At 36.8% G+C, this 117,398-nt stretch overlaps 3 protein-coding genes across 3 annotated transcripts; 1 reads left to right on the top strand and 2 right to left on the bottom strand.

Annotated features, from left to right (window-relative positions):
* Nucleotides 1–7,507: 7,507 nt before the first annotated feature.
* Nucleotides 7,508–15,943, bottom strand: LOC140147632 (uncharacterized). Its single transcript, XM_072169407.1, has 3 exons — nt 15,557–15,943; nt 14,637–14,710; nt 7,508–9,136 (listed from the first exon to the last, which is right to left on the bottom strand). The coding sequence occupies exons 1-3, from the start codon at nt 15,897–15,899 to the stop codon at nt 7,556–7,558; spliced, it is 1,998 nt and encodes a 665-aa protein (XP_072025508.1). The 5' UTR covers nt 15,900–15,943; the 3' UTR covers nt 7,508–7,555.
* A 16,483-nt stretch (nt 15,944–32,426) lies between these two features.
* On the bottom strand, nt 32,427–50,320 carry LOC140148080 (uncharacterized). The gene is made up of 8 exons (XM_072169934.1): nt 50,038–50,320; nt 48,469–48,752; nt 46,080–46,150; nt 45,169–45,583; nt 44,310–44,383; nt 39,210–43,343; nt 37,789–37,997; nt 32,427–36,992 (listed from the first exon to the last, which is right to left on the bottom strand). Exons 2-8 carry the CDS (start codon nt 48,659–48,661, stop codon nt 36,893–36,895), a joined length of 5,196 nt encoding a protein of 1,731 aa, XP_072026035.1. The 5' UTR covers nt 48,662–48,752; nt 50,038–50,320; the 3' UTR covers nt 32,427–36,892.
* A 6,090-nt stretch (nt 50,321–56,410) lies between these two features.
* On the top strand, nt 56,411–82,609 carry LOC140147073 (uncharacterized). The gene is made up of 24 exons (XM_072168844.1): nt 56,411–56,500; nt 56,822–57,159; nt 63,276–63,438; nt 64,234–64,485; nt 65,643–65,891; nt 66,522–66,764; nt 67,414–67,647; nt 68,423–68,656; nt 69,200–69,258; nt 69,371–69,467; nt 69,614–69,733; nt 70,178–70,365; nt 70,531–70,604; nt 71,423–71,531; nt 72,217–72,230; nt 73,520–73,631; nt 74,265–74,418; nt 74,616–74,694; nt 76,127–76,193; nt 76,520–76,605; nt 77,415–77,535; nt 78,055–78,096; nt 81,353–81,421; nt 82,514–82,609. The coding sequence occupies exons 1-24, from the start codon at nt 56,425–56,427 to the stop codon at nt 82,577–82,579; spliced, it is 3,246 nt and encodes a 1,081-aa protein (XP_072024945.1). The 5' UTR covers nt 56,411–56,424; the 3' UTR covers nt 82,580–82,609.
* Nucleotides 82,610–117,398: the final 34,789 nt, after the last annotated feature.

Below are 117,398 nucleotides of genomic sequence, written 5' to 3'. Positions count from 1 at the left end.
AAACACACAAAAAATGTAGGTCTTATTGGGAAATAATGTATATCTTCAATATGAATTATGATGATGTGCCCAATTGATGGTCGTCATTTCATCCCAGGTACATGTATACACTCTAAATACATATCATTAGATTTATACATGAAGTTGCGTTCAATCCTATCATTAGTTTTATAAACGTTATAGTACAACTGCTAAGCTCCCAAACAAAGGTCAAATGTTGAATTTAAGACGTGGAGCCATTTTCGATTTTACCACGAAATGTCGTACAGGGGTAAGAAATTGAAAATGCTCCAATCTTGATAGACATATGAAATTATTCGTCTGATTACAAGGATTAAAACAATGTATAGTTTGTGCTATCTACGACTTATCATTATGGAGTTTCATACAAAAACCACATTTGGCCCATTCATGTCAACTCAGGGATGTGCACCGCAGCACCTCTTCAATTTTTTCTTTTCTGTTTTCCATGAGTTGTACATTAAATCATTATACATGCAAAATCAAAATGTGTACAACTCTTGGAGAAGGCAAACCTAACTTATGTGTTGAAGCCATGAGACCCAAAGTTAATATCTCTCAGAAATGTTGTCCAAGAATATATGTCTTCAACATATCTGAAGTTGATGGTGGGGCAAATTGTCTGACATTGGTTTTCAGGGGGAAAAGTGTAAAAAAGTGGTTTTGCATGGGTAATATCTCAGCTAAATGTATTCTAATATGCTCAATATTGTAAGAGTAATGTCCTACCAAAGGGCTCTGACTGGCAAAAAATGGACAATAAAATTATTTTTACTTTTGGAGTTCTGACCCCCAAAGTTGGTCCTGGTTGGACGAAGTTGCATTTTAGGGCCCTATATCTTTAAAGTAAAGGAGTTACAAGTTTTCTGATAGCAGATTTGAATTCTACACCAAAAAATGTACCCCAGGATACATACTTTTCAAAGTTTTAAAGGGTTCCTTTATACATTTATGGACCTCCAAACATCGTCTTTCGTGTTGCGACACATTTTTTACGCTGACCCCCTAAATTTCAAATTGATGCCACGGAAAACGAAATGGAGTATGAAGCTCAAATTTTCAGGATTTTACTTTCATCAATATCTACCACCACACAGAAAAAAAAAAAATTGAAGAGGTGCTGCGGTGCACATCCCTGGAGTTGACATGGAATGGGCCATTTGTTTGTAAAATTCCACTTTTTTGGTTGTACAGTGGTAAAATTTATTTACCGTGGCAAATTATTCGTGTAGCTGACACAAATCAGAAAAAGAATAGTTTTGCCTATGTACTGCGTTCATCTATACTGAGATAGAGGACTAACATGATCAAAGACCATTGGGTTACCATAGGCCACTGTTGATCTTTGGATTCCATTCCACATAACAAGTTAAGTAAATATAGTTTACAAGGCAAGTTCTATATCATTTGTTGATTCTTATTTAAGACGAGCAATTTGACACAGCTTTTTGCTAATCGGAGTAAGTTGAAATTTTTACCGCTGTACCACCAAAAATATGATATTTTAGATTTTTTTAGGTTTTGGTAGGATAACTCTGTAACGATAGGTTATACACAAACTATACATTTTTAATCCTATTTTAGAAATATGCGATTAAAGCAATACATCCAAAGATACAAATATTGCACTCTTGTCTATTAGATTTATATGTGGCGTTGATTTCTTTTTGACATTGGTGGATTGGGTTGGAAAAACTTCTTAAAGTATAGTGAATCCAGCACCTTTTAGTGACATGATATGTTTATGGAACAAATTCGCTCGAAGAGCGCACAGATTGCCATTTTTCAGGCTAAATTGCTAAATATGAGGTTAATTTGGTCAGAAACCCCACATACAGGTGTCAACATGAGGGAGGGGCAGATGATTGTATGGACCATCCCCCTATCAAAATATTGGGGGATTCATTCCGATCCCGCGGATCTTCGCCTATGTAGTTCATTATTAAGGTCAAAATGTGACAGAAGAACTTGACAATAAAGTAGCTGCCGCCCTAAGCTCATAATTATTTTCTTAGCATCAGAATCATCTGATAATCCTAACCTGTTCGTTATCATAAGGTTCTAACTTTAATATTAGATACCTAAAAAGTCTTATTATCAGATAAATGTGTTACATTTTAATAAAAGAGTGCAAAACTTCCTTTAACCTTATCTTTGATGCTGGACTTTGTGACCTGCATGGTGGTGTGACTATAGATGTTGTTGTTCAAATATCATATGATCAAATTATTATGATCAAGAAAATATGCACTGAACAGTTTAAGAATTTGTAATAAACTTAGAATAAGGGACGCTGCTCTATTCTTTACCTAAAATCTATTCGCATTTAAAGGGGAACCTTTATGGTCAAATGCCACTAATTATCTATTATACAGTTTTCAATGGACAATGGCTAATTTCAGGCGGAATTTTCTCATATCCAGAACTCTCAAGTTAAACACCACCAATATCAGCTGAAACTAGATGATGTAGATGAGAAATGATCAACAACTAAACATAGGTTGACAATAATATAACAATAATGTTATATAATGAGCGAAAATATACCATCAAAACCCAAAACGTACTTTTTTGGCTATATAACTTGGTCAATTCCAGTGATTTATAAGCAGTATTTCAGACGCTACACAAACAAATAGTTCCTCGTCGTATTTCCATGCATCGCCCAGGCCTATAAATGGTATATAACCTTATGGTTATAAAGGAATTCGCTAAACCTAGCCATGATCATAAACTCTTATACTGATATTTTGTCACAAAGGTAAGCATTGGACTTTTATTTTGGTGGACCTTTATTTTTTATTTTGGTAAGCCACTTTTATGCTTCTTTTTAAAACAAAACCAATTACAAAACAATATCAGGAACGAGGACGTGATTCAATGTATAAGATTAAGAGAGATTTTCTGAGAAATACCGATGATATGGGAAAAAGGCGGAAGATGGGGGTCAGCAAATTTCAACCATATTTTGGCAATTTAGTAAGTTTGGATAAGTGTTCACAGTAATCAGGTTTTAAAAATCTGGTATGCCCCCTCCTAGGAAATATGGGACCCCCTAAAATATGCCCCTAACACATATTTCCCTGACTTGTAAAATACCGTTTTATACCATTTTTGAGCAATATTTTGGCGCCTAAGACGACCATTAATGAAAATAAATTTTTATACACAAAATCTTTCATCCTTCGTCTTCTTGAAAAAATATAAAACAACAAATATTTATATCGGGATGTTCCATTTATTTACAGGGGAGGGGCCCATATTTCACATTTTACATCTTTTGAAAAAAACTGAAATATCCCTCTACTTGGTGACGTCATTGTAAGAGTTCCCCAATCTTTTTCAAATTGTTCATTACAGGAGAGAAGCTCTGTACATAGGTTATTCATATAATGCAATAAAAATCATGGAGACTTCTTTACTTTTCAGAAAACACAAACATGTATTTCCCCAATATATGGCATTGGTATAATGATGCTGTATATTACACCAACATCAAACGTATGATCTTTTCACTGTATCAGTCCCTTATTGCTTTGAAGAGGTGATCACCACATTTAAGAACACAAACCAAGTATAATGGCTGCTTCTCTTTTACAGCACATAGGTAAAATCGCCAGTAAATAATGCTCCATGAACTCCCAAACGCGTATTTCCCTGACTTGTAAAATGCGGTTTTATACCATTTTTGAACAATATTTTTGCACCTAAGACGAGCATTTATGAAAGTAAATTTTGGTACACAAAATCTTTCATCCTTTGTCTTCTTGAAAAAATATAAAACAACAAATATTTATATCGGGATGTTTCATTTATTTACAGGGGAGGGGCCATATTTCACATTTTACAACTTTTGAAAAAGAAGTGAAATATCCCTCTACTTTGTGACGTCATTGTAAGAGTTACCCATTTTTTTTCATGTTGTTCATTACAGGAGAGAAGCTCTGTACATAGGTTATTTATATCATGCAATGAAAATTATGGAGACTTCTTTACTTTTCAGAAAACACAAACATATATTTTCCCCATAAACCGGTATGGCATTGGTATAATGATGCTGTATATTACACCAACATCGAACGTATGATCTCTTCACTGATTGATCAGTCCCTTATCTCGAGTCAGTTATCTTGAGTCAGTTATTGCTTTGATGAGTTGAGCACCACATTTAAGAATACATACCAAGTAGGCCTACATATGGTTCCAATATCTGTGATGGCTGCTTCTTTTTTACAGCATATTGGTAAAATCACCAGTAAATAATGCTCCATGAACATATAGGCCTATATGTTAGCGTTATCACGATTATTATGATGATCACAAGCTCCTATTCTGACTTTTAATCATTTTACATGTATCAGCACTTTGGGTATAGGAATTCGGCCTACAAAGGGCCCATGCAACAAAAGTTAAGTACAAAATCCTATTAACCTTGGGAGGGGGAAGGGGGTAAATCACAATACTAGTAGTGGGCTTTAATTGATCATGTTTTGTTTTTCTTAGGGCGGGGTGTGGGGGTGTGCGTGTATGTCTTTTATTTGACTTAGGCCTATCCACAAAAAGGGTGGGCCTACCGGGCAAAAATCCATTTTGACCAAATGTACCCTTTTTTTACTCTAGACTTTGAACCATGCCCGTAAACCTCATATAGAAAAAAGCTAGACAAGGTAGTGTAAGGTATTCGGATAATTCAAAGGGAAGGCAGTTTCCATGGCAACAGCCATTTATACTCATTCAGTCATTTTTAAGCGAATTTCCCCGTATCATTTGGTAACTTTTCTTTCCAAAAAATTGCCCTTTGGTATAAATGACTGTTGCCATGGAAACTGGAAACTGCCACAGGCGCAGGCATAATCTACTGTTCGATAGTGACCTGGATATCATGTGGTCATGGTGGTCTCTGCCAAATTTCATCTCCTGTGCCAGCGCGCATCAGGTGATCCACTCGGAAGGTTCCATCCACATTATCATCAAGATAAAACCCACTATGCCATCTTTTGTTGCCTCCCTTATTCCAGATGACAGCAACAATATTTTTCTGTGGCCTATGACCTCTTGATAAATTTGTGACTATTTTTGCATTTTTCTCAAAAACTAATAAAACACTGGTAATAAAAGTTATGTATTTATAGGGGCAAGGAATCCAGTTACTGCACTGGAATTTGATTTATTGATCAAATATTGGTTTTCCCTCATTTTTGACTGTAACTCCACAACTGTTGTCTGTGCTGAAATAAAATTTTCAGTGCAGTTGTACTCCATGCCCGTATAATTATACATATCTTGTCACCAATTTGCACTATAATCTGTGAGAAAAATGCAAAAATAGGCACAAAATTGGCCAGGGGTGTAGTACCACCTTAAAGCCGACGATCAATTGAAAATGTTGACCTTAATCTGATATAGATTTTTTTCCCAAAACACCAAAGCAGGTTAGGTCTTTTGGGGAAAATCCGAGCCCTTAATTGAAAATGTATTCTTTATTTAATACAACTAGAAAGGATGTAAAAATTGAAAAATATTGCCACACATGGTAGAAAATGCCACTTAAAAATGTTGATTTTTACATGCTTTGCAATATGATGGAGCAAGGAGAGAGAGAGGAGGGGAGAGAGAGGAGGAGGTGGAGGAGAGAGAGAGAGAGAGAGAGCACTCATTGGAACCTCAATACAAATCCCAAAATCAATTGAATGCCAGCAGCATGATTGGTATTTCAAAATTAGGAATCATAGACAGATAAGCATTTTTATGTTTATCATAATAACACCCCTACTTGATGAATGTATCATTCCAATATTACTATTGTCTTTGTTGTTCACTACATGTGATAGAAAATAATTGTAGGCTATATCTAAAGAGATAATATTCATTTGAGGATGCATATAAGCATGATGGAATTTTAAAATCAAAACAGAGGGAATTTTCACTGACACGGGGTATTGACACCCAACAAATAATGGAATGGTCCTTTTCTAAGCATTTCTACAGCAAAATTTAGGCCCCAAACTTATTATGCAACAGTATTGTTGATGTTGTTTACTTCTAATATGCTCACTTTTTATCCAATTTCTTTTCAAACATGGAAAATCACCGAACATGAGTTTATAGCTTAGAAATGTCGCGGTTGCATTTTCTGAAAAAGGGTATGAAATAAGATGTGCTCATTTTAAAACAGAAAAAGTCTCCATGATTTTTATTTGCTCAATTGTTTGGCCTATATTTACTTTATCCAACATATCAATAACTTTTACAAAAATATTGGTGAACTCTCACAATCATCTTGTAAACTTGGCCTCAAAATTGGGATATATAACACTTATAAAATTGCTGAAAAGGCCATTACACCCTCTCTGAAAATGGAACAATCCAAACTTTTTCTAAAGAATTTGTAATTGCTCTGTCGAGACAAAATGTGCATAATTACTGTGAAGTATAAATAAATTGTCTGCAAATTGGTGTTATTACGTGGCTCTAGTCGAAAGTTAGCGCATATTTCGAAGTTTTTGTGTCTGAGAAGACAATCATAGGGGTTCATTTTGAGGGGGGTCCAGTATCTCCCAGTGGGGGTCCTCAAAATTTTTAATACCTCCACTGTAAATACTCATGGACACATGTTTGATTGACAAAATATGAACAAAATTTACTGACCCCCATCTTCCACCTACCATCTGAGTCTATCGGATAAACTCTCTTAAAAGAAATTAAAAATTATTTCAAACTGCTTTTTCTTACTTATTAGCATTATATAATTATTGGTTTCATGAGTGCTATAATCTATAATCATGACATTATGAGGACAAAATAAATGAGATAGAATTATGTTTTAAACCGTCGCCTAATAGCTACATGGCAAAGAATATGTTCATTTTACTGACGTCTTCAGAACATATGTTAACCTAGAAGAAGATTGCCTAAAATAAATTTAATTTTCTCCTCCTAAAGATGTTCCTGGGGAAAAACTAGCTATTCAAACAATTAGAATTGGTTTTCATAAATTACATTTTGGCCAATAATTTGTAAAAACCTCTGGCCACTTAACATATAAATATTCATGGTAATGGGTATGATTCAATAAAACCTATTAATGTATTTTTATAATATTACATTTCATCTATACAGCTTAGACTTGACCTCAACCCCCCCACACACACACCCCCCCCACACACACACACACACACACAATTTTCAGAAATAAAAACATGTGTGGTTTTTTTTTATTGTTATTAAAAATACTTTTAATCTTAATATTTTTAATCTTATTTTTTTGTTGTAATTTCTTTCTTATTCAAAACAATTTCAGAGAAAGAAACGAATATTTTCAGCAAAACTTTTGGAGAAATGTAACAAAAAAAAACAATATCAAAATGTCTTAAAGTATATCAGTAATGGAGATTCTAAAAACATATATAATGTGAGATGTTATTCTTCCTTGTGTAAACCGAACCATTACATTGACATGTGCACAACAGAATTAAATTTTGCCATGAGGATCAAATATAGATGAGGGCTAATGAAAGGATTATTAATACCACTGCTAGTGTATGCAGCAATTGAAACTTGTCAAAATAATACTAGTACACAATAATAAGCACTCTCCAACCATAATGTACTTGCCTTTCAAAATATCGTCGCGTTCTCTCTGAAGACCAGTACCTCCTGCTGCCAAAATAGTGTTTGCTACCCCTCCGGTATGCTTCAAACATGCATTGGCAGAATTTACAGCGATATCGACCTTTTTTGTAGTTATATCAGCTTTGGCAGTGACATCCCAAGATGGTGTTACATTTGCTTGAAACCTTGAAGATGGAACGCCTTCAGAACCATCATTTGACATGGCGTAGTTTGTTTGTTGGGAACGCTGTGTAAGTTGTTCTTTACCGTCGGAATCTACTTTCTTCAGTTTCCTCCTGGAGACTAGTCCTGCGAGGCTTCTGAACTCTCGAACAACGTCATCTACAGTTTCCTCCTTGGCACATATGATGATTTCCTTCGTTGAACTTAGCTTCATTATAATCACAGCTGGTAACGTCTGTTTCGTACCTTTTATAGCCCTGTCTAACAATGTTTGTGAGATTCCGTGGCATTTGACTGGGACGCGTTTTAAGCTGAAAAAGGTTTGTTGGTACAAATCTATGAACGCTTCTTTTGCTTCATGCAAATCTTCAAGTTTACACTTTTTCTTCCATGCTCTTTTGATAGGCTTTATATGTGCCATTTTCTGGTTGGTATTTGAAGAGGCTTCATCTTGAAGCTCTATTTCGACATTGTATATCCTCTTTATAGCCTCCAGACGTTCTTTCCTCACTGTAGATAAGTACTCAAACGTCATTTCGTCGACAGCCGTGCTCTCATAGCAGGATACCGTGTCATTTAATTCCTGAGCCGCGGTCTCAACCGTTGCCTTTTTCCCTAGAAGTACACACTCAGTGTCGTTTTTCCATGCCACAACAATTTTAGGGAATTTCTTCTTAAACCTCTCCTTGTCTACACCCTTACAGGAAACAGAAACTGCCATCGTGTCTTTCTGAACTTCGGTCTGGAGAGCCAGCAACTCTTCCTGAGCCCGTGCTATATCTGCTGTTTCTTTCTTCCTTTTCAATTCTACAACTATTTGGTCTTGTTCTTGCAAATGCAACTCGTACGAATCGAACTTGATTTTGACATGGTGGTCTTGCTCAATACCCTCTAACCTTTGTTTTAAGTTCAACTTCATATACTGGTATATCATTTTATCTACTGGTATGAACGAGGACGAAATTCTGGTTTGCTGGTTTCTATTTGTTGCAGATGGGTAAACCGTGGATGTGATGGCGGTGACAGGCACTACTGGACTGCTTGTATGATAATTTGAAGCCCCAAGTGGATGACTGAAATAGTCTTCAACAACATGCGATTGGCGGTCAGACATAGTCCTATTTTCGGGTAGCCAAAAGGCTGAATAGATACGGGGAACAGCTTCTTGAATTTGTTGAACAGTTCCCATCAACTTTTTACCGTCAGAGGTAAAATAAGCTCCAAAATCTGCTTTCATGGAAGACACCAGCATTTTCAGCGTTTGTCTTGGTATACGTTTGAAGTAGCTATTGTCAACCGTCGCGATTCCTGTGTTAAAAACCTGTAATAAAATTAATTTGAAATGGTTTAATAATCCATAATTACAACCAAATACATGTATGTCTATAGTCTAGCAGCAAATGCCTTTTTGCACTCTTTTTGATAGTAATTTACATCAATGTCTAACAATCATCAAAAGGAATCCTATCAAAATTGTTACTAAATCCTAAAGTCCACGTTTAGGACCATCATAAATACTATGATCAATTCTACTAAAAAAATCCACGTTGACATGCTGTATCAAAATGAATAGTATCCACCCGTTTTGAACTACTTCTTCCAACTAAAATACTGGCTCAAGGATAAATAAAAAAAATCAAGGATAACATTAACATATAAAACTTACTATATAAAATTTACTAATCAAAAGAAAATAACGATAACGTTTGCGGTTTCCCACAATCCTAGCCACTTTGTTACGTTTATTGAAGCAACATTAACTCGATCCCAATAAGCTCCAACAGTAAGGTAAAGGTAAAGGAGACGACCCTGTATAAACAGTGATCGGAGTGCCCATCTCTCTTTCATTGGCGATTGGGCCAGACTCCTCCATGTAATGTTGCTATAGGGGATCGCTACACCTCCTCTACAGCGAGTCTGTTACCTTCCCAGCATTTAAGAATGCCGGTACCCATTTAAAAACCTGGGTGGAGAGGAGTAATCGAGATAAAGTGCCTTACTCAAGGGCACAACACGATGGCGTCGCCGGGGCTCGAACCCGCAACCTTCCGATTATGAGTCCGGGCCCGTTCCGCTCGGCCACCGTGCTCTCTCCATGAAGAATTACTACAGTGCTACAAGTTCAGCCTTTGAGCGAAGAAGATATTTGTAGATCTCGTTAAGTGCGAATACCGTTGTTTGCCCACCGGGCAATTGTTTTATCTTCAACGATATGCTGAGATTTATGGCATTTACTTCGGAGCTACCAAAAGTAAGATATGCGTCTACTGCGGATTGATTTGGACCTTATGGAAAATGTTACAATTATTATCATTTGGATACAGATCTGAAAAGCTGCAATAGCCATTATCAGTGAGACAGTTTATAGTATAGATCTGGGCTAGCTAGCTATTACAGTCCAATTCCTTCAATTGCGAACCAGAATTATTTTATGTAGTCAATGTATTACTGCCTTCCAGTGTTATCGGAGAAGATCTAGAATACGTCAAAGAACGTACTTCTTCCAAGAAAGGAATATATATTCTTCTGTCGACTTGCTGTAGTCTGTTTATGAATAGATTATCTAAATATGATGATCTATGGTTTTTTGATAAAACACATCTGTCTTCCAGAAGATATTGTGTGAAAGGTGGAAATAGCACCATTTTTGGAGAAAGCAGCGCAAGGAGTTAAGTTTGGAGAAAGCAGCCCAAGGGGATAAGCGTTTGGAGAAAGCAGAACCATTTTTGTGTGAGGATTTTATACGCAAGGATATGCAAGTGTACAAGGAACTTTGCTGATTTTCGCAGGACAAGTGATTTACATCAGCCGTCCAGAACATTGCAAGAACTCTATGATCACCTACAAGAAGACTGCTGGTTAAGTACTGAGTAGTTAAACTATTATTGTGATTGTGTGATTATTTTTGTATATGCATTTGTTGTCATATATTGTACCAATCATATCTTTACTTTCAATTAAAGACTTAGATTTTGTTAGCTTAATCAAACAGTGTATTTGTTGTGCATTCGTGTGAATTTGGGTAAGAGGTGATTTTGGCCTTGAGTCAGTACGACTCGTAACACTCTTTTTAGTCTGTCCATGGAGGAGATTTGGCTACTTCAAAGATTGAAAAGGTGTACACGTACCATGCATTAATATCAAACGTTCCTCAATTATAAAATAACTTTATTTAGAGAATGGGCTTTACCGGTGGGCTTATGAGCTATGATTTGTTAAGTACCATTAATTTGTGGGTGTGTATTATGACTTTTTTTGACATACTTGCAATTACTTTTTTTCTTGCGTATTTACGCCTGTTTGTTTTATTATGTTTCTTACTTTCTTACTTTGGTATTTTTGCATTCTTTTTATTTATAACATAAGTCATTATTCTTTTGTGGATAAAAGGTAGCCCTGAAAAGGGTTGTTTGGTTTGTATTTGGTTCTTCTGAAGTAAGTTTACTGTGTTGCTCTGCCCTCTACCTGGTTGCCTCCTTGGTGAATACAGGTATCATCCCTGGTCCTCAATTACGTTGCGTACCATTCTTGTGCGCCAGATATTTGCGAATGCAGCAGTAATACGTTTGGATTTTGCCCAAAGGAAGAAATCAAGTGGTGTGTAGTCTGGTGATCTTGCAGGTCACTTCAAAGCATGACCCATCCCAACCACTCTGTTTGCTATCCGTGGACAGAGTTAAAAACGAGTACATTTCTTTAAAAGGGCATATCTGCAAAAGTTGTAAGCCGATTGAAATACTTGTTTCGGTTTATTAAAGCTAACGATTAGAGGTTTCTTGACATACCAAAATATATTCTCAAAAATAGGACAAAAATAAGGCACGATGAGTGTTCTGCTTTTTGGGGAGAACACCCTGTACATTAAAATGTATATTAGAGTTACGCGGTAGCTGTTCCAGCAAGTTTTAAAAATAAACATCTGATTAAGTTTTATTTTAAACATCCATTTTACGTTTTATTCACTTTATGAACTACGTTGTAACCTGAGTACTTTCCAAGCTTGGAGCTGCTTGGCTATATTCATGAAAAGAAAAGACATCTATCTAAAAACGTTGACAACGTTAAGACAGCAGTAATTTTAAAAATCCACCACCTCGGCTCACTTTTTGAACTTAGGTCCCATTTAGAACATCTACAGCAAATAAGTGTTTTATCTTATTTTCAACAAAATATAATGTTTCCATTCCAACAAGATTTAACGTTACAACAATAGCATCACTGCCAATACAGGCTTTCTTGAAATTCGTTTAATTCAATCGTTAATCATGAAATTAATATAAAAGCAAAACATGTATATATGCTTACCATGCAAAAACAAGATAATAACCTTTCTGGTCGTTCCAGAAAGCTTACAAACGACCAGAAAGCTTACAAATTATTCTTAAACACTTGAAAACATTCCTGCAATCTTATTGGTTCTTACCCGTGTGATATGACACGATATCACACGGGTCAGCGCATGTGCATTGACGCGATACGCGTACGCGCTATTTGAACCAATCGAAGGCGCATAGCAACAATTGGACTGATCGATTTTAAGCCCTAGGTATAATTCCTTGCAAAATGTAGGATTTAATTTGATTAAAATTTGTAATACTTATGATGTTTTTTATTTGAATTTAAGTGTTTAAGAATGAGAATAAAGATATTGTTTTTAGCCGCTGTCGTGCATCTATCGGCATCATTATTTTTGGCGTAAAACAACGAGGCGAACGGCTTCGCCTCGTTGTTTTACTTAAAATAATGATGTCTGACAGCCCGTGTTATATGAGACGATAGATACACTCCAGGGGCTAAAAACAATACCTTTATTCTCTAAATATCACACCTGCACATTAAGATACATAATACTTTCTATATATGTTTAAGTTGATAATATGATTAAATAGTTTAAATCCGTATCTTTTACAAATTAATGGGACCATGTTTCAAAAAGACCACAAGTGAGCCGGGTTGGGGGCTTTTTTCACTTGCTGCTTCCTTGCATTTTCAATGTTTTTTGGTGGATATAGAGTACCAGTACATATCCATTCACGATTAATCAAAATGATTCTTACCTATTCGTATCAATATCAGCCGCGTAGCCACGGGTCGGATCAGAGGGATTGATCCGACCAATATTTTGTTTAAAAAAAAAGAAAAAAGACAAAATATCAATATCAAACAAAAACCGAACTAGGTCGGCTCTTAAACAGTTGAAGGTTGTTTTGTGTGTGTGTGTGTGTGGTGGTGGGGGGTTACAAGCATCCATGATCGTTCTGATACGCTAGAGCTTGGAGAAGGTTTGCCTTTGACTGCGCTCCACTGCTCAGTGCCATCTGATACCCTCTGAGATGATGACCAACTGCCTCTGACACGCAGTCCATGCTCTAGTTTGTGAGTACATCCGCGATCCAATTAAAACGTGATCCAGACTTTAATACCATTTGTAACCATTTTCGTCAAATTTGGTTCCCCTTGATATGTTGCCTTGGCACCCTCGCCAGAGAGGGAGAAAAAAATTAAAGAAAAGGAACCACTCCCACTCGGATAGGGCTTTAAAGGAATTAAGAGATCAGACTATTTAGATATCATCGTGGATGGAATGCGGCGAGCAATGGACCCTGCCTTCCATTATATAAGCCTAGTATTTCTGGCCAAATCATATTGCAGTGCGAAACAAATTGGATGAACAACTGTGGATGGCCATATTTGTAACAAATTATTTGGCAAAATTACAAGGCATGTTGTTTAATGAAATTATACATAAACAAAGCTTTGATTAGTATTTAGCTGAAAAATAAAGGTGATGTGTGAGTCTTGTGTGGGCGAGCCACGTTGAATATTTATTGGTACCTTGATAATTATTCAGTCTCTTTCGTTTAACAATAATACAATAGGGCCTATGTATATTACACAAGGTAAATAACCCAGGAAGGGGGGTACTCAAATTATATTTTGACAGGGTGTGCCGCTGTATCTCTGAAACCCTTACCCATATTTAGGGATTTTTTTATCTCAAAACGGCTGATTTGACGGTTTTTGACAATTTTTTCCAAATCGGAACCCATGTTTAGGATTTTTTACCTAAAAACAGCTGATTTTACAATTGTTGACCATACCGTATTGGTTTCAATTGGGCCTTCATTTTAAACTTTCCCCTCAGACACCCTTCCGTGGCAGTTTTCGCTTCGGTTACACCCGCGCACCTTGTTTTAAGTAATCCTAATAATAGGGAATGGTCCATTTTCAAACTTTTTCAAACAAAATTGTGTACACAAATAGTGTAAAAAGATCCACCAAATGGCTTCAAACGGACCTTCATTTTGAAAAAATGTCCAATCCTGAGGGGGGCACATCCCCCCTCAGACACCCCCCCTACGTCGCGCAAGCGCTCCGGGATGCACGCTTCGCGGCCATATTATTCGTTTTTTAGTTCCCTATATTTCATACTTTGGTGATCCCACCAATCCTAAATTTGTGGCTACGCGCCTGATCAATATAAAAGTATATAAAATATGTTCATAAGTCATGTTCATTTCAAAAGGTCCAATGATGCGTTCGGAATTGGCCAGCTTTTTCAAAAACTCTCAAAAGGGATGGGCAACAATCATTTAGATAGAGCTAATGAGGAATGCATGTAAATAAAGAACACAAAATTTACTTAACTCCAGATATGTGTACACCTAAAAGGTAACCTACTTGTGAAAATCTCCATAACAGGTATCAGGTTAACACACCTTGGCTGTTTATATTTTCATTTCATTTCAGTTTTTGTTTTCAGGCATCATGGTTATTTGCATCTTGTTTAAACCGTAAAAATGAGTTTTGTTTCGACTTACCGGTGGTAGTTTCTCCACCTTCAGTGTTTGATTGAAGAACTGTTGGTCTCCATGAAACTGAAAGTTTTCTCGATCTTTAAAAAAGTAACGATATTAATCATATTAGTCCTACTATTACCTTACCAATAGGTAAATGACATACACTAAGCCAAAAAAGAAACTTATAATTTTTCACAAGGTCATATCTTAAAATCCTGTCTATCAAAATTAACCAAAATTACACACAGGATTGCCTCAATACTCTACTCTAAACACATGTCACTAACTATGCAGTTGTCCAACTGACGCAACAGCAAAATGCACTGACATGCAACACCTTCCTGGACCACATTCACAGCGCAACAGATTTCTTTGGCTGGGTTCCAATTATTCGCCTGTGAATGTGATCCCGGAAGCTGTTCCGTGTCAGTGCATTTTACTGTTGTGTCAGTTGGACAACTGCTTGGTTACTGACATGTGTTTAGAGTAGAGTATTGAAGTAATCCTGTGTGTAATGTTTGTTCATGTACAGGCGAATAATTGGAACCCAGCCAAAAAAATCTGTTGCGCTGTGAATGTGGTCCAGGAAGGTGTTGCATGTCAGTGCATTTTGCTGTCGTGTCAATTGGACAACTGTTTGGTTACTGATCAGTGTTTAGAGTAGAGTATTGAAGTAATACTGTGTGCAATTTTTGTTCATTTTTATGGAGAGGATTTGAAGATATGACCTTGTGAAAAATAATAAGTTTCTTTTTTGGCTTAGTGTATATACCAGAAACGACATATACCAAGGTATTTTTGTGACGATAATTCCCCGGATAATTCGTCTTTGAATTAATTGAATAATTGATCATAGTACCGTAAGCCATGATACCCGTTTATATCCTCGTTTATTTCGCATCGTCAAGCCGCCTTGAGTTTTAATCTTGTTAATTACTTACCTTTGACACTCTTGAAAACTGCTATAACTTTGTCCATGCTCCCTTGGACCCGACATATCACTCGTTCTATTCCAGTGCCGGTTTGTGATTCAACATGCTTCTTTATTGCATCTTCAACTTGTTCTTGTTCATCAGTCACATATGGGATATTCTCGATGTACACACATCTTTCTGTGATCTCCGTTTCATTTGATACTGAATTTGCTTCTAAAAGCCCGACACCTTCCAGAACATAATTTCCAATTTCATTCATTTGGTCTGTTGTACAAGAAATCTCTCTGATTTTGTACTTTGAGCCTTGAACGTTCGTATATCCCAAAAGTTTCACTATATGTGCAACCATTTTTGTCGACTTCTCTCTTGTTAATAAACTCCAGTAGAAGCCATCTAAAGTAGCTTTTAAATCTGCTATGACCTGTAGAATTAAATTTTAAATAAACGTAATTACATCAACTTTGATCCAATTAAGTATTACACTTGTTAATTTGTCACTTCGGTTTATGGAATAAATTTAGCTACTCCGTTCATGTGAATTTTGACCCACTGTGAATGTTAATATCAAGAACACAAAATATTTTAATTGAGCTCTAAGAACACTTTGTAAACCGGTATTTTAAATGCATGTTGCCATGAAACTTTTGTTGATATAATGTTTCACAAGGATTATTTGTAAGGTAACAATTAACCAATAATATTACAAACTTACCGGAGGAAGTCTCTCTACTTCAACTTCTTGCTCCTCTATTACATGCTGCTTATAAAGGACTGTTTGCACAACTGAATAAAAGGAAGTGCAATTAATTAAAAAATCATAATTATTGTCATTAGCAGAGTTTAATTGAATACGGCACTTTAAGGGGGTACTACACCCCTGCCCAATTGTGTGCCCATTTTTGCATTTTTCTCAAAAATTATAGAGCATTGGTGACAAGTAAGACAACTGATAAACTGGAAAATTTATTTCAGCACAGATCCAAAAAATAAAATGTTTGAAATTGCCCATACTTTCAACCCTTGCTATTTCAAGGCAGTCAATATGAAGAATATTGCCCAATTTGAGTTCCAACATGAGGCTTTACCACAGGGTTCAATGGGAGATTCAAACTTTAAATGAACAGTTGTGGAGTTACAGTCAAAATTGAGGGAAACCAATATTTGATCAATAAATCAATAACTACTTTCCTTGAGTTGCTGAATTTTCAGTGCAGTAGTTGTAGTCGTTGCCCCTATAATAAACATATCTTACTTCTCACCAATGCGCTATAATTTTTGAGAAAAACGCAAAAATAAGCAAAAAAATGGCTAGGGTGTAGTACCCCCTTAAGGGAAATATTGGGCTATTATTATTGCAGGATTCCGTGTTATGAACATTTTGATACTAAAATCGTTGCCACTCTGCAGTCTTTTCAAAAGTTATGGATTGAAGTCATTCGAGAACTTCACCTATACAAGTTTTAAAATTTAGTGCATTACAATTTAAAAACTCATTGTGACAAATGTGGCTAACGTACAAAATGTAATGTGGGAGATAAATATCTTATTGATTAATTTTCTACAGCATGTGTAATAATATTAAAAACATAGTAACGTAAACGATTATTTTTCTCAGTTTGTCCCCCCGGGGGGGTCACTCCCATTGTGGCCTGTACACCATCCGCGATAATGAAAACGCGTAAAAAGGGTAGTTTTTTGTGGGTAGGCACGATACACGCGTATCGTGTTTAGGGTGTCAAAAACATGAAAAATCGGGGAAAAGGGTAGCAAAATTGCAATGGCAAATACGCGGAAAGGGTATGAAATTTGATGCACGGGAATGCAATCCCAGTTTAGGGCGTGAAAACAGGCGCGTGTTACCTGTTTAGGGTATCGTTTTAGCCAAGGGTTAAATCCTTGTTTAGGGTGCTTTTCAAAAGTTGATTATCGCGGATGGTGTACAGGCCATAATGGGAGTGCCCCCCCCCACCCCGGGGTTTGTCCATAGCAAATTGAGTGAAAATAGGAAAGAAGCAGAATCAGTCCCTCCTCGTCTAGTTACAATTGTAGCGTTGAGGAGTACTTAAGCAGAAGCAGAAGCAGTCATTTCCGCGGGAGATTGCAGAACCGTTATAGCTGATTTTGCGATAGGATTCACCAATTACTTTTAAAATCAAGACCATGCTAAGAATATACTAATTCTAGACATTCTTATTACGACCATAACATTTTATGTTGTGCCAAAGTATGATTGTGCCTCCTTAGGATGTATTGCGGTACCTGTTTACTGACCTTTCACATATTTAAAGCCATAATCATGATAATGTACGATCTTATAATATGAAATTGGTTAAATATTTCAAACCTGATTTTTTTGGCATATTTGTAATGTCCCAACTTGTTTCTAAATGGAATCAGCCAAATTTGTTATGTTTGTAGGTCAACAGAGCAAAGTTCGACATAAAGTCATATTATGACTTTAAACACCACCCCCCCCCTCCTCCAATCGAACTGCATGTTAAACAGCCAAAATAACCAGTGAGGTTTCTTTTTTTTCTATTATTTTAGCATTTTAGGTAAAGAATAACCAAATTTGAATTTGGCGAAAAAAAACACGTATATTATGGCTTTACTGCAAAACCTTACCTTCATCTGACTCGAATACAACTAACGCCTTGCTTAAATCTCCACCAAGTGGGCTAACAACTAACTCTACATCACCGCCACCGTTTTTTCCCTTGCTAAAGTGGATGCTGAGTCTATCTTTTAAGTCATCAGTATCATCTGTAATGAAAGGAATTTCCTTGACGAGTATAGTCCTCTCCAAAATGGCTGCCATACTGCTACAGATTACGCAAGTTATATACAGGTTAAGGTTGTTTCTTTATACAGTTTGTTTCCATCAGATCATCTGAAAAATAACAGTAATATTAATAATAAACTAAATACTAGTACTACTACAGCTATTCAACTATTACTGTTAAAAACAGAGAGATACATTGAGCATGTTGAGAAAAATGCCGACGGAGACATCGAAAGAATTCGATCTTTGAATAACTGCCATTCTCTTGAAAACGTATTTATAGTGGAAGCAGATATGCGGTACTTTGGCGTGTAAATTATGTGCAGACAGAAATTGTCCGCAAACTCCTCACCATGAACACCTGCCGTGTGGGGAAAGTCCCGTATATCAATATCTAAACAAATGGATACTGGCGCATCTGTTTAAAAGGATTTCGATGTAAGATTCATTCCCAATACGGCAGGTGTTTACAGTGAGGAGTTTCCGGACAATTTCTGACCATTTCTGACCGGACAGATTTTATACGCCAATGTACCGTACACTATCAACACGTTTATCGTGCTCATATCTCAGTATATTCATTATAAACACGCTTAATGGTATCTATCTACTTTTCATCCAAATATAAATCATACTCATCAATATACTCGGTTTCTACAGCAGAGTCAAGAATTTGTTTATCAAAAACGAGTATGACTAGTATCCGTTCTAGTCGTTTGAGTGTGTAGAAATGGTAAAGACTAATGAATTTGGAGTTTTCTGTGCGATTTATTTAATTTCACGTGTCATCTTTATGTGGATGTCATTTACGTATACCGCGTTTTTTACAAAAAGGAAATTAGTAAGTGCTTCGAACAAGAAATGTTTGTATTTCTATGGTTTGATAGTCAACTAAATAAAGCAAACAATGTGACTTGTGTCACTTTCAATATTTTATTTAGATACAGAGCCCCTAAACAAACGGTAATTGGGTTTGGGAAAGTATCATATGAATATTCATTATATTGTGTACTACATTTTCTTGCTTCAAACTCCGCACGTAATAAGTTATAAAATATACTCTACGACAAAGTTATATATCGTTTTATGGTTGCTTTTACAAGAATGGACTTATTGTGAACAACTAAGGCATACATTTTCAATTTGTTTAAATAGACTGAACAGAGGAAACATTTATACAAAACACGGTAACGTAAATGAAGGTAACGTAAATGACAGCACCATAACATTAAAATCTGATTGAATAAATGATTATCACCAATAACTCTCTCCTTTTTTTTCTTGCAAATTTATGAAGTACATGAATATGTTCATCACCTCATGGACTCAAATTACAAAATATCTCTACTTATAGAGGCTGTGCATATGACATATCATACCGTAAATATGGCGGACTACTCAAATACATTCAACAAAAGCATGATTGCAATCTATCGCGACAGTTCCTCTCACACATATAACAAATGCACTACGATCAAATAGGTTGATAACAAAATTTGATTGAATGGACTACACTGCGCCATGATTTCGGTGAAGGACACCGGTTCAAATTCTTGGAGCCAATCAATAATTTCATGCACAACCTCTATAAAGTACCAATAAACCATGTTAGTATATCATTGTTGCCTTATATATTTTGTTTTGTTTAAAGTAACTTAGTAACTCAGATGTGTGTCTCATAACAAAAGATATTTTTTTCTATTCAAGTAGAGTACTTGTGAGTTCATAATGAGGCATCAATATTGATATTTGTCTAATTTGTCTTTTACTGGGTACCAGAATCGAAAAAATGAAGCTTATATAAAACTACCTAATCTTAAACATTATACTGTAGTTTGGTTATATATAGAAACGTTTTACATAATATGGCTTAATTTGGTTTCAGTGAAATAATGTTAAATATAGTTTTAAAAATACAAATTACAGCTCAACAATGAAAATTGAAGCATTATAACCAATTCGTTTTTTAATAGGTGTGGAGCACTGAAAATCACCAAGTTCATGAAGTCATCAAAGAAATCAGGAACCACCTATTCCCATTTTACATTTCAACATTATTTCTTAAATGTGTTAGCCACGTCGTGTATCCAAAAATAATATTCGGTAACAACCCTTTTAGAATAAATGCCTATGACACAAAACGTAACTGAGTAGGCCTACAAAAGAAACATTAATTACTCATGCTAATGTCAGTTTTCTACTTACAAAATAGAGGTTCTGTCCAATCATGCCAATATATCAGAATCTCACATGCATAGCCGGGCTGATTCGATGCGTTGCAACACTGGTTCGTCGTCTTCGCTATAATGTCCAAAGTACAATTCATAACAAACAACTCGGAACTGTCTACATAATGAGGTCAATAGTCACGAGATCATATTAACCTGACATATGGCAACGAGACAATACGAGCTAAAAGGGCCGGTACAATAAAGGATATTTCGCAATATTTTTCAGCACGGGGATTTCCCTTTCATGAAATGGCCTTTGGCACGTTCAGCAAGGTCGACGGTGGTTGGTTAGATACGCCGTGATTATTTTTATCAGCGAATTAGAATTACTGTTGCATATTGCAGCTTACATGGCCTGTAGAATTCCAACTGACGATAAAAATAGACATGCACTGTCGACTACATAATACAAACTAGGGCCTACATTTTCGAAAACGTCATTGAACTGATTTGATATTTCTTTAGGATTGGTAACAGAACTGCCATCTTCAGCTTTAGATTTGCACTGTGCAGATTGTTTCTTTCGTCTACCAATAATATTATTGTTTCCCATGTTTGTTTCATATTATTTTTAGCATGCTCGAACTTGGAAAAAAAAGTATTTTCGTTTTGATTTTCGAATAAGCATTTGCAACTTTTGAATATATTTTGAATATTTGAAGTTTTTTTGAATGTATTGCTTATATACAGCGCCAATAAAGTATCCTTACACTTGGAAAAATAATCACAATTTCAAATCTGGACAATATTGGGTTAAATCTAATCCTGCACATTATGACACCACATTGAATCCAATGTGACCTCAGGAAGTAAAGTTACAAGCAATTGAATAGACGAAGGTCCAGTTTTAAAAGTGACAAACTGGTCTATACAAGGCGCAAAAAGATTCCAACATGCAAAACAAAGAGACAACACAGTTTCTTCAAAAGCGTTATTTAAAGCAGTTTTTATTTCAGTTTTTACTTCTCTGTACTTTTCATAACTTTCATGTTATTTTGTCAGTACTTTTGTTTCAGTTTTCTTTTGTTCCTTTTGTTTTAAATTAAAGCCAAACGCATAAATTAGCCAATCACCACTCTCAAACCACATGTCTAGTCTGTGGAGTTTTGAATAGGCCAGATTGTCACTTTCAAAACTGGACCTTCGTCTAATCAAATGCTTGTAACTTTGCTTTTTGAAGTCACATTGGATTCAATGTGGTGTCATAATGTGCATGATTAGCTAGTGCATCTATTAAAAAAACAAATTTACCCCAATATTGTTCAGTTTGGGAATTGTGATTATTTTTCCAACTGTAAGGATACTTTATTGGCGCAGTATATAACATATTCTTTTTACTAATACTTTTTAACAATCCCTTTGTAATCCGTAGCGCTATTGGTTTTCTTCTATTACCAGTACATTTCTTTAACGGAATACATTCATCGTAAAGCGTATAAAGGTGTCAATAAATTTATACCTATAATATTGTTGAACAATGTACCCCATTTAATAACTTATTAATTAATTAATTAATTAATTAATTAAATAAAATGACACATAACTAAAGTGAATCCACTTTCTATCTTTTTTTATTTGATTCATAAAATTACATTCAACAAAATGATTGAAAAGAAAGCACACAATGCAGACTATAGAATGGAGTAGGTAAGATATACCATGTCCATAGCTTCGCAGGAGTTTCGGACTAACCATCAACACATTCAGAAAAAGACAGTTTAAAAGTGAAGATTGTAGTGAGTAATCAGTCCTTTTGATTAAATACATTTATAATGTGCTTACCACTATCTATTATAGTACACTATACATATCCATTATTTTAGCCAATTAACTAAAACAACTGCAGTGTATTTCTTAGTATTAATAATAAGCAAGGGCAGAAAAGGGTAAAGGGCAGAAAAGAAAAAAGAGTTAATGTTTTTTGCTGTGTCAGTGTGCATGTTCTTATCATTAATGGTTTGATAAACTGTCATGAAACATGATAGATGTAAGCGTGGTCCTAATAGAGTAGATCATTCTTTCATGGGTGGCGCGGTTCAGGGATTCATGAAGATTCATAGCTGTTGGATTATAACAGAATATGTGGCGTTTCCATGGTCAGAGGGATTAGAGGGATGATACATCAAAATAGTCTACTAAAGTAGACTATTTGCACCTGACACCATTATTTTTTTTTCTATTATTTGCCCTGATATTTTACTTGTAAACGTGACGAAAATGCAGAATATCACAGGCCGGAACAGATGTTGCGAAGTTTTCAACTGGCCTTAATTGAAGACGATTTTAACCAGATTAAAACCCGGGGCCACTCAAAGAAAGTTGTAAGCATCCGCGTGAAAGAAAACAGAGATTTATGGTGATTTTGAAAAGCAAAACTAGGATCCGCACGGATCCGTGATTAGGGTCTCAAAACACTTATTTTACTAAAAGAAGGGGGTGTTTTTTTAAAATGAGGATCCCCGCTTAGGGTAGTTTTTTAAATTACCCAATTCACGGACATTAGTGGTGACATGTTAATCAAGTTATTCGGTACAAAAGAGTGGTTTCTGAGCAATTTTACTAACCAGATTTAAAAAAAAATCGGAGCCGACTTCAACAGCGCCGATTTTAAGTTTAGGGTTCTGCCGATATCATCACTGTCTCTGAATGAAACTCATACCGACACACGCAATGCCTATTCTTGTTTACGGGCAAATTTCAAACCAATTCCTCACTTAGAGTGTTTTTATTTGAGTAAAATCCTTGTTTAGGGTTAGTTTGACAAATTTTCGACATCCTAGCTTAGGGTCATTTTTGTTAGTCAATTCACGCGGCGGATGCTTACAACTTTTATACATGAGTGCCTCCTTCAGTTTCCGTAACTCTATTGTTCAGATACGAAAACGCAAGGGATTCAGTAAGTTTACTGTAATCTGATTTCATTGTTACCTCTGAAGTACCAATCAGCTTATTTCAATAGAAGTGATTACCTGTGTCAATATTAAAAGGCTGGAAATAAGAGTGTCTGACCGGTGTTTTTATGGTCTAGCGCCCTCTCGTGTTTGACACTGTTAAATTGATTCATATTATTATCATGATAACAAAATGCCAATCCGAATGAAAAGGTCCACTTTTTTCTGTAAAAACGTTGAAAATCACAAAAGGCCCGTGAGCATGTCGCACCCCAATGCACCCGTGCAGGGCCGCAGTGTCGCCCTTCCCTCGTATCAATGCCTATCTCCCTATTTTGCTTCATCCTCTCCCCCCCCCTCCGAATGCATGATCAGTCTCTCCACTCTCTCCCCGGTCCCTTCTCTCTCCTCTCGAGTTCTTCTCTTTCTAGTCTTTTCGTCTCTCCCTCTCATCTCTTTCTTCCTCACCCCTCCCACTCTCACTTGTTCAGTCTCAAGTATTTCCCTCCCTCCCCCCCTCCCTCCCCCCCTGCCTTGCGAAATTTATCAATATGATCCATGACTGAAAATAAGCTCTGCAAAAATGAACATTTAAAATAAACCCGAGTCCTGCATATAGGCGCAACCAATTATCAGATTAGCTTGCCATTGGTACGAATGAATAGAATACATTATCTTTGCTCCACTGCAATTCTTTTGTATTGCATTTCAATATAAAACATGATTACCAAAACACCACTTCACTTGTATGCGCCTCATTGGGAGATATTTGACTATTTTAGACGCTCGTTTCATCGCCAATATGAAAGACTTTTGCTTATAACTTGGCAACATGGTTAGTATATATTTCAATGCAAGAAAATTTTTACGAGCCACTTACGTCTAGGCGTAAGTGCATATACACCAAACACAAGTCAATTGAAGCCGTACAATGTACCGCGAATTTTGGACCTTTAAATTTAGACTCTTCTTTTGTCTAGATTAGCACCCAACCGCACCTCTCAAGGTTTTATGTAAAAAATCAATACCGTAAACGTTCGCCTAATGGCGCTATAGAGTTCATAGAAATGAGAGAGCGCCATCCCTGTAAAAGCCGACTATTATCACTGATCATTAAGGGTACGTGTAGTTAAAGGGTGAAACCTATCGACACATACAATTATGAACAAGATCGAACAAACTTGTTCATGATAATGCGGTAATCATTCACCTGATACGTTGTGGCCCAGTGAGCAGAGCATTAGACTATAGTGCGAGGATAAAGAGAACTTGTGGAGAAGATTGATGGTTCGAATCTCATGCAGTAATTTCTGACAGATTATGATGTCTGTCAATGTTTTTTTCTTCTGATTTGAGGAAATTTTGTTCTCTATTTTCTTGATTTTATCTTTAACATTGTTTATATAATTTTATTATTTTATCTTGTATGTGTCTTTTTTCATGATTCTTTGTTTTTATCGTTTCATTTTAGAGTAACTCAATCCATTCAATCAAATGTTGTAATGAACCTATTTGATTGTATAGGCATTTGTTATGTGTGTGAGACGAACTGTCGCGTGCGACAAGTCTTTCAATTCGCGCGAATGTCCTTGCCTATGCATCAGTGGTCATAAGAGGTATATCATTTTATTCGAAAGGGGGGGTCCCAAATATACGGGGGTCATAAAGTCTTGGAAAGAATAATAGGAGGGGGTCATGAAATGTTTTATGACCAAAATGTAGGGAGTCACACGATGACCACAGAAAGTGTGTTATTTTATTCAAAAGACTGATTTGGGGTTTGGGATCATTAAATAAATTGTTGCCGAAATAGGGGGTGCGCAATTTTATTGACGCAAACTTTTTGTAAATTTGGACCAACCTTCCGAAAAAAATGATAGCCCTCTAAGAGGATTCAAAAGATAACCTCTGTCCCAATAATCCCTAGCTATATTTGTTTGAAACTGTTCCACGGAGGATGTATCATAATAGGCTCAGTCTTCAAATGATGTAAATAAAATTTGAATGAGTGAACGAACAAAATCATACAACGACCAACTGAATAGAGGCTGTGCATATGACGTATCATCCCGTAAATATGGCGGACTACTCAAATGCATTCAACAAAAGCATGATTGCATCTACCGCGACAGTTCGCCTCACACACATAACAAAATGCACTACGATCAAATAGGTTGATGACAACATTTGATTGAATGGACTGCACTGCGCCATGATTACCGGGAAGAAACCGGTTCAAATCCTTTGTTTGGAGCCAATCGATAAACGCAAGGCCTCTATAGCTATCATTGAATACTGGCTAGGATTCCACAACACAATGAGAACATGTTATAAGGCGCTTTGGAAGGCACACAATACCCCAATGGCTTTCCATATTATGAGCACTCAACAACTATTCAGTATCGAAGCCCGGTATCGAAGTTACGATAAGGATAATGAACTGAGTGCAATGCATTCGTCAAGATAATCGCACGCGCCGTGGAGTTATTGCATTTAGCTTGAGAGCCGATAGGCTCGAAAGCTAAATGCAATAACTCCATGGCAAGTGCAATTATCTTGACGAATGCATTTGCACGAGTACATTATCCGTCATACACTGAGTGTAGGCCTATTAAAACAATAGGCAATATTAATTGCTTCATTCATTATATTAGTTTTAATATTAGGAAAATATCTTACATTTTAAAAACACCGTCAGGACATTGACCAGCTACGTAGCATTTAACTGGTAAAGAAAATCAATCCCTGTAATCAATGGTATCGATTGCGCCATACGTCATACTTAGGTAACTTATTCACGCATGGTTTAATTGACTTGACTTTATGTTGTGATCATTTAATATCGTGGTTTCGAACACAGAGAGCACTGAACCAGTTGGAAACGATCGATTTAGATGTCAGACTAGTACTACGGTGAATATCAACTGAACTTTATAGCTCTATAATTTGAACTACTTAAATATTAAAACACACGACATTGGGATTTAACAATTTGTTCAGTATTATCATAGGCCTTCAAACACGTGTGTTTAAAGGCCGATGGTATTATAAAGCTTGAGCCTGATATTATGCGCTAGTGTGTGTTTCCCGGGCCCGGCTATGTTATTTTAGATATAGGCCTACATGTATTTCATTTGTAAAATGCTGAATATTTTGCAATGGTGTCATCTTGTATAATTATGATCCACCTGTTTTTGGCCCTTTTAATTAATAGAAGCTCGATTATTCTCATTTGATGTTTGATTTATTTGAGGTCATTAATCATAATTTATGACAATGATATTTGCAAGGGTGCAACTCTACTAGTCTTATTACAAGACTGCCCTATCCCAACCCTAAACCCTAATCGTAAACTCCGTAAACGAGGACTGGACTCAAGTCTAGCGAGTTTCACCTTATTCGGTAATTGTACACTATTATAGAACACCGTTTGTAACTATACCATTTTAACACCACAGAATGTATATTCGTACTTTTTTGTTGGTATATATATCGAACAGACAATTATATAGTTATGTGATCTCTGTGTCTAAAGCGCCACCTAACTCTACTTTATGGTTATGTGAAAGTAGTATTTCTAGTATTTGAGCGTGCACGTATTATCTAGAATCTATTGTTTAGCGTGCAGGTTTTAGATAATGCATTGTTTAGCGTGCAGGTTTATATAATTTGGGCTGTGAAGGGTAGTTCGCGAAAATAATGCACGGGAGAAGAATACATAACGATGAATAGAAACGGGCACTAGAAGTGTATGTAATGTTACTATGTCAACGGGATCACGCTCTTAAGTAATGAACCACGATCGAAACAATCAGTACACAAAAAAGGCATACCAAAATAGCGTGATCGTAAGGCTGAGTTCACATAGAAGTATACGGTATACGGTATTCGCTATACGAAATACGCTCATTCGATCAGGCTGAGTTCATATAGGAGTATACTATGTGAACTCAGCCTGATCGGATGAGCGTATTTCATATAGCAAATAGCGAGTATGTCAGTTACCCATTTTCTTCGTCTTATCAAATGCTTGTAACTTTACTTCTTGAGTTCACATTGCATTCAATGAGGTGTCATAATGTGCAGAATTAGATAGTGCATCTATTTAAAAAATGAATTTACCCACATATGGTTTAGGTTTTTAAAATTTGGACGGTTTACGCTGCACTAAAATCGCACACGCGCGATTCCCACTATACTATACTAAACGCAGGTATACGGCCTTTTCGAATAGCTCTTATGTGACCCGGTACTATGAAATTACCTTGCTCGAATTAAGCTATACGCGTGCACCTACAAAACGTGCATCGTATACCCGAATAGTATACTTCTATGCGATCGTAGCCTTATGTGACCCGGTACTATGAAATTGCCTTGCTCGACTTAAGCTAAACGCGTGAACCTGCAAAACGTGCACCGTATACCCGAATAGTATACTTCTATGTGAACGCAGCCTAATGATCGCCATACAAACAGTGCTTGGTTCCGATACCATCACGGAGTTACGTAACTACTTCGTGGTCTGATAGTTATATGATCAATGGTCTGATCTACTTGGGTTCGATCCTTTTAAGAAAAGAAAAAATAGCTGATCATTTATAATGCATAAATGAATAAAGTAATGTAGTTACACAATTTGAAACATTGAGGCTGTTCTATTTTTCAAAGGTCATTTAACTGTTAAATGTAGTGGAATATATCACGCATTGATAGGTAGCAGGTGGAGCATTTTGTCAGCGATTTTTGTTGCCGTTTGTTCGCAGTGCCTATTTATCAAAAAAAATAAGAAAATTAAATTTAAAAAAATTCACAATATTCGTTCGTAAAATGGGGACAAAATCCAAAAACATTTCTTGACCCTTCTTCACATAAAAGTGGGGGCAGAAATCGAGATTCGAACAAGTACCATTCACCATTCAAGGCGCACCCTCTACCGACTGAGCTAACGGGTCAGACAATAGAAGGGTGTAATTTTGAACTGAAGAATATTAAAAAAAATATGAAGAAATTACAATGTTATAAAAAGATTTACCAAAATGAGTTAGGTATAACCATGGAAGTAAGAGACATGGAAGCTGGTCGATCCAACACCTATTGAATTATTTACGTAACATTCTATAGAGGGTACGTATCAAGCTTTTGTGTTAACAATGTAGTCAGCGTGTCTTTGATGTGGATCAGACTTGCCGCCTTTATTGCCAGTTCGTTTATTTACAGGTTTATTATTACGAGAAAAAATCATGTTTTTCTTGATTATGTTTCAAGTATGTTGTTTATTTTCGGAAAAAAGTGACAGGGATGTTAGATTTGTAATCCATAATTACAGAAATCCAATCAAAATATCGATCTCTACCCTAAACTTACATATTTTCTTGAACTTCAAAATATTGGAAATCATGCATTTACTTCTAAACCGCTAATTAGCCGTAAAAATTGATATGCGCACTTGGCACATGCGTTACATTATAAAATTATTATCGCATCTATTTGTGTGCCCGGGGATGCCCGAAATTGCTGTTAACCAAAATGTTCCAGAGTCGGGTATTATTTTCACATTCTGCGTAAAATTGTGTAAAATTAGTTGTATTTCATTCATTTTCTGTTTTAAAACTGCTATCTGAGAGTCTAGCATATATATATACATTTAATCGGTAGGTTTTCACATAATTACATACCTTCAATAAAATGGTATAAATTAAAATGATAGCATTCTGATCATTACGTAGGGATTTTATAAAATCTGTTTGTGTTCATAAAACTAGTCATGCACTGCGGTAATATAACACAGCCCATTGTCAGGACTTAGTACACGACCTCGTACTGCTATTGATTTTTAAGCGGGAACTTTGATTTTAGACATGGTACACGTAGTCTCCACAGCAGCCAGTTTGGTTCCGCTCCCTCCACACAAACAGTCTGCCAATGGCCACTTATAACGCCGTTTCTGATTGGCTACACGTATATAGCCGTAGAGCTGTGCATACAGGAACTTGATTGACCTCAGTCTAGCTGGCGAGATGGCGGGTCAAACTTGCTCATGAATAATAAAGTAGCCGTGTAGCCGATCGACCAATTGAAAGCTTTGTTTGACGTCAAGCTGGATGACGTCGGCAGAAAACCGTTAGCGAATCAAAAAGGACCAGTTCGTGACCATTGGCAGACTGTTTGTGTGGAGGGAGCGGAACCAAACTGGCTGCTGTGGAGACTATGGTACACGTTGACCATGCGTTGACTCAATTGTTCCCCTTCCATCTGTACTTCTTTTGTTCAGTATCGCGGCAAGTATGATACTCACTTTGATGTAGTATTTGACCAGCTTCCATGTCTCTTACTTCCATGGTATAACGTATGAACCGATTTACACCAATGGCACTTTGAAAAAGAATACCTGAAGAAACCCCAAAACATTTGATGCTCTAGCAACTAACATAGTGACCTAAAGTATTGGGTCATGTCACGATATTTTTTTCTGAGGCATTATGTCCAGGTTGCTCAATTTAACATACACGTATCCTTAATGCTGTTGAGATTTTACAAGGATGGCGCTCTCACATTTCTAAGAATCCAAAAGCGCCATTAGGCGAACGTTTACGGTATAACTTACCAAAACGAAAACTGAAATTCACGAGCTTCAAATGTTCAGTAACTAACAAAAGGCTAGAATAAAAGATGGGTCACACCTGGGAGACTACCACTTCAGAATAACAATGACTTACAAAAACTATTGCGGATACGGAAACAGAAACTGAAAAGATAAAACGACGATTAATGTGTGCCATTTTCTGGTTTGTATCTGACGATGCTTCACCTTGAAGCTCTATTTCGACATTGTATGTCTTCTTTATAACTTCCAGACGATCTTTCCTCACTGTAGATAAGCACTTAAACGTTATTTCGTCGACAGTCATGTTCTCATAGCAAGAGATTCCTGAGCAGCGATCTCAACCTTTGCCGTTGCCCCTAAAAGTATACACTCAGTGTTGTCTTTCCATGCCATAATAATTTTGGGGAATTTCTTCTTAATCCTCGCTTGCATTTTGTCGTGTTGCGTTGGCACCCTTGCAGGAAACAGGAACAGGCATTGTGCCTTTTCGAACGTCGGTTTGGAGAGCCAATAACTCTTCCTGAGCCCATCTAATATCTGATGTTTCTTTTTGCTTTTCAATTCGACAACCATTTGGTCTTGTTCTTGCAACTCATGCTAACCGAATTTGATTTTGACATGGTGGTCTATTACAATACCTTCTAACTTTTCTTTTAAGTTCAAGCTCAATGTACACTTGTATATCATTTTGTCTAAGGTATGAACGAGGACGAGATTATGGTTTGCTTGTTTCCATTCGTTGCAGATGGTGAAACCGTTAAGGATGTGACGGCGGTGATATAGGAACTGCCGACTTCTTCCATGGTAATGTGAAGCCCCAAGTGGATTACTAAAATAGTCTTCAACAACGGTCATCGATTGCTGTCCTTCAGAACCGGTGGTTGTGTCATCGTTTGATTACATTTCAATGTCCATCGCCTCCTCTGTCTAAAGACCGTGTTCGTCAACTTTCTAGGTACTGGAGGCGTGTCTATCTGACATGTTTAGACTATCATCTGTTTTGGCATTGGAGTATGGCCTACCGAAAGTTTTGGCGTCTTTGCAAGTTTTATCATTGCTGTTGGTAGGTAAACTAGCAGACTTGCGTTTTGGAATCCTTCCTATGATCTTTTGTCTAGCGATTGGTGATCAACGTCTGTAGACATGGTCCTACTTTCGGTAGCCCCATAGCTCTCTTAAAATGGAAAAGCTTCTTGGATTTGCTGAACAGTTCACGTCAACTTTTTACCGTCAGAGGTAAAAGTGGATCTAAAATCTGCTTATTTTGTGATATACATTTCATGTAGATATTGTCAACCGACTTTAAAGAATTTAAAGAAAGTTAGGACCGTTTGACTACAATAATTTGTGGTGTTGTCTCCCTGTTTCATAGCATGTGCCATGGTTTGCGGGTACATTTTCAGGAATTGTGGTGCGGATAAATTCCATGGATTGGGGTCGTATTTTGGGTATTTTGTTCACACAAACACCCAATTTTGAACAAATTTTATGCTTTTTCTCCAAACACCAACCATCATTCCCCTCCCCAAAGTATAAGTTGTTTACACAATTCCTGAGGGACGCTTTTTCAGACGTGCCGTCAGCATTTATCGCGGGATTGATTGTTAGGGCTATATAATGTAATACATTTAATAGGTCTACTTTGTTGTTTTAAAATGAGGTTACCTGAATGGGTGAATCGATTTGAAATCTACGCCCCTTAAGTGCGAGATTAAGGTCATGTCTTCCCATTAAAAAGACTAAAAATGGGGCCACAAATTGACATGGGTTCGAGCATTTTGCTTTGCTCCTCCACTATGTCCACACTAAATTCCTTTCTACGCTACTGGGGTGTATGGATTCCAATTGGAATAGATCATTTTACAAAAGAAACTGTTGATTGAATTTTTAAGAAATTCAAAAATGCAAAATTTAATATTGTCAAGCATTTTAACTTTGAGACCGGAGACGATAAACATTTATCTATTTTACTTGGCCTGCCACTTGGGACTTGATTGGTAGCCTTGGAACAATATTAGGCATTTGATCTTGTAAATATTAGAATATATCATATACAAGCTTTAAGAATTTTTTTGCGCGTTGAACAAAACAAAATAAATACAATTATCTATAATGGAGTAAATTAGTGTTTTATTTCTACACTATTTCTAAATTACAACACCTTGCAACAATCCATTAAACTTTAAAAGCAGTAGTAATAATAAACTTAGTTAGTATTGGAATGATCACATCATATAAGGCCAAAAAATTAAAGAAGTTTGTTTCAGGAGACCACGCGAGTAGTTTCTGAAATTTCGCATCTTAGCGCATTCTTTTTTAGGTGCGATGAGCACCTCATGCATTACTCATGTCCTTAAGTTCGGTGTTCGGTTTCATACTGTCGTGCGACTTGTCGCTGAGTGGTATTTTGAGTGGTGCTTTTAAAAAGCACGCGCATTGCTTACAAACAGATACAATCAAGGCTTGTTTTTCCTGCATGTTTTGATGATTTTGTTTTCATTTAGACAGAAAAATTACAGGAATTCGTGACACCGAAAATAGTGGCCCAGAATGAATAAAGCATGTTATGGGCTAGCGCGTAGCGCATATCATGTTTTACATTAAAAAGAGCTGACTGCTCCGTTTCTTTAATTATTTGTCTAATGCTTGCAAACGTGCCGAAAACACAGAATATCACAGAACGGAAGACGTGGAAGACGGTGAAACGTTTTCAAGTGGGCCTTTAGTTTTGCTTTGACAACAGGACAAATAATTCTACAACAACCATATTAAAGTGTGATTAAATTTTGATTTTTAAAGCCATATTATAACATTTGCTAAGAAAGACGCCCTCAATATTTTTAAAAACTCTGTTTTTTAAATAATTTTAATTTACTTAATTAAACTAACATACCCTGAAAAAATCAAGACTCTAGGTACTGTGGTTTAGTCACAATCCGATATTTTGAATAAAAAGCAGGAACCGTCGTTTAATTATTACGATGGAAATTATTAGTCGAACGCGTACTCGATGTTCACACACAGTACGTACATGTCGTGCGAAACGGATATACATACATCAGAGGATAGTGCCGTAACATGACCGATGGAGTGACATGCATGGACGACATTTGCGCTGGTAGTAAATTCCAATTTTCTTTGCTTTACCTCAGTTGTTCAGATCAAAATGAAAGGGGGACAAATCTGTCAGTAAAAGCTAACATTTTATGGAAAAGATATACTAATCCATTTTTTATGGAAATGTTATAACATGGCTTTAATTAAATCAATTGCAAACAAATGTAACAACATACAATGCATTACTTTCCCAACTTATAGAAAGCATTCATTTTTAAGATAGAGGCAAACTCTTAATTCAATGTTTAATGTTATCTTAGTCCAAAATCTAGTTATGTTTCTTGAATCACACAATATGTTTTAATAACTATACATCGAGGGGTCATTGGCACAAAGACGTAACTCCATTTTGGCCATTCTGAGAAAAAATAGTTTAAATATAATGGTCTACATTCACATGTAGTTAAGTCTATGTTTCACTGGCCAATGATTTCAATGGGGTGCTAAATGGGGTTACTTCTATGTGTTTATTGGAAAGTGCTCAAGTTTCTAAACATTTTGATATTAAAATCTCATTTCGCAAAACATGGAGTTACGTCTTTGTGTCATTGACCCCTCGATATGACAATGTGGAAAATGCACCTTACAGGCTACATCAAAAGTGTCCAAACCATTGTAATATGCTGATTAGTACAGAATGTTTTAAAACATTTTTCTAATCTTTTAACCTTTTATTACATTGTTATTGTTATTTTTGAAAAATATTTTTAAAACGTTTCGGAACCTATTTTATGTTTGCTAGGAATAATGCACATGAAAAATCAAATACTCGATATACTTTGAAACAAAACACTGTAAAAATCAATCATTTGAGACGTTTTTATTTCTCTTGTTGTATCTGCCATTCCACCACCACGACAGATTGAAACAATCAATTCAATTATTTTTGAAGTCTAACTTGCACATATTGAGGAATTACGTTCACGAGTCCAGTTGGACTAATTAACATCTCGCCAATCATGAACAATACGCCCGTTATTTCTGGTAATGGTTTGTTTCTCTCCCTTTAACTAATACGTATTATTGCAGGCTCCCAGCAAACACAAATATGTTTTTAAAACGTTTATTCAAAACGTTCCAATAACATTTAAATGTCGAGTTGTATAAAAATCATGAATACGTTTTTAAAACATTATTGTAAAATATTTTTGCATCACGTTTTCAAAAATATTTATTAATGTTATTAAAACGTTTTTATACTCTTTATATAACCCGACAATTAAACCTTTTTTGGGATGTTGCTATAATACTTTTGGCCGAGAGGTATAGTTATATCGATATCTTTTTCGGATTATTGTAAATGACCACAAAAGCAAAAACAATATTTGTTGCTCACAGATAAAGCTGGCAGCCTTTTGATCAGATCCACATGCTTTCGATAAGCTCCCTTTAAACGCCTTCCCCCTCCCCAGACATCCATTACTGCTGAAACACAGTTTGCAAAATAACAGACCAAAGAAGTTGGAAACTGCGTAATCGTGTCAAGGAGGTAAAATATCATCATGTTTTGATAGTTTCTTGAACACGGAAAAAAGAAAGCACGTGTGAGCTATGAATTCAAATTTGGAAACCATGCTCTACACACGTCCATTTAACAGTCGACGTTGTGACAGACCAATGGACACTTGAAGGTGATGGAGTTTTTGTTATCAAATGGAACTTTTTATGCTCATTCATTAATCCGTAGATTTTTTTTAGAATAAAATACTTTGACGACTTCACAATCCTCCTTTTTGTGTCTAATTACAATACATAATTTTGTCTTATTTACACTACATTTAAAGAACACTTAGATTAGCAAAGTGATTTAATCCTATATGGGGTACCTTTTGATGACCTCTACTTATCATAGTTAGTACAATAGAGTAGTATTCATAAGTACGTATAACTTATAGCGATAGAACTTACCAAACTTGTTGCAAAACGTATATATATATCTAAGACACAGATATTATTACATTTCACAACACGGTGTTTCACGCCAAAGCGATCTTCACCTGAAGATCGCTTTGGCGTGAAACACCGTGTTGTGAAATGTAATAATATCTGTGTTTATATTTTAAAATAGCTCTACCATTTATTGGTATCGAGCACTGTATAGCTGTCTGTGATACTTCTACTTCTTAATATATCTCTAAGACCATACATTGATTCCGATGTAACAAACAGCCAGCAACTTGAATTGCAACGTATGAAATGGTATAAAACAAACTTTGGGCTCAAAGAAATATACGTAATAAAATCTTTATCTCAGGCAGAAACATGTAATCCCGGATTTCTTATTGGAAAAGCTCCGAAGATGTAGCTTTGTTTACTATTGAAATCAATATAATAGTACATTTTTACATTAATACCCAAAGACAGGGTATCTATTTCAACTTGTGTGTAACCTCACGCATACTCCCCACGAGAAAGAAATGCGCTGATATTAATTTGTTTAAGGGGGTACTACACCCCTGGCCAATTTTGTGCCTATTTTTGCATTTTTCTCAAAAATTATAGCGCATTGGTGACAAGTAAGATATGTATAGGGGCAAGGACTACAGCTACTGCACTGAAAATTCAGCAACTCAAGGCAAGTAGTTATTGATTTATTGATCAAATATAGGTTTTCCCTCATTTTTGAGTGTAACACCACAACTGTTATCTGTGCTGAAATAAAATTTCCAGTGCAGTAGTTGTAGTCCTTGCCCCTATAATATGCATATCTTACTTGTCACCAATGCGCTATAATTTCTGAGAAAAATGCAAAAATAGGCACAAAATTGGCCAGGGGTGTAGTACCCCCTTAACTACCCCGGAATTCCAAACTACGTTCGAGTAGTGCTGAATATATCGAGCAATATCATGTAGAGCACATCATAGAACATATTCAAAGAAATTAGTGAGGTGGCATGGAATCTTCAAAAGACTATTTACAGTACGATCGCAATTTATTTCGTGTCGTGGGTTGACCAAATGAGAAGAACATCAAGAAGCACAATATTGCTCTTCTGTGCTAATTCGAAGGAGGTAATTAATTGCGTCACGTGAACTACATACATCTCTTCGGAATTTTCTCTTGTATTTGTTTCTCTTATTTTGTCTTAACACTTTCATTAGATAAACTGCTTACTATTCCACGTTTTCTTAAATTCCACTTTCACTCTTGTTAGTGTAGGCCCACAACTTACTATTATAAGTAATAATACAAGATGTAGTTGGTGCACTCCACCAATACATGCCCAACGCTATCAATATGATGCAACTGGAACTGCTTATTCATTTTTTCCGATGCTACTAGCCAGTGTCTGACCGAGCTTTTGTACTATATTTACATAAAATAATGACATGCTGCTTTTTAAACAAAAACAAAACCTCTTATTCTTAACAAATATTCATAATAATTATATGAATGGTACATGTGAACCTTATAAGAGTTGAAAGAGGTATTTCTACAAATAGCATGTGCTAAAATGTATCTTTTTCAACTTGTATATCACCTCACGTATACTGTCCACGCATGTCATGATCGATTTGAGGTTGATATTTGGGGTACTTTTTTCTATTGCTGCGGCATACAAAGAACTTAATGAGATGGCATGGAATCTTTAAAATACTATTTACTGTATAACTGCAATTTATTCTGTCTCTGGAGTTGTCCAAATAGGAAAGTCAGGAAGTACACACATCTTTTCGGATGTGGATTTTTTCTTACAATTGCTTATCTTATTTTATCTAAACACTTTCATTAGATAAACTGCTTACTATTCCACATTTTCTTAACTCTTCTTTCACTCTCGTTAGATAGCCTGGGTCTGGATAGCCTTGAGCAACACTGAAACATAAACATTATTTACAAAAACGTTGTCAAAATAAATATGCATCATAATTATAATCATAGAACTTGCTTGTACTTTTGCAAGCAGATCCCTATATTAAAGAAGAATATAAAATACCCTTAACGGTTATGCTGCACGTGTTATGTGTTGTTAGAGGCTTATTCAGTGATTTGCTCATTCAGAAAATCATAAGAATCATCAAAATTCAGTTTCTTGCACCATTGTTAGTAGCATAGATGAGCTAACATAGCCTGCAAGTGGTTGAGCCGAAAGTCATGTATTAAAGACATGTAGTAAAGTAGAGAAATTATCTCCATGTATTTGAATGATATTGGCATTTCATTCTTCAACCAGGATTCGTAGCAGGTCATTCAATGTGGCTGCATGGCTACTATGGCACGCACAGCACGCACAACACGACCAAGCTGGTCACATAAGTGTTCTATCGGGTTGAGGCCTGGGCTGATGGCAGGCCGTTCCATTCTCTCTACTCTCTACACAGAATAATGGTCAATTTGAGACGCCACTGCATTCACAAGACGGTTATTGTTTCAAATCTAGTGTCATTGCAAAGGGGAATAAATTAGCCGTCCATTGATATACAACACAATATGAACATGTCACAAATAATCCGAGATATAGATGCTTGAAAGACTTTTCCAAACTTTAGTTGAGGAGATTAGTATATAACCTACCGTAGCCGATCAAAATTTATTATTGAACCTAGTGACATTATAACCATAGAGATAATATTTCAAATTGAAAACGCAAAAATCAAACAAGTTGACTTACATGCCACCTTTACAGCTGTATTTTTGCGTAATCAGACCTGACCACACCACTTCCAACTTCGAGCTATGTAAATAGTCAATCTTGAAGCTTTTGCCCCTGATGAAAGCGTTTCGTAGCAGCCATACTACTTCTATCCCTTCTGCCGAGTTGGGGAGATAAGCTGTGAACGTGTTTCCTTTATAATGCGTTTCACGTTTCCATTTCTGGTCCTACAATAAAAGGTCATAAAGATAATACGTGATTTGACATTATAAAAAGAACACATACAGTTGGAGGTATCAATTCTTTCAAAAGAGTTGATCTACATGGTGTATCCCTTGACATACGTTTCATTTCTTTGATATATCATCTCAAAATGATTCACAACGGTACAATCTCATAGAAATCTCAGTATCAATACAATGTTGCGGTTTTTAACATATGCCATCTTAAATTAACAGATCTTGCGATGTGCAACTTAAGAAAAAATATATTGTCCATAGTCGTGTGGATGATCCAGCAAAACGTCAACGTACAATACAGAGTCGTCAAACAACAGCTTGTACTTTTCAAACACATAGATAAATATATTTTAACATGTTTAAGATGTCATTGCATATTCTTGGTGTATCTTTCTAAAAATGTTTGGTGCAAAAAGGGATGTAAAAGAAGTTGAAATAAAGATATGTCACCAGTTCAGTACATATTCAAAACTTGTCTTCATGTAACTTGTAAATCTATGGGATATGATAGAGCAAAGTCCTCAATTAATGTAAGCTGTATATCGCATATCAGAATAAATTGACACTGACATTCAATGGTTCATAGGTTTATTAAATTTGAAACGTCAGACCTTAAAATGTGCCCAAATCCAAGACTGAAATATGCATTTTCGTCAAAAACTTACGAATTGCAATCAGACTAGTGGTGCGACTTTTAAAATTACAATTGGTATGCATGCAATCATGAATCCTTTAATGGGGATATGCAACCGAAATTAATACTGCATGAAGGTACTGTAAAAGTAACTTTGAACCATTGAGATTCCAAGTTATGTTTGTAACGATTTACATTGCACAGTGCTAAACCAAATCATCCATCTATCATTTGAATGAATCAAATAGGCTTGTGTGTGGACAAACTGTACTTTAACAATCTACACTTAAACTGGCACCATTTCTTTACTTCATATGCTTTTCCACCACCATTCTACGAATGACGCACTTTAAGCACATATAATGATACCTTGGAAATGTGTTAGTGTGTGAAAAGTACACTTGAAAAGGGTATGTTCCTTTTTGGACCACCTTGTAAATAATGTGACATGGATGGCATTTTGGAGCACCCTGTATGAAGAGCAAAACTTTCTGGAATTTTGTTGCAAGAATTATAAAAGAACTATTTGTATATTTGTATATTGTTTTATTATTCAAATTACTTACCATTAAGACACCATCAGGAAAGTTGTAGTCGATGACAATGGCTCCATTCGTCGTTTCCCCAGACACTGAAAGGTTAGTGCGAATGTAATACGTCATCGTGCCCTTGATGATACGTCCTGACACAACACAGTAGAGTGCGTTGCAGATCAAACATTTTGCGTTTGGAGAGACATAGTCAACGATGCATTTTTCACAGAACGTGTGATTACAACTTTCTAGATGTTTAAGTCCAGTGTCACCATAACACCTTCCGCAAGTAAATTGTCTAGTTTCCATTTGACTCGGTCCGGCTTGATCTAATTCCCATGGATTGTTTCCAGATGAACCTTTGACAGTAGACGCGTCCGTTATCGTAGGAAGTGGGCTGTGTTGAGACTCTGAATTGGGCCAAACTGTGCTAGAAATCGTATTTATTATCGTGCTAAAAATTCCACCCTGCTGATTGCTTTCAACATCTTGTCCAGTGTGGGTGTCCTGTCTTGAGCCCGTGATTGGTGAATCATACTTTGGTATAGCCCCTTGATTTGATGACGATTGTTGATGTTTTCCTGTTGTATTCATATTTCTTGTACTCGTATCATTGGAATCTCGTCGTCTTTGCTCACTGGGCATTTTTCCATCTGTATTTGCGGCAGTGTCGTATTTACGAGAAGCTGTTGCTGTGTTGGATTTGAGACCGGGCTTAATAGCTACGTTGCTGTCTGTACGACTAATCTGGTCAACACTACTTAGTACAATACTTCGAATGGCTCTTACAGCGTGTGGATCAATGCTGACAAGAACTATGGTGTGCAGGTGAAGATCTTCTTTCTGTTTCTGGTCACGAAAGAGACTGATTGCTGTTGCGAGGGCATGGGCACATACTTCTTTTGGACATCCACCCATTCCTGCTCCAATCAGGGGGAGTGCTATGGATCGAACATCTTCTTTCCTACTCGCTAAGTACAAACATTTTTGATAAAGTTGTGTAAGCGTTTCGTGGTACTCCTTCTTATAGCGATCTCCGTTATAGAACGGACTAGGGGTATGCAGAATATACTTGCACTTGAGGCCAAACCCCTTCGTTTCAATAACATCTCCCGAGGTAAGAGGTGTCCATTTTCGTTGCTGCATAATGGATCTGCATTCCTGTTGTAGTTTGCTTCCAGCAGCCTTAGATATAGCTTTCGACATACCATTATCATTTTGGAGTCTTAAATCTGTTGGATTTACGATCAATTCTACATCTAAGGCTGTTATGTCGCCTTCTTCAACGTACAGTTGAATCTCGTGTTTTGGTTTGAACTCCTTGTGAGTTTCTGGTGGAGAAGCAACTGGTTCGGAATTAAAAAGATGCACATCTTTACTGCGCTTGTTGAAACCGTCTACTAACGCCTGAGTTGAAGGCTCGTCTAAGTTGATCAGGTGTATTGCTTTGATTATATGACATGAATCATTGTCGAATTCCTCTATCGCATCCAACAGAGCCTTGGCACATATGGGTTTGGGACCGCCGTATATGCCAGAACTGATCAAAGGGATAGCAAGTGTCTTAGCCTCGACGGGGATATTGGCATGTCTGATAGCAGACAAGAAGGTTTCCTTTAATTCTTTGTAGAATTCGTAGTCAGAACTGTGCCTACCATAGATCGGTCCTGCAATGTGTAAAATTCTGCATGGAAGTTTGTACCCAAAAGTAACAACACACTCGCCAATACCCAGTGGTGGACGCGTTTTCATGATACGATTACATTCGTCTTGCATTTCTCTCCCTGCTGCCTTAGATATTGCACCAGCCACACCGCCTCCGTGTCGAAGATCCTTATTGGCTGCATTTACTATGGTCTCAACTTGTGCGTTTGTGATATCTCCAAACTCGATCTTGACTTCTAATCCTTTTCTGGTCTTGAAACTTAATCTTGTTGCGGTTGTTGTTGTTGTTGTTGTTGTTCTAGCTGGAGTTGAACGTTTTTCTAGTTGTGAGACTTGTCGGAACTTGTTGAAACAGTTCTGCTTCAAGACGCGAGTTACATCTTCATCTTTGTTGACAAGAAACACTTGTTTTACATGTCCTCTGTGTTTCTCGCTGAATCGTGTCAGACTTGTTGTGAGTGCTTCAGCACACATTTCCTTTGAACCCCCTAAGCCACCTGAGCTGATCAGAGGAATTGCAATAGATTGTGCACCAAGTTCATTGTCACTCTTCACAAGGGCGTTCAAAAATGTCCTCTCAAGAAGTCTTGAAAATTTGGCGATATTTCCTCTATCATACACTGGACCAACAGCATGAACGATACGTTTGCAAAGCAAATCGAAAGAATTCGTATCTAAGCACTCTCCGATCTCAATGTACCTGCCTTTTAAGATATCGTCGCATTCTCTCTGAAGACCAGGCCCCGCTGCTGCAAAAATGGCCTTTGCCACACCACCGTTATGCTTCAAATATGCATTAGCAGAATTTACAACGATATCGACCTTTTGCGTAGTTATATCACCTGTAAAGACATGAATTTCTACTCCTTCGGCAGTGACAAACCAGGATGGTGTTACATTTGCTTGAGACCTTGAAGATGGAACTCCTTCAGGACCATTATCTGATATTGAGAAGTTTGATGTCTGTCGAGATCGCTGTGCAAGTTGTTCTTTACCGTCAGAATCTACTTTCCTCAGTTTCCTCTTGGAGACTAATCCTGCGCAGCTTCTGAACTCTCGAACAACGTCATCTACAGTCTCCTCCTCGGCACATATGATGATTTCCTCCATGGAACTCAATTTTATTATAATCACATCTGGAAACTTCTGTTTCGTATCTTTTATAGCCCTGTCTAACACTGTTTTTGTGATTCCGTGGCATTTGACTGGGACACGTTTTAAGCAGAAAAAGGTTTGTTGGTACAAATATATGAAGGCTTCCTTTGCTTCATGCAAGTCTTCAAGTTTACACTTTTTCTTCCATGCTTTTTTGATTGGCTTAATGTGTGCCATTTTCTGGTTGGTAACTGACGATGCTTCACCTTGAAGCTCTATTTCGACATTGTATGTCTTCTTTATAGTTTCCAGACGATCTTTCCTTACTGTAGATAAGTACTTAAACGTTATTTCGTCGACAGCCATGCTCTCATGACAGGAGATTGTGTCGCTTAATTCCTGAGCAGCGGTCTCAACCGTTGCCGTTTCCCCTAGTAGTATACACTCCGTGTTGTCTTTCCATGCCACGATAATTTTGGGGAATTTCTTCTTAAGCCTCTCTTGCATTTTGTCGTGTTTACTTGCGTCAACACCCTTACAGGAAACAGGAACAGTCGTTGTGTCTTTTTTAACGTCGGTTTGGAGAGCCAGCAACTCTTCCTGGGCCCGTGTTATATCTGCTGTTTCTTTCTTGCTTTTCAATTCTATAACTATTTGATCTTGCTCTTGCAACTCGTGCGAATCGAATTTGATTTTGACATGGTGGTCTTTCTCAATACCCTCTAATCTTTCTTTTAAGTTCAACTTCATGTACTGGTATATCATTTTGTCTACTGGTATGAACGAGGACGAGATTCTGGTTTGCTGGTTATTATTTGTTGAAGATGGGGAAACCGTGGATGTGACGGCGGTGAATGGTACTACTTGACTGCTTGCATGGTAATTTGAAGCCCCAGGTGGATGACTAAAATAGTCTTCAACAACGGCCATCGATTGTTGTCCTTCATCAATGTCCATCGCCTCCTCCGCGTGTTGATCTTGTATGTGAACTTTTTGGCCACTGGTGGTTTGTCTACCTGACATGTACAGACTATCATCTGTTTTGGCATTGGAGGATGAACGACCGAATGTTTTGGGGCCTTTGTCCGTTTTATCATTGCTGTTGGTATGTAAACTAGTTTCAGTAGAGACTAGCGTTTTGGAATCCTTCCTGTTGATTGATGGTTTCTCTGTTTCTTCTAACGATTGCTGGTCAGACATGGTCTCATTTTTGGGTAGCCCCAAGGCTAAATGGAAACAGGAAACAGCTTCGTGGATTTGCTGAGCAGTTCCCATCAACTCTCTACCGTCAGAGGTAAAAGTGGTTCCAAAATCTGCTGTCATGGTAGACACAAGCTCTTTCAGCGTTTTTCTTGATATACATTTGATGTACATATTGTCAACCGTCGCGACTGCTCTTTCAAAAACCTGCAATAAACATTTAAAATGATTTAATTATACATAGTTGCAGCCAAATGTTATGGACTAGCGGCAAATGACACTTTGCACTCTTTCTCTTTTTAGAGTATACATATCAAATTCTAACAATCATTAAAAGAAATTCTATTATTACTAAATCCTAACGTCCACGTTTTGCATAATTTTTACAAACTACTCATTAACATTATCACTAATGCTACTAAAACCCACGTTTGACAAGCTGTATAAAAACGATTAGTATACCCATTTATTTTGGAAAGCCTGTTTGAACTACTTCTTCCAACTGCAACATTGGATCCTCCTTGAATTACCAGAGTTATTATAGTGTATAACCTTTGGTAACATTACTGTACTAATTTGGTGGATTTTATTTTGATGTGGCAGTCTTGTCCATAACCGCTGGAACCTGATGGGTACCAACCACTTTGATACAGACTGTATGCAGACACTGAGTGCTGGGGGGGATGGTTTCAACCCGCCTACATGTAGCCTAGTGAGATCCGTATTTCAGAATAACGCACTCCTCTTCAAAAATATGATACAGCCCATGCGGTTTACCATTACAGCATTACGAAAGTGCCACTTTTACTAAAACATTATTCTTATGATCATTTTAGTGAATACAGAATACCCGTTCCTATCCATTTACGATTATATCAAAATGATTGTTACTCAAAGTATGGTTATTTTCTCAAAACGGATGGGCAACAATCATTTTGATACAGCCTAATGTGGAATGCATGTAAATAAAGAACACATAATTTACCTAACCACTGATTCATGTACACCTAAAAGGTAACCTACTTGTGAAAAATCTCAATATCAGGAATACTACAACAATCATGGATCTTGTGACACACCCTGAGTGTTTTATATTTTTGTTTTCATTTCTGTCAGGTATCATCGTTATCTGTATTTTGTTTCAAGCTTAATAGTTTCTTAGGTTTGACTTACCGGTGGTAGCTTCTTCACATCCAGTGTTTCATTGGAGAACTGCTGGTCCCCGTGTAATTGAAATGTCTCTCGATCTTAAAACAAAACAAAACAAAACAAAACGACCTTATTACACCTACTATTTACCTTACATAGTGGTAACGACATAATACCAGGTAACAACATGCACACATCAAGTTTTACGTCTGATTAGGTGAGGTGCCTTATCACCAACCTGTTCTTGATTTTGACCCCAACCATTCTTCTGAGATTCACCACACCACGCCCCGCCCCCCCCCCCACACCACACCCCCACCCACACCCGACCCGCTACACACCTTCTGGAGCATATTTTAGTATAATTTGAGCTCAAAACCGCTTCACTTCACGCTCTCTGAGTAAAATATTGAAATATATGGCAGTTTTATTTTCAACAGGAAATCTACATTGTGCCCCTCCCCCAAGTAATTGGCTGGGGACATATCTAGAGGTCCCAAAATGCTGCCACTACCATTCATCAGAAGTTCGGAGTTTAAAAATGTCATTAATATCTCTATAAAGCAGCATTAATAAAATTGTGGAAGTCGTTATAACATTTTAGTATATTCAGAAGAATAAAATTAATTACGATGATAGTCTTCTATGCACACTTTAGAATAAAGACGTATGTTGGTCATGCCCTCGGGGGTCATGCCCATGGTTCCACATTGAATATGGTTATGAAAATTGACATTAGTGCAAGTATCGTAGATATCACATAACAAAAACGATAAAAGTTACCGGTTAAAATGTTTAATTGAAACCTAGTACCCTAATTGTGACATTTTGCATCCTCAATCCGTTATGATTTTGCTTATCTTTAATCTTATCCATGACTTACCTTTGACACTTTTGAAAACAACTAGAGCTTTGTCCATACTCCCTTGCACCCGACATATCACTCGTTCTATTCCAGTGCCGGTGTGTGATTCAACATGCTCCTTTATTGCTTTTTCAACTTGTTCCTGTTCATCAGTCTCATATGGGATATTCTCGATGTACACACATCTTTCTATGATCTCCGTTTCACTTGATACTGAATTTGGATCTGTAAGCCCAACACTTTCCAGAACATAGTTTTCAATTTCATTCATTTGGTCTGTTGTACAAGAAATCTCTTTGATTTTGTACTTTGAACCTTGAACGTTCGTATCTCCTAACAGTTTCTGTATTTGTGCAACAAGTTTTGACGACTTCTCTCTTGGTAATACACTCCAGTAGAAGCCATCAAATGTAGCTTTCAAATCTGCTATGACCTGTCGAAATAAGTTCAAATGACCGTAATTAAATTAACATTGATGCAATGCAATTAAGGGGCTGTGCGATAATTACGAGCCCTGAGGGAGGGTAAACTTAAGGGGGGGCAAGAAATTTTCGGGCAGCCAAAAAAAGCACGCATTCATGGGTGTGCCTTTTAAATAAAACACTCAAGCTTAGGAAAACAGTACGGAAACACTTAAATATGCTCGCAGGCTGTTTGGAAATTTTACCCCCAAAAGTCTCATGATTATTGCACAGCCCCTAAGTATTACACTTGTTAGTCAAGTCAGTCTATAGCTATTTACCTACTTTTTTTGGAGTTAATTTTGTTCCACTTTGAATGTCAATATCAAGAACACAAAATCTTTTAATTGACCCCTTAGAGCACTTTATAAACTACGGTATTCTACATGCATGTTGCCATGAAATTTTTGCCATGATATCACAAGGATTATTTTGAGGGTAACAATTACCAATAATTAACCAACTTACCGGAGGAAGTCTCTCTACTTCAACTTCTTCGTCCTCTATTACATGTTGCTTACCAAGGACTGTTTGCAAAACTGAACAAAGAGGAAAGTATAATTAATTAAAAATCATAATTATTATAGTTAGCAGAGTTTGATTGAATAAGGCACTTGAATGTAAATATTGGGCTATTATTATTGCAGGATTCCGTGTTATCAACATTTTCCTACTAAAATCGTTGCCACTCTGTAGTCTTTTCAAAAGTCATTCGAGAAGTTTTAAAATTTATTGCATTACAATTTAAAAACTCATTGTTATTAAATCAGTACAAAAAGAAGCAAACAACCCAAAAACATTATTTCTGACACATTTTCATGATCTTATGCAGAAGAGCTATTCATTAACCCTAACACCCAAAAATCTTACAAAATCTTACGATGAAAAATTCTGCGCATGCATGAATCCCAGGGTCTGCGATGACGCAATCAGCCGAAGTGTTATATGAGCACGGAATTGCTGGCCGGGCAGCAATAACCCGTGTAGCTACCGGTCCGTGGTCGTTCGGTTGGCATGCGAGGGGTCATAGGTTCGAATCCCGGGGGTGCCAAGTACAAAAATCTTCTTCTCCTTGACTTTTCGGATCTTCTTTGACTTCCGATCCCAAAAAGCAGGGTCCAGTGTTAGGGTTAAAGTTCTTCTTAGCTTATCATTTGTGTCTATGCTGACAAATGTAGATAAAGAGCAAAATGTCTTAATAATTATTTTTCTACAGCATGTGTAATCCCAGCAAACACAAAACGTTTTCGACATCATTCGCAAAAGGTTATAAAAGGTTGTCAGAAAACGTTTAAATGTCGGGTTATACAAAGGGTATATTAAGAGTATATAACGTTTTCATAACCTTAAAAAACATTTTTTGATAATCTACTGCTCAGCAAATAAAAATGTTTTACAGAAAACGTTTAAATATCGGGTTATATAAAGGGTATAAAAACGTTTTAATAACATTCCAAAACATTCTTGAAAACTTGATACAAAACATTCTAAACAGAATGTTATTTTGTAGTTGAAAAATATTTTGCGAAAATGTTTTCCAAAATATTTTCAATAACGTTTTAAAAACGTTTTCATGACCTTTATATAACCCAACATTTAAATGTTGTTAAAAGGTTTTGAAAAAACATTTTAAGAACATTTCTGTGTTTGCTGGGTTCAAATATTTTAACATAATGTTATTTAAGTATTGACACAATATTTGGGGAAAATGTTTGCAAAAATAGTTTATAATAACATTTTTTGAAAACATTTAAAAATGTTGTTGTAGTGTGTTTTCATACAAAACGTTTTAAAACGTTATCATGACCTTTATATAACCCGACATTTTAATGTTATTAAAACGTTTTAACCTAAACCAAAAGCCAAAATATAACTTATTTAAAACGTTTTTAAAACGTTTTTGTGTTTGCTGAGTAATCATATTAAAATATAATAACGTAGACGATTATTTTCCTCAGTTTGCTCATAGCAAATTGAGTAATAATAATGCGCCAGAAATAGGAAAGAAGCAGAATCAGTCATTTCCGCGGGAGATTGTAGAACCGGTATAGCCGATTTCGCGATAGGATTCACCAATCATTGTCAAATCAAGACCATGCTACCGGTACGTACACTGTTTACTGGTGTTTCACATTATTTAAAGCCATAATGTACGATCTTATAATATGTAATTGGTATTAAATTTCAAACCTGATTTTTTGGCATGTAATGTTTACACAGGTCCCAACTTGCACCTAAATGGAATCAGCCAAATTTGTTGTCTTTGTAGGTCAACAGAGCAAAGTTCGACGTAAACATGGTAAAGTCATATTATGACTTTAAAGACCCATTCAGTGATCCCAGCGCAATTGTAAAAAAGTTAAAATTGTTTATAAATTGCTTAAAAGTAAAGGATAAGTCATTCAAATTGTCATTTGGTATTTTTGAAATGACAAATTTGACGAAGAAAACAGCAGTACTGACGAAGTTGAATCCCCATTCAAATACATGTAGCTAATTTATATACTGTCAGTATCTAAATTACAGATTCGTATAAAATGTCTTAAATACACAGCTTTCGGCTGAACCACTCGCAGGCTATGTTAGCACATCTATGACAATAACAAAGGTACCAAAATCTGAATTTTGATGAGCAAATCACTGAATGGGCCTTTAAATCCCCCATAGAACTGCATCTTTTAAGAACAGCCAACATTACATTACAAGTGGGGTTTCTTTCACTTTACTTTGCTATTCCAGCTTAAAATGGACAGAAACTCTTCCTGGCAGTTATTATTATTTTAGCATTTTAGGTAAATAGTAGCCAAATATGAATTTGAAGGAAATCGTACATTATGACTTTACTGCAAAACCTTACCTTCAGCTGACTCGAATACAACTAACGCCTTGTTTAAAGCTCCACCAAGTGGACTAACAACTAATTCTACATCACCACCACCGTTTCGCCTCTTGCTAAAGTGAATGCTGAGTTTATCTTTTAAGTCATCAGTTTCATCTGTAATGAAAGGAATTTCCTTGACGAGTATAGTCCTCTCCAAAATGGCTGCCATACTGTATTACAGGGTACGGATTACACAAGAATTATACCCGGGTAATACAAGTTAAGGCTGTTTCCTATAAGAGTCTCTTCCATCAGGTTATCTGAAAAGTAACAGTACTAATATTGATAATACCAATACTAAAACTATTAGCTCATTTTGTCCCAACTCCAGTGACACCTAATGCATACTTCCACAGGTAGGATAAGGCCAATATTCAATATAGGGACATGAAAACTGCAGCACTATGGTACTGTTATATTCATTTTTTAAAGTGTAAATAAATAAATAACTATTTCGATGCATCCACAGATCCAGGAATATTAATGAGGTGTCACTGGAGTTGGAATACTAATACTGTACTACTACTGATAAATGATAATAGCATTTTTTTTTATATTTTATTATTACTTTAAAGATAAAGATAGAGGGCTGAAACAACAGCACTTTTTTTCAAACTTACATAACTCATTAACAACAATAAATCAAGCACGTTTTCAAAGTATATGATTTGTAGCATGAACTTTTGCAAAACATCAAAGTGTTATTTTTAAATATATTGATTCAGATAATGAAAGTCGATATTTTTAGCTGTTTCGACCAACAATACATCGTGTACCATTAATACCAAGCTATCCAGTCATCAAGTGGTGGCGGATGTAAGCATTAAACTGTAAGGGGTCGGGTTACGAGCGTATTTTGTGTGTTTTTGCGAGGCCTTTTTTTTTTACTATTTCAGCCCCAATGAAGTTGTGTTGTTTTCCTATTTAATGGGCCAGTGCCAAAATTTAGCAATTTTACCATATTTGGGCCCAAAGCATAGTGTTTTACGTGCTTAAAAGGAAGATGCCAAGGGCAATTATTGCTTATGTTTTTCTTCTATTATTATTTTTATGGGGGACGTCCCCCACTTCTGCCGCCTATGAAGCTATCTACTGAAGATAGCAGCACTTTTAATACAAATCTACTTAAGATATAAAAAGTATGTTTAAGTTATCTACTGAAGATATTAGAATAGCAGAATTAAATAAGAGCTGACGACAACAGCAGAGCAGCACTATGTGGACAACATCATGTTACAGCAAGACAGAAGCATGGCAGCACTTTGTAATACCAAACCTTCTCAGCACTGGAGACAGTACAGGATCTCTATAGATGATAATATGATTCAACATGAGAAAAAATTCTAGATATGACTTGTGCTAGAGTCAGCAGTAGCATGGCAGCAGAACTGTACTAGTACACCATATTTAATAATACATGCACACATGAATATTAGTCGTTGCGAACATAACATGCTGTAACGCCCCTTTAGAATAACTGCCTATGACACAAAACGTATCATTGTGAAATAAACATTATCATTATCATGTCAGTTTTCTACTTACACAATAGAGATTCTTTCCAATATATCAGAATCCCACATGCATAGCCGAACCGACTCACTACTTTCCCGGACTGCGTTGCAACACTGGTTCGTCGTCTTCCCTATGTTCAAAGTACAATTCATAACAAACAACTCGGAACTGTCTAGGCCTACATAATAAGGTCAAATTTGTATAGTCACGAGATCATATTAACCTGACATATGGCGACAAACAACGAGACAATACGAGATAATACGGCCCAGCACAATAAAAGATATTTCGCAATATTTTTCAGCACGGGGAATTCCCTACTCATGAAATGACCTCAGGCACGCTCAGCAAGGTCGACGGTGGTTGGATAGATACGCGGTGATTATTTTTATCAGCGAATCAGAATTACTGTTGCATTGTAGCTCGCATGACCTGTAGAATTCCAACTATACATGTATTTAGAAATAAGTCATATAATAAGGGCTGTGCAAAAATTATGGCCCCCCCCCCCCCGGGGTAAAATTTCCACACGGCTCGCCAAAAATCTTTGCCCCCCCTTGAACATGCCAAATTTTTGGGATCCCAATTTGCAAACCTTAAATGGTATAGATGTATGTTGCGAGCGCAGTGAGCAGGAAAATTTGCATATAATCAGTATAAACGTTTCCGTACTGTTTTCCTAAGCCTTTTTAGAGCGTTTTATTAAAAAGGCTTAGGAAAAAAACGCTTGCCCTCCCCTCTCGGCTCGCCAAAAATGCTTGCCCCCCCCTTTCGGCTTGCCAAATATTTCTTTGCCCCCACCCCAGGGCTCATAATTATTGCACAGCCCCTAATTCTACATAAACTGGTTAATCGGAAATTATGTGCTTATTTAAAGGGCATATCTATAGATGAGGTGACCTATGATGTCACATGTTTACATTCATTCAGGTCATAAGCAAGATCAGACCTACCAAATGTGTAACAACCAGAAGTAACAAGAAATAGCACACACTGCTTGTGTGTAGGTAACCACAAAAGAACTGGCCAAATTCTTTTGTATATGCCTATTGTGATTGTGCAAGCGTGACCTTGTGTGCAGATACACTAAGATGCACATTGCAATTTCAGCTTTTCCATCTATGAAGAAATATTTGTTTTTGCTAACATGAAACCCTAGAATTGATATTGAAACTAAAATGTCATTTAAAAAAATTCATAATGACAACATTTAACATAATAAATCTGACGAAATATATTGTAGGCATATAATACTATACATGTTAACCATGTTAACTATAGAAATCAAAGGGCATTACATGCTTTCTCTATTGGTCCATTGTTAAATATCTCTGAACAAGCATCTTGGAAAATGGAATGATCTGGTAAAAATGGTCTCAAAAATTATTGGAAAGAGCTATCCGCTTTGTTTTTTCAGTACTTACTGCCAATCACATGTTCATTAGTATGTAAAAGTGTTAAGAATAACCGTGCAAAAATACTGTTACTACAGGGGCAATTTAAGCAGAAACTTAGCTGGTAATCACTGTTGAAGTCAATCTTGAGTAGCGGACTGATCATGGGAATCATCTCACTCTGAACTCCTGGTGCATTTTTTGTCATCCTAAAGATGTTTATTTTGAACTTTATCATTTGTTCATTTCATATGATAGCGTTTTGGCCGATTTTTTTACACTTTTCACATCCAGGTGTGAGTTTAACAAACTTTCACTCACTTTCATAGGGAACCATTACATAACATTACTCAACAACAAAAACTTCATTAAAAAAAATAGATCCTTACACAACTTAATCTTTGTCTCAGCAACATTGCTTAGAGTCTTACCTTTTCTGTGATACCCTATTTGTTGGGAATTATCTTCAAATTCTCTTAGAAAATTGAAAATAGGTGAGGCTGCATTAGCTCGGTTGTTACGCATTACAGGCCCATATGAGCGCTTCGTTAAGAAATTAAGTGCTATTTAAGCAGCTAATTAAGAATTTTGTTTTTGTTTTTTTGGCTGAAATATATACTTTCATATCTTATTAATAAATATAAACAATTAGATCGATGTTAATAATAGTTTAGACTGAATTCTAACAATTAAAAGATCAGTGGTGGATGTATAATGCAATTGGTAGGTCTAATGTTGCTTATGATCAGAAGTGTCTATGACAGACCACATAAATCTCTTTAAAACTCAACTTTTAAAAACCTTTGAAGTTTTGTGTGATATTATGTATATTTTGTATCAATCTTGTTTATAAATGCATCAAGCTATATACAAGCTTGATGCATTTATAAACAAGATTGATACAATTTTTTGTATTATTTGCTTTGAAACCAAAGTTAATGAATAAAAATCAACTTCTTCCATGTAAACCATAGTGTTTTTTGCCTGACAGTTTTGATCACAGACCAACAGAGGGCGTATCAAATGTAAACACATGTCACCTCATCTATTGCAAAACAAGTTTAACTTCATTCGAACAGAATGATTATTACATTACAAGTTGACACTCGTTGCAATTTTTTATTCGTATTTCTCCTGAAAAAAAAAAGAATTTCAAGGCAGCGGGCTGAATGACGTAATAGATGAAGAGGACACTATATAGGGGAGAGTGGGGTAATCCCGAACACCTTTTCATTTAAGCCTATTACTACACATTAAAACAACGTAAGATAGAATAAACCATACCAATATCTGAGTGGGTAATACAAAGAAAATTGCGTCGTTCAGGATTACCCCGCGATCTGGGGGTAATCCCGAACGGTACTGGAAAGCTCATTGAAGAATCAATTTGGAGTGTTTAAAACATAAGTTCATATCCAGCTCATGATACATAGCCTATAACTCTGTGGATCAATGCAGATAAAAAAAACATCACACTCATGACGGCCGTTCGCGATTACCCCGCACACGGGTATCATTACTGTTTTCTATAGCCGATAAGTTATTAATATCAACACGATATGGTCACGTCATATCTTTAAGCAATCGTCCTAATGTCTTCTTAATTGTGCAATCCAACCCCTTTTTATCACTACAATATTTCCTACACATCCGAAAACCGATGATCAAAAGTGAAAAGTGTCTAATTTCGTTTTTAATATCTTGTGAGAAGAGCCCCCAACCTCTAGACCCAAATGTGCATTCTGTGAATGTATCTTTGTAGTAGCTTTTACTGTAGAGTAGTGTGAGGGCGTCACCTTTCTCAGGTTAGCTTCAACAGCACCGTTCGGGATTACTTCTCGTTCGGGATTACCCGCTGTTCCCCTATGTTCACGAGTATAGTACATAACACATGAGCCTAGCTCTTTCATGTTCGTTCATGTATAAATCTTTAAAGCAGTGGTGTCTTGTTCATCTGTTGGCCTATCTGCGTTCAACAAAGTGTAGCCTACATTTTGTTTATGTTTTTTTACTTAAGTTTTTAACAAAATAATCAAAGAAAACGGCAAAAAAGCAAATTGAGGAAGGCGGCAACAATGTTCAGCTTTCACTAGCTCAAACTAGAATGCACTAAAATTATCAGAAGTACCAACTATATTTAGTACTTCTCAATAGGCGGTTTGTAAATAAAATATATTATAAGCAAAACTGAACCGTAGTGAATGGAGAAATTATGTGGCATAATAGTTCTGTCTTTCACTTCCTTTTGACACATAGTTTCTGACTGCTGAAGTCCATATTTCCCTAGACAATCACATATCCTTAAACGTTACCCCCCTCCCCCGGTGCCACTACAACGCTACACCACTATGACACTTTAATTAACCTGTACTTGTGCATTTATCCAAAAAAAATATGAATATCCAGGACGCGCCTTTTTATTTATTTTTTTAATATGACCTACTTTGATGGTTTCAACCTAATTTGCGGTAATTTGCAAAATGTTCATTAGTAATTTTCTATCCCACCTGATGCCAAAATTGTGCGTACTTCGTATATCATTAATCCGTAGTAGAGGAAATGAACATGGCGAATGAATATAATTCAGTCACGCATGATATTAATAAATACATCTCAGCTAGGGCAAGGACAGTATGTTTACAGCAAAATAAAGTTCTACGAGCTCGTATTCGACGTGTATTCAAAATTGTACTGATGGAGAGTGAGCGGTTTAGACAAAATATAGCACAAAATTATTACAAATCGCAATTTAGTATATAGGTCAATCCAAAGCAGCAACAATATAGGAATCCAAGGTAAAATAAAAAATAAATGAAGGCATTTATATAGCGTCTTAGATTTGCTGCCACATATCACACAATCAGGGGCGTAGAAAGAGCATCAGGGGCCCATGGACAAGGAGCAGTACGGGCCCTTTTAACCAGGGCGGGATTTACCTTATGGGGCCTGGGCCAGGCCAAAATTTGGAGGCCCCGAACTCACGTGCCGAAGAAGGCATATGTGCACTCAAGTCAGTGGCCAAGTCAGTGGCTAACATATTTTGTTCCGATGTTACTAGGATATTTGCGCGCAAACCACGCGAAAAAAAAATCAATTTCAGACTCTCCAGATTTTATTTATTTATTTATTTTATTTATTACACTTTATCACTGGTATATACAATAATTATAATATAACATCAAAATATATTGCACATGAATATTCAAAAGTACATACAAAAAAAAAAAGGAAGTATAGATAAAATTTTGCACCAGTGAAAGGCAGGACTAACAGGTGCAAAGCACCTCTAGGACAGTCCCACCAAGGATCAAAACAATGAGGACACCCCCTTCCCCCTCCACCCTCCCAAAAAATTAGAAGAAAAAAAAACCTACACAAGCCTACAACCAGAACACTGGCAACATGTAACGCAAGTATGTGTTGTAAGGATCAAAACTCTCCTCTAGTTTGTTCTTGTACCACTCAGAGAGCTGGCTCTTAAAAGAGGACATGTTGACAGGGGAACGATACGGTTGAAAAACGATGCCCTGTGAGATTCGGTTTTGCATCGTTTGGGAATCAACAATAGGGGGTCAACATGAATTTTGCGATATGAATGTGCGCGAAGCTCTGCTCTCCATTATCAGCCTTTATTTAATTTTCGCTTTTGTGCTCGGGGCCCCTGAACCCTCGGGGCCCCATGGATTTCGTCAACCCTGTCCTTCCCCCCCCACCCCGCTTGCTTGCCCCTGCACACAATTTGACTGCCAACTATAACGACGCGATAAGACTAACCGCTAACAGCTCCCCATTTTACACCTGTCCTGGGTGGAATGGGACAAGCGAGATAAAGTGCCCAAGGACACAGCGTTCGAACCCAAAACCACGCGCTCAAGAATCGAACTCTCTAACCGTTAAGCCACCGTACTCCCGATTGCCGTTCATGTGTTGGTAGAATTATGATTTAGACTTTTCATTCAAACAAGAATCTAATTCCTATCAGGAATATTCACATGGTACTCCATGCTCAATATTTTATCAACGACAGTGATCATTAGACTTGATCATACAGTCGTAAATTCCTGGAAGTTTGAACCTGCTCCTATACTTGTTGAGGGATCGCTCATAGATTCCGTCGTTAACAACACGTTCAGACCACTATATTTGAGCACAAAAACCACTAGGTCATGTTTTGGTCCACCATAAGGGTTGACTAAGTATTGTTGGTCAATTCAGCCAAAAAGATCGATTTTCATTGCCTCGTATGAAAAATAACACCTTGACGTTTTGCAGAATTTCATTCTACAAATCTCATACTTTCGAAAACTTTATTTTATTGTTGCTAATGAGTAACGTTTGTCTTACAAAGGTGATATTGTTTCAGCCCTCTTTACAACATAACTCAAGAACCACATGACATACAAGAGTATATCTGTAATATTTGAATTCTTCTACACGCTCGCTATCAAATGATCAATGTAATTTTTGCCAAAGCACACAACCATTCGCAAAATGCTGTGAACTACCCAATCCCAGCAGTTTATATAATTAAAACAATCCTCAGGTTTTTATCAATAAATAAAGGGGATTATTCGTATTTGAACGTTTCAACTCATCATTGAGTTAATTAAATACACAAACCCACCTGTGTATATGTTTCCTTTGTTTTAATTACATTACCATGGTTACTGATGAGTTTGAAATGAGCAACGTCACGTTCAATTATTTCACAGCAAGCGCAAACGAGAGAATTTATTCTCATAATATAGGGAGGTAGCGGTTATTTTTTAATAAACAGGTATTAAGATCGATCGCATTATTTCTTTATAATGTTTATATATTCCGTGCTAAAAATCTGATGTTATTCGAGGAGCAGCTTCAACAGAAACATGACGCGTTACGCGTATACTAGACATTTACGAAATTACTAGTTTACATATCATCTTGGAGAATACTGAAATAGGGGATATTAAAAGTAATTCACCACAAAAGTAAAATTCAACTTATAATCGGATCATCAAATCAGATAAATGTTAACGATAAAATGAAGGATTGGCACAGAAAATGTTTTCAACAAGTAATTACATCAGTCGTGTTGGCGTCTTTTTTACACGTGAGTGGTAAGTATCGCAGAATTTTGTATTTTTATAAGAACTTGTGCTGTGTATAGTATCGTAAAAATTAACGAGATTCCTGATGTACATTTTTGCAGTGTCCTAGCCTGAACATTTCTGAAACGATATTATGAATGGTATTGCACTTTTAAATACTCTTTAAAGCCATATTAGCTTTTCTTTCTTTCATTCTTTGTTTCTCTCGTTCTACCGTTCCCATTGTCTTTCTTTTTTTCTGTCTGTCTGTCTTTCTTTTTTTCTTTCTTTCCTCCTTCCTTCATTTCTTCCATTCCCTTCATTCATTCCCCTCTTTCTTTCTTTATGCAGGAGCCCAAGATTGTCCAAGCCCAACTGCTTTAGGTGTTGCCGATAACAGCATAATTCTAGACAGTCAAATGACCGCTTCCGATTCATTTCCCTGGGTGACCTACATGGCACCTTACGGACGTTTAGACGGAGACACAGCTTGGTTCTGTCCAGATTGTGATGAAACAGACTGGCTTCAGGTAGATCTACTTGACTGTACAATAGTAGCGGGTGTAATCATGCAAGGACGTAACGATGGACAGTGGCCTGAGTATATCAATAAGTATAGTGTGGACTACAGGATAGATGCAGCTGATCAGTGGCTGTGGGTGACAGAGGCAGATGGAGTCACACCAGTGGTAAGTTTTAATCATGTTTGATAAGGTAAGTACAGGACTGACCTTTAGAATCTTTGCTAAATTTTCTTCCAATAAGAGTCATTGGATTTCATCTGACACTGCAAAGATGCCCCGGTATTGATCGCAATCGGAGACTGGTCACGTCTGGGACGTAACCAGTCTTCTGGATGGGTGGGGGGCAAAATAAAAAAATTTGGGCCACTGATGAAAAAAATTCTCGCTTGCATTATTTTGACCCAGCATTATCGCATTTTACACACATGCCCATGATCTGGGTGAAAGGGCTCTATTGTGACAATGTCCGTGCGTAGTGTGCCTATGATCGGGGTGAATTTTAGTGGAAAATGGGCTCCTTGCCCATTCTTTTTTCCATTGCCGTCCCCATTTTCTCTTTCATCATGCAAATCGCACATATATAGCCTTGCATATAAAATCTCGCACAGAATTGGTGCTGCTCTCTCCAAACACTTTTAAGTGTTAAAATTCGCAGTTCTCCATTCTCCGAGCACTTAACTCCTTGCGCAGTTCTCCAAACTCTTAACTCCTCCAGGAAACAGGCTTCTTTCTGCACTGCTCCACTTTATTGACAGATTCCAGCAATGACGACCAACACACATATGTAGAGGGTCTACAATCTCTCTTCATATTCTGCAAAGAGCAAACTAAAACTTCCCCCCTTTTTATACTCCTAAAAACCCATGATCTATTACACATTCTGTCACATTAAAACACTTCCTGTTGGTATTCCCCATGATGTCATATATCCACTTTATAATCTAAGGGATTTTCCTAATGATGCATCATAGAGAATGTTCTAGAACAGTGGGGATTTTCCCAAGATTATTAAATAATTCTAATTGAGTTTGTTTACTGTAAACAAATGGGTTTTCCCTAAAACATGTCATAACACACAAACTCTTGGTATTCCCCTTTCTCTTTATTTCTCATGACATAGCTTTATGTTGTAAACAAATAAACAAAATTACATATTGAAGAAGAAATAATTACTGACCATAATTACCGTGCCAAATGGTTAGCCTGCTATGGTTTGCCCAAATTTACAGAACCAATCCCCCCGGCCTACATTCAATTCTATTGGTTCTGTGACATATAATCCCGCCAGATATTTGACTAAAATGTTTGACTTACCTAATATCGCCATCATTACCAACACGCAGAACTTCGTGGATAAAATTAAAGATATTTAACCTCATAATATCACAGCATTGTTTACATGCATCCCCTCTACGGATGCGATTAAGATCACAATAAAGTGCTTAGATTGAGACAAAAACAGAAATAGGGCAGAGTGGAGTATCGATTATATTATTGAGGGAGAATGCAAACTATTTCTCCAACAGTTTTAAAGAAAATTATATGGGTATTCTATGGGAGATCCCATTTCTGCCGGGCATTTCTGCTATTATAGCCAACCAGGTAATAGAATGGGTTGAACAACTTGCGCAAGAGACATGCCCAGGTGTACCGCCACGACTATGTCTACGCTACGTAGATAAAACTTTTTTATTATTAACAGTAACGAACAGGGTAATGTCTTCGCATATACCAACGGTATTAGCGAGAATATCAAATTCACACAAGAGAAGTGCACGAACAACAAACTCGCATTCCTTGACTGACTTGTCCAGATAAAAAACGGGCGTAAGCTCCCACCAGTAATTTACCGGAAGCCGACCTGCACTGATATCTACAGTTTAGGTCCCACCCAAATCGTCTACAAACTTATATGCATCCTGAATATCATCGGCGACTAAACATGCTAAAGCAAGTTCTTTCATTCCTGAGAAATATCGTACCAAAGGAGCTCTAAGGAAGTGCGGTCTGGGCCTTTGGGCACGCCAAAAATCTAAAAACAGATACTAATTACGTTCCAACAATGCAATAAAGACACTAAAACCTTAAAATTCTGATATCCATCTTCTATTGTGCAGGTGTCTCCGAAAGAGTCAAAACCATCTACGCTTGAACAGTATGCTCCGACTATATTTATAAATACGTATCTATAAATACGCACGTGACCCATGGGCACGACCTTAAGACCAGCAAGCGTGACCAAAGCCTCATGTATTGACCACTATACAGAAAAGGATAGGAACTCTGTATTAAAATAAACAAATTTAAGTATTAATTGAATGGCAAAATTATTACACATGGGGAGATTCCGAAAATCAAAAACAACATTTAAGTATTTGACGACGAAAAAAATATTCAACGACGGAATTGTTCCACCTTTCAATTCAAATGTATAGGAAGACCACCCGCTATGAAGAAGGTCACTTCGAGACTTACTGTGTACAAGCTGTTATGGCAGCGCGGAGGTGGTCACGTGAATATTTGTAAAAACGTATTTATAAGTATTAGTGGTCACCCGTCTTTCGCGGTCACTGTCTTTTGCGGTCACTGTCTTTTGCTGTACTGATATTTTATATTTGTTTTAATGTACTGGTCAGGTGTAATGGTCAGGTGCAATTTCAGTGTTTGAGTTAATTTTTTACATCCCATTTCGAAAGTTATGGTGCAATTTCTCCTGGTGTAGCACAATTTGAATTGCAGTCTCAGAATAATCAAAATAAACTTACAATTTTGTAAAACACTTAGTTTCAAAATGGGCTAAAATATTTTGGACAGACACTGATCAAGTTGCCCGTGAGTTACGGTACTCCTGTATGAGACAGGAAAGTCGAGGCATACTGACGAATTCATCGGCAGTTCCGACCGCATTCAAACCGGTTAACTAAAATTCGCGGGGACTAATAATAATATAGAGACAAGATTCATCTATCCCCCGAAACTATTAGTCAAACTGTATTTACGGCTTTAAGGGTACACAATGTATTGTTGGTCGAAGCAGCCAAAAAATCGATTTTCATTATCTTAATCAATATATTATTGAAACATAACACTTTGATGTTTTGCAAAAGTTCATACTACAAATTATATACTTCGAAAACTTGCTTGATTTATTTTTGTTAATGAGTTATGTACGTTGTTGTTTCGCTTCAGCCCTCTTTACATCATAACTCAAGAACCACAGTACCTACAAAAATATATCTGTGATATTTTAATTCTTCTACACACTCGCTATGAAATGATCAATGCAACTTTTGTCCAAACTCACTACCATTCGCAAGATGCTGTGAACAACCAAATCGCAACAGTTTACAATAGTTGCTAACCTTAAGTGTGGGGACAAGGACTGTACAGAAACATAATAGGAGAAAAAATCAATCCCTCAAAGCTTGCAAAAAAACCATCTGTACTCCAAAAGGATCTTATCATATTAGATCATGAAGAGAGATGGTTTGAGCGGCGGGTACGGGAAGTAAATAAGTGGAGAGGCCATTCATCAATAAACGAAAGAGATTGTCAATTGTTAATCAAGTTAATTAAAATTGATCATTAACTGGTTGATGACTTTTGTTTTAATTATTGTTCATTGACCCTGCATTGTTAATAATCATTGACTCTGCGATTATTAAGAAAGAGATATCACGCTATTACAATCATCAAGGGGAAAAGCCGACGATCATTTGAAAATTTTAACCTTTTTATTGAAGATAGAGGTCTTTTTGGGAAAAATGTATATTCTTTAATACGAAACGTTTTTTTCAAATGATCGTCGGCTTTTCCTCCAAGCTACATACCTACATACACTTTAAGTACATATCAGTAGATTTATAAATTTTACTTCGAGGACTGTTAAATTTTTAATAATTTGCCATAAAATGTGTTTTATATTTCAACAAATCAAAGTTACTTGATATCAGAAGGACATTCTTCGTATTCACAATCCAATTTATACGTCTGATGTGCTCTCAGGCCCCACAAAATACAGTGAGCCAAAGAATTAAGGTACCAGTTATGTTCACCCCTGTATATCCTAAATAAAGACAAATATGTCAAAAATAAAACAAGCAATCAATACCTGTACTCTTTAGCTCTGATTTAAGACCTTATTTGTGGAAATTGGTTGAGAATTAAAGAAACGGTGATCTAAAACCTAATGAAGAAACGAAATCAAAAGTTGAACTTTTGTGTTCTAATCAATGAAAGCACGACGCTAGTTTTAACGTGTTAATCAATGGAAGCGCAGCGCTAGTTCTCTTGTTCACGGACACTTTGTGTACAAATCAATAGGGCATTTAATGCAGCAAACTGCAACTTTTAAATTGAAATCTTCCTTGGGTTTTGGGATCGCCGTGACTTTATTTCTTGAACAATTTCAACGAATGAGGTCTTAAATTCCAGCTAAAAGATGCGGCTATTGGCTGCTGGTTCCAATTATGACATATTTGTCTTTGGTTAGGATATATAGGAGGTGAACATAACTGGTATCTTAATTTTTTGGCTTATTGTATACTGTGTAAATGTGGGTGACCGACCACTTAATGGAGACGTGGTTTTGTGGCACTGAATACAACAAAATACAACTTTCTCAATGGGAGACGTTTATTTTCTTTAATTAAAAACATGATTTAATAAGTTTGACACTCTAAAATCAACTGTGAATATGAAGAATGAAATACCCCCCTATTAAAGATTTGAAAGTAAAATGTAAAAGTGATCTCGGGCGAGACTCGAATCTAAGAATTGTGTTATTTTACGACGTTACAATAATGGCTTTTATTTTTCTTATTACGGTTTTTATTCATATTTGGAATGATCATTGAAGCGTTTCTAATGTGACAAAGTGGGTCATTAATATCAGTATACTAGTGGAATTCCAAAAGGCTAGAAGGAAAGCGACGGTTTTCTACATCAAAATAGCAACTTATTTAGAAGCTTTATTCTTAAAATAAATTTCGATAAAATGTAAATTAACTGGAAAGCATGAAACTAATTAACTGGACTCATGTTTATTGAGTGGCTACGCCAACGGACTGAATTGTTTGTATTCAGCTATTGTTTCCAGTTTTGCGCGCTAACATATTGGAAAATGTTGCCAATCATATTTGCGATCGACATCTATCATAGTTGTACAATTAGGCGGCTTTAGGTGCTTTTATTCATACCGTATCGAACTGTATCGGGTCTATCTTAATTGACACCAAAGTCACCACACATAGTTAAGTAGGTAATTGGGTTATGCATCCTATAAATGAACAAATAAACCAAATGGGGAACAATTGATCGCTACAAAATGAAACTGATAATTTATCAAATCAGTTTATTCTGTCTCTTTATTAGTTCCTTCTCTTTATTTCTATATCCCTCAACACTCCCCTGGCACACTCCATTTCCCCTCCCCTCCCCCTCCTCTCCCTCCCCTCCTCTCCCCCTCTCTTCATCCCTCCTCCACTCTCCCTTCGTTCGTTCTTTCTTTCTGTTTGCTTCTTTATGGTTTGCTTGCTTAACTTTCTATGCCAATCTCCTTCTCAAAACACAACGGAAATTCATAAAATTAAAAAAAAAATTTATAGGACAATAATTATACGTAGAGACGTGACGATTATCACTATTCAGTAAGATATGTAACCTGCTATAACAAAATGAGTATAAAGTCGCAAGTTGGTAGTTTCGGGACACCCTGACTGATTGCGTTGATGTTCTTTGTTTGCCGCGCACCTGAACAAGCCAGTAGTATGTCCTTCGTGAATTGTTCCTCTATTCACAAAGGACATACATACATACTTCTGGCTTGAACAGGTGCGTGTGAAACAAAGAACATCAATGCAGTAGCTAGGGCGTTTCGAAACTACCAACTTGTGACTTTAAGCTCATTTCGTGGTATCAGGTCGCATACATACATATATTAAACCCGGCAGCAAAATACATTCTGAAGTGTAATTGATCAACAAGTGCACTCAATTTATTTAAATGAAGCATCTACAGTCAGGTGAACGATTACGAAGTGTACCTCGACGACTGTAGTGTGCTTTATTATGCTTGATACCTGCAAAAATACCCCTTTGGGATATGTTTCATGATTTCCAATTAATTTATTGACAACCTACGTAAACGTATTACTTGCATTGTATTAATTAGGCCAATTAAAGCAACTCTCCGGGCCAATTGTTCTAGTACTGATACCACAAATATGTCATTCTTTAATACTATGAGCAAATATTTTGCGTTTTTGTCTTTTCCAAAAAAAGATTTTTCCTGGACCAACTGACGGAACCACCAAAATCACGAGTATATTTGATGCTCCGATTGTGACTCGCTTCATACGAATACGACCTGTGGAGTGGCTCATTTACGCGCAGGCATTTGCTACTGCGTGGGTTAGTTGTCGCATTGAGTTATTGGGATGCCGAGGTAGGTGAACACATAACATAACAAAACGTAACATGTCATTTCTGCATGTAACTCTGAAATTTGCATATTTTTAGCTATACAGTTTGGTATTTTTCAGTAATTTTTAAGCACCCTTTTCAGATGGCATGCAAACAAATGGTCACTCGCTTTTATTCAAGCATTGCCCAGCTTTAATAAGTGGTTATTCAACCTACAACTGACATCATCCATTTATACCATTCATGACGGATTCCATCGTTAACTTTCAAGTTAGAAGTAATGACGTTTCCTCGATGCTGGACCTGCTTGCAGACACACAGCGTCATCATCCCTACATCTTCGTGTCATAAATTGCCATGACAGTAGTACCACTAGTTCTTCAACAGCCACGCAAGGCGATTTTGTTCGAGATAGACTCATGTTTACGATCTGCGATTACCTTCTTTAACGTTACCACCTCAAGAAAATTCGATTTTTGTCAGTTTTTGTTTTCAATGCGCAGGCTGGATTTTCAATACTCCGACTGAAGCTTATAATATTCTTTCAACACATATATTCACCAGCAAGATTTACAAAGGTTTTTCACAAATACCAAAAATAACGGAATATATTCAAGGATTTGAGATCATAACAAAAGAATTTACACCATCAGACCACCACGTGTAGTCTATTTTCGTCTTAAACTAGGAATAAAATTCGTTCATCTCAACTTGCAACTATGCGTTTAAGGAATGTGATCTTAATGTCACTGAGTTTACTATTCTATACAGAATATTCATAAAAATTCGTAAAATTCATATTTTTGTAATTGCATAGGTGATACTGAAGCACCTACGCTCGTCACAACACCTGCCGATATAACACAGCTTACTGATGTAGGCCTGGCTACTGCATCAGTTACTTGGACATCGCCTGTTATTACCGACAATTTCGGACCCACAGTGTTAACTGTTACCTCAACTCATCAACCTGGCGATAACTTTCCCATCGGTGACACTATTGTGGATTACACAGCAAGTGATTGCAACGGGAACATAGCTCCATTTGCGTTTACTATTACCGTTAATGGTAAGTGAGTTTTCACAAATAATCACGAAATACGGAAATGTACATGTATACGCACTACGTTTTCAACTGTTGGCAGGGTTAGTTCAGACGACAGAAGTTGCGCAAACTATTTTTAATCTAACCTCGGATCTGACCCTTCTTCCAATTGAGCAATATGTGTGGGGTGAGAAGGGGTGTATGAGGGTGGTTATGTGAAGGGTTTTTATCCGAGGCGTACCGACAGGGGGCATGGCCATTTAGCTTGAAATTTTTTTGAAACCTCGGATCTGACCCTTCTTCCAATTGCGCAATGTGTGTGGGGTGAGAAGGGGTGTATGAGGGTGGTTATGTGAAGGGTTTTTATCCGAGGAGTACTGACAGGGGGCATGGCCATTTAGCTTTTTTGAAACAAGATTTAGCAAAAGTTATAAAGTTATATGCATCTACTAACTAGTTTTGGAGCCAAAATTGTCCCAGTTTTGACACATTTTGATTGACACATCATTAAAATTGACAGCGCTTCGCGCGCAATTGTCCTGGTAAAGATTTTTAGTAACAGATTAGCGCCCTGGTACTTAATTGTCCTTGATGGCATGTACTATCACCATAGTATTAACCTTTCAAGCGCATTGCTATACGCCAGGATGTTGGTTGTGTACAAAATAAGGGGAATTAATCAAATGAAACGAACTAAATTATTTATGTTAATATCCTTTAATATACACATCCCAAATCAGGTACAGAAAAAAAATGAAGTGTATTTCATATTTTCATAAGAAAGGTCGCCCACCTCGACTAAAATGTTTTTCATATTTATAAAAAAATATTGAAATAGTAACCCACAATGGAGAAATTGATTAGGAAGACAAGGCAGAGAATAATTCAATTGTGTTTTAGCCAATAATGAAGGCCACTTCATTATACCAAAACCGGGATGGAATTATATAGAATCCTCCGAAACAGCCGACTCATAATCAACCCAAACCTGATCGATTTATAGATGGAACATTGTTTATCACACTTAATTACTTGCCTTCTAATATTAGGAATTGTTCTGCAACTTGAATTACCCCCATTATGATTACGCCCAACATGTATATGACAAACCCAGGCCATCCGTATTTAAACGAAACCGGTCGGATTTAAAACACATTATTTATCTTCTTTTTACACGACAGATAATGTTGATCCAGTTTTCGACGTCATCCCTCCATCTGAATTACAACAGGATACAGACATAGGGTCTGCAACAGCAGTAGTGAGCTGGACGGAACCAATGGTTTCGGATAACTCAGGAGTACCTCCATTGGTAACATCATCCCATAACTCTGGTGACACCTTTGCTGTGGGGCAAACTGCGGTTTCATATACAGCTACTGATTCCACCGGGAATACTGCCGTGTATTCTTTTAACGTCATTGTCGCAGGTAATAGTTACGTCACGACAAAAATGTCAAAATTCCATAAAAACAAGTTAGGCGAAAATCCGCGAAATGTTATTCAAAAGTACAACTACCTAGTGTTTGTTTATGAGAACCATTTTCATGAATTGCTAGTATATCTTTTAATGGTTTTGATCTTAGATTACTATTTGGATTTTGATATGATTATATAAATACTTTGCTTTGCCTGATTGTGAAAACACATTTCTATTCATGAGTCCAAACTCAACTATAGATGAGTTAACATAAACGAAGGCAAGGGACTTGTATATCGATAAGCTTGAGCGTGCAACATACAACCACTACACCGTTACATAGCTTCATTGTGATGTGTGGCGGGAGTTTTAAAACCACGGGCCCTAAACAAAATATGATGCGCTGTCATACTGTCATGCAAACAACAATGAAAATTGTGATGATGCGCGGGCATAAATCAACTCATAAGGAACGTTAACGGAAAGACTGGCAAATTAGAATATCGAAATCTAGTAATTTGAGAAGCAACATTGGTATTTGTTTTGCTTACTTTGTTAAACATCGCTCTACTTACAGACGTTCCCTTCAAATTTCTTGTGTATAACCTAAAATTAACATGCGTTGTCTCTTTACCCATAGATAATGAACTACCTGTTTTAAATGGTATGCCAAATGATGTGACACAAAACAACGATCCCAATCAGCCAACAGCAGTCATTACATGGATCGAACCTACAGCTACTGATAACTCTGGTGAAGTATCATTGACGTCTGATTATCAATCTGGTGATATATTCATAATTGGTGTTACTGTAGTGACCTATAGAGCGGTAGATGGATCGGCAAACGAGGCAACGTCTTCTTTTACTATTACTATTATAGGTACATTTTATGACTTGTATTATGTAAATTTAAGGTATGTACTCTATAAAATAATTTATTTAAGGCTTTTGCTTTGTGTTCCTTAAGATGTTTCAATTTTTTTTACTTTGTAAGCGCTACGAACTTGTCATAAGAAACAGCGCCCAAAAGTTATGTTATGTTATGTTACAGTATTGTTGCTTCGCCCTTTTGGGCCGAATGCGACAACAACAAAAAAAAGCTGCCAAGAGGATTTGCACCCCGTGAATACAGCCTTCTTGTTTATAAGAAGGTTGTAGTGAACCAATCATCGGCATAGTAAGAATGGTAATAGGGCTGAAGAGGATTGAGTACTATCTAGAAGCTGTGTTTTAATTGATCACTGAGATGAACATGATGAATATATCGGGTAATTGACCAATCAGAAATGTTTTAAGAAAGGTACCAGTTTTTTAAAGGCGCATGTAACGTAAGTAATTTCTCTGTAACGTTTAGCAGGTGGGTTATGTGCAGGTATCCCGTCGTTATGTTCACATATTCTAGTAACCTTCAAGGGATGCGTGGTTTATAGAAAATATGTGGTAATATTGTTTGGTTTGCCACAATAACCAATGTCAACACTTGTTAATAAGTATAATTATACTTTTACTATTACTGCATTCACTTTCAGATGTTTTGAGTCCTACAATAGAGATGGTGTTTTCTTATAACACCGATTTACGCCAACCATTTGGAACAGCTGTTTGGAATGAGCCGATAGTGTCAGACAATTCAGGCACATTTACTACTACAGTAGACGTCGATTCTGGTGAGCAGCTACCTATTGGATTGACTATTGTGACGTATACTGCCGTCGATCCAGCGGGAAATACGGCCATGTATTCCTTCGGTGTAGAAGTTGAAGGTAAGGATATAGAACCGGTTAACATAAAGAAAGTACAAACATACCACATCCCCGCACACTCCTTACATACTACCCACAAGTGTGTAAGTGTGTAAACCTCGTGTGGACGTTACTTATTCTTTAATCTCTCGATGTGTACAAAATGTCCCTACAAGGCTCAGGTCCCCCTAAGACATACCCTGTGAATGTGGGCTTCACACGGTATACCCATTGGTCATTTAAAGTATTATTTAGCTTGTGGGAACGTGGCTTTTGTCCCCACAAGCTGTACACGTCCCCATAAGGATTGTACTTTACGGATAAGTGTCCCCATAAAGATACAAGTTCCGGGCCCACAAACGCCTGCCCACACGCCCAAACACACAGTATACTGTTGTTGTTTTTAAGTACTCACTTTATAGTTAACATTGTTAATATTTAAATTGATAATATATTTGCTTAGTTCAGTGCAGGTTTCAAGTTTACGATGAGCAGCTTGATGAGTACTATGAGTTCTTGGCTTTTAATAATGCGACGTAAATTTGTCGTCGACGTAAACATGGAAATTCAATCCATGCTTACGGATGACACCATCTATGGGAGATGTATACATAATAAAAACCTAAGTACTGAGCCTTGGGGAATACCATACTCTCTATCATACATCATGCTGTTAGTTTATACAATTTTGGTACATCTGATATTCTTGTTTCGCAATGTTTATTCCATTGCACAGCATACTTGACAAATACTAGCGGGCATTTGATTTATTTTGAACGCCATCTTTCTCTTGTAGATCTAGAGAAACCAGTAATAAACGGAGCTGACGTAGTTGAAGTTGATACGGAAACAAGATCGGCTAACGTGCCATGGGCCGACCCAACCGTTACGGATAATTGCGGTACAGTATCTGTGATGTCGGATTATAGTCCAGGAGATGTTTTCTTTATTGGAGAAACCGTTGTCACATACACGGCGAATGATCCTTACGGCAACATTCAAACTTACATGTTCACAGTCATTGTGTATGGTATGTTTATGACCGTTATGAATTTGTTGCTTTTTCTTTAACTGTATTGTGTTAATATAATGAATAAATTTTAAAAAAATAATGAGAAAAGTAATTGAAGCCCGAATCAAGAGACCTTTTATTAGTGTTTGTCACGTGACAGACCAAACAAGCACGTGTCAAGTTAATCTTTAAACATAAACTGGGAAATAATTTTAATAAAAACAAGCCAAAAATGCATAAGCTTCGCATCTTGAGACATTCTATATCCGTCGACATACAATTCTGTTCTGTTGCGTCATTGCTTTTATCACTACTTTGGCAGTAGAATCAATAAATTCTCTGCATGGGACTGAGGAAAGGGAGTTTACATCAACATTTACATTTACGCATTTCTTATATATTTCTAATTGATTTCTTTTTTATATTCACATCGTGTTACTCTCAGTGGCATAGCCAGGATTTTAGTGTCGGTACAAACCCATATTTTTGCCTTTAATTCCCCCGCCCCATTCCCATCCCTGACTACGCCACTGGTCACTTTCTTCTTGTTTGACTAACTAGGAACGTTTGGACAATTTGCCAGGCAATACAGGACGCTACTTTCGTCATATATTAATGATGTAAGTGTAGTATTTTACTATAAAATGTTATAATACCGGTTGTAAAACAGCTCAATTACGGCAAACGCGTCGTTCAAATATTGTTTTAACATTAGTTTTTGACTATTTTCAGAGGGCGAGTGTTAATAGCAGTGATTTATTAACAGGTTGGGACAACATGACATCAGTGCTACCTGATCAGAATGATCAACAACATACAGACATATATGGTAAGTGAGATTTGGTTAGTGGTTCTCTTACAGCTGATAAGACCAATTCTCCAGTTAAAACAGCTCTAGTACTGTTCAAGCTCTTATGGTAGGCATATTATTTTTCTTAATCTTTTCATGGTGTTTTTCGTGTTTTGTCTTCACAGAATTCCAAACTTTTCAGTGGAGTTCAGGCAACGATGTAGAAGAATATCTCACAGATAGTGAAGGGTTTACCTATGGGATAACGGTTCCTGCAGGAATGTGGCAAACAAATGGCAGCTCAGGTAAAACATATATATATTAGATGCGAAATCGTACATTATGGCTTCAACCTAATTGGAAAAAAAAACAATAGCGCTCAAGTTTAAATTATAAATTATGGGGTACAAAATGGGTAAGGGGCTGTTGATTTAAGGTTACTCCTTGCTTTCTTGCCCTGCGGGGCCATTATATATTGGAACTCTATTAGCTGCAAGTCCTCACTATGGGAATTTTCGGCCTCCCTGCTGGGATTACGGCCTTGATGTTTTTTGCTGATAATGGGCCCCAGCCTGAATGGCTTAAAAAATCATCAAGGCCGTAAACCCGGCAGGTTTTAGGCCGGAAACTCCTGTAGTAAGGACTTCCAACTTATGGAGTTTTAATATATAATGGCTCGCAGGGCAAGAAGGCAAGAAAGAATTATTGAATACACTTCCAATAAAACCATTTTGTCTCTCCATTATAAGGTCATGTCTTAATTTGTGTCGCCAAACTCCTCCAAGATTTCGCCAGTTTATCATTTGGAGGACAAAATGATGACGAAACCTACGTGTTGGCGAGTGCCGTTCTGTCTGCTACTCTATTTGATGATGATGACAATGTAATATCTTATCAAAACGACGATTATCTGGTCAGAATTCTATTGGAACTCCAGGTAGAACTATTTATTCGCTGTTTAGTATAAATCCCATCAAGGCAATTAACCCTACGGTGCCATTTCTGGGTTTTGTCTTACCAATAATAGCAAATTATTATATTAATTTATAGAAAAACAATAAGGTTAGCCATGTTATCAGCATAATTTTGCTTATATACACAGAGAGTAGACCATTTCTGCAGTGACACGTGGTCGGGTTTCAGTCCTGCACCACTGTGCGGATTCTGGAACGAAGAGTAAGTACTGTTTTGTTTATTACTCAAAACGTAAAATGACACAATTGCACCGTTTCAAAGACAGGCACTCACACTCACAAGCATAAAAAAGTATATAAAACGTCATAAGTTTGGCATAGTGCCTACTATCAATTCTTCTTTTTGTTAAATTCATGTAACACATGAATTCTCTTACATATAACTTAGCGAACAGGGATCAGATTATAGAGACCCATTATTATTTGACGGTGATTCATTTTGATAAATGAGCGAAAGAGGGCGTCATACAGGGTCAGTTGACGGTGCTGGAAACATTCTTATAATTATTACGATGTTTTTAAGAAAGAGAAAACTGTTACATAATCGTCCGGTATCTGGTATAGTAGCTGAGTATATTAAAATGTCGATATAGTCTATTATTGAAAGGATTGTTGCCCATTTACAGAAAAGTTTCCAGAAAAGTGCGGTATTCTTTTGCTCTGATTGATGCGCATGCCCTGTTAATGAGCCAATTAAACCCCCACTTCCGTGTTTACGCTTGATTTGCTTTCAAAATATAAACAAGTGCCGTTTTTCCTCTGCCAGCAAGTGCAGTTGTGATATTCATTGAAAAGTCTGCTTATTCTGAAATTACCAAAATATATTGCTTTTATATCAAACCTGTCATAACATTAATCTACAAATTAGGTGAATCTTGTGTTATATTCTGCAGAGGTACTCTTTTACATAATTACCTGAAACTATTGGATAACAATCATTTTAATACAATCTATAATACATTTCCATACAGACGATGAAAATAATGAATAAAATCCATTGTGTTTTTATTATTTGTGTAGATTCTGGTCCGAAGACGGGTGTCGTGTTTCTGATGAGAGTAATGAGACTCATTTGATCTGTGAATGCAATCATCTTACCACGTTTGCTGCATTGTTTAAATTTACTGATGTAGGTCAAATATTTGCAATTGACAGTGGCGGAACTACAGGGGACAAGGGGAAAAGAGGGCATCCTCCCATATTTTCCTGCTGCCCCCAGTTTGGCCCACACCTTTAATGTCAAAACCCACAATTCCGAAAATTTCCACTTTTGGTGGCAATTTTGCGCAAAATTGGTTGATTTTGCCTTCACCTCCCCCTTTTTTTGTCCTGATGCCGCCACTGGCAACAGACAGCTGATTTGTGTTGTTGCAATTAGTTGTTCACGCTTTTCCTTTTTATATCGTTGTCGCTGTTTGTAATACAGTGTTTTAAGGCACCACATCTAATTTGGTCCTATAGAACTATCGGTGCCCGGTTAGGTACAGATGACTCTTAACATCACTCCCTGTAGTCCCTGGAGAAATAATAAATTGTATCAAGCATAATAATTAACAGTTGCATAGTGTTATTGTTTTTCATTTAAATAAAAAACGAATGCACTGTACAGATGTTCAGGGTACGATAAAAAGTGCCATCGGTACCTTTTTGGGCACCGATAGCGCTATAGGACTAAAAACGATGTTGTGCCTAACTTATTGTTGAAAAATGACCAGTTGTTGGAAAGGTTTTATACAGTAAACAATGTTTCCTTTGATGTTATGTTGTTGTTATAATGATGTAATTTTTCCCCGCTTTTTTCTATTGTTTTCCAGAATCCACCAGTAGAGTATTCGAAGGCCGTAAAAATAATAACAATAATCTTAAACATTATCTCGATTCTGGCTCTGTCACTTGGTATAATTTGCCTTTTTGTTTTGTGGTAAGTGCATAAATCTCTATTATTATTATTGTTGGTTTATAATTATTCGAAAGGACGTACTCTTTCCCGTGCAATTGGGATGAACAAAACCTAAATTCTTTAACGTTGTCCTTTAAAGCCATATTGTAACATTTTCATAAGACATGTAGGTCTTTTTCACAAAATGTTCATTGTCGCTGTCAGATATGTCCCCTTTTAATTTTGATTCGAAAAAATGAGACAAACACACTCCATTGAATCAAGTGTGGACAAGTGATTTTGGACCTTCTGACTTAAAAATAGCACCATTTGAATCATATAGCTTCTTTTTCTTCCATTTTTCACCACGTATTCTTAGAAAGATATATACATGTATTTAGAATATCTAACAATATGGCGTAACTAGCTTTTCCACACTCCGAGAAATTAATCTTTGTGTAAGGTTCGTTTTGCACTAAGGCGATATAAACTGGACAAAAGAGCAAAGAATAAACAAAGATTACACAATGAAGGTCTGACAGTGAAGAACATGAGTGTGGGCGGGAATTTAGTTAACGCCATGTTGCAACATTTGTTGTAACATGTGTTTCAGTGGGGTTGGGGTGTATGTGGGTGGGGGTGTATGGTGTCTCAATTTTACGATACTTCAATTTTTGATCAAGGTGACAAAGATATTTGTGACGACATTTTTAAGACTTGGGCAAAATAAAGAAAATAATAAATGATTTGCATTTTTGAGATACATTTTATTGGTAGAGCATTAATGATTTTAAATTGTTCTAACAGGCTGTCAAATAATTTTTAGCTGATCAAGGGTCCGTTTGATTTTCATAGTTTGAGCTGGTCTCACATAACTGCTTCCTTCATGCATCTATTCTTGTTTTTGTTCGGCAGTTTGTCCCTATGTTTTCTCTTGCTTGTAAAGGACCCCAATGGAAATAAGCGTTTTCCACGGCTTTTGGGGCTATCCTTGGTACTTGTGTTGATTTTTTGATTTTGTTATACTTCATGTTCTGCAATTTTGACCCTGGAATTTATTTTATTTTTGTAATAATAGTACTGTAACTGTAATGTAGTTTTTTTATGTGATTCTTAAATTACCAAATAAATATTAACGTAGTAATATTTTACGTTGCCAAAATAATCAACATCATCACTCTTTAATGTTCTTAATTTATTTGTCCATTAACACATAATTAATAATTATCTTCATACAGGAGACATTCCAATTTACAAAGGGATAGGACATTGATCAATGTCAATCTCATGTTTTCCTTACTTTTGGCCCTGATTTTACTCTTGGTCAGTGAGCCTGCAGAGTCAAATACGGTAAGCCTATTGGACAAACAGACATAAACGCTTACACAAATAAGCTGAAAAGGTGTGGCGGACAGAGAAACAAACACATACAACCCACTTTCAATCAACCAACACACCCCTCCACACACCACCACCATACCCTGCACCCCATCCCCTCCCGTCAAAAATACGCGAACCCGACCATCTGAAGGGATACACCCGACAACGCTAACACATTTTAAAGTAAGCCTCCGGCAATCACAACATTATGCCTTATATGTTTGTTTTTTTTTAAATAAAAATAATTGTGATGCGATCAAGCAATATCAGTCGGAACTCGGAAAATATTGATTTTGAGATATAGCCAAACAGGCAATATTTCCTTTTGTTTCCTGTAGCTTTGGAAACTCTTTTTAAAATTGCTCGTATCTTTGGAACTGGTTATTCAATTTCAATGAGGTTTCCTGCAAAATGCATCTTTGTAAATGCTTTTTACTATCCTATAAGAAACTGACGAATTTAATACTTCCGAGTTCCGACTGATTTTGCTTGATCGCATCACAATTATCAAGCACGAATCACAGAAAATATTTCGAATTTCTAATCTGATATTATTACTGTTAATAGTAGTATTATTAATTTTTATTTAATATTTTCTTTCAGAATGGTTGCCTTGCTGTGACAGTCCTTCTACACTACACTCTTATAAGTGTGTTCTGTTGGATGTGCGTCGAGGCCATACATCTATATCGTATGATTATACTGGTGTTTGGTACTGAAAAAGACTATAGACTTCTCTACCTGATTATTGGATGGGGTAAATATCTACCATACTAAATATTATTTTTCCATGTTGTGAAAAAAAACACATACAACATTTCTATTGCGTGTATGGGAATTCACTTCAAAGTGGCCCAACAAAATCTTTCTTCGATATTTATTAGAAATTCCCACCAACCGATTAGTAGGCACAATAAGCCTACTGTTATTTTTATTTTCTTTCATATAATATAGGAATACCAGTACTTATTTCTGGTATAACTGCTGGAGTTGGGCTAGGTAAAAAGAACTTGGTTGATTTTGATCAGCAAAGGTAAAAATAAATTATGTGTGAACATTTTCGTTGTCTTCAAAAGATCATCTTCATAATCATCATCGTCGTCGTCCTCGTCATCATCACCATCGACATCATTATCATATCATCATCGTCGTCGTCGTCATCGTCTTCTTCATTTTCTTCACCTTCATTGTCTTCCTACATCATCTTCATCTTCATCATCTCCTTCGTCTTCATCTTCATCTTCATCTTCATTTTCATCTTCAACTCCATCTCTATCTCCATTTCCATCTTCATCTTCCATTTTCATCTTCATCTTTATCATCAACTTCATCTTCATATTCATCTTCATCTTCATCTACATCTTCGTCTTCATCTTCATCTTCATCATCTCCTTCGTCTTCATTTCCATCTTCATCTTCATCTTCATCTTCATCTTCAACTCCATCTCTATCTCCATTTCTATCTCCATCTTCATCTTCCATCTTCATCTTCATCTTTATCATCAACTCCATCTTCATCTTCATCTACATCTTCATCTTCATCTCCATCTTCATCTTCATCTTCAACTCCATCTCTATCTCCATTTCTATCTCCATTTCTATCTCCATCTTCATCTTTATCATCAACTTCATCTTCATCTTCATCTTCATCTTCAACTCCATCTCTATCTCCATTTCTATCTCCATTTCTATCTCCATCTTCATCTTCATCTTTATCATCAACTCCATCTTCATCTTCATCTTCATCTACATCTTCATCTTCATCTTCTTCTTCATCTTCAACTCCATCTCTATCTCCATTTCTATCTCCATTTCTATCTCCATCTTCATCTTTATCATCAACTCCATCTTCATCTTCATCTTCATCTTCATCTTCATCTTCATCTTCATCTTCATCTTCAACTCCATCTCTATCTCCATTTCTATCTCCATTTCTATCTCCATCTTCATCTTCATCTTTATCATCAACTCCATCTTCATCTTCATCTTCATCTTCAACTCCATCTCTATCTCCATTTCCATCTCTATCTCCAATTCTATCTCCATCTTCATCTTCATCTTCATCTTCAACTCCATCTCTATCTCCATTTCCATCTCTATCTCCAATTCTATCTCCATCTTCACTTTCATCTTCATCTTCACCTTCATCTTCATATTCATCTTCATCTTCATCCTCATCTTCATCTCCATCTCTATCTTCATCTTCATCTTCACTTTCATCTTCATCTTCATCTTCACATTCATTTTCACTTTCACCTTCATCTTCATCTTCACTTTCATCTTCATCTTCACCTTCATCTTCATTTTCATCTTCATCCTCATCTTCATCTCCATCTACATCTACATCTCCATCTCCATCTCCATCTTCATCATCACCTTCACCTTCATTTCCATCTTCATCTTCTTCATCTTCTACATCGTGATCGTTCTCATTATCAGTCACATCAATTTTTTTTAAATTTCAGATGCTGGTTGGCAATCAAAGGTGGTTACGTATGGGCATTCTTGGGACCTGTTATTCTCATAATTTTAGTAAGTTATCGTATTGTTACCGACGTAGCGCAAAAACATGTGTCCCTTATAATACAAGTTTTAGATCAAGGTCAAGTCAATGTCTTAATTGTGGACGTCAGAACATTGTGATAAATTACAAATAAAAATGAGAAACATTAATTCTTTTCTTCAAAGCAATTTTCAAAAAGCAATTTTACTACATGTATATCAGACACAACAATGATTAGTGGATAATTTTGGAAGACCAAGAATAACTGAATAGTTTAATAACAATATTTGCCCTCGGAATTCAACTAATTTAATTTCATATAAACATAGTGGTTTAAATTGATTTCAATTTATAGGCAAACACAATTATATTGGTTGTCGTCATCTATAGAACAGTATCAGCGAAAGCGAGTATGGATAAAGAAAAGACAAAACTCGTCAAGTAAGTTTGAAACAAAACAGCCATACCTATACACACGCCAACATACCCCACCACCCCCACCCCACCCCCCCACACATCAACTACATCAAGAACAACTGAATTATTACTGAATTATACTCGATTCGTTGTACTTGAAACTGCCGGATTTGGTAAATCGACAATCGAAAAATATTTCATGACTTAGGGATGTGCAATAATTTTGAGCCATAGGGGAGGGTAAAATTGAGGGGAGGCTAAGATTTTTTGGCATGCCGAGCGGCACATTTACGGGGCAACTTTTAACTAACACGATTTACAAGGCTCAGGAGAACACTACAGAAACGTATAGAGTTTGCAAATTGGGAACCCAAACATTTGGTATTTGTAAAGGGTGGACAAATATTTTTTTGTTTTGGCAGGCCGAGTGAGGAGGCAAGCATTTTTGGCAGGCCGACAGAGGGGCAAGCAATTGTACCCCCGCGGGCTCATAATTATTGTACAGTCCCTTATAAATAGATAATTTCATATGAGCATCATATGGCAGATACAGTTAAAGAAACATACACAAATGCTTTTTTTTTTTTTTTTTTATTTGTGACATTTGCGAACAATCTAATAATGTCTTTAAAATGTTTGATGTTTTTCTTTTGTCTGTAAATATGGGATTATGAACATTATTATTAATTTTATCTTTTAAGATCGAGCCTTATAGACAAACTTATTACGTTCTTTATGATAATTTTACACGAATGTTTGATTTTTTTCTGTTATATATACAATTAAATGAATGATTGAGATAAACATATCCGTACTGATTATACTTTACACAGATCGGGTTGCCGATGCTTGGTATTACTGCTCCCTCTGCTGGGTACTACTTGGGTGCTGGGATTCCTCGCTAATCTGCATACCGCAACACTTTACATATTTGACATATTAAGCTCATTACAGGTATGAACAGTGTTGGAAATAATTGCGCGCCATTGTCCAATGCCAATGCCTGTCATTACAACACTCTACGGGCTCGTAGGTCAGTTAGATGAACTTGTTTTGCACTTCAATATTAATCCTTTTGGAAATATGTGTAAAAAAACGGGCCCGTACAAATTGATGACGGCCCGTGGAATTTTAGACATATGGTGTCCCAAGAAGCCCAAGAACATTCCGTTTTAATTTTAAGACTTTCTACCGTTAAAATCTGTTCATCTGAGATAAAATCGCATGCAATTCTGACACTGAAAACGTTTAATAATGATTATAATTCTGGTAATAAATTCAGCATTAATAAACCACAGCAAGTTATCGAGCTGAATTTATTAATTTCGATATTATTTATAATACAACAACATTTTCATTTTTGCTAACGAAAATGCTGTATTCAAATTGGAATTTTGTTTTGTAATGATAGGAGTAGATATGTCGCAAATTCTTAAACTACGCATGAAATACTTTTTTTATTATTATTGACAGGGACTTTACTTAGCTACCGTGACATGTTTTGTTAATTCCGAGGTAAGTCTTAAATAATTTCATAATACATCAGGGGTTGATTGAACGTATCCCCTGACACGTTTGTGCAGTGAGATTAAACATCCGTGCAGTATCAATTAAAGATCCGTGCTTAAAATATGCAGTAGACGTTTAGTATAGCCTTTCTTACGTCCACTTTCCGGTAAAAATGTCAACTTTTTCGCACTTTGGAGCTCATTTAACACTTCAGCATCTCTTTTCTTGAAAACTTCATTAATTAGGCCCGATGCATATAGAAATAGTTTTGGAAGCGCTACCTTAGAGTAGGCTAACACCGGCGTCCAAAAAAGGGGATAAAATGGAGAAAATATAGAGAAAATTGGAACGGAGATAGAAAGATGGAGGATCCCAGTTTTTGAAATGGGGAGCAGGGTGGTAAATAGCAGATATACTGGGTGGGTAAATGCCCACCTTCCCATTGCCCGAAAATGCCCACTCAGTAAATATATGTGCATAAACAAATTAATATGGGCACCATAAAATAATCGTTAATTACAGTATTATTATAATATCTCTTGGAATCAATTATTACTATATAGTTCAGTTTATCTTTTCATAACATTTGCCATATTTATTTCATTGAAGTTCAATTCCAACTTTGGAGTAGGGATAAATATCACACAATACACTGTGGTTTAGGAGGCTAAAAATATTCTAGTTATTTTGATAACTTTCTAAAACCTGAAAGAATTCATGGAGCCCATAGATTTTGCATTGTCTTATCTGAAATTAAGTCCAGTTCAGAGCACATTCCAAGACACACAGAAAACTACAAGGTCAAATCTAAATTTTAATATTGCTACGTTTGAATACTTCTTTGGTGAAAAGCAAGGACATGAAACTTGTGTTTTGCCATATATTATCAGAAAAAGTCCAGTTCAGAGAACATCTTACGACGCAGGAAAATTTTACTGTTGTTATACTACAGATAAAAAGCTTTTAGAGTTTGGTTCTTTCATTAATGAAAATCAAGCATAAAAATTAAGCTGATATAAATATTAAGTCCAGTTCACGGCACATCTTACGGCTCATCAGGTAGCTATAAATTAAATATAATTTTGCTATTGTTACCCTACTGATAACGCTTTTAGAGCTTGGTTCATTCTTTAGTGAAAAACGTAGTAATTAGATAGTTCTATCCTAGATATAATCGTGACTTTCAGATCTGAAATGATCATTTTAAAAGGCAGTAAACCAAAATGAAGAACCTTGATCAAAATATAGGTGCATAAAAATACGTATTATGTACAAAATTGAAACTAAAACTCAATTTGAGTGTAGCTATTTAATATCACAATAATAAATTTATATTCATGATATGATTCATCTGGTATACGTTATCGTTGCTAGATCATTTTTCGAAATGCGTGATATTGTACACACATTTCCACCAAGCGATCAGTATTGATGTATTTTAACAATAAAATATCTTAACGCATAATAGATTTGTGTAAACCTTGTATAAAATGCTAAAAAATGCTGCATATAATTTTTCAGATCAGCGTTTATTATGGTAGCCAGCCTCAAAATATGCTCATGGTGGGCGAGATTATATAAATTTACTCCAAGTTTATTTCCTCCTCCACTTCTCTTTCCCCTTTTTCTTTTTGCCTCTTTTCTTCCTCGTCTATTTCCCTTTTCTCCTTCTGCGTCTTCTCTTTACTCCATTTTCCCTGCCCTTCTTTGGTTGACTAGACAAAACCCACGGGTTTTATTCAGGGGCTGACCAGGCCAAAGGGGAGGGGTCGGAAGCTGAGACATGAACAACATTCTGTCAAATTTTACGGCAAATGCTACTCTATTGGAAACCCAAGAGGTACCCCGTCCTTGTAGTAGAGCAATTTTGGAAAACAAATTGTAAAAATCGCCTAAAAATTTTTTCCTTAGAGGAGGGAGTGCCCCCTCCCCCAACCGGGGGCCGTGTTGAACGTGGTACGTGTAGGTCTAAATCCAAGCAGGACTAAGTCGGTTATTATTATTATTATTATTATTATTATTATTATTATTATTATTATTATTATTATTATTATTATTATTATTATTAGTATTATTATTATTATTATAAAACATTTATATGGCGCTTCACAAAACACAGAGCGCCTTACAAGAAAACATTATACAAAATCAATTCAAGCAAATATACAAAGCAATTCCAACAATTGAATCAAAAATACAAAACAAGCAGTATTACTAATCTGGATAAAGATGAGTTTTGAGCATGCGCTTGAACCCAGACACCGACTCCGCCTCTCTGATCTCAATAGGGAGCTCATTTCATATTTTGGGAGCATCTATGGCAAATGAAGCATCCCCAGCCTTTCTAAAAGAGCGAGGAACCCAAAGGCGGGTGAGATTAGATGAGGAACGAAGCCGAGATCTGGGACCAATCGCAACACTACTATTCACGAGATGAATTAGATCAGTCAGGTAACCTGGAGCTTGAGCATTAATGCATTTGAAAATGTACAGAAGTAGTTTGAAATGAACCCTTTGTTTAACTGGAAGCCAGTGAAGCTCGTCAAGTAAGCTGGCAGAGGGCTGGTCCCGTCCACAACTAAAAACCAGGGGCGCAGCTTTATTTTGGAGGCGCTGCAAACGCATAAGATCTTTCGCACGTGCACCTAGTAAAAGCGAATTGGCGTAATCTAGACGAGACAGTACCAACCCTCTGACAGCATTGTGACAAGCTTCCTGTGTTACATTGGCTTTTTGTGTTATGGATATAAAATATAAAGAGGAGTAATTTGAGATAAGATAAGATTGAATCGGTTCATTTTGAAAATTTGACTCAAGTGCATGCATGAGATATTCAGTATTTTGACCTACTTAACTATAACTCCTGGCCTGATCACCATAGAGCAATATGACAATTGACTGTTTTATTCCTGGCAATAAGAAGAAAAATAAATTGAGATATTACAATATTCCTGGGAAGCATTGGGCATAGAAAAAAATGGATAAATTCTATTTTTGACGTGTAGGGATGCAAGAGAAAATAATTATATCGTTTCGCTAATGTCGCAAGACAAAATGCTAATTTAATCACTACAGAGCGCCATGTACTAGGTGATACAATTTGCGATGTTAAAAGCATGTAGCCGTGTTACGTACTAAAAGTCCTATCTGACTTCTGTTGAGAATTAAAGTAAGCTGCGCTGCAATAATATGATTGATTGATGTTTTGCTCTCTTGATGTCGAAGTAAATGTTTTTACTAATGTGATGATGTGTTTGCGCAGGTTCGGGAGATCATAAAACGAGAATGGAAAAAACGAGCTGGTCGTCGAATCAAGAGTCAAGATGGCCAGGTGAGTCTCAGCCCCACAATTAGATGACACCCAAGTACATAGAAATTGGAATTAAAAAATCAACACTATTTCCTCAGTAAAGAATATGTAATAGCCATTCAGCTACATTACGTTGGCATATATATAAATACAAATGACTGACAGAATTATCCGTGAATGATTTTCAATGGCTTGAACTATAGCGTACATTCATCCACCCAACTTCATACAAACGTACCTCCATACGCGTACATACCACCGACCCCTACCCCCATACGCACACACACCCCCTCCCGCAAATCACCCACAAGCACACCCCTACACCCCATCACACCCACTCGCAAATACAAGTACCGACAAGGACATCTATTATGGGTTTTGCTGAGTCCATTATAGCCTTCTCTGCTGTAAGGAAAGAAAACATTAAGGGGGTACTACACCCCTGTGGTATATTTGTGACTATTTTTGCATTTTTCTCAAAAAATAATAACACACTGGTAACAAAAGTTATGTATATTATTGGGGCAAGCAAGGAATCCAATTACTACACTGAAATTTCAGTGACTCAAGACAAGCGGTTCAGTATATTATGATAGGAAATGAGGTACATCCTAGCGGTACCTTATTTCTTATCATAAAAACGAACCGCTTGTCTTGGGTCACTGAAATTCAAGTGTAGCAATTGATTCCTTATAATAATATACATAACTTTTGTTACCATTGTGTTATTAGTTTTAAGAAAAATGCAAAAATATACACAAATTTATCCAGGGGTGTAGTACCCCCTTAACAGGTTGGTTAACCTCACAAAACAAATACAACTATGAAGGGTGAGTCATACACACACTTACAAACAACACCACACACCCTACCCTACCCCACACCCATCCTTCACCCCAAGAAAGCCACAATTTAAGTATGTGGGTTCTGCTTTGCTCATCTCGTGGTACTCATCACGTTGTTGGCAAAGACAACATCAAGGTTGACTTTTTCTGTCTTTAGCTGTACCCATGTCCTCACAAAATAAACCAACGTTATCATCCATCCTTCTAAATGATTTATTATTTTGGCTTCATTCTATTTTCATACATTCTGTTTCATTATGTTATTCAGATGCAAATGTCGCCAGGAAGCAGTGCCGCTACTGAAACTCTGGCAGTCACCGATATTGACACTTAATGGGTGATAATTATACAAAGGAAACATACGAACATGCATTGTTGAACATTTTTATTTTTAAGTCTATTCCATGATGTTTTACCAATTTCTTTTACATCTCAAAAGCGTTGGTTATCATGCATTCACTATATTATACATCCAGGTTAACTTAAAATTATACAGGAATGGATTTGACATGTTTATAGCCAACTGATAAATAATGCAAAAGATAAACATCGAATCTAAATAACCGGCTACTGAGGCAAAATGTTCAGTGAGGCTAAAGGGAACAGGTTAAAGATAGCAGTGTGACATAGTTAGAGTTAGATTGATTCAACAAGAATGCTAATGTTAACAGAACTTAACGAAACTCAGAGGGGCTCTGTCAATATGGAGGGAAAAAAGCTAGTTTTTCCGGGAATTTTTCCTTGTCGGAATCATACTGAAGACCTGTGAAATAACAATTTCACGTAAAACTTTGAAACAAATTCATCAACATAACTTCCCGCCAGTTATCAGCTGTTGGATCATCACGACAACACCAAGCTTTGATAAAGTCAGTGGCTCACTGACGAAACTGTCAGCAAGAAAAACTAGTAAATTTTCTTCAAATTGGTTTTGACCAAAAAAACCTCTCTTAACACGTAAGACTCATTTATTAATTACACAGAATCTCCAAAAACTCCGTTAAAGTAATGCTTCCTTGTCGGAATTATACTGAATACTTGAGCGACTGAACACTTGAGCGACTGAACACTTAAGCGAGTAGAGTCTCACTTATTCTTGTACTACATAAGGAGGGGATTATACCACCACATCAAGTGTTTTATCCGTCATAAAAATAAACCGCGCGTGTTTACGCCCAAACGACTTTAACTAATCGTAGATCCATCTTTTGCGCTCATTCTGGTGATTAAATTGTTACTCCAGCACCTTACCCGAGGGTAGGATCGACCATCAAAATTACCACAGAGGGGGTGATGAGGCCCACTGCATGTTTTTAAAGTAAACGCCAAGATTTTTATTTCGCTCTTGTACAATTATTCCAAGAGAAGACATAATCGACTCTTTATCTGTAGTTATGTTGAAATAATTATTTCCTTTCATATTTAGAAAATCCGGTGAAAATTTCCTGTTCGTAGAATTTTTAGCTTAAAATCAATTTTGCCTATACTTTTGTACATAGTGCCATAATACGGTCATAACGACATTATGTGGGGAGTGTACTTATTGTGGTATCACTGGTTACCTGGATAACTGGAGACCCATAGCTATACATTGGAAACAATTAAAACGGTTTATGACATGATATAAAATTGCAACAACCCCTCTTCATACATAGTTTGTGTTACAAGTACATCAGTAGTACAAGGGTTAATACTCTTATTTGCTTTTTATATTAATTAAACCAATTCTAGTTTTTTATCATTTAAACATTGATTCCACTAATATAGCAAGACAAAACGCTAATTCAATATCACTGCACAGGACTATGTACTATTGGTATAATAATTATTCTTAGTTGCATTATAATAGTTGTTTTAAAAAATTACAGTTATTGTCTAAAGTGGCAGGACTTGATAATTCAGGCAAGGAGACCTTTAATGATTTCATACACCGCACCCACCGAACAGCATGCAGTTATTCCAATATTCCGTGTCCAGTTCTTATACAAGAGTATAACAAGACTATGTTGGCATCAAGAAATTGAAAAAATGAACAATTGCACGCTACTCCCTTCAATTTGTGACATTGCTGGAGGAAATTGATTATGAAAGAATACGAAAAACCATTGTTATCTCAGGAAATGAAAGATACACTAGTTCGCCAGCAATGTTGAATGGAATGGCTCAATGAACACTAACCTTGTATGATGTACTTGGTGTACCCAATTGCTTTGTGGCAATAATAATTAGTCCCCGTGTAAGCAATAAATAGAAAGATGTTGAAGTGGCATTTTTGTTTTCTGAGACGATCATAGGTTTTATCTCCGGTATTTTCTAATCGTCAGTTTCTTGACAGGAAATAGAAATTTGCCATCAGATATTTTGTATATGAACTGATGCATTCTTATTTTGCATACTGTAGTTCATGGGCAGACAAGACCGGTTCGTGTACGAGCATTCCTAGCTACAAGTGATGAACAGCTCTTTTCAGATGTGTAGTCGTCTTTTGCGTCCTTGTTTATACTTAATTCTTACATTCTGTCAGCTTATTTTGTTCAACTTTATTAGCAGCTTTGAATCTGTGCGGCAGTTAAGATTTTATCATTCTTTACCAGAACAATTCATCTGAAAAATCTGTGAAGTATCGCATACGTTCTTTAACAAGTAGCGTTTTGAACATGCATAGCTTTGTTTAAGATACATCTCTAATTATTTTTTTTATAAACAATGCCACAAAATCCACCTGAACCGATAATGATGTATTTTTTAGCGGAATTCTATCATGTTATTAAGTTTGTCTATAATAAATCATATAAAATATTTCACTTACAATTTACCTAGTGTTTTTCGAGTCCTTGCAATAATTGTTTTTCAATATATGCATTGGCGAACTCAATTAGTGCGTGTGATAAAGATAACGTGCCTTCGTGTTATGTAATTTACTCCGTATTGAAATCATCCAAGACACATACATTTGTTACAAATACTTGACAATAATCTTTAGTAAATACAATTTCTGAAGAAATTGGACTTCACTACGCTAGCTACTTCGGTTACTTTAATTGTGCCAAAATGATCATTACAGTGACTTCGTCATGATCGTTACGAGTTTTTTCTGTTTGCGTTTTGCTCATTTCTCTTGGTGTTAGATGCGTCTGAGTTGGTTGGTAGTTGAAGTGGTTTCTTGATCTTTGACATTTGCAGAAAACTCTTTCACTTGCTTGCAACCAAAAGCCTCTGCAAACGCTCGTCTATATTTTGCATTTGAGATATTATACAAAACCGGATTGATTGAAGAATTCAACAGCATTGTCACTCTTCCAATCCATAGAATAGTAGAATATTGGGTGTATGTGAAAATGTAATAAGTCCCATCTGTTGTCCACAGAAAGAAACGTGTGATATTGATCAACTCATACGGGGTGAGACACATGAAAAATACAATACCATTGAGGATCAGCATTCTAGCAACTTGGTTCCTACTTTTGTTCACCAATTTCGTCTGGCTACTTGAAGATGCAGAACGAGAGCTGAGGGTGTGAATAATACGTCCGTACGTGTATATCGAAGTTGTAATGGTTAAGATGAACTGTGTAAAGTCTACTGCTACAACGACTTCTTCGCACCAACTGCACTGTGTGTTCATTTGACGGCAAACAGTAAACTTTGATAATAACCCGTTAAAGCGTTGCTCATTCGGCCAGTCAACACAAAAATAGTCAACTTTATTCCTATTAAGAACAAAACACGCCATGATAGATGAGAGACTCCAAGCGCTTAAAATCATCTTTACAGTCCAAGCTTTTCCCTTAATATTGAGATGGGCAATCGGGTGACAAATCGCGAGATATCGTTCAAATCCGACGAAAGTGACAAGATAAACCGACGTAAAATAACATAGGTACGTTACGAACAATATAATTGCGCATGCGGTGCCATTGCCGAAAGACTGGCCTAAATCAATCGGAGTGATAAGGTAAGTTACGAGATATTTAAGCCCACCAACAAGCAGTAAAATAGTATCACTCACGGCCAGATTTACAAGGTACAGGTTGGTGTTGTTCCGCATGGATTTGATACGATACACGACAAATAAAAACGCAACATTGCTTAAAATGCCACATGTTGAGATCACAGGAGTGATTACAAGAATAAAGATTTTCTTGAAATATGTATAGGAAAACGCGATTGCTACTTCAAGAGGCAAATTTATGCAGCCTTCAAATTGAGTAGTAGAATTCATTATTGGTTCGATGTCTGAGATGCCTAAATCGCTACTGGTGCGTCCGCGTTTAGTTTTACCTATATATATCGTAGCAAGAACGCAACACAGTTACTCAACTGATTAAATTCCAACTACCTTGCAAGTAGCAAATTAAATTTTGAATAGCACCATGTCAGTTCTACCGTACTGGCAATACAATTGCGCCACATTGCTTTTTTGTAATAGGAAATTCGATCACATTCAATCAGGTGTTTTATTCAAGTTTAAATTTGTCTTTTTGTATTACAAATTAAAACAATGTAATTATGTGCAAGTGTCCACTCTTTCTTTCTTCTTATTCCTACTTCACTTGATTGTTTTTCCATTCTTCCTCAGTTGAATGTTTCCACTTATATGTCATCGATCATCATTGTTTGCTTAAACTTAACGATTTCTCAACACAATCAATCAAATACAAAGCCCTGAATGACCGAAGCAACTCTGTAGAATCATTAAATTAGCCACGACATATACAAAACGATGCTCTTCGAGATGCACCTGGCTTGTGTAAATCAGTATTTGTTAGATTCAATTCCGAACAGCGTGATGAAATCACATTAATTTCCCTTGATTACTTCATAGTAAATTGAATATGATGCTTTCTATAAATTAGATTCTGTCTCCCAAACAGCACCAACATGGCCGACATTAGAAGAACTCTTGCGGCCCGAGTAATCGTTGTACCCAGGGCGTTGTACTTTCAGGGCCAGAGCTGTAGAGGCACATTCTGTCACCTCTATCTAAACAAGTAAGCAAAAGCCACTATTTTTTATGTCTGAAATATGCAAGGCATTAACAGCTGCTATCAATATGATAGCGCTGATGGCTTGGCGCCAGGATAGTTGTTAACCTCCCGTTTGAAGCTCAGCCGATTCTGGTTAGAGGTAATTGGACCAGGTAGAGCATTCCATAGGTGAGCTGAGTGGTTATTATTGCCCCTGATGTCAGATTCACCGCTTGAATAATCTCTGGCACATTTATGTGCTGCACTACTTACTGTTGCTTTGTATGTTAAAGCATACTGTAAATTGGCCAGTGCCTCCAGAGGGTTACTTTGAGATTTGTGGTTGGGTATTACACGACAGGATTCTCACGTCTATTGATATGGCACAATTTATGGCTGTTTAGCTAGCACTGCCAGGTTATACTTTACATTGAAAAACTGAGAGTAACGAACTAATACAAAAGAATAACATGTGTTAGGTCAGTGTCCCGGATGCTTTTTAGACACATTGTACTTAAGGCCGTCCTCCCAGAAAAAAAAGATAGAGCTATGTCTCAACTAGCGCGCATCTTCACATACATATTATATTGTCCACCATATTGATATGAGTTTGATAGAGTGCCGATTACGAAAAAAACTCGGAGTAAACGGCATTTAAACATATTGGTGCCATTTAATCGGTTCTTCTAACAATTTGTCAAAGTGACGAGATAAACCGACGTAAAATTACATTACGATTGAGCAAACACTGGCCTACATCCAGGTAAACATCCCGGCTTCCCTTCCAATGTAATACACCCACACAGTGACAGACATACACACCAACACACCCTCACAAACAACACCCCACACCTCTACCACCCCACACACCTCTACCCCCACACCCCCACCACCCAACCACCTCACACACCACACACCCATATGGAAAGGTTTCTATACAAAAACGATTCTCTTATAAACCATCATGCGCACAGTTTCCACCTCGCTACACCTGAGCACACATTTTCGTCCAAGAGCTCCAAGCAGTGATTGTCTCCGCACAGTCTTTGATTACACTACACGATTGAGTGCATAGCAATGTAAGAGCTGTGGAGCTTCTTGCTAAATAATGGGCCTCTTTGATTGGTTTTTGTGAAACCTCAAGTGTTCCCTTCATCCAATCAGAATTTTTTTTATATCAAACGAAAGCTAACACTTCCCCCTAACATGCCTAAAAACTCTTTTCGTCACTAGGTCAACAGATAACGCAATTCAATGTTATAGCAAGGCGAATGTGGAAAATCTGTTGAAAACTACCTATCCAAGCACATTTTTTGACCAAAATGTAGGTTTTAAAAGTCCACACCTTAATTGTTCCTTACAATATTTTTCAAATTTGCTTTGTAAAAAGCCTTTTTCAATATATTCATTGGCGAACTAAATTAGCGCGTGCGATAATGATAACGTACCTTCGTGTTATGTAATTCACTCCGTATTGAAATCATCCAAGACACATACATTTATTACAAATACTTAACAATAATCTTTAGTAAATACAATGTCTGAAGAAATTGGACTTCACTACTCTAGCTACTCTGGTTACTTTAATTAGTGCCAAATGTTCACTACAGCGACATCGTCATAATCGTTAAGAGTTGCGTCTTTCTGTTCGCGTTTTGCTCATTTTTCTTGGTATTAGATGCGTTTGAGTTGATTGGAAGTTGAAATGGTTTCTTGGTCTTTGACATTTGAAGAAGACTCTTTCACTTGCTTCCAACCAAACGCCTCTGCAAACGCTCGTCTATATTTTGCATTTGAGATATTATACAAAACCGGATTGATTGACGAATTCAACAGCATTGTCACTCTTCCAATCCATAAAATAGTAGAATATTGGGTGTATGTGAAAATGTAATAAGTCCCATCTGTCGTCCACAGAAAGAAACGTGTGATATTGATCAACTCATACGGGGTGAGACACAGGAAAAATACAATACCATTGAGGATCAGCATTCTAGCAACTTGGTTCCTGCTTTTGTTCACCAATTTCGTCTGGCTACTTGAAGATGCAGAACGAGAGCTGAGGGTGTGAATAATGCGTCCGTACGTGTATATCGAAGTTGTAATGGCTAAGATGAACTGTGTAAAGTCTACTGCTACAAGGGCTTCTACGCACCAACTGCATTGTGTGTTCACTTGACGGCAAACAGTAAACTTTGATAATAACCCGTTAAAGCGTTGCTCATCCGGCCAGTCAACACAGAAATGGTCGACTTTATTCTTATCAAGAACAAAACATGCCATGATAGATGAGAGACTCCAAGCGCTTAAAATCATCTTTACAGTCCAAGTTTTTCCCTTGATATTGAGATGGGCAATCGGGTGACAAATCGCGAGATATCGTTCAAATCCGACGAAAGTGACAAGGTAAACCGACGTAAAATAACATAGGTACGTTACGAACAATATAATTGCGCATGCGGTGCCATTGCCGAAAGACTGACCTAAATCAATCGGGGTGATAAGGTAAGTTACGAGATATTTAAGCCCACCAACAAGCAGTAAAATAGTATCACTCACGGCCAGATTTACAAGGTACAAGTTGGTGTTGTTCCGCATGGATTTGATACGATACACGACAAATAAAAACGCAACATTGCTTAAAATGCCACATGTTGAGATCACAGGAGTGATTACAAGAATAAAGATTTTCTTGAAATATGTATAGGAAAACGCGATTGCCACTTCAAGAGGCAAATTTATACATCCTTCAAATTGAGTAGTAGAATTCATTGTTGGTTCGATGTCTGAGATGCCTAAATCGCTACTGGTGCGTATGCGTTTAGTTTCACCTATATATATATCGTAGCAAGAACCCAACACAGTTACTCAACTGATTAAATTCCAACTACCTTGCAAGTAGCAAATTAAATTTTGAATAGCACCATGTTAGTTCTATCGTACAGGTAATAAAATTGCGCCACATTGCTTTTTTTTGTAATAGGAAATTCGATCACAATCAATCAGGTATTTCATTCAAGTTTTAAGTTTTCTTTTTGTATTACAAATTAAAACAATGTAATTATGTGCAAGTGACCACTCTTTCTTTCTTCTTATTCCTACTTCACTTGATTGTTTTTCCATTCTTCCTCAGTTGAGTGTTTCCACTTATATGTCATCGATCATCATTGTTTGCTTAAACTTAACGATTTCACAACACAATCAACCAAATACAACGCCCCTGAAATGACCGAAGCAACTCTATAATCATTCGAAGCAAATCATTAAATTAGCCACGGCATGTACAAAACGATGCTCTTCAAGATGCACCTGGTTTGTGTGAATCAGTATTTGTTTGATTCAATTCCGAACAGCGTGATGAAATCACATTGATTTCCCTTGATTGCTTCATAGTAAATTGAATATGATACTTTTTATAAATGAAATTCTGTCTCCCAAACAGCACCAACATGGCCGACATTAGAAGAACTCTTGCGGCCCGAGTAATCGTTGCACCCAGGGCGTTGTACTTTCAGGGCCAGAGCTGTAGAGGCACATTCTGTCACCTCTATCTAAACAAGTAAGCAAAAGCCACTATTTTTTTATGTCTGAACTATGCAAGGCATTAATAGCTGCTATCAATATGATAGCGCTGATGGGTTGGCGCCAAGATAGTTGTTAACCTCCCGTTTGAAGCTCAGCCGATTCTGGTTAGAGGTAATTGGACCAGGTAGAGAATTCCGTAGGTGAGCTGAGTGATTATTGCCCCTGATTTCAGATTCACCGCTTGAGTAATCTCTGGCACATTTATGTGCTGCATTTATTGTTGCTTTGTATGTTAAAGCATATTGTAAATTGGTGAGTGCCTCCAGAGGATTACTTTGAGATTTGTGGCTGGGTATTACACGACAGGATTCTCACGTCTATTGATATGGCACAATTTATGTCTGTTTAGCTAGCACGGTCAGGTTATACTTTACATTGAAAAACTGAGAGTAACGAACTAATACAAAAGAATGACATTTTCATTATGTGTTAGGTTAGTGTCCCGGATGCTTCATAGACACCTTGTATTAAGGCCGTCCTCCCAGAAAAAAGATACGGATATGTCACAACTAGCGCGCATCTTCACATACATATTGAGTGCCGATTACGAAAAAACCCGGAGTAAACGGCGTTTAAACATATTGGTGCCATTTAATCGGTTCTTCTAACAATTTGTCAAAGTGACGAGATAAACCGACGTAAAATTACATTACGATTGAGCAAACACTGGCCTACATCCAGGAAAACATCCAGGCTTCCCTTCCATTGTAATACACCCACACAGTGACAGACATACACACCAACACACCCTCACAAACAACACCCCACACCTCTACCACCCCACACACCTCTATCCCTCACACTCACACCACCCAACACACCCCTACCCACCTCACACACCAATATGGGTTTTCTATACCCCAAGAAAGCCACAATTTAAGTATGTAGGTTCTGCTTTGCTCATCTCGTGGTACTCATCACGTTGTTGACAAAGACAACATCAAGGTTGACTTTTTCTGTCTTTAGCTGTCCCCATGTCCTCACAAAATAAACCAACGTTATCATCCATCCTTCTAAATGATTTATTATTTTGGCTTCATTCTATCTTCATACATTCTGTTTCATTATGTTATTCAGATGCAAATGTCGCCAGGAAGCAGTGCCGCTACTGAAACTCTGGCAGTCACCGATATTGACACTAAAATGGGTGATAATTATACAAAGGAAACATACGAACATTCATTGTTGAACATTTTTATTTTTAAGTCTGTTCCATGATGTTTTACCAATTTCTTTTACATCTCAAAAGCGTTGGTTATCATGCATTCACTATATTATACATCCATGTTCAGTTTTAACATATTTAACTTAAAATTATCCAGGAATGGATTTGACATGTTTATAGCCAACTGATAAATAATGCAAAAGATAAACATCGAATCTAAATAACCGGCTACTGAAGCAACGGCTAAAGGGAGCAGGTTAACGATAGCAGTGTGACATAGTTAGAATTAGATTCATTGAACAAGAATGCTAATGTTAACCGAACTTTACCAAAACTCAGAGGGGCTCTGACAATATAGAAGGGGGGAGCTAGTTTTCCGGGATTTTTTTCCTTGTCGGAATCATACTGAAGACCTGTGAAATAACAATTTCACGTAAAACTTTGAAACAAATTCATCAGGTAAGAGAGTTTTTCTTTTGTCAAAACCAATTTGAAGAAAACTTACTAGTTTTTCTTGCTGACAGTTTCGTCAGTGAGCCACTGACTTTATCAAAGCTTGGTGTTGTTATGATGATCCAACATAACTTCCCGCCAGTTATCAGCTGTTGGATCATCACAACAACACCAAGCTATAAAGTCAGTGGCTCACTGACGAAACTGTCAGCAAGAAAAACTAGTAAATTTTCTTCAAATTGGTTTTGACAAAAGAAAAACTCTCTTAACACGTAAGACTTATTTATCAATTACACAGAATCTCCAAAAACTCCGTTAAAGTAATGCTTCCTTGTCGGAATTATACTGAACACTTGAGCGAGTAGAGTCTCACTTATTCTTGTACTGCGTAAGGAGGGGATTATAGTTACCACCACCTGAAGTGTTTTATCCGTCATAAAAAACAAACCGCGCGTGTTTACGCCCAAACGACTTTAACTAATCGTAGATCCATCCTTTGCGCTCATTTTGGTGATAACGAGGGTAGGATCGACCATCAAAATTTCCATCAAAATTTCCATTTCGCTCTTGTAAAATTATTCCAAGATTAGACATAAACGACTTCTTACCTGTAGTTATGTTGTAATTATTATTTCCTTTTATATTTAGAAAATCCGATGAAAATATCCTGTTCGTAGAATTTTTAGCTTAAAATCAATTTTGCTTTTTTTTTTAATATATAGCCAGAATTTCCCAGTTTCGCGAGGGTGTGACGTCATACGGTCAAAGCAATATTATGTGGGGAGTGTACTTATTGTGGTACCACTGGATGGACGAGACCGGGGACGAGACCCCTAGCTATACATTGGTACCAAATAATACAGTATATGGCATTTATCAAATTAGTAGTGTGTGTTACAAGTAGTATAAGCGTTACTTATAATATTGTGGTGTTATGGGAGCCATAGGGGACATTTGGAAAATTTTAACCAATTCAAGTTTGTTTATCATTTGGTGTGTACGAATGTCAAAAACATTGGTTCCACTGATATAGCAAGATAAAATGCTAATTCAATATCAGAGTACAGGACCATGTACTATTAGTATAATAGTCATTATTTATAGTTGCGTTATAATAGTTGTTAATTACAGGCAAGGAGACCTTTAATGATCTCATACATCGCACCAACCGCGTACAGCTGCAAACAGCATGTAGTTATCCCAATATCCCGTGTCCAGTTCTTAAAACAAGACTATGTGGACATCAAGAAATTGAAAAAAGACAATTGTGCGCTATTCCCTTCAATCATGTCAATGTGTTACGTTGCTGGAGGAAATTGATTATGAATACTGGACATAAGAATATGAAAAACCATTGTCATCTCAGGAAATGAAAGTTACACTAGTTCGCCCGCAATGTTTAATAGGGTGGTTCGGTGAACACTAACCTTGTACGATGTACTTGCTGTACCCAATCGCTTTGTGACAACAATAATTAGTCCCCGTGTAAGCAATAAACAGAAAGATGTTGAAGTGTCATTTTGTTTTCTGAAACGATCACAGGTTTTTATTTTTATCTCCGGTAATTTCTAATCGCCAGTTTCTTGACAGGAAATGAAATTTGCCATCAGATATTTGTATAGGAACTGATGCATTCTTATTTTGAATACTGTAGTTCATCGGCAGACAAAACCGGCTCGTGTACGAGCATTCCTAGCTGTAAGTGATGAACAGCTCTTTTCAGAGGTGTAGTCGTCTTTTGCGTCCTTATTTATACAGCGTGTCCCAAAAGTAACTTAACATTGTAAATTTGCCATATCTCAAATATTTCCTACTTCGTATCAAAATGGATAACATATTCACATAGATTGATCTTTTAGAATTATTCTGATACCAAAAACAGCATTATTGATGACCCCTTGACCTTACTGTGCGACTGTACATATGTATGTATCAAACCCACAAAAGCAAGCTCATATGTTCTTTGTTCAAGCACATGCATGATGTGCTTCCCTGAACGATAGAGTTGGTTCACTCACTGCACACGCTACATTTAGGTATGAGCATTCATGGAATACATGGCCTAGCGTAAGCGTGACTGCTGTTTTAGAGAATAAATGGGATATAGTGACAATACTAAACTTTACTTCAAAACAGTAGAAATGAAGATGAATTTCCTATAGATCAACGGATTCAGATCGTATGGTTCTTTCACGGACAAACTTACTCAAGCAAAGTTTAAGGAACATTTTAATGTAAATTATGCACCCAGCTGAAATACAATCCAGCAACTAGTGCAGAAATTCCTATTAACTGGATCTGTTCATGCTCTACCTCGGGCAGGACGTGGAAAAAAAGGAAGATCAGCTATAAACATTGATGTCATACAAACAGCAGTGGCGAAAAGCCCAAGACGATCAGTACGTCGACTTTCAATGGAGAACAACGTACCGCGCCCAACTGTTCATCGAATCCTCAGAAAAGATCTTAAGCAGTTTCCATATAAAATCCAGATAAAACACAAAGTAAAGATTATGCATTGAAAACAAACACACAAACAAACAAACAATCAAACATAACAAAATTAAACAAAACAGATTTCAAAACGATAACACGTTATATCGTGTTATCTTATTTTGTGTTTATAAAAGTGGGTTTTACGGTACGGTAGATATCCGTTAATTTCATGCCAAAGGGTCATGACCACATAGGCATGTTTGATATCATAACATTTCCAACAGAATTATCTACATACTGTGCAATTTTTGTAACAACACTATTAACCCAACGCAAGTTATGGCCAGTTTACAATGTTAAGTTACTTTTGGGACACCCTGTACTTAACTCTCCTCACATTATATTTGAAAAATCTGTGAAGTTTCGCATACGTTCTTTAACAAGTATCGTTTTTAACTTGCATAGTTGTGTTTACAATACATTTTTATAAACAATGCCACAAAATCCCTCTGAACCGATCATGATGTATTTTTAGCGGAATTCTGTCTCAAACCGTGCATGTCGGCTTTGCAATCAAATACATGTATAAAGTTACATTTTAAACTTGTTATTAAGTTTGTCTATAATAAATCATATAAAATATTTCACTTACAATTTACCTCGTGTCTTTCGAGTCCTTGTAATAAGTCTTTTTCAATATATGCATTGGGGAACTCACGTATTGAAATCATCCACGACACATACATTTGTTACAAATACTTGACAATAAATAATCTTTAGTAAATACAATGTCTGAAGAGATTAGACTTCACTACTCTAGCTACTCTGGTTACTTTATTTGGGCCAAATGTTCATTACAGCGACTTCGTCATGATCGTTAAGAGTTACGTGTCTTCCTGTTCGCGTTTTGCTCATTTTTCTTGGTATTAGATGCGCTTGAGTTGATTGGAAGTTGAAGTGGTTTCTTGGTCTTTGACATTTGCCGAAGATTCTTTCACTTGCTTGCAACCAAAAGCCTCTGCAAACGCTCGTCTATATTTTGCATTTGAGATATTATACAAAACCGGATTGATTGACGAATTCAACAGCATTGTCACTCTTCCAATCCATAAAATAGTAGAATATTGGATGTATGTGAAAATGTAATAAGTCCCATCTGTTGTCCACAGAAAGAAACGTGTGATATTGATCAACTCATACGGGGTGAGACACAGGAAAAATACAATACCATTGAGGATCAGCATTCTAGCAACTTGGTTCCTACTTTTGTTCACCAATTTCGTCTGGCTACTTGAGAGCTGAGGGTGTGAATAATGCGTCCGTACGTGTATATCGAAGTTGTAATGGCTAAGATGAACTGTGTAAAGTCTACTGCTACAACGACTTCTTCGCACCAACTGCACTGTGTGTTCATTTGACGGCAAACAGTAAACTTTGATAATAACCCGTTAAAGCGTTGCTCATTCGGCCAGTCAACACAAAAATGGTCAACTTTATTCCTATTAAGAACAAAACACGCCATGATGGATGAGAGACTCCAAGCGCTTAAAATCATCTTTACAGTCCAAGTTTTTCCCTTGATATTGAGATGGGCAATCGGGTGACAAATCGCGAGATATCGTTCAAATCCGACGAAAGTGACAAGATAAACCGACGTAAAATAACACAGGTACGTTACGAACAATATAATTGCGCATGCGATGCCATTGCCGAAAGACTGACCTAAATCAATCGGGGTGATAAGGTAAGTTACGAGATATTTAAGCCCACCAACAAGCAGTAAAATAGTATCACTCACGGCCAGATTTACAAGGTACAGGTTGGTGTTGTTCCGCATGGATTTGATACGATACACGACAAATAAAAACGCAACATTGCTTAAAATGCCACATGTTGAGATCACAGGAGTGATTACAAGAATAAAGATTTTCTTGAAATATGTATAGGAAAACGCGATTGCTACTTCAAGAGGCAAATTTATGCAGCCTTCAAATTGAGTAGTAGAATTCATTATTGGTTCGATGTCTGAGATGCCTAAATCGCTACTGGTGCGTCCGCGTTTAGTTTTACCTATATATATCGTAGCAAGAACGCAACACAGTTACTCAACTGATTAAATTCCAACTACCTTGCAAGTAGCAAATTAAATTTTGAATAGCACCATGTCAGTTCTACCGTACTGGCAATACAATTGCGCCACATTGCTTTTTTGTAATAGGAAATTCGATCACATTCAATCAGGTGTTTCATTCAAGTTTAAATTTTTCTTTTTGTATTACAAATTAAAACAATGTAATTATGTGCAAGTGTCCACTCTTTCTTTCTTCTTATTCCTACTTCACTTGATTGTTTTTCCATTCTTCTTCAGTTGAATGTTTCAACTTATATGTCATCGATCATCATTGTTTGCTTAAACTTAACGATTTCTCAACATAATCAACCAAATACAAAGCCCTGAATGACCGAAGCAACTCTATAGAATCATTAAATTAGCCACGACATATACAAAACGATGCTCTTCGAGATGTACCTGACTTGTGTAAATCAGTATTTGTTAGATTCAATTCCAAGCGTGATGAAATCACATTAATTTCCCTTGATTGCTTCATAGTAAATTGAATATGATACTTTCTATAAATTAGATTCTGTCTCCCAAACAGCACCAACATGGCCGACATTAGAAGAACTCTTGCGGCCCGAGTAATCGTTGTACCCAGGGCGTTGTACTTTCAGGGCCAGAGCTGTAGAGGCACATTCTGTCACCTCTATCTAAACAAGTAAGCAAAAGCCACTATTTTTTATGTCTGAAATATGCAAGGCATTAACAGCTGCTATCAATATGATAGCGCTGATGGCTTGGCGCCAAGATAGTTGTTAACCTCCCGTTTGAAGCTCAGCCGATTCTGGTTAGAGGTAATTGGACCAGGTAGAGCATTCCATAGGTGAGCTGAGTGGTTATTATTGCCCCTGATGTCAGATTCACCGCTTGAGTAATCTCTGGCACATTTATGTGCTGCACTACTTACTGTTGCTTTGTATGTTAAAGCATACTGTAAATTGGCCAGTGCCTCCAGAGGGTTACTTTGAGATTTGTGGTTGGGTATTACACGACAGGATTCTCACGTCTATTGATATGGCACAATTTATGGCTGTTTAGCTAGCACTGCCAGGTTATACTTTACATTGAAAAACTGAGAGTAACGAACTAATACAAAAGAATAACATGTGTTAGGTCAGTGTCCCGGATGCTTTTTAGACACATTGTACTTAAGGCCGTCCTCCCAGAAAAAAAAAAAAGATAGAGATATGTCTCAACTAGCGCGCATCTTCACATACATATTATATTGTCCACCATATTGATATGAGTTTGATAGAGTGCCGATTACGAAAAAAACTCGGAGTAAACGGCATTTAAACATATTGGTGCCATTTAATCGGTTCTTCTAACAATTTGTCAAAGTGACGAGATAAACCGACGTAAAATTACATTACGATTGAGCAAACACTGGCTTACATCCAGGTAAACATCCAGGCTTCCCTTCCATTTTAATACACCCACACAGTGACAGACATACACACCAACACACCCTCACAAACAACACCCCACACCTCTACCACCCCACACACCTCTACCCCCACACCCCCACCACCCAACCACCTCACACACCACACACCCATATGGAAAGGTTTCTATACAAAACGATTCTCTTATAAACCATCATGCGCACAGTTTCCACCTCGCTACACCTGAGCACACATTTTCGTCCAAGAGCTCCAAGCAGTGATTGTCTCCGCACAGTCTTTGATTACACTACACAATTGAGTGCATAGCAATGTAAGAGCTGTGGAGCTTCTTGCTAAATAATGGGCCTCTTTGATTGGTTTTTGTGAAACCTCAAGTGTTCCCTTCATCCAATCAGAATTTTTTTTTATATCAAACGAAAGCTAACACTTCCCCCTAACATGCCTAAAAACTCTTTTCGTCACTAGGTCAACAGATAACGCAATTCAATGTTATAGCAAGGCGAATGTGGAAAATCTGTTGAAAACTACCTATCCAAGCACATTTTTTGACCAAAGTGTAGGTTTTAAAAGTCCACACCTTAATTGTTCCTTACAATATTTTTCAAATTTGCTTTGTAATAAGCCTTTTTCAATATATTCATTGGCGAACTAAATTAGCGCGTGCGATAATGATAACGTACCTTCGTGTTATGTAATTCACTCCGTATTGAAATCATCCAAGACATATACATTTATTACAAATACTTGACAATAATCTTTAGTAAATACAATGTCTGAAGAAATTGGACTTCACTACTCTAGCTACTCTGGTTACTTTAATTAGTGCCAAATGTTCACTACAGCGACATCGTCATAATCGTTAAGAGTTGCGCGTCTTTCTGTTCGCGTTTTGCTCATTTTTCTTGGTATTAGATGCGTTTGAGTTGATTGGAAGTTGAAGTGGTTTCTTGGTCTTTGACATTTGAAGAAGACTCTTTCACTTGCTTCCAACCAAACGCCTCTGCAAACGCTCGTCTATATTTTGCATTTGAGATATTATACAAAACCGGATTGATTGACGAATTCAACAGCATTGTCACTCTTCCAATCCATAAAATAGTAGAATATTGGGTGTATGTGAAAATGTAATAAGTCCCATCTGTCGTCCACAGAAAGAAACGTGTGATATTGATCAACTCATACGGGGTGAGACACAGGAAAAATACAATACCATTGAGGATCAGCATTCTAGCAACTTGGTTCCTGCTTTTGTTCACCAATTTCGTCTGGCTACTTGAAGATGCAGAACGAGAGCTGAGGGTGTGAATAATGCGTCCGTACGTATATATCGAAGTTGTAATGGCTAAGATGAACTGTGTAAAGTCTACTGCTACAAGGGCTTCTACGCACCAACTGCATTGTGTGTTCACTTGACGGCAAACAGTAAACTTTGATAATAACCCGTTAAAGCGTTGCTCATCCGGCCAGTCAACACAGAAATGGTCGACTTTATTCTTATCAAGAACAAAACACGCCATGATAGATGAGAGACTCCAAGCGCTTAAAATCATCTTTACAGTCCAAGTTTTTCCCTTGATATTGAGATGGGCAATCGGGTGACAAATCGCGAGATATCGTTCAAATCCGACGAAAGTGACAAGATAAACCGACGTAAAATAACATAGGTACGTTACGAACAATATAATTGCGCATGCGAAGCCATTGCCGAAAGACTGACCTAAATCAATCGGGGTGATAAGGTAAGTTACGAGGTATTTAAGCCCACCAACAAGCAGTAAAATAGTGTCACTCACGGCCAGATTTACAAGGTACAAGTTGGTGTTGTTCCGCATGGATTTGATACGATACACGACAAATAAAAATGCAGCATTGCTTAAAATGCCACATGTTGAGATCACAGGAGTGATTACAAGAATAAAGATTTTCTTGAAATATGTATAGGAAAACGCAATTGCTACTTCAAGAGGCAAATTTATGCAGCCTTCAAATTGAGTAGTATAATTCATTGTTGGTTCGATGTCTGAGATACCTTAATCGCTACTGATGCGTCCGCGTTTAGTTTTACCTATATATATATATATATATATATATATATATATCGTAGCAAGAAAGCAACACAGTTACTCAACTGATTAAATTCCAACTACCTTGCAAGTAGCAAATTAAATTTTGAATAGCACCATGTCAGTTCCATCGTACAGACAATACAATTACGCCACATTGCTTTTTTTGTAATAGGAAATTCGATCACATTCAATCAGGTATTTCATTCAAGTTTAAATTTGTCTTTTTGTATTACAAATTAAAACAATGTAATTATGTGCAAGTGACCACTCTTTCTTCTTATTCCTACTTCACTTGATTGTTTTTCCATTCTTCCTCAGTTAAGTGTTTCCACTTATATGTCATCGATCATCATTGTTTGCTTAAACTTAACGATTTCACAACACAATCAACCAAATACAACGCCCCTGAAATGACCGAAGCAACTCTATAATCAATCGAAGCAAATCATTAAATTAGCCACGGAATATACAAAACGATGCTCTTCAAGATGCACCTGGTTTGTGTGAATCAGTATTTGTTAGATTCAATTCCGAACAGCGTGATGAAATCACATTGATTTCCCTTGGTTGCTTCATAGTAAATTGAATATGATACTTTTTATAAATGAAATTCTGTCTCCCAAACAGCACCAAAGGGGCGACATTAGAAGAACTCTTGCGGCCCGAGTAATCGTTGCACCCAGGGCGTTGTACTTTCAGGGCCAGAGCTGTAGAGGCACATTCTGTCACCTCTATCTAAACAGGTAAGCAAAAGCAACTATTTTTTATGTCTAACTATGCAAGGCATTAGCAGCTGCTATCAATATAATAGCGCTGATGGGTTGGCGCCAAGATAGTTGTTAACCTCCCGTTTGAAGCTCAGCCGATTCTAGTTAGAGGTAATTGGACCAGGTAGAGCATTCCATAGGTGAGCTGAGTGATCATTGCCCCTGATTTCAGATTCACCGCTTGAGTAATCTCTGGCACATTTATGTGCTGCATTTACTGTTGCTTTGTATGTTAAAGCATACTGTAAATTGGTGAGTGCCTCCAGAGGATTACTTTGAGATTTGTGGCTGGGTATTACACGACAGGATTCTCACGTCTATTGATATGGCACAATTTATGTCTGTTTAGCTAGCACGGTTAGGTTATACTTTACATTGAAAAACTGAGAGTAACGAACTAATACAAAAGAATGACATTTTCATTATGTGTTAGGTCAGTGTCCCGGATGCTTCTTAGACACAATGTACTTAAGGCCGTCCTCCCAGAAATAAAGATATGTCACAACTAGCGCGCATCTTCACATACATATTATATTGTCCACCATATTGTTATGAGTTTGACAGAGTGCCGATTTCGAAAAAAACTCGGAGTAAACGGCGTTTAAACATATTGGTTCCATTTAATCGGTTCATTTAATTGAGATAAACCAACGTAAAATAACATTACGAACAATATAATTGAGCAAACACTGGCCTACATCCAGGAAAACATCCAGGCTTTCCTTCCATTGTAATACATTCACACAGTGACAGGCATACTCATCAACACACCCTCATAAACAACACCACACAATTCTATCACCCCACACACCTCTATCCCTCACACTCACACCACCCAACACACCCCCCCCCCTACCCACCTCACACACCAATATGGGTTTTCTATACAAAAACCATCATGCGCACAGTTTCCACCTCGATACACCTGAGCACATATTTTCGTCCAAGAGCTCTCAAGCAAGCAGTGATTGTCTCCGCACAGTCTTTGATTACACTACACGGTTGAGTGCATAGCAATGTAAGTGCTGTGGAGCTTCTTGCTGAAAATGGGCCTCTTTGATTGGTTTTTGTCGAAACCTCAAGTGTTCCCTTCATCCAATCAGAATTTTTTTTTATCGAACGAAAGCTAACACTTCCCCCTAAAAACGCTTTTCGTCACTAGGTCAACGGATAACGCAATTCAATGTTATAGCAAGGCGAATGTGGAAAATATGTTGAAAACTACCTATCCAAGCACACTTTTTGACCAAAATGTAGGTTTTAAAAATCAAAACCTCAATTGTTCCTTACAATATATTTCAAATTTTATGTCATTCAATGAAAAAGCACATTTATATTGTCCATATACTAACGTCACTGGAATGAGCCATAGCCAATTCTCTTTAAATTACAAATCTCGTGCAAAAAGTTACTATTTTCGCCTGTTTTGTCATACGGTTGTAAATTTAATTACATATGACTTCGCTAAAAAGCGCTTACAAATTGATATGTCTACCCACCCACCCCCTACCCACCCCACACTCACACCACACCCACCCCTCCTCACTAAAGAGGCCAGTATGTGGGTTTAGCTCATCCCGTTGCACTCATCCCGTTGTTACCAAAGACAAAATCAAGGTACGACTTTTCTGTCTTTAGATATCTTCACAACGTAAACCAACATTATTGATATAAATTCCATAATATTCATTGAAAGTTATGTATTTTTTGTCATCAGACATTAATTTTCACTTATTTTGATAATTATCTCCATTTGTTTATACATGGAATATTCATGATGCAGTCATGTCTACAGTAGAATTCATCTCGACCTTTGCAGGACTTAACCCCATTAAAAGCTATTAAACCAAGATAACACTCATTGAAACAGCTCAACTGATTAAATCGGATCTTCTCTGGTTGTGCACAAGTGTCTGTTTTCATGTGCGATATCGCAATAAAGCTGGTATTATAGCTTCAGCTGGGTAACCGATTATAAAGGAAACGAGAGGAAACAATGGTATGTGTACCTTTGTTCACGAAATGAGACAATTGCCTGCTTTTTGTAAACCAGCATTCTTGAAAATGAGCAACATAATGATTGTTGACTTAACACGGTTTGGAAATAATTTCTTCATATTTTTGGTGTTATCTGTCGTTTACATATCCTTCCTAAAACACAAAAGTGCGACCCTCTCCAAACACCTAAATTAGCTAAAAATTTAGGACATGTTACAAAACTATATTGTCTAGAATTTTAGAAGAGTACTTTTAATATTGGCCGGTTATTTTTCACACAGCGACGTTAACTAGGCAATGTACTATTACCTATAACATTAACTAAAACACCAAAGTACGAATATTTCCAAACATCTAAATTAGCTAAAAATTTAGGACATGTTAAAAACTATATTTTCTAGAACTTTAGAAGAGTACTTTTAATATTGGCCGGTTATTTTTCACACAGCGACGTTAACTAGTCATATCCCCATACTGTTAACGTAGGGCTATTTGTAGAGGTCACGCGTCAATGGGAAAGAGCACTGTGTATTGTGTATAGGAAAACGGACAGTAACTGCAGTATGTCTTGAAATTCATGGAATGTTCTGGAAGTTCATTGAAAATTCTGGAAACTCAATGGAAAATACTAGAAAATGATGTAAACCACTAGAATGATCATGGAAGCCTCAGAATTTCCCAGAAGGTTCTAGAACATTAAGTGGTGGCGCTATTACAGTAACCATCTATATACACTAATGAAATTTGATTGGTTTGTGTTGAGGTAATGTGCTGTTTTTAGACATGATGTATACAAATTAATGAGTCTGATTGGCTTGTGATGATTTGATGCACTATTTTTAGAAATGCTGTAATGTGTCATATATGGGATGATTAAATGTCTTAAAAGATTGTTCTGGAATGGTGAGAAATTACATATACAGCCTTGATTGGAAATGATTGAGACATCAGTCTAGAGTTATAACATCATGCAGTTATTGTTGCCTACATGTATGCACACAACACAGGGCACTCACAATAGGCAATTGACCCCTACTGGTAGCGCTGTGTTGTAGATATAGGAGATGAACTAGTTAGCGTCATATACTAAAAAGTATAAAAGCTATGATTTTAGTACTTGCTCTGTGTTTCAATTACTTATTCTTTTCAAAATATCTGAATTTTCAATCCGGTACAAGCTTTAATAACGGGGGACCATACATTTGTATGAGAACAAAATCTACCATCTATATCCAAACTCCCGTGTGGTGATGAGGCCCACCACATGTTTCTAAAAGACATAATCGACTCTTTATCTGTAGTTATGTTGAAATAATTATTTCCTTTCATATTTAGAAAATCCGGTGAAAATTTCCTGTTCGTAGAATTTTTAGCTTAAAATCAATTTTGCCTATACTTTTGTACATAGTGCCATAATACGGTCATAACGATATTATGTGGGGAATGGATACCTGGATAACTGGAGACCCATAGCTATACATTGGAACCAATTAAAACGGTATATGACATGATATAAAATTAGGGGCCTGCAACAACCCCCTCTTCATACATAGTTTGTGTTACAACAAGTACATCAGTAGTACAAGGGTTAATACTCTTAGTTGCTTTTTATATTAATTAAACCATTTCTAGTTTTTTATCATTTGATGCGTAAGGAAAAAACATTGAAAAAACATTGATTCCACTAATATAGCAAGACAAAATGCTAATTCAATATCACTGCACAGGACTACGTACTATTGGTATAATAATTATTCTTAGTTGCATTATAATAGTTGTTTAAAAAAATTACAGTTATTGTCTAAAGTGGCAGGACTTGATAATTCAGGCAAGGAGACCTTTAATGATCTCATACACCGCACCCACCGAACAGCATGCAGTTATTCCAATATTCCGTGTCCAGTTCTTATACAAGAGTATAACAAGACTATGTTGGCATCAAGAAATTGAAAAAATGAACAATTGTGCGCTATTCCCTTCAATTTGTGACATTGTTGGAGGAATTTGATTATGATGTACTGGACATATGAATTTGAAAAACCATTGTCATCTCAGGAAATGAAAGTTACACTACATGTAGTTCGCCCGCAATGTTTAATGGGATGGCTCAGTGAACACTAACCTCGTACGGTGTACTTGGTGCACCCAATTGCAATAATAATTACTCCCCATGTAAGCAATAAATAGAAAGATGTTGAAGTGGCATTTTTGTTTTCTGAGACGATCATAGGTTTTTTATTTTTATCTCCGATAATTTCTAATCGCCAGTTTCTTGACAGGAAATGAAATTTGCCATCAGATATTTGTATAGGAACTGATGCATTCTTATACTGTAGTTCATTGGTAAACAAGACCGGTTCGTGTACGAGCATTACTAGCTGCAAGTGACGAACAGCTTTTTTCAGAGCTGTAATCGTATTTTGCGCCCTGCGTCCTTATTTATACTTAACTCTCCTCACATGCTATCAGCTAATTTTACTCAACTTCATTAGCAGCTTGAATCTGTGCGGCATTTAAGATTTTGTAATTCCTTACCAGAACGATTCATCTGAAAATCCGTGTGAAGTTTCGCATATGTTTTTTAGAAGCGTTAATATCATGCATACTATTATTTCCCATACATCTCTAATTTAATTCGGTTTCTTTTTATAAACAAATGCCACAAATCCCATCGATAACGATGTATTTTTAAACGGAATTCTGTCTCAAACCGTGTATGATGGCTTTGCAATCAAATACTAATGGGAACTCGTATAAAGTTACATTTTAAACTTGTTATTAAGTTTGTCTATAATGAATGAAATAAAATATTTCACTTATCTCGTGTCTTGCTTCGAATCTTTGTAATAAGCCTTTTTCAATATATGCATTGGGGAACTCAATTAGTCATGTAATTATGTAATTTGTTATGTAATTTGCTCCGTATTGAAATCATCCAAGACATATATATTTATTACAAATACTTGACAATAATCTACAATGTCTGAAGAGATTGGACTTCACTACTCTAGCTACTCTGGTTACTTTAATTAGTGCCAAATGTTCAATAGAGCGACTTCGTCATGATCGTTAACAGTTAGGCCTACGTGTCTTCCTGTTCGCGTTTTGCTCATTTTTCTTGGTATTAGATGCGCTTGAGTTGATTGGAAGTTGAAGTGGTTTCTTGGTCTTTGACATTTGCAGAAGACTCTTTCACTTGCTTCCAACCAAAAGCCTCTGCAAACGCTCGTCTATATTTTGCATTTGAGATATTATACAAAACAGGATTGATTGACGAATTCAACAGCATTGTCACTCTTCCAATCCATAAAATACTAGAATATTGGGTGTATGTGAAAATGTAATAAGTCCCATCTGTCGTCCACAGAAAAAAACGTGCGATATTGACCAACTCGTACGGAGTGAGACACAGGAAAAATACAATACCATTGAGGATCAACATTCTAGCAACTTGGTTCCTACTTTTGTTCACCAATTTTGTCTGGCTACATGAGGATGCAGAACGAGAGCTGAGGGTGTGAATAATGCGTCCGTACGTGTATATCGCAGTTGTAATGGCTAAGATGAACTGTGTAAAGTCTACTGCTACAACAGCTTCCTCGCACCAACTGCATTGTGTGCTCACTTCACGGCACACCGTAAACTTTGATAATAACCCGTTAAAGCGTTGCTCATCCGGCCAGTCAACACAAAAATGGTCAACTTTATTCCTGTCAAGAACGAAACACGCCATTATGGACGAGAGACTCCAAGCGCTTAAAATCATCGTTACAGTCCACGTTTTCCCCTTAATATTGAGATGGGCAATTGGGTGACAAATCGCGAGATATCGTTCAAATCCGACGAAAGTGACAAGGTAAACCGACGTAAAATAACATAGGTACGTTACGAACAATATAATTGCGCATGCGACGCCATTGCCGAAAGACTGGCCTAAATCAATCGGGGTATTAAGGTAACTTACGAGATATTTAAGCCCACCAACAAGCAGTAAAATAGTATCACTCACGGCCAGATTTACAAGGTACAAGTTGGTGTTGTTCCGCATGGATTTGATACGATACACGACAAATAAAAATGCAGCATTGCTTAAAATGCCACATGTTGAGATCACAGGAGTGATTACAAGAATAAAGATTTTCTTGAAATATGTATAGGAAAACGCGATTGCCACTTCAAGAGGCAAATTTATGCAGCCTTCAAATTGAGTAGTAGAATTCATTGTTGGTTCGATGTCTGAGATGCCGAAATCGCTACTGGTGCGTATGCGTTTAGTTTTACCTATACATATATCGTAGCAAGAACGCAACACAGTTACTCAACTGATTAAATTCCAACTACCTTGCAAGTAGCCAATTAAATTTTGAATAGCACCATGTCAGTTCTACCGTACTGGCAATACAATTGCGCCACATTGCTTTTTTTGTAATAGGAAATTCGATCACATTCAATCAGGTATTTCATTCAAATTTTAATTTTTCTTTTTGTATTACAAATTAAAACAATGTAATTATGTGCAAGTGACCACTCTTTCTTTCTTCTTATTCCTATTTCACTTGATTGTTTTTCCATTCTTCCTCAGTTGAATGTTTCCACTTATATGTCATCGATCATCATTGTTTGCTTAAACTTAACGATTTCTCAACACAATCAACCAAATACAAAGCCCTGAATGACCGAAGCAACTCTATAGAATCATTAAATTAGCCACGGCATATACAAAAACGATGCTCCTGGTTTGTGTAAATCAGTATTTGTTAGATTCAATTCCGAACAGCGTGATGAAATCACATTGATTTCCCTTGATTGCTTCATAGTAAATTGAATATGATACTTTCTATAAATGAAATTCTGTCTCCCAAACAGCACCAACATGACCGACATTAGAAGAACTCTTGCGGCCCGAGTAATCGTTTTACCCCGGGCGTTGTACTTTCAGGGCCAGAGCTATAGAGGCACATTTGTCACCTCTATCTAAACAAATAAGCAAAAGCCACTATTTTTTTATGTCTGAACTATGCAAGGCATTTTAATGCCTTGCATATTAAAATAGCTGCTATCATTATGATAGCGCTGATGGGTTGGCGCCAAGATGATAGTTGTTAACCTCCCGTTTGAAGCTCAGCCGACTCTGGTTAGAGGTAATTGGACCAGGTAGAGCATTCCATAGGTGAGCTGAGTGATTATTGCCCCTGATGTCAGATTAACCGCTTGAGTAATCTCTGGCACATTTATGTGCTGCATTTACTGTTGCTTTGTATGTTAAAGCATACTGTAAATTGGCCAGTGCCTCCAGAGGGTTACTTTGAGATTTGTGGCTGCGTATTACACGACAGGATTCGAGTCTATTGATATGGCACAATTTATGGCTGTTTAGTTAGCACGGTCAGGTTATACTTTATATTGAAAAACTGAGAGTAATGAACTAATACAGAAGAATGACATTTTCATTATGTGTTAGGTTAGTGTCCCGGATGCTTCTTAGACACCTTGTATTAAGGCCGTCCTCCAGAAAAAAAGATACGGATATGTCACAACTAGCGCGCATCTTCATATTGAGTGCCGATTACGAAAAAACCCGGAGTAAACGGCGTTTAAACATATTGGTGCCATTTAATCGGTTCTTCTAACAATTTGTCAAAGTGACGAGATAAACCGACGTAAAATTACATTACGATTGAGCAAACACTGGCCTACATCCAGGAAAACATCCAGGCTTCCCTTCCATTGTAATACACCCACACAGTGACAGACATACACACCAACACACCCTCACAAACAACACCCCACACCTCTACCACCGCACACACCTCTACCCCCACACCCCCACCACCCAACCACCTCACACACCACACACCCATATGGAAAGGTTTCTATACAAAAACGATTCTCTTATAAACCATCATGCGCACAGTTTCCACCTCGCTACACCTGAGCACACATTTTCGTCCAAGAGCTCCAAGCAGTGATTGTCTCCGCACAGTCTTTGATTACACTACACGATTGAGTGCATAGCAATGTAAGAGCTGTGGAGCTTCTTGCTAAATAATGGGCCTCTTTGATTGTTTTTTGTGAAACCTCAAGTGTTCCCTTCATCCAATCAGAATTTTTTTTTATATCAAACAAAAGCTAACACTTCCCCCTAACATGCCTAAAAACTCTTTTCGTCACTAGGTCAACAGATAACGCAATTCAATGTTATAGCAAGGCGAATGTGGAAAATCTGTTGAAAATTACCTATCCAAGCACATTTTTTGACCAAAATGTAGGTTTTAAAAGTCCACACCTTAGTTTTTCCTTACTATATTTTTCAAATTTGCTTTGTAATAAGCCTTTTTCAATATATTCATTGGCGAACTAAATTAGCGCGTGCGATAATGATAACGTACCTTCGTGTTATGTAATTCACTCCGTATTGAAATCATCCAAGACACATACATTTATTACAAATACTTGACAATAATCTTTAGTAAATACAATGTCTGAAGAAATTGGACTTCACTACTCTAGCTACTCTGGTTACTTTAATTAGTGCCAAATGTTCACTACAGCGACATCGTCATAATCGTTAAGAGTTGCGCGTCTTTCTGTTGGCGTTTTGCTCATTTCTCTTGGTATTAGATGCGTTTGAGTTGATTGGAAGTTGAAGTGGTTTCTTGGTCTTTGACATTTGCAGAAGGCCCATTCTCAGATAAAGCGTCCAAGTTTGGGCTCAGGAATTGCAAAATGCCAACCACGAAGAATTCGTGAAAATCATTCAGAATCGTAAACTTTAATAGTTTCAGAACACAAAACAATGCATGGGTGATTTTTCAACAATACTTCATTTTTGAGCAATATTACTTGTACGCATTGGGGGTAACGTATCAGTGGTAACGTATCTGTGAAGCCCTTTCCCACTTTTGTCTTAATCGTGCAAGTGTAAAAACTTACCGACTTAATACCCATACTTGATCAGTCATCACCCATTGTACTAAAGTCTGGTATGGTATTTGGCTTCATTTATCACAGCGTTTTTTCCGAGGGGAGTAGAATTTAGGTAACGTATCTGTGAACGCATGAACGTAACGTCAGGAATTTTTGCCATTAATAGACCTGATTTTTTTACTCTGAAACCATTGTGTTATGTACCACATATATAATATAACTATAGAGCCTGCTTGATCCATAACATATGGGAACATTCATATAGCCAGTTATTTTGACAGATTGTTATTCATTAGAAATATGGTAACGTATCTGTGAACAATTTTGGCGACATAGTCTCAAAGACCTGTTGGAAAAATTTAATAACTTGCGTTGTGATGTTTTATACTTTATAATTAGGGCATGATACCACTAATGAAAAGTACCTATATTCCATTATTATGCGCGCATGTTTAACGAACAGGGACACATTATACGGAACGTACCTTGGCTGGCGACATGGAGGAAAACAATGGACATGCATAATCAGCTTTATTGTTTTATACTTTCTAGGCATGTTACAACCTCCAGCCCCACACATTTTAGAAAGCAACTCCTAAGTATTAGTTATATTAATAAAAGTCATTTCTTTCTGACGAAACAAGTCTGAATACGACTTGACACTATGGGCGACACAGATTTGGCTTTTTGGACACTTTATCGGAGAATGTGCCAGAAGACTCTTTCACTTGCTTCCAACCAAACGCCTCTGCAAACGCTCGTCTATATTTTGCATTTGAGATATTATACAAAACCGGATTGATTGACGAATTCAACAGCATTGTCACTCTTCCAATCCATAAAATACTAGAATATTGGGTGTATGTGAAAATGTAATACGTCCCATCTGTCGTCCACAGAAAAAAACGTGCGATATTGACCAACTCGTACGGAGTGAGACACAGGAAAAATACAATACCATTGAGAATCAACATTCTAGCAACTTGATTCCTACTTTTGTTCACCAATTTCGTCTGGCTACTTGAGGATGCAGAACGAGAGCTGAGAGTGTGAATAATGCGTCCGTACGTGTATATCGCAGTTGTAATGGCTAAGATGAACTGTGTAAAGTCTACTGCTACAACAGCTTCCTCGCACCAACTGCATTGTGTGCTCACTTCACGGCACACAGTAAACTTTGATAATAACCCGTTAAAGCGTTGCTCATCCGGCCAGTCAACACAAAAATGGTCAACTTTATTCCTGTCAAGAACGAAACACGCCATTATGGACGAGAGACTCCAAGCGCTTAAAATCATCGTTACAGTCCACGTTTTCCCCTTAATATTGAGATGGGCAATTGGGTGACAAATCGCGAGATATCGTTCAAATCCGACGAAAGTGACAAGGTAAACCGACGTAAAATAACATAGGTACGTTACGAACAATATAATTGCGCATGCGACGCCATTGCCGAAAGACTGGCCTAAATCAATCGGGGTATTAAGGTAAGTTACGAGATATTTAAGCCCACCAACAAGCAGTAAAATAGTATCACTCACGGCCAGATTTACAAGGTACAAGTTGGTGTTGTTCCGCATGGATTTGATACGATACACGACAAATAAAAATGCAGCATTGCTTAAAATGCCACATGTTGAGATCACAGGAGTGATTACAAGAATAAAGATTTTCTTGAAATATGTATAGGAAAACGCGATTGCCACTTCAAGAGGCAAATTTATGCAGCCTTCAAATTGAGTAGTAGAATTCATTGTTGGTTCGATGTCTGAGATGCCTAAATCGCTACTGGTGCGTATGCGTTTAGTTTTACCTATATATATATCGTAGCAAGAACGCAACACAGTTACTCAACTGATTAAATTCCAACTACCTTGCAAGTAGCAAATTAAATTTTGAATAGCACCATGTCAGTTCTACCGTACTGGCAATACAATTGCGCCACATTGCTTTTTTTGTAATAGGAAATTCGATCACATTCAATCAGGTATTTCATTCAAATTTTAATTTTTCTTTTTGTATTACAAATTAAAACAATGTAATTATGTGCAAGTGACCACTCTTTCTTTCTTCTTATTCCTACTTCACTTGATTGTTTTTCCATTCTTCCTCAGTTGAATGTTTCCACTTATATGTCATCGATCATCATTGTTTGCTTAAACTTAACGATTTCTCAACACAATCAACCAAATACAAAGCCCTGAATGACCGAAGCAACTCTATAGAATCATTAAATTAGCCACGGCATATACAAAAACGATGCTCCTGGTTTGTGTAAATCAGTATTTGTTAGATTCAATTCCGAACAGCGTGATGAAATCACATTGATTTCCCTTGATTGCTTCATAGTAAATTGAATATGATACTTTCTATAAATGAAATTCTGTCTCCCAAACAGCACCAACATGACCGACATTAGAAGAACTCTTGCGGCCCGAGTAATCGTTTTACCCCGGGCGTTGTACTTTCAGGGCCAGAGCTATAGAGGCACATTTGTCACCTCTATCTAAACAAATAAGCAAAAGCCACTATTTTTTTATGTCTGAACTATGCAAGGCATTTGAATGCCTTGCATATTAAAATAGCTGCTATCATTATGATAGCGCTGATGGGTTGGCGCCAATATGATAGTTGTTAACCTCCCGTTTGAAGCTCAGCCGACTCTGGTTAGAGGTAATTGGACCAGGTAGAGCATTCCATAGGTGAGCTGAGTGATTATTGCCCCTGATGTCAGATTCACCGCTTGAGTAATCTCTGGCACATTTATGTGCTGCATTTACTGTTGCTTTGTATGTTAAAGCATACTGTAAATTGGCCAGTGCCTCCAGAGGGTTACTTTGAGATTTGTGGCTGCGTATTACACGACAGGATTCGAGTCTATTGATAAAGGCACAATTTATGGCTGTTTAGTTAGCACGGTCAGGTTATACTTTATATTGAAAAACTGAGAGTAATGAACTAATACAGAAGAATGACATTTTCATTATGTGTTAGGTTAGTGTCCCGGATGCTTCTTAGACACCTTGTATTAAGGCCGTCCTCCAGAAAAAAAGATACGGATATGTCACAACTAGCGCGCATCTTCATATTGAGTGCCGATTACGAAAAAACCCGGAGTAAACGGCGTTTAAAGATATTGGTGCCATTTAATCGGTTCTTCTAACAATTTGTCAAAGTGACGAGATAAACCGACGTAAAATTACATTACGATTGAGCAAACACTGGCCTACATCCAGGTAAACATCCCGGCTTCCCTTCCAATGTAATACACCCACACAGTGACAGACATACACACCAACACACCCTCACAAACAACACCCCACACCTCTACCACCCCACACACCTCTACCCCCACACCCCCACCACCCAACCACCTCACACACCACACACCCATATGGAAAGGTTTCTATACAAAAACGATTCTCTTATAAACCATCATGCGCACAGTTTCCACCTCGCTACACCTGAGCACACATTTTCGTCCAAGAGCTCCAAGCAGTGATTGTCTCCGCACAGTCTTTAATTGTACTACACGGTTGAGTGCATAGCAATATAAGAGCTGTGGAACTTCTTGCTAAAAAATGGGCCTCTTTGATTGGTTTTTATAGAAACCTCAAGTGTTCCCTTCATCCAATTAGAATTTTTTTTTTCAAGTGTTCTTTACAATATTTTTCAAATTTTATGTCATTAAATGAAAAAGCACACTTATATTGTCCATATACTAGAGTCACTAGAATGAGCAATGGCCAATTCTCTTTAAATTTCAAATCTTGTGCAAAAAGTTACTATTTTCGCCTGTTTTGTCATACGGTTGTAAATTCAATGAACTATGACTTTTAAAAAAGAGAGCTTACAAATTGATATGGTTCGCTATCTCTAAGGTTCGCTATCACAAATCTTAATTAGGGTTCGCTATCACTGATTAATTAAGGTTTGCTATCTCTAAAGTTCGCTATCACTCATTTTGATTAAGGTTCGCTATACCTAAGGTTCGTTATCACTAATTTTAAATAAGGCTCACTATCTCTAATTTAAAATAAGCCCCCCTATCTCTAATTTTAAATAAGGCCCGCGATCTCTAATTTTAAATAAGGTTCGCTATCTCTAATCTAAAGTAAGGCCCGCTATCTCTAATTTTCAATAAGGTTCGCTATCTCTAATTTAAATTAGATAGGCATATAGAGGGTCTTATTTTAAATTAGAGATAACGGGCTTTATTTTAAATTAGAGATAACGAACCTTATTTTAAACTAGAGATAGTGGGCCTTATTTTAAATTAGAGATAGCGAGCATTTTTTTTTAAATTAGAGTTAGTGGATCTTATTTAAAATTAGAGATAGCGAACCTTATTTAAAATGAGTGATATCGAACCTTAGAGATAGCGAACCTTAGAGATAGCGGGCCTTATTTCAAATTAGAGATAACGAACCTTAGGTATAGTGGAACTTTTTTTGTAATTAGTGATAGCGAACCTTAGAGATAGCGAACCTTAGAGATAGCGGTCCTTAGAGATTGCGAACCGGCGCCTTCGACGGAGCACTCTACTAATATAGCGGCCCTAGAAATCGTTGTACCGCGGACGTCGTACTTCCAGGGCTAGAGCTATAGAGACACAATCTGCCAACTCTATTTAAATAGAAGTAAGCGAATCCAATAATTGCTCAAAGTGATAATTCCATCTAAACAGAAGTAAGCCATCCAATAATTGCTCAAAGTGATAATTCTATCTAAACAGAAGTAAGCGAATCCAATATTTGCTCAAAGTGATAATTCTATCTAAACAGAAGTAAGCGAATCCAATAATTGCTCAAAGTGATAATTCCATCTAAACAGAAGTAAGCGAATCCAATAATTGCTCAAAGTGATAATTCCATCTAAACAGAAGTAAGCGAATCCAATAATTGCTCAAAGTGATAATTCCATCTAAACAGAAGTAAGCGAATCCAATAATTGCTCAAAGTGATAATTCTATCTAAACAGAAGTAAGCGAATCCAATATTTGCTCAAAGTGATAATTCTATCTAAACAGAAGTAAGCGAATCCAATAATTGCTCAAAGTGATAATTCCATCTAAACAGAAGTAAGCGAATCCAATAATTGCTCAAAGTGATAATTCCATCTAAACAGAAGTAAGCGAATCCAATAATTGCTCAAAGTGATAATTCCATCTAAACAGAAGTAAGCGAATCCAATAATTGCTCAAAGTGATAATTCTATCTAAACAGAAGTAAGCGAATCCAATAATTGCTCAAAGTGATAATTCCATCTAAACAGAAGTAAGCGAATCCAATAATTGCTCAAAGTGATAATTCCATCTAAACAGAAGTAAGCGAATCCAATAATTGCTCAAAGTGATAATTCTATCTAAACAGAAGTAAGCGAATCCAATAATTGCTCAAAGTGATAATTCCATCTAAACAGAAGTAAGCGAATCCAATAATTGCTCAAAGTGATAATTCTATCTAAACAGAAGTAAGCGAATCCAATAATTGCTCAAAGTGATAATTCTATCTAAACAGAAGTAAGCGAATCCAATAATTGCTCAAAGTGATAATTCCATCTAAACAGAAGTAAGCGAATCCAACAATTGCTCAAAGTGATAATTCTATCTAAACAGAAGTAAGCGAATCCAATAATTGCTCAAAGTGATAATTCTATCTAAACAGAAGTAAGCGAATCCAATAATTGCTCAAAGTGATAATTCTATCTAAACAGAAGTAAGCGAATCCAATAATTGCTCAAAGTGATAATTCCATCTAAACAGAAGTAAGCGAATCCAATAATTGCTCAAAGTGATAATTCCATCTAAACAGAAGTAAGCGAATCCAATAATTGCTCAAAGTGATAATTCTATTTAAATAGAAGTAAGCGAATCCAATAATTGCTCAAAGTGATAATTCCATCTAAACAGAAGTAAGCGAATCCAATAATTGCTCAAAGTGATAATTCCATCTAAACAGAAGAAAGCGAATCCAATAATTGCTCAAAGTGATAATTCCATCTAAACAGAAGTAAGCGAATCCAATAATTGCTCAAAGTGATAATTCCATCTAAACAGAAGTAAGCGAATCCAATAATTGCTCAAAGTGATCATTCCATCTAAACAGAAGTAAGCGAATGCAATAATTGCTCAAAGTGATAATTCCATCTAAACAGAAGTAAGCGAATCCAATAATTGCTCAAAGTGATAATTCCATCTAAACAGAAGTAAGCGAATCCAATAATTGCTCAAAGTGATAATTCCATCTAAACAGAAGTAAGCGAATCCAATAATTGCTCAAAGTGATAATTCCATCTAAACAGAAGTAAGCGAATCCAATAATTGCTCAAAGTGATAATTCTATTTAAATAGAAGTAAGCGAATCCAATAATTGCTCAAAGTGATAATTCCATCTAAACAGAAGTAAGCGAATCCAATAATTGCTCAAAGTGATAATTCTATCTAAACAGAAGTAAGCGAATCAATAATTGCTCAAAGTGATAATTCCATCTAAACAGAAGTAAGCGAATCCAATAATTGCTCAAAGTGATAATTCTATCTAAACAGAAGTAAGCGAAGCCAATAATTGCTCAAAGTGATAATTCCATCTAAACAGAAGTAAGCGAATCCAATAATTGCTCAAAGTGATAATTCTATCTAAACAGAAGTAAGCGAATCCAATAATTGCTCAAAGTGATAATTCCATCTAAACAGAAGTAAGCGAATCCAATAATTGCTCAAAGTGATAATTCTATTTAAATAGAAGTAAGCGAATCCAATAATTGCTCAAAGTGATAATTCCATCTAAACAGAAGTAAGCGAATCCAATAATTGCTCAAAGTGATAATTCCATCTAAACAGAAGAAAGCGAATCCAATAATTGCTCAAAGTGATAATTCCATCTAAACAGAAGTAAGCGAATCCAATAATTGCTCAAAGTGATAATTCCATCTAAACAGAAGTAAGCGAATCCAATAATTGCTCAAAGTGATAATTCTATCTAAACAGAAGTAAGCGAATCCAATAATTGCTCAAAGTGATAATTCTATCTAAACAGAAGTAAGCGAATCCAATAATTGCTCAAAGTGATAATTCCATCTAAACAGAAGTAATCGAATCCAATAATTGCTCAAAGTGATAATTCCATCTAAACAGAAGTAAGCGAATCCAATAATTGCTCAAAGTGATAATTCCATCTAAACAGAAGTAAGCGAATCCAATAATTGCTCAAAGTGATAATTCTATCTAAATAGAAGTAAGCGAATCCAATAATTGCTCAAAGAG

This window comes from Amphiura filiformis, chromosome 3 (genome assembly GCF_039555335.1).
Source record: "Amphiura filiformis chromosome 3, Afil_fr2py, whole genome shotgun sequence".
Lineage (NCBI taxonomy): Eukaryota > Metazoa > Echinodermata > Ophiuroidea > Amphilepidida > Amphiuridae > Amphiura > Amphiura filiformis.
Note: the sequence above shows the minus strand (reverse complement) of the source record. Positions and strands in the feature narration are given on the sequence as shown.

What these genes read in the sequence shown, in the direction of transcription:
- LOC140147073 (XM_072168844.1), top strand. Translation starts at nt 56,425, where the DNA reads ATGAAGGATTGGCACAGAAAATGTTTTCAACAAGTAATTACATCAGTC. An exon ending in AGCCTGCAGAGTCAAATACG is followed by an intron (nt 73,632 to 74,264) that starts GTAAGCCTATTG and finishes ATTTTCTTTCAG; the next exon opens with AATGGTTGCCTTGCTGTGAC. An exon ending in CATGTTTTGTTAATTCCGAG is followed by an intron (nt 78,097 to 81,352) that starts GTAAGTCTTAAA and finishes GTGTTTGCGCAG; the next exon opens with GTTCGGGAGATCATAAAACG.
- LOC140147632 (XM_072169407.1), bottom strand. Translation starts at nt 15,899, where the DNA reads ATGGTTGCACATATAGTGAAACTTTTGGGATATACGAACGTTCAAGGC. An exon ending in AGTTTTCAAGAGTGTCAAAG is followed by an intron (nt 14,711 to 15,556) that starts GTAAGTAATTAA and finishes ACTTTTTTAAAG; the next exon opens with ATCGAGAAAACTTTCAGTTT. An exon ending in AGGTGGAGAAACTACCACCG is followed by an intron (nt 9,137 to 14,636) that starts GTAAGTCGAAAC and finishes ATTTTATTACAG; the next exon opens with GTTTTTAACACAGGAATCGC.
- LOC140148080 (XM_072169934.1), bottom strand. Translation starts at nt 48,661, where the DNA reads ATGGCAGCCATTTTGGAGAGGACTATACTCGTCAAGGAAATTCCTTTC. An exon ending in TGTATTCGAGTCAGCTGAAG is followed by an intron (nt 46,151 to 48,468) that starts GTAAGGTTTTGC and finishes CTCTTTGTTCAG; the next exon opens with TTTTGCAAACAGTCCTTGGT. An exon ending in TGTTTTCAAAAGTGTCAAAG is followed by an intron (nt 44,384 to 45,168) that starts GTAAGTCATGGA and finishes TTTTGTTTTAAG; the next exon opens with ATCGAGAGACATTTCAATTA.